The 144,179-nt window shown below is 47.3% G+C and overlaps 1 protein-coding gene across 5 annotated transcripts; it reads right to left on the bottom strand.

Annotated features, from left to right (window-relative positions):
• Window positions 1-32,345: 32,345 nt before the first annotated feature.
• On the bottom strand, window positions 32,346-119,032 carry PRKX (protein kinase X-linked). 5 transcript variants are annotated; one of them, XM_032621037.1, is made up of 9 exons: window positions 118,367-119,032; window positions 84,113-84,281; window positions 66,930-67,193; window positions 58,251-58,370; window positions 51,368-51,463; window positions 46,366-46,423; window positions 42,669-42,746; window positions 38,876-39,023; window positions 32,346-36,380 (listed from the first exon to the last, which is right to left on the bottom strand). In XM_032621037.1, the coding sequence occupies exons 1-8, from the start codon at window positions 118,437-118,439 to the stop codon at window positions 38,898-38,900; spliced, it is 984 nt and encodes a 327-aa protein (XP_032476928.1). In that variant the 5' UTR covers window positions 118,440-119,032; the 3' UTR covers window positions 32,346-36,380; window positions 38,876-38,897. The 5 variants fall into 5 exon arrangements, with proteins under 5 accessions (XP_032476928.1, XP_032476924.1, XP_032476925.1 ...); XM_032621033.1 differs by lacking the exon at window positions 118,367-119,032 and adding an exon at window positions 116,065-116,378; XM_032621034.1 differs by lacking the exon at window positions 118,367-119,032 and adding an exon at window positions 116,065-116,378 and having other exon boundaries at window positions 32,346-37,105.
• Between the last annotated feature and the right edge of the window lie 25,147 nt (window positions 119,033-144,179).

Below are 144,179 nucleotides of genomic sequence, written 5' to 3' on the forward strand. Positions count from 1 at the left end.
CCAGGGCCTCCTTTCCCGAGAAGTTGAAAACCACCGTCATCGCAATTACCATTATCCCAACAAGGAACGGAGTACATTTAGATGATCCAGGTTTTGTGCAGGCTTGAAGCTTACAGAATTTGGGGGGTATCGACGGAAGAAATGCACAGCCTAAAAGCTGTGAGTTATGTTTTATTCGGGGACCTGACTGAGGACTACAGCCCAGGAGACAGACTCTCAGAGCTCTGAGAGTAGGCTCCAAAGAGCTCAGGGAAGAGCCTGGGTATATAGGAGTTTTTGCTGAAAAAAGCCCCCCAAAAACACGTGCAGTTGGACATCATAGTTACTGCTAATCACAAAAAACCAGACATCTCAGGTTAATGAGTTTCGCGCTTCTCTATGCATGGGAAGACGCGAGAGTCTGGGCTCACTGAAATCATTCCTTGGATGTGCACCTTATCTATCTTGGGCCAGGACACCGTTTTCCTCCATCCGAGAGCGCACCACTGGGGCCAGCTGCAGTGTGATGGCTTGATGGCAGGAAACATTCACTGTTTATCAGAATGGCAGGTGGTATTCTTTGTCCACAGTGGTCGTTTGAAAAAACAATTCAAACATATCCTCTATTTGGAAACTGAAAATAGAGTCGTCATAGGATCCAGCAATCCCACTCCTGGGCACATATCCAGATGAAACTCTAATTCAGAGAGATCCACGCACCCCCATGTTCATGGCAGCACTGTTTACAGTAGCCAGGACGTGGAAGCAACCTAAGTGTCCATCCACAAGTGGATGGTTAAAGAAGATGTGGTACGTAAATACAATGGAATATTACTCAGCCGTAAAAAAGAATGGAATCATGCCGTTGGCAGCAACATGGATGGACGTGGAGGGCGTGGTGCTCAAACAAGTCAAAGACAAATACTGTACGATCTCACTTGTACATGGAATCTAAAAACTACAACAAACTCGTGAATATAGTGAAACAGAGGCAGACTCACACATATAGAGAACAAACGAGTGGTTCCCAGCGGGGAGAGGGGAGGGGGGAGGGGAGTAAGAGGTACAAACTATGATGTAGAAAACAAATAAGCTACAGGGATCTGTTGTACAGCACAGGGAACACAGCCAATATTTTGTAATAATTGTAAGGAGAAAGCAACCTTCAAAAAGTATGTAAAATTTAATAAAAATGATTAAAATAAAAAGTGAAGTATTCAAGCACATTTAGCACACTCCCAGTATTGTTCCCTCACCACCTCTTCCTGGTTCCAGAACGTTCTCATCCCCCCAAAGGAGACCCCGTCCCCGGGAGCCGTCACTCCCCGTTCCCCTGCCCCTGGCACCACAAACCCACTTCCTGTGTCTGTGGATTGGTCTGTTCTGGACGTTCCCTGTCAATGGAATCGCACACTGTGTGTCCTTCTGGGTCTGGCTTCTCTCACTGAGCATCGTGGATTTGAAGCTCACCCACACATGGGAACATAGATCCGAGCGTCATTCTTTCTTTTTAAGGGGCTTCGTAGGGAAAGGGGCGCTGGCTGCTCTGAGCCTTCCAGGGGAGTGTCTCTGGATCCCTCTGTGGACCTATCGTCCCCACATGGCTTGACTTAACGTGGATGGTGAAAAGACTCTCATCTCCACTTTGGAACCGTGGATTCACGTCTCCACCCACTCATGACAATTAACAGAAAGGAGGAAGCTCTCGTCAGATCATAGAACACTCTGCTCCTTTCCCCTAAATATATCTGGAGGTTTGAATTGGTTTCAGCACATCGTTACATGTTTCCCTTACACACACCCATCTGTTATCTGCATATCTTCCCTTAACCTGCCACATAATAAAATTATATGACTCTTGAAAACTTAGGAAACAGAGGGAAGCACATGTGTGAAGCCTGATTTTGCATTACGTATTGCTGGGAAGGGAGATGTTGGAAACCAACCGAACCAACAGACTTGCAGTCTTCCGAGGTTAAGGGAAGAGTGGGAAAATACATGCAATATCTTCCCCCGGTGATGATCTGATTCCCAGAGGGTTTATAAGAACATACAGAGAGAAGCTCAGAAACGTGAGGAATTTCTCTAAGGATGTCAAGGCAGGTGTCTGGAGTTGTGATAATACTAAGATTCTGTGTCTACACAGAAAAGCATGGAGGAAAATGCAATGTTTTCACTCTTTTTTCTCTCGGATTTCGTTATCCTACTTTGGAGGAAATTAACCACGTTTTAGGGAAAAAAAATATGTCCAAAAATAGGGGTCACGAATGGCTATCTGTGCCTTCAGCGCTGCCCTGAAGATGAGCGGCAATGCTTTTAGGGTGAGGATGGTGGAGGATGTTATGGAAACAACTGCCGAGGACAAAGCAGCTGAGGCAGGTTTCCGGATTGTCAAAGCTACGGTAAAAACTCATCTACCCTCTGTTTTTTTTTTTTTTTTTTTTTATGCGTTACGCGGGCCTCTCACTGCTGCGGCCTCTCCCGTTGCGGAGGACAGGCTCCGGACGCGCAGGCTCAGCGGCCATGGCTCACGGGCCCAGCCGCTCCGCGGCACGTGGGATCCTCCCAGACCGGGGCACGAACCCGTGTCCCCTGCATCGGCAGGCGGACTCTCAACCACTGCGCCACCAGGGAAGCCCTACCCTCTGTTTTATTGTTGTTTGCCATGTACTGGAAAGGAGATGTTTTAGACAGATAGATAATAGATATAGATAGATAGGTAATCGATGAATAGATAGATGGTAGAGATGATAGATTGATAGATGGGTAGGTAGATAGACAGATGATAGATATAGACAGATGACAGAGAGATAGATAAATGGTAGATAGACAGATGATAGATATAGATAGATAATAGATGATAGATATAGATGATAGATGATAGATATAGACAGACGATAGATATAGATAGAAGACAGAAAAACAGGTGATAGATGACAGATAGATAGATAGATATAGATAGAGAGGTGATAGATGAATAGATAGATGGTAGAGATGATAGACTGATAGATACATAGATTGATAAATACATATAGATAGGTGACAGATGAATAGGTAGATACATACATACATAGATATATAGACGACAGAGATGATAGATAGATAGATAGACAGAGAGATATTTACATGTATAGCTAACACTTTATCCGCTGTGGCAATGGCAGAGGTATCAGCCTGCTTATTTTTTCTCTCAGTATAGAACCTGGCGGTAACATGAGCACATTGCTACGGCGATAACTTCCATGTGTTAATAACACACCGCAAGGCACCTGCACAAGACAAGCACACACTGCGTCTTCCTTCCTGAGTTTAAGAGAATTGCTTTTTTTTTTTTTTTACCTTTACTTCATTGTGGTAAGAACACAACTTGAGACTCACCCTCTTTAACACATTTTTAAGTATACGATTCGTCAGTATTGACCATAGCCATGACGTTGTATAGCAGATCTGTAGAACCCAGTCATCTTCCTAATTTTCCCCAAAGTCAGCGGTTTGGAAACCTAATTAATACGTCACCAAAATATATATACAATGGAATACCACTCAGCCATAAAAAAAGAATGAGATTATGCCATTTGCAGCAACATGGATGGACCTAGAGGTGATCAAACTAAGTGAAAAGTCAGACAAAGACAAATATCCTTTGATACCGCTTATATGTGGAATTAAAAAAAATGATACATATGAACTTATTTACAAAACAGAAACAGACTCACAGACATAGAAAACAAACTTATGGTACCAAAGTGGAAAGCGGGGGGGGGGGGGGGTGGGGGGACAAATTAGGAGTTTGGGATTAACAGACACACACTACTATGTGTAAAACAGATAATCGATAAGGACCTACTGTGAAGCACAGGGAACTATAGTCAATATCTTGTAATAAACTATGATGGAAAGAATCCGAAAAAGAATATATATACATAACTGAATCACTTTGCCATGCACCAGAAACTACCACAGCATTATAAACCAACTATGCTTCAATTAAAAAAAATAATTTAGAAAAAGGTCGCCAAAGACCATATTCTTCAAGGTGGCATCCACCGTGCTCTTTTTGTGTCCGTGAATAACCTAACAGAAACGCAAATGATATCCACCCGACTGTATTAATTCTGCATTCGTCATAACTACATTCTTCACCTACATCTGTCGGGGAGAAAACAGTGTTTTATGACCTCAAGGGTTCATCAAGGAGTGGTCTCCAAAGAGGGGTGATTGTTTTCACCAGCGGACACTCAGCAATGTCTGCAGACATTTTTGGCTGTCGCGCTGGGGGGAGGGGTGCTCCTGGCACCTGGCGGGTGGAGACCAGGGAAGCTGCTCTGCACCCCACAGGGCACAGCACGCCTCACAACAAGGAGTTTCCTGGCCCAGAATGTCCACGGCACTGAGACTGAGAAACCGTGACCTGAAGAATATATTTAGAAATAACTGGAGCGTGACATTTATGCAAAGGACGTTAACAGAATGGCCAGGTTTAAGACTTCCTTTATTTTTTGAAGTGAATGTTATTCTCAGAAAGGCATCTCAGATTTCTCTGCAAACGTACCTCAATTCTGGAGAGTTAAAAGCAGAAGTTAAGTACTCAAAGGAAATGAAAACAGGATCTTGAAGAGATAGCTGCACCCCGATGTACATGGCGGCCTTATTTACGCAAAGTAGCCAGGATATGGAAACCACCTAAGTGTCCATCTTGAATGAATGGATAAAGAAGATGTGGTCTGTATACAATGGAATAACACTTGAGCCATTAGCAAGAAGGACATTCTGCCATTGGTGACACCACGGATGGACCTCGAAGTCATTATGCTAAGTAAGATAAGTTAGGGAGAGAAAGACAAATACTATCTGATCTCACTTACGTATGGAATCTCAAAAAGAGCTGACCTTGTAAACATACACAGTACAACGGCGGTTATGAAGAGCTGGGAGGGTGGGTGAACTGGGGAGATGGTTAAGAGAATAAATGTCTGACCAGGAGATCAATAACTCCCGGAGACCTAATGCAAAACGTAGTGATTACAGACAATACGGTGTTATAAACATCAAACTTGCTAAGAGACTAGATCTTAGTATTTCCATCACGAAAAAGAAATAATCATTACATGATGTGATAAAGTCACTAACTGTGCCTACAAGGGCGGAACGTGCGATACATGTGTCAGGTCAACATGTTACACACCTGAAATTTACACAATGTTACGTGTCAAATATATTAGAACAGACACATCTGATGGTGCAGGGAGGGTCCCTCGGACCCACGCAGGTCCCCATCATTTCCAGAAGGAAGCTGGGTTTCTCACCCAGACCCCGTCTGTCCCCACAGGCCACAGCCCCACCATTGATTGCAGCCCTCAGAACGGCTGCCTCTGACCCGCCCCATCTTCTCGTCCCCTCCCTTCCTGGCCTCAGGTCAATGCTCCAAAAGCCAGTTCATCAGAGGATCGATTCCTAGAAACGATCTGTTTTACTGACTTACCAAAAACATGTTCCTAGGGCAGCCCTCACCCCCGGGAAGCAGAGCTGCAGGCTGGGCTGGGTACTCATTCACCTGTCTGTCTGTCTTTCCTGGGGCAGAAGGACGATCTGCCCCAGCTCACTCCTTGGTAGCAGCTGAGAGCTGGGACACAGATAATCAGACATCCCTTAGAGAGCTTTTAGGAAAATAAAATAAAACCGGTCAAGAAACAGCTACTGGGCTTCTTTATCTTAAATCATCCGATGTGATAGGAATTGCCATACACTTCATGAACAGTAAAAATGGTCGAACATTCACCAAAATGTCTGAGCGCTGTTAAAATCATCTATCTATCTATCTATCTATCTTATTATGCATCTATCTACCTATCTACTTGTTTCTATTATCTAGGTAACTAGACAGCTTGCTACCTAGCTAATATCTGTCACCAATCTGCTATATATCTATCTACCTATCTACAATTTATCTAACCTAGCTACTCTCTTTCATATGATATATTATGATCTATCTATTCTATTTATCCTTATTTATTTATTCTTAACTTATATATACTTATAGATAGGTAGATAGATAGATAGATAATTTATAAAACGTATAAGTACTTAAAATGCACCATTTTTGGGGGGTGAAATGTGTGGCTTGGTAATTGCCGAAACGGCTCTTGGAGGACTTAGTGATGCGTCTGATTCCCTTTTGATTCACTCCTGCACCCAGCCCTGCTGGGGGCATGCCTGGGACGCCTCCCCCACTCGCTCTGCCCACCTCAGCCTCCCACCCCTGCACCCTGGCCAGCCTGGCTTTGCAGAGCCCCTGCTCCCTCCCTGTCCCCCCAACACCTCTGGCTCCATCCCTTATCCTGTCCACTCTGGTTGGTGGTCGTCTGTCCATCCCTCCCAAGCCCCTGGAAAGCACCCCAGAGGCACACGGGTTTTCCTCAACTTGTTTTCCCCATACCGGGCCCGACGTTGTCAACCATGACCACGCCGTAAACGTCCAAGTAACTGCTGTCACTGCTTAGTTCTTTCTACAACTGCCACTGAAGGAGTCATAAACAACGGCGCTAATTTTTAACTCCTATGATCCAATCCACGATACACAGGGAGTATACTTCCAGTTCCAGAAAATGGCTTTTAGGCAGCCCACTCCTAAAAGTCCCTTGAGCATAACTGCAATAAAATGTAAGTCCTGCAGTGTTTTTTCAGCCAGACCTTCCCCCACCATGAATCCAGTGCATCTGGCTCTATTTCAGGGCGAAGGAATTTAAGTGCGCTTCGTTAGAAGGCTTCACGGCACACATGTGCATGTATCAGGGTGCTTTGGGGGACTTTTCTGATATTTGCTAGTGGAGGGGGGGGATAATTTGTGTCCCTGATTCCGCAGGTCTCCCCCATTGACATATGTGTAAAGAACTGGATGTAAATTTCATTTTCATATCTCTGTGTTTCCTTATTTTGTTCAATTCCTACTTTCTCACTGGAAGAAACATGATCCAATTTTCCTGAAAAATCATCACGAGGTTTAAATCCTATATATCTTTTAAGTATCTCCTCACGTCCGGGGGAAAAAAAAAACCCTGATAATTATCATTGAGATTATTTACATATTTTTGAATGTTTTAATGAGGTTACACAGGATTGGTAGGAAAAATCAATGCCTCTTGTAACAGGGAATCATATGCAGATTTTTGGGAAAAAAAAGCATGTACATTTCGTGCAACGCCAGGGAGTCCAAATCTGACTTTCTCCTAAAATAAAAGAGACTCCAGAAATTCTTTTCTCCAAGTTTAGAAACCATTCTAAAACTTCATGAGCTTGCTGTTTTGATCATAATTTAAATTTCTTCCAGATTTGTACCCTTAGAAAAAAAAATATGGCTTCATGCTTTTAGTGGAGAAAGATCAAAATAGTATATTAAATGCTCTCAGAAGACTTTCTGTACAGAGAAAAAATATTCAGTGAGTTAATATAAAATAAATTAGAAACAGATTGATTCTCCCCGAGATTACACAAGCATTTCAGTGTTAAGAAGACGAAGGATAAAAATGAGAAGATCAATGAAAAAAGATCAATTAACCAAGAGGAACATTTAAAAAGCTTTAATTACGGTTCAGACACCCAACTCCCAACGAAAGCCAAAACGTCGCGTCTTTGTTCTTTACACAAGGTGGAACCTTAACCAGGTACATTTTCAGTGCTTGGGTAGAAAGCCTAATGCAGGGGAAATTGGCTGGGTCACCACCTTGGATCAGGCAGCAAAGTCATTTTACAAAATCCAAGTCAAGTAATAAACAAAATCTTGCCTAAAACAAATACTTTCTTTCCCCTCTGTCCAACTCCCCCTATTCTAAGGGAATTCCCTTCAGAAACCCAAGCTGACCTTGGTCCAGCTTTGCAACTGAGCCACTTTGGAGGGGTATGCCCACCCATGAATGTACAGCAACTAAAACGAGCTTCTACCTGCCCAAAATCTCCCCTTGACCCTCATGGCACTTCCAACCCCACGAGATCCAAGGGCGGCTTCTCCTCCATCTTAGAATTAATTATAAACAGAAGGCATGAGAGCTCCCAGGCTTCCATGAAACTAGCTGCTTGTTCGTTAAGATCCTTATGAGATCACCGGGTAACAACCAACCCCAATACTTTGTCACCAAAGATGACCCACCATTTTACTTGCTCACGTTTCTATGGGTTGGCCGTTTAGACTGCGCTCAACTGGGTTGCCTTTCTCTTGGTCTTGTCTAGGGTGTGTCACATGGCCATAGTCACCCGGCAGTTTTAACCAACGATGGATGACCCAAGCTGGAGCCCCTTGTCTAGGCTGACGGATGGAACCACCCAATAGGCGTATGTGTGCATCTACTCTAGACCATCCATTCCCATCCAGACCATCCAGAGGATGGCAGCTCCAAAACTGACCCCAGTCCGACCAACACAAGGACGTCCCGGGGGAGCCCAGACCCAGCTACTGATTCACAGCATTACAAGCAAGTCCAGGATTTGTTATATTGAGCAAACCGGTGCTCAGGGAATTTAAGTAACTGGCGCACACTCACCAAGACCAGAAGCGATATTAGTTTCTCAGAGCTGCTGTGAGAAATGACCCCAAACTCTGTGAGTTCAAGCAACACAGAGTTATTATGCTGCAACCGTAGAGATCAGAGGTCCGGGACAGATGTCACGGAGCTAAAATCAAGGTGCGGGGAGGGCTGCATTCCTTCTGGGGGATCCAGGGATCAATCTGTTCCCTTGTCTTTTCCAGCTCCTGGAGGCGGCTGCCTGCTTGCTTTGGGGCCCCTTCCTCTGTCCTCAAAGGCAGCAGCGGGGGGTTGAGCCCTTCTCACCTAGACTCACTCTGGTCTCCTGTCTCGCGCTTCCCCTTTTAGGAAGTGGTCCCGCCGAGCCCACCGGCGTGATCCATGATCATCTTCCTATTTTAAGGGCCAGTGAATGAACAACCGTCATCCCACCAGCAGCCTCTATTGGGCCACATCATCAGATATATTCAGAGGTTCTGGGGACAAAAGGAGGAAGACACGTTCGGTGGGGAAAACCATCACCGCACCCACCACAAAAGCAAAGGAACGGAACAAACCACCAGACTGCGAGCTGTGTTATTGATTGGCTGGCAGGCAGGGCAGGGGCAGGGATGTGGGTTAGAGCTGGGAGAACCAAGGGTGCCCATCTCTCCCCAGCTCCCTGTTCCATGACGTCACGTGGGTATCCTGGAGTTGGCCATGGTGCAGGGAAACTGGCATGAGCTCTCAACCCCAGTTCCCCAGTACCGGCTGAGAACAGCTCCTAGGATATATCCGCACATGACTGGGTGTGATACAGAACAGGAGAGCAGTGTAGTGTTCCAGGGAAAGGTTTTATCAGGAAGATGAGACTTGCTAAAGAAACCCAAGGGAGGCTCCCAGCCATGCACTGGGAGGCTTGGTGGAAGAAGACAGGAGTGGAAGGAGGGGAAGGGGTGAAGACAGGTGGAGGGGTTTGTCCAGACAGGAGATGAGAACACTGCACATTTGGAAACACGGTTCATAGTTTACAGAAGTGGCTGGTAAACGGGGAGCAGAGGGGGAACAGGTATAGTCGCCCTCTTTAGGAGTCTGGGATGAATGAACTGGAAGTATGCATTCTCGTCACGGTGACCTGAACGCATGTATTTTAAGAACTCATTGATACTACACTGTAGATCAAGTGTCCTGCAAAAAGGAGGCAGGAAAACCCAAAGGTAGTCGATTACGTCTTGTGGTTTTTCCATTAAGATGTGACAGCTCGTCGCGCCAACTCTATTCAATTCACGACAGTCCTGAACACGAAGGCAGCGCAGTTCCCCGTGAAGAATTCGATTTTGTTCAAGGTACAGAACATGCACACAGAGTCTGGTCTAGGTTTCAGTCCACTTTTTCCTGACCCTGAGATTCACGATGCCACAAAAAAAGGAGAAAAATCCCACAATTAAATCTAACACAAAAGCCAGAGAGCTCTTGAAAGAGAAAGGAGGAGTATTGTGTGTTTTGTCAGTACAGAGGGTGGTTCTTCTTGATAGGAGGCTTGGCTGGGGCTGTCAGGGAAAGGGCCCCAACAGGGCAGAGGTGGAATCCAGCAGCCGCTCTGCCGTTCTCATGGCTTGGGCGGGACACGTAATGGATCGAGTCACCTCTCTGCATGGTTGAACCCACACTGTTGGCGACAAACAGGCTCCCCCTATGTTTCAACCATCTGAACGTTCATCTCTGCCATGAAAGCAAGTTTTAAAAATGGAAGTTCAAGGTGCTGCATCTGGACCCCACGTGTCCAGAAGAACGACTGTTCTTAGAGATGAGTTATCTCTTCAATGGCTTCAGCTGGTGGAATGTTTGTCCCAATACTCAGGTACCTTTGGGATACTCTTAACCCCAGTTCCCCAGTACCAGCTGAGAACAGTTCCTAGGATATACCTGCACATGACTGGGTGTGATACAGAACAGGAGAGCAGTGCAGGGTTTGTCCCAATACTCAGGTACCTTTGGGATTCACAGTCCACTGGGAAATAAGGTACTAGAAGTTGGCAGGTGATACCTGGGTACGAGCTATATAAACCACGCATGACGGGAAAAGGAGAGAGCTTCCTAGGAACCCAAGATGGGTCTACGGAGGAAGACCCATTCGTACCCGGTGTTGAAAAATGGATTTTATTTGCACACAAGACACGGAGAACCAGTACTCTGAGGAAACTCCTGGGAACAAAGCAAGGCATGAAGCATGTGTACAGAAAAGCAAAAACATCGAATTCAGGTGTCATGGAGGGCCGGTTACTGGAATAATAAGTCAATAATAATGATGACTGGATAAAGATGTGGTGTATATATACAATGGAACAGTACTCAACCATAAACAAAGAATGAAATAATGACATTTACAGCAACATGCATGGAACAGTACTCAACCATAAACAAAGAGTGAAATAATGACATTTACAGCAACGTGCATGGATTGGGAGGGCATACTGCTAAGTGAAATAAGTCAGACAGAATCTAAAAAATAAAAAACTAGTGAATATAACAAAACAGAAGCAGACTCACAGAGAACAAATTAGTGGTTCCCAGTGGGGAGAGGGAAGGGGGGAGGGGCAGGATAGGGGGAGGGGAGTAAGAGGTACAAACTACTAGGTATAAAATACGTAAGCCACAAGGATACATTGTACAGCACAGAAGATATAGCCAATGTTTTCTAATAACTACAAGTGAAGTATAACCTTTAAAAACTGTGAATCCCTATATCGTACACCAACTATACTTCCACTGAAAAATAATAAAAAATTTAAAAATAATTTTAAAAGAAAAAATAAGTCAATAATAATGATAATACTAATAATACCTGTAGGAAGGGACCCGTTTTCGAAGGCTTTGTCACTGAATCTAAGAGGTACAAACTCGATTCTGTTGAAACCAGAAGCGACTGACGCATCTGGACGGAAACCTTGTTTTGATCGTGTGAACTTCTGAGAGATGGAACTCTTTCCACTGCTTCTCACACTGAATATGTGGGAACATATGTATATGTGTAGCTGATTCACTTCGTTATAAAGCAGAAACCAACACACCATTGTAAAGCAATTATACTCCAATAAAGATGTTTAAAAAAAAAGTCTTTTAATTTTAATTCCACTCCAGACGTTAACGTACTGCAAGTGGGTTTTTTTTGTCTTGTGTTTTGACCGTTAACAGGATTGCCCTTGATGCATGAGATGTCATTTGAAGGAGGAAGGAGGGTACAGCACATCCAAGTCCCCAGAGGAAGTTTTAGGTCCACATCATCATTATGACGCCTGATGTTCAAAGCACGGTAGCATTCGTGCCTATATTTCTGCACAGAATTAAGGAAGAGATTCCTCAGCTGGAGATTCTTTCCGATCCTATAAAGTGATGCAAATATATTCGATGTTATAATTTTAGGGCAAACCCAATCTCCAATGAGGGATTCACAGCTCACGTCCACGCTGATTTTAGTGAAAGTTGCCACAGAACCTTGCAAGATTCTTGGCCACATGTTGGCTGAATGGCCCTCCAGCCCTATGGCTCGAGAAGTTGATGGATCCACAGCAGAAAATGCAGGCTGCCCTTCTTGTGTTGGGCGTGGCGTGCTCTGTGGGCTAAGGAAAGGGCCGTGTGTGTTCCCTGTGGCTGAGCTGGACTTCTGATTTCCACCGGCCTCGGGGGATGAGACTCAGATGGTCATATCTCAAGCATTCCAGCTGAGGGGTTTAATACATCATATATTAACATTGTGCTATCAAGTGAGAGATGATGTGGAAGGAAAATGATAATATTCCAAAGAAATCTTTTGATGCCCACATACAACCCTGTTCGAGTCCACTCTCCTTTTTGAAACCCATACCCTACACATTTGTTGGTGCAGACGGCTTGTGTGACAGTCAGTCCCAAACGCACACACTCTAGAGATGAGGCAAAGTGCAATTCATATCAGCTTCTTAAATACATTTTTTTTTTTTTTTTTTGCGGTACGCGGGCCTCTCACTGTCGTGGCCTCTCCCGTTGCGGAGCACAGGCTCCGGACGCGCAGGCGCAGCGGCCATGGCTCACGGGCCCAGCCGCTCCGCGGCACGTGGGATCTTCCCGGACCGGGGCACGAACCCGCGTCCCCTGCATCGGCAGGCGGACTCTCAACCACTGTGCCACCAGGAAAGCCCCTTAAATACATTTTTAATATGTCAAAGTCTTCAGCAAATGTTACCTTCTCGAAAGCAGTGAGAAATGCGTTGTGAATATCTCCAGCATGACCGATAAGGGGGTTATCGGATCCTTGTGCAATCTGCCCCTTGAAATCTTTTAGGGGATGCTGTCCAGCCACGCGTGTTTCTCTCTGCAGAAGGGGATCCACATTTTCCAGAGACGAGGATCAACTCGGGTTTTCTGTGCAACGTGGAGCCTCCTTGAGCATCAGATGAAGACGCCTGTGGGACTCACGCCCGGATGTTGCAGCTGATGGGGAAACAGATGGTGGGACTCAAGCCGTCCTTTGGAAAATATCGGTACAATCGCTGCAAACACCACAAAGCGAAGTCGGAGAGATGTCTGCAATCCATGTCAGATACTGGGTCTTTCTAGCTCCATATGGCCTTTGCCTTTTCCCAAGAATAGTTTATAATAAAGTCAGCACGATGCCTTTTTTCTGGACCAACCACACCTAACATTTGCAAACTGATGACCACCGCCCAGTGGTCTGCAAAGGACAGCTGTTTGCGGTTAAAGGCATCAACGGCACTTCCCCGGGTGTCATCATTTTCCTCGAGCTCCATCCCTGCGGCTCATTTTCTCAAGTTTAGGGACCCAGCCTTTATGTTTCAGGTCCCAGCCCACACAGGTCGCCCCGTCGGACACGAAAAATCACATTAACATTGGATCAACTTTGAGAAAAGAATACTCTTTCAAAAAAAAAAAAAAAAGACTTTTGATTTTACTCTTTCTTTAGCAAATGTCTTACTGGAGGTAATCCGCCCTCCCCTGCCCCCCTTGCTTTTGTTCACATCAGCAACTTTTCACCCAGAAGGATCTCATCAAGAATGTGCTATATTTTCTCGAGTGCAAGGATGAAGTGGAATATCTGGCTGGGTTTTTTTTTTGCCTGCTGTTAACAAGAAAATTGGTCTTTTCTAAGCCAAATTTAGAGACAAATCATTATTTTTTTCTCTTTTTAAGAAATTTTCTATTGCAGTACAGTTGATTTACAATGCTGTTAGTTTCTGCGGTACAGCAAAGTGAATCAGTTATACGTATATATCCACTTTTTTTAAAGATTCTTTTCCCATATAGGCCATTACAGAGTACTGAGTAGAGCTCCCTGTGCCGTACAGTAGGTCCTTATTAGTGATCTATACTATATATAGTAGTGTGTATGTGTCAATCCCAATCTCCCCGTTTATCCCTCCCCCGCCCTTACCCACAGTAACCCTAAGTTTGTTTTCTACGTCTGTGACTCTATTTCTGTTTTGTAGATAAGTTCAAGAGACGAACAATGATTAAGCCTTGCCTTATCTTGGGCACAGTGTGGAATCAACTTAAAAATAGCAGAATGCTATTATGCTAACACATAAATATGGAATCTAAAAATAAAAAGGTTCTCAAGAACCTAGGGGCAGGACAGGAATAAAGACGCAGACGTAGAGAATGGACTTGAGGACACGGGGAGGGGGAAGGGTAAGCTGGGACGAAGTGACAGAGTGGCATGGACATATATACACTCCCAAGTGTAAAACAGATAGCTAGTGGGAAGCAGCCGCATAGCACAGGGAGATCAGCTCGGTGCTTTGTGACCACCTAGAGGGGTGGGATAGGGAGGATGGGATAGGGAGGGTGGGAGGGAGACACAAGAGGGAGGGGATATGGGAACGTATGTACACGTATAGCCGATTCACTTTGTTATACAGCAGAAACTAACACACCATTGTAAAGCAATTATACTCCAATAAAGATGTTTTAAAAAAATGCTTTTAAGACCTCATCCTGTAGCTGAAACTCCAACTATGGTAAAGTGTATCTGTCTGTAGCATGCGTCCACCGTGTTTTACGAGCTTCACGGGGTGATGACCACCTAGGACAGCCTGGAATGCCCTAAACCACATGAAATACCCGCGATGCGTCACCTTACACACTTCTGTAAGAATTCCTCTGGGATTTATACCTACAACGGATAGGGCTGGGTCATGAGATGTCCACGTACTTAGTGAGCATCTAACGTCTAGCCAGACGCTCTTCACAAGGGCAGCTACAGAAACTCAGTATCCTGCTGGCCCCCAGTGGTGGTCGTCTCACACAGGCGAGCGTTTCATACTATTCTGTACTGTGGAATCACCCCCCCCCCCAAACACACACACACGATGAAACATACAATATATGCACGGTTGCTAACATTGTAATTAAACCTTTCATTCGTTTTTTCAATCATTTTGAAACTATACCATCTCTTCCACCCACATATGAACCTACGTTGTGTCATCTCTCTTACACAACGTATTTCCAAAAAGGGTAGAGACGTAATACTATTATTACCTTCCTCCCGCAATAGAGGTTTTCTGTGGCATATACGTTGGGTACCGATGGTCACGATGGCATCGTCTCAGACCAGAAAAGGAACGAAAAGGAAAAGGTGGGGTTCACTAAACTAGGGCAGGGGCAACCTCCCCACCTGCTCCTCTGTGGGAGTCATGGCTTCTGTTCATCTTTCTCTGTCTTTCCTCCTTGGCTTCCTAAAAACTTGCTTCTTTTCTGGGCTCACGGCTCCCCCTGCAAATAAAGTACCGTAATATAAATCCTCAAAAACCCGGTGTCCTCTGGTCCTGAAATAGCAAGAATCTAAGGTAACCAAAAGGAGGACTGATCCCATTACCACTGGTTCAAGCTTCCTTTCCATCAATTAAAACCACGTGTGTGTGTTACAGCCATGAGATCCAGATGTCCCTGCGGTAGGGGATCTCTGTAAGAGCCACGCAATCTGCTATAGTCCCTGACGTGGTATTTCAGTGCATCCGTGTCTACAGAAAACCGCCACAGGTGATGGTCAGCTGGAAGGACTTTGTATGAACACGGAGCCATGCCCTGGACACAAGGTTCCAATGTCCCGAACCCATAAAGGCAAGTTCTCTCAGTGGTGACACAAACGCCCCCTTAGCCCATTCACCTGACACTTGGTCTGTCCATCCGATGAATTTTGGAAGTCTGTGAACCACCATCATCCCGCCAACTGGACCCTGAATACGTCACATCAATATTCATCTCCTTTCCGTCTTTTTTTAACAGCAGGAAAGCACGCAACAGACAGTGGGAAGACACGTACTATGGCTCGCCTTCTCTCTTTTCTAGAATCTCGAGGAAAATCTGGTTGTCCCCAAAGTCCCGTGGATACATACATTTTAATCTGTTGTAACGATTCTGTCTGCAAAGCACACTTCACCCAGGTGTCCTACGTGAATTAGGAGCCAGTGCCTAGCGCGTGTCCACTGTGTTGGCAGCCGCTGTGCTAGCTGCTTGTTTCAAGGAAAAACAACGTTAAAGCACTTGGATTACATGTAGACTTTTGCTTTCTAGGTCATTGTTTCATGAAAATAAAATGTCACAGAAGACAGAAAGCCGCTGCATGCATCCTTTCAAAATGTTTTCCTCTGCCCAGAGAAACAAGCTCCAAATGTATAAACATTAGGTGGCCAGGAAATAACTGTTTACTTATTATTATAAAGCCTTAAAGGCAGCGGGACGAAGAATGTCGTGTTTATTTTTCCACACGAAATAACATTTAAAGCCACTGCAATGGCAAGAGGAGATGGGAGAATCTCAGTTGATAGGAATAGTTACAAAACTGTTACAGTTGCCCAGATGTATCATCTGGGAGTTATTTTGCATAATGCTGATTTCCCTTAGGGTTTCTCATGGGTAGACGGTCAGCTCAGACACAAACTGAAGCCCAATATATTTTTGCTCTCCAAGGTTCACAGCGTTGCCAACCGGGATGAATGCCAACCCGAAGAAGAGTATGACATTGTTAGCAAAGAACCACGACGGCATCCTGGGCGGACTGACGGACGGTGTCATTCTTCAAGCTATTTTAGACGATCGTTTCTTTTTCTGCCAATCCTCTGTCTTTCGTGAAGGAGAGGCTTGTTCTCTTATTTGTTAAGGTTTGTTTTCTTTAAGTCGACCCTATTTAGACTTCTTTCTGAGTAAAAGCATCTGGGGATCGCTAGATGGTTATCCCTCTGTCACAAACAATTTGCAACAGTGCCCTTTATGGACGGCTGCCGCTTTAGCAAACCAAATTACAGGATGCCCGCAAGTATAAGGATGTCCCAAATATTGCGTTGGACACACTTAACAGTTACCACTAGTCTACTTACCAGCTACACTGGAAGCTGGGGCAAATGATGAATAGTTTTTTCACGTACGTACGTTAACTGGGGACATGCTTATGCTTTAATAAATCATTCAGCATTTACCCCAACTTCAAATGTAACTGGGCTTCCTGTATTTTATTTGGCTACCCTGCCTTTATAAGCCCTTTCTGGGGGCGGTGGGATGTGCATAGCAGATGGTACTATTATAATACCATGTTGGTCTTGAGGAAATAGTTAATCCCGGTCCTTCCGAAGCTACTTTTGAAAGTCAGCCAGGATGCTGCATTAACTATCTTTTACTTTCTAGCAGCGATAATTTGCTCGGGGCGTGGACGGGGGGGTCACCCGCAGCTTTGAACGTCCACGCCAATCACCTGTAACTAAACCAATGACCATCTGAGCGTGGAGTACAACCTGCAGCCGTTTAAACTCCCTGAGACAGGAGACGATGGGCAACAATAAATCTTTCGAGGCCTTCCACGGGCTGTCCCGATGCGTACGGAAATCCTGCCCTGCATTCCTGATACCTTCCTTCCCGAGATGTCCACGGCTCCGCCCCCCGCCCCCCAATCCACCAGCAACCTCTCTGCAAGCTTATCTACGCGGGTCCCAGACAACAGCAGGCTCAGAACATCGAGTTGTTCTACCGCGGAAAGAAAAACTGGTGCCGGACTCAGACCCAAGGTTAACAGCCGACCGGGTCCCATCCTCACGCTTTGGGGGCGTCACCTTCATTCTCTGCGACTGGATAAAGGTTTGTGCCCTTTCCAGAGCGGGCGCTGGTTACCGGGGATGCTGCAAACAGGCGAAAAGAACCTTGCTGGGAATGTGGGCACTGCTGAGGCTGTGGACTGCAGCAAGCTTGGCGACCTAAGCTAGACATAAACGCCAGTCGGATAACAGTCCCTACCCGAGAGGTTCCTGATTGGGGCAGGGGGGCTGTGATGTAAGAAAAAAGAATTTAGAAAATGCCTCGCCCGCCCCCCCTGAGCTCGGAGGCCGTGGCTACCCACTCACAGCGGAGGAGTATTTGAGGCATCAAAGTGGCCCGAAGCCAGCCTGACGTGGGACAAGAGAAAACAGAGCTACTCCATGGGTTCTGACTTCTCTTCTTGGGTCCGGACACGTTAAATTACTTTGTTTCCTTCTGTGGCAGATCAGTGAAATGGAAGCGATACATCTAATAAGGTTCTCACCCCAGCACGGTGAAAATTGGTTTTGGCATTCGAAGGGCGAGCTTTCCAGAACTGGATCCGATGAGGAAGCGGCACGTTTCCGAATAGAACAGGAGAAATGAGGCTTCGGTTCCTGCTTTACATTCTCGGATAACAGCACGGGCAAGGCGGTGGGTACGTGCGTGCCCTGCGTGACATTAGTGACCATACAATCTCTAATGGAAGAAGTATGACTCTTGCCTTTTATGGATCCCCAAAGGCACCGGAAATACCAACATTCCACCGCCATTATAAATAATTATAGGATGTACTGGTCATGCTGAAACTACTTATTTACAAGTCGTCCTAGCAGCCTGGGAGTGTCCATTCCTGGTCATGGCTAATACTTTAAAAATTAACTACAGAGACCGCTTCGGACCAGCCCTGTCTGTGAACTACACATATAGTACAGTGTTCTGTTGTTTTCATAATTATGGTTCTGGTCTCTGTGATTGATGTTTGGTCTTTATTCTTTGGTATCCGTTGTTTTTCAATGAATAGGGCAGAAGAGAATTTCAGTTAGGAAGGTCTTTTACCTAATGAAAGATGAGAAATGCAATCGTGGAAGGTTTTGCCTATTCCTTTCGCTGGTAAATACTCTTTTGAAGTTGTGTTCATTGTCTATTAACTGTTAAATCGCTCAGCTGGGTTCGGCTTAAACATTAAGGCTTTACTATCTACTTCCCTAACGAGAGACGCTGTGGCCCAATTAAATACTGAGAGTCTTACATTTCAGTCCATATCTCCAGAAATGGCGGCTCAGAGTGAGAGCTCACGTTTTTTGGTTTTTTACACCTGAACAGTGTGTTCCCCTCATTTGCAGGAAGGATGGAATTTAGGATCCGCTCAAGCCCAAACCCATGTCAATTTTTAACTCCAATCTCTGTTGGCTGGCCCAACCACTGTGAAAAGAACACATCTTTTAAACACATGAGTGCATACTTATGATGGAATCAAAATGTATTTTAGAAATACACATTGCCTTCAAGTCCCAGAAGTTTCTGAAATAAATTAAAACATGAGTTTGTCAGATGCCACAGACACCACATTATAACCCCAAAATAGATCCTACAACGATCTGGCACGAGGCATTTATGAAATAATGAACAGACCTCAGATCTGAGAGCCCGATAAAAAAAAGAAATCGTAAAAACCTATAATAAGAATAATAATCATTCTCCCGTTTCATGAGCCAAAATCAGAATGGAATCACCCCCGATCATCTGTAATTAGCTGGTGATAGAGCAAAATGTTACCAACTTTATACTGTTGCTCGGAATCTGTAATTATTTGGACTGAAATGTTTAATAATAGTCATTTCCCAATGATTCTGATTGAAGAGGAGTCCTATGCCTATTTTTAAGGATTGTAATTTACCCTTTTCCTCAAGAATTCCCTGCGCATACATGATTATAATGCTTAACACGTGTGCCTCTCGCCCAGCGATGAAGACAGGGCTGTAAAAAAAGTAGGTATTCCATCTAACTCTGCTGACATCAAACAAACAGATCATCAAAGTGAACACACAGGATATTTTCAGAACGCACAAGGGGTTCACAGCACCAGGCGGGGGCCACACAGCTAAAAAGCATGTGTGATATCTTCCTGTAAAAAGTTTGCAATCCAAGACCAAGATCCCTCGACCCAACTGGAGACAGCCTGGCATGAAGGTGATAAGGGAGGGGCAAAAGGCAGGGGAGGTGTTTCAAGGCGAAGAGAGGCTTCATCGAAAGATGCTACCAAGAAAGCTACCTACCCGGATGGCCACGCATGGGCAGAGCTGCCCGCTGGAATCCTACACGCCAAGACAAAGGGAGCCACCAGATAAAAACGGAGATGTGAAATCTCAGGCACTTCGAACGCTATGGTCGTTTCCATCCTGCCAGTCATATTTAATTCGGGGCTTGGTTTCAAAACTCAAACCATGGAGGAATAAAAGGGAATAAATCCAAAGTTCTTCTTTACAATCGCCCTCAATTTCCCTCAGCTGTTATCTGTTTGATGTGTATCTTTCTAGACCTTTTCCATGGATTTGGGTCCATAAATATATGAACATGCTGAAAAATGTGTAGTTTCCCGAGTTGCATCATTTTCACCCCCCAAACGAAACACAGCGGATTTGCCTGAGCGAATTCTGAATTCACTTTTCCACGCACCGATGTATCTTAGAAATCTTCCCTTGACCCAAAATACAGGCCTTCCACAGCTTTTCCTTTTTTAAAAAAACGCCTGAAGCTTATTCTGTATATTGGCTGTACTCTATGGTTTATTTTCAAATCTCGCCCTAATTTTATGATTCTTTCTCAGGCCACTTTTTTCTTGCTTTGGTTATTAGTTTATTCCTTAGTACGTTTAACACAAAAGACTCAAAGAACCCAAACTATCTGGTAATTCCAGCACACAGAAATGTGTGTTGCCATTCTCTAAAATAAGTTACGTACGCCCATGGCAAGAAAACTCAAACCACATGGAATTCCCACTTTATCGTATGTTTTGCATATATAAATTATTAGGAAAAGATAACCGATGGAAGGGGCAGATGGTATAAGTTATCTCACCCATTTCAAAGCAACATGAAGAAAATAACATATAACAGATGGTCAACTTGGTTCATTTAAAAATGCACATCACTGACTTGGAGGGCACTGTGCTTGGGGAGATAAGTCAGACAAAGGGAAATTCTGTATGACACCCCTTATACGTGGAACCTAAAAAAATACAAGAAACTAGTGAATATAACAAAAAAGAAACAGACTCGCAGATATAGAGAACAAACTAGTGGTTCCCAGCAGGGAGAGGGAAGTGGGGAGGCGCAAGATACAAAAAGGGGATTAAGAGGTACAAACTAGTAGGTATAGAATAAATGAGCCACAAGGATGTATGGTACAGCACAGGGAGTACAGCCAAGATTTTGTAATAACTGTAAATGGGTGTAACCATTAAAAATGGTATAAAAAATAAAAATTGAAAAAAGAAAACCAGAGTTCACCAGCCAAAAAACATTTTTAGATGCGTATCAAGGTGAAATAGATTTTACCTATGTAGCTAGCAAAAAAACCCTTAAAAGTAACTTTAAAGTACACGGCAGTAAAGATCTGAAGAAAAGTATTTTTTTTTAATGACTGAATGAGTAGAAACAGGAAGAATATTTTCTGAAGGCCAATTTGCCAAGCTGTATCAGAATTTAACATGTAGGTAAGCAGGAAGTTTGGAGGAGGAGAGATGAAGAGTGAGGCGTGCTTCTATTTCCCATTAGTGTGTTCATGGTTCAAGTTAAAATCCTAGAGGCAGAGAGAGAGACAAAGGGTGGGAAAGCCACATTTCTGCCCCAGACCTGGGGCTCCTGCACCGGGGGGATGGTGCAGACTGGCTCTGCCTACCAGCAGGTGGGACATCTCTTCCATGGGGGGAGCAGGCAGAGCCTATGTGAAGCCTCAGGAGCTCCTAGACCCACCAGGAGGACAAGCAGAGGAAGACAAGTGTGGATGGAGGTTCCTTATCCCTCCAGAGACTCTAAGCCAATCCAGGATGCCTCTTTCTTGGAGCACTTGTGCTGGAGACAGTAAGAGCTGGCTTCTTCCAGCTCTGAGAAGGGGACTTAAATTCTGAAGAACTCTGTGAGCCAGCTCTGCAACTGTCGACAGCTTGAAATCAGTCACGGAGGGATTAAGTACTGACACCATGGACATCGGCAAGAGCTACACGTCAGGGCCTTATTTCCCCCGGGAGAACTGGTTTACAAAGCACACCACCACCTAAGACCTTCTAAGCCTCTGCAGCACTGACACAGAGCAAGACCCTACGTGGCCTTCTCAGGACAGACACTCCCCCACCCAATGTCCTCCACCTGCCTCTTTTCTGTAGAGAAACTTTAGCCAAAGAATAACTTTAATCAGAGAAGTGAGAAAATGCAGAAGCAAAGGAAAGCAGTCAAACAAAACCAAATAATAACAGTTGAGCCATTAAACAAAGTCAAGGACGCTTAGTCCCTCCTCAGGGACTATCGATCATATCCTGAGCCATGTCCTGTGAGCTGTTTTGCAGATACTGAAACCCCCGCCAGGTGGAAGAAGTGAACTGCATGGTGACCAGGCTGTAGCCATGACATAAGCTGCCACCATTCCGAGATTGGCCTCAAGGAAATGGGAACAAACTGACCTCAGAACTGCAGACCAACCATACTGAAAACAATCGAGAGGATACAGATCAGACCATCACATGACCAATTTCAAGATGACGATCAGAGCTGACTGTGCTGTTTCTGCGTGTAGCCCTGTCCCTCCGCCTTGACACTCCCCTCTTTTCATTTTTTTTTTTGTGGTACGTGGGCCTCTCACTGCTGTGGCCTCTCCCGTTGCGGAGCACAGGCTCCGGACGCGCAGGCTCAGCGGCCATGGCTCACGGGCCCAGCCGCTCCGCGGCACGTGGGATCCTCCCGGACTGGGGCACGAACCCGTGTCCCCTGCATCGGCAGGCGGATTCTCAACCGCTGCGCCACCAGGGAAGCCCGAAACTCTCCTTTGAAAGCTCCTGTCCACTGATCAGCAGGGGAGAGGTGGCTTTTAGATATGAGTCCACCTTCTCCCCCAGTTGCCACCATCCGGAATAAAGCACACTTTCCTTTCTACCAACGCCTGCCTCTCGAGTATTGGCTTTAGAGTGGCGAGCAGCGAGACCCGAGTTCGGTAACACGACGACGACAGCTGAGTTCTGTGTTCTTGGTCTCAAGGGATTAGAGCAGCAGGCTATGTATGGGATTCATTACGCCTGGCAAAGCCACTAAACGGTTTTCTAAGTATGGTCAGCATACCGACGATGGTGGGGATTGACGGGAAAATAAATGTGGAGTGAAAATCCAGAAAGGTATATTCTGAGCTACTACATGGTGCTTAAAGCAAACTAAAAGACCCAGGAGCCTATGTGCAAATCTAGGAGACAACTGCCTTCCACTGGTGGCTTTTGGTCAAACAGAAAGCAGAAGAATAAATTTGAGAATAGGAATATTCTCAATGCAGAAGCAGAATAGGCTGCAACCCCCTAATGTTCAGAACAACTGGCCAGAAGAACAATCATAGGCTTCAAAACCCGTTAGGGCTTCCCTCGTGGCACAGCGGTTGAGAGTCCGCCTGCCGAGGCAGGGGACGCGGGTTCGTGCCCCGGTCCAGGAAGATCCCACGTGCTACGGAGCGGCTGGGCCCGCGAGCCATGGCCGCTGAGCCTGCGCGTCCGGAGCCTGTGCTCCGCAACGGGAGAGGCCACAGCAGTGAGAGGCCCGCGTACCGCAAAAAAAACCCAACAAAACAAAAAAACCCTGTTAATTTACTTTCAGATGTTAGAGAAACATTGTAGATCTACATCTGCTAATGTATACGCAAACACTACACACGGATGGTAAAACAAAGTATACAGTGGGCGCTAATAAAAACATAAAATGAATACAAGTTTCATGTGGTCTTACCAGCCTAAAATAATAAGAAAACCCCTTTCAATGGGATTATTTGCTGAGTTCAGAGGTTGAAGAAATGGTGAAGGGTGATTTATAATGATTTGCTAAAAATTAAGCAAAGGACAGGCAATTCAGAAAAAAGAAATGTGAAAGTCCAAAACATGTGACTATGTGCAAAATCTCACTCATAAATGTGGATTGAAAATATTGAGATATGACTTCTTTAAACCAATCCAGTTACCAAAAACTATAAAAGCTGGCCTGTCCACTTGCTGTGGACGAGGCTGTGAGAAACTTCTATTCTCTGTTGATGGGTGTAAATTTTTAAGAGTGTTTCTGGGTTGCGACGGGCAGTATCTGAGCATAATTTAATTGAGCAAATCCTTTGGATCCAGCATTTTGTTTCTAGATCCTTTTTCTAGAAACGACTGCTACACAGACACACACACACACACCAGATACACACACGCGGACCCCAGATATACACACACATACACACACCAGATACACATCCCACACCAGCGGTCCCCAACCTTTTTGGCACCAGGGACCGGTTCCGTGGAAGACAGCTTCTCCATGGACCAGGGGTCGGGGGTGGGGGGGGCGATGGGTTCGGGATGCTTCCAGTACATTACGTTTAGCACTTTACTTCTATTATTATTACGTTGTAATATATAATGAACTAATGATACAACTCACCACAATGCAGAATCAGTGGGAGCGCTGAGCTCGTTTTCCTGCAACTAGATGGTCCCATCTCGGGGGGTGATGGGAGACAGTGACACCCGACGTGAGGGCTTATGTCCAGTCTACTCCGTAAGATACAGCTTAATTGTCACTTGCCACTCACTGACAGGGTTTTGATACGAGCCTGCAAGCAACTGATTTATGATGGTCTCTGTGCAGTCAAACCTCTCTGCTAATGAGAATCTGTATTTCCAGTCGCTCCCCAGAGCTAGCATCACCTCAGCTCCACCTCAGACCATCAGGCATTAGATTCTCACAAGGAGCGCGCAACCTAGACCCCTCGCGCGCGCAGTTCACAGTGGGGTTCGCGCTCCCGTGAGAATCTAACGCCGCCGCTGATCTGACAGGAGGCGGAGCTCAGGCGGTAATGCGGGCGAAGGGGCGCGGCTGTAAATACAGATGGAGGTTCGCTCACTTGCCCACCACTCACCTCCTGCTGTGCGGCCCGTTTCCTAACAGGCCACGGACCAGTACCGGTCCATGGTCCAGGAGATGGGGACCCCTGCCCCACAACCCCCCCACACACAAAGATGCAACCACATGTGTATATACATGCACACTATTTTATATAAAGCATGGTTCGCGCTGTACAAAATGCAAAAAAATTCTCTTCTTTTCAGCAATTCAATACATAAATTACATAAGGGCACCTTGCCCACAGTAGGAGACCATCTCCTCATTGCAAAGGTAAGTGCGGTAAGTTTCTCTACACTTAGTGGCAGAGAAACTACACATAACAGAGTTTTACATGAGGATGTCTTTGCATGTCCTGAGAACTGTTCCAGGCACCAGACATACGACAGTGAACAAAACCAGAGACCAACTTCCCTGCCTCCATGGAGTTTGCATTATAATGTGGAGAGACAGACAATAAAGATAAGTAAGAAAAGTGGACATAACCCATTAGAAAGGGCTCAGTGCTATGGAGAAAAATAAATGAAGGAAGGGGTTGGTGAGTAGGGGCAGGAGAAATGAGTTGAAATTTTAAATACGATGCAGGAGGGACCCCTTTATGAGAAGATAGCTGAGCAAAGTCTTTAAAGAAATGGTGCAAATGGTGGATAGACAGACATAGACAGACAGACAGATATAGATAGATAGGTGGATGGACAGTCTTATGCTAAGGTCCAGGGTCTCTGAACTTCAGTGCTACTGACATTTGGGGCTGGAGGACTCTGATGTGCGGCGTCCTGTGCCCCATGGAGTGTGGAGAGCACACCTCTCCCCTGAGAGATCAGCACACCTTTCTTTATTACATTTATACTCTTAATGAAATGTTTTAAATAATTGCTTTACATATGCAACATTACCAATTTGAGGGGTTATGCAGACGCCTCGAAAAATGGTGAAAATCTTTTTAAAGTGGGTTATCACATTTATCTTGCCTGGGTGGAAACCGTACATCTACTGGGAGCTTAGAAAGAGGATTATTTGTCACGACTGAAAGAATACTTTTACAAGGGCAGAAAATGAAGCCGATTTTCAGTGAAAACCAGTAGAAAATGTCAAAGGTTAAGAACCAAATGAGATCAAGGAAATAAAGTGAGAACTGGGGGATGGAGACACAGGAAAATGGTTAAACATGTCGGGGTCTCCCATACCTGACAAGGACAGGCTGAATTCTGGAGCCACAAAAACTCAACCTCTGCTTTGACAGTGCTGAGAGTAAGGCACGTGGAATTCCACCAGCACCTCTTCCCCTTTTTGAAAAGAGAACCCTCCCAGCCATCCAGAAGCCCAGACGTCTATGCAGATCTGAGACTGGCTGGGACCCGGGACCCTTGGCTGCAGTGCCACAGTGCTTGCACCTGGACACACCTCTCTTCCAGCAACAAAATATAAAGACTGTAAGGGACTAAAAATAACTGCGTGCGCGCACCGTTGGGGCAAATCCTGGACGAAAGATACAAAGAGACCAAAAACCCACCTGTGACCTCTGAAGAGCCGGGAGCAAAAACAGGGCACTGCGCACGCCCCCTGCACTCACACCACCAGAGGGGTGGGCAGACTCCCTAAGCCTCCCCTCCGGCCGGCCCCTGGACCCACCCCTACCCTCGCCCCGTAGAAGGAGCTAGCTGCCCCCCCCTCGGGGAGCGGGGCAAGGGCACCTGTTACTTGTTCTCGCTCCCCCCATGCTGCAGCAGGGACCCCAGTAAAGCCTTGCCTGAATTTCTTGTCTGGCCTCTGATCAATTTCTATCGATTAAGGAGGCCAGGAACCCCGGTCGGCAACAGATCTTCAATGAGAGCTGGAGACGTCTGGTGGAGGGGCTGTGGCTGCCCCACCACCAGCTGCCAAGAGCTGACAAAGACATTCCACCACCGTTAGGAAGGAAAATCCGTCCAACCGGCATCCCAGAGCAGACCGTAAAAAAGTAATGGCCACAGGCCATGTCCATGGCAATTTCGACCCAACAGTTGTAAAACAAACTAACTAACTAAAAAAGAAAAAACACACTGGACCAACGTTTTGTCAAAGTACAAGTGTGCAGAGACTGGGAATAAGGGCTGGAAAAAAGAAAATATGAGTCCAGAAAGACAGAGCACCGTAAGCACGCTGTAAACCGCGCAGATGAAGACAGAAGGCTGGTGTGCGCCGTGGTGAGCGACGGAAATGAAGGGGTAGAAAAGAGGATCAACTTTTAAGTTCACAGACATGATGGGAAAGAGAGCCGCAGCTTTCTTCTAACCCCTCCCTAGTATTCGGTCCCTTGTGAAATCAGCAACACAGAGCTTGGAGTTCATGTGAGGAAAAAAAAAAGCGGGATTCAGAGCAGTCACCTATGGGCTTCCCACAAAAGACCCAAGCCTGAAATGTGGTTTCATTTCTGGATGGTTCTGCTCAATATGCCAAATAGGTTTCCCACCATGACCACAGTAAAGGCTTGAAAAGCACGAATTAGGGGATCTCTGCTAAAGCCCCAATTCTTTAAGGTGACATTCTGAAAGTGGCATAAATTCCCCCAAATAGGTCACGGGGGCTCCTTCCCTTAGGAAGGGAAAGGCAACAGATTCCCAAGAAAAAGCCAAGGATCTAAACATCCGGCCAGGGACTTCCCTGGTGGCGCAGTGGTTAAGCATCCGCCCGCCAATGCAGGGGACACGGGTGCGAGCCCTGGTCGGGGAAGATCCCACATGCCGCGGAGCCACTAAGCCCGTGCACCACGACTACTGAGCCTGTGCTCTAGAGCCCGCGAGCCACAACTACTGAGCCCACGAGCCACAACTACTGAAGCCCGTGCTCCGCAACAAGAGAAGCCACCGCAATGAGAAGCCCGTGCGCAGCAACGAAGACCCAACGCAGCCAAAAATAAATAATAAATTTTTTTTTAATAAAAGGGTATCAGTTTAAGAAAATAAACAAGCATCTGGCCACCAGGAAATGGAGAGTTCTCGGGTATTAGAATGTACCCTGCACAAGGCCAATCCTCCCCCTTTGCCTTTTAGGCACTGGGTGGTGCTTCTCCACCTTGACAACAATAAGCACAGTGGATAAGAACTGCCCAAATTCCGACTTCCGTGGGCCAAATTAACCTTTGTTCTTTCCCACTTACTGGAAGGACGTCACTTTAAAAACTCTGCCTTTTGTGGATTTTTTTTTTTTTTTTCCGCTTTCTCTAAGGCACTGGTTTTAAACAGCCTGCACACAAATTCTGATTCATGAGAAAGAAGCATTGTTCAGCCGGTGGCTTTCCGAGACATCGCCCTCCCCGGGGGACTATAAAAGCTGAATGTGCAGTGGGCTCCGAGCCAGACCTTTCTAACCAGATACCAAAGCCAGTCTATTCTCCAGGATGTTCTTGAAAACTGGAAACATTTCGGGTGAAATTCGAGACCCAGCCCCAAAGGCGGGTGCCAGGGGCCAAGGGCAGTGGGGACAGGGGAGCGGTGGGAGGCAGTCACTCACTGTTCAACGGGTATAGAGTTCGGTTACGTGAGAGCAATACATCCTAGGGAGCTGCTGTACTTGACGGTGCCTACGTAACAGGGAAAACCAGTTACCTGTTCCTTTGACCTTTGTGCTCTGTCGCCTGTGCTCAGTGAGGCTGGCTCTGCACCTTTTGTAAAAGAGTGTTGCCTGTGGCCTGAAATATACATGATGGCACACGCTCCGGGCTCTGAGCTTTACCAGTAAAACACTTTTCAGTTCATATAGAGATAAAAGGTTGCAGAACAGAGAATAACATGTGTCTTGTTGGAGGTGTACGTGAACATGGTGACCTGACCTACATGGACAGATGCAAAAGCAAAGGATTCCAGCACCAAGAAGGTGCCACAACCCCAGCCCGCCCTCCCCTTGCCTTTAAAAATGCTTTGCTGAAACCCTTCAGGGAGTATGGGATTTTCTGAGCACAGGCCACCGGTGTCCTGGCAAGCCCTGCAATAAACCTTTCTCTGCCGCAAACCCTGACGTTCCGGTTTGTTTCGCCTCACTGCACGTTGGGCACACGAACTTGCGTCCAGTAACATCTATACTTGACGATACTGTACTTTGCACTTAAAATTTTATTGAGGGTAGATCTCCTGGGATGCACTTTTTAACCACCATTTAAAAATAAAAGTTTATCTGTGCTCGTAGCTTCACAGGTCTACAAAAGAGTCTCTCGCCTGCATTTCTGGAAGGTAATTTGCCTGTTAATAACTCTGACTTTCAAAAGGGTTCAAGTAGATCATGGTTTTCTGCCTTAAGACAAAGCAAAGCATCCAACTGTCAATGCTCTTTATCAATCCACTGACTGGAGGTCTTCAGCATTTGACAGTTGGCCCGGCATCCAATGTTTTCCTCCAAATATAGAGAATCTGGTTCTTCGTTTCTTCAATGACGGTCCTAATATTTTTATTATTGAAATGTCATGTGGTGCATTGGAATGAGCAGGGGTCGGGTGGAGTCTGAATCTCAGCTCCATGATTTATTAACTAGGAGACTCTGGGTGAATAACTTAGTTTTTCTTGGCCTCGATTTTGTTACCTTTGAAGGAGGGGGCGGATATATCCTATTTTTTTTTTTTTTTTTTTTTTTTTTTTTTTTTTTATGCGTTACGCGGGCCTCTCACTGCTGTGGCCTCTCCCGTTGCGGAGGACAGGCTCCGACGCGCAGGCTCAGCGGCCATGGCTCACGGGCCCAGCCGCTCCGCGGCATGTGGGATCCTCCCAGACCGGGGCACGAACCCGTGTCCCCTGCATCGGCAGGCGGACTCTCAACCACTGCGCCACCAGGGAAGCCCTATCCTATTTTTAAATGTTAAATGGTAGCCGCGCCCAGGAGTGGGATTGCTGGATCATTTGGTAATTCTACTTTTAATTTCTGAGGAACCTCACCTCCATGTTGTTCTCCATAGTGGCTGCACCAGTTTACATTCCCAGCCACAGTGCAGGAGGGTTCTCTCTTCTCCACACCCTCTCCAGCATTTGTTGTTTGTTATCTTTTTGATAATAGCCATTCTGACAGGTGTGAGGTCGTATCTCACTGTGGTTCTGATTTGCATTTTGAAGAGGTATCTGCGCCCCCAGATTCACAGCATCACTATTCACGACAGTCGAGACACGGAAACAACCTCAGTGTCTGTCAACAGAGGAATGAATAAATGAGATGTGGCACACAGACACACACGACGGAATATTACTTGGCCATAAAAGAGGAAATCCTGCCATTCTTGACAACATAGATGTACCGAGAGGGCATTATGCTAAGTGAAATAGGCCAGACAGAGAAAGACAAATAGGGTATGATATCACTTATCTGCAGAATCTAAGAAAGTCACATTCATAGAAACAGAGTTAAAAGGTGGTTGCTGGGGCTGCGGGGTGGACGGGTAATAGGAGAGATGTTGATCAGAGTATAAAGTTGCAACTAGTAGGTAAATAAGTCCTGGAGATTTAATGCAGAGCGCAGTGATTATAGACAATAATATTGTATAACAAACGTCACCCTTACTAAGAGACTAGTGCTTAATAATCCCCACCACATACACACACACAAAAGTGATAATTAGGTAACCTGACAGAGATGACAGCTATCGCTACAAGGGCAATCATACCGCAATATATAAATGTATCAACCAACACGTGGCACACCTATCAGAATGTTACATGCCAACTATATTACAGTAATAATTTTTTTAAAAAACCTGTAAAGCAGGTATCTTACTGTCCTGTATGGAGGGGAGCTCCAAAAACAGAAGAAAAATTTTTTTTCTGCAGGCAATACCTGAGGCAGCCTCGGACTGAGACCACACCTGTTCTTCCTTAACTTCTTGAGACAAGGTTGTTGGATTCTTTAACAAGAACGCAAAATGAGATTGGCTTCTAGACTTCCACGAACAGAGTATGGTTACGGAAAAAAAAGGAGAAAGAAAAGAAAAGAAGCCAATGAGGGCAACCAAAATGGCAGAGGAGACAGACGAACTTAGCTGCTTCGCAACACAGACCCCGTGGACCATCTCCATCAGTCCCTCAAAAACCCTTTCTCATTTTCTCCCGAAATATGCACGGATGTGTGCGTGCACGTACACACACACGTACACGCACGTACACACACACACACACTCTCTCTCTCTCTCTCCCAAACCAGAATGTCACCCCCTAAGCACCTACTCTATAGAAATTCTAGATCGTCACTCCCAGAAGGTTTGCACCCAGACCCTAAGTTGCCATGCCTGTCTGTGGAGACGTTCCCAAAGGAATTCCATGAGCAGAGGTGGACAAGGGTGGCCACCAAGTAATAAACAGGCTCGTACGGGACCCTCGTTTTGGTGTGATGCTTGCTACCTGGCTGTACCAGTGTGACATGAATGCTATAAATCACACACAGGTTGACTTACACTGAGGAAGGGTGGATCTTTCAGCAAAATGCAAAGGTAACGTGGAAAGCTGGGTGCCAAGCTACGTGAGGCATGAGAAGGAAATTTTAAAATATTTTAGTTTTTGATGACAATGATGGAGGCACATTTTGAACAAACTGCAAAGGCGACCGGCAAAGACACCCTCGGGTACTAGATGAGAGGCTGGCAAAGCATGGCCAAATCCAGCCCCCCAGCCTCTTTTCATAAATAAAACTTTATTGGAACACAGCCACGCCCCTTCATTTACATACAGTCTAGGGCCGCTTTTGCACACAGCTTGTCCTGCAATGCCAAAAATATTAACCATCTGGCCCTCTGCAGAAGAAAATACAATAATACTGTATCATATGTTTGAAACTTGTTTTAAGGGAGAATTTGAAAGTTCTCAGCACAAGAAAAACATTTTATAACTATGTAAGGGGACGGATGTTAAATAGATATACTGGGGTGTTTTTCTGCTACATATACGTATATAGAATCATTATGCTGTAAACCTGAAACAAACATAATTTTTTGGTCAATTATATCTCAGTAAAATATAAAAAATTAAAAAGAAAAAGAAAGACTCCCGACACCTAGGCTAGATGAAAGCAGAAAAGCTACAGCTTCCCCTGTGACCAAAGAACCAGACCGGAGACAGACTTTATCTTAAAAGATACAAAGTTTTATTAAACAAACCTGGAATCAATAGTATTATTCCATAAATTAGACAGCAGTAAAATTTTCCTAGGGTATATATACAAATCACAGTGATTTTCATTGTGCAAGGAACTGACAGGGTTTTTTAATCCACACGAGAAGCTGGGATGACCCGGCGGGGCTCCCAGTGTGACTCACTGGGGACGTGCCACACTGGCCCAGGAGCTTCATCCCGCAAGAAAGAAGGAAGCTCTGACCTCCCTGCAGAGCTGGAAAAGCATCTCAGGGGACCAGGAAAGACGGCCTGCGAGCAGAAAGGCTTCACATCCCAGTTGCAAAAACAAACATGTAATGACTTGTACTTAAATAACAAAAGTCCACCATGGAAGATCAACAGAACATCTTAAGACACAATAATTTAGAGGAAACCGTTACAGAGTATTTCCTTTTGATTAGGAAGCACTGCTCCTTGGATGCAACCCCACAGGGTCTGCAAAAACAAGCTTGATACGAAAACATTATGCTTGGTGAAAGCATCCCCCCCCATTCCACCTCCAACAAGACAGACAGACAGACAGACACACACACACACAACTACTCAAACATATTAAGACAACTGTGCATGTGTTCTTCTCTTTGTTTCTCGTAACTCAACAACATCCAGGGAAGTGGAACTAATTAGTCAGAAACAGGGACAGAGGGTACATACAGTTCGTAGGATGTGCCCGACAGGTGTAAAATACACGCCAGGGAGACGGACCCCTGGAAAAAGAATAATGCAGGCATGTCACTTCAAATCTTAATTGGGAGCCATCAAGGGCTTCTGTGGTGGTGCAAATTTCACGATGCAAAATCAAAGGGCTGGAAAAAAAAAAATCCAGTCTTTCCTGCACCTGCAGCTAACGTGAGGATTGTGATGTTCTGGTGGGATCTGCTGCAGCCTGCAGGGTTCACCTGGGTGGGCGGCCCTCGGTGCCTACAGGGCGGTGCGTCGGGGTCTCGCGTGAACAGGATGGAGCTGTATTTCACAGTTAAAGTGGTTCCACACTGAGAGGCAACTTAGGTAGTACGTAGAAAGGGCAAATGTGCGTCACCTCACTCAACTGCTCAGCGCTACTGGTGACGCTGTGGCTGGCGGCAGGCGAGTCCCGACATAACAGACGGACAGAAGGAAACAAAACACTGCACGAGACATTTATAAACAGCTGGTGGTGCAGCTGCCCCAGGAGCACAACAGGAGGTGGTGTTTGAAAGCATCGTGATGGTGTGACATGGACACCTGTTACCTAGTGACTGGAGTTTCTTTTGCGTGTTTTGACATGTGGAGAGCATAAATCACGATTTTTCCATTGCTGGCAAACGATACATTTCTGCTGAGGGGGATTCCAGCTTCCGTGACCATGAGCGTTATGCCATATGACCAGCTGTGACTTCATCTCCTTCTCAGCTTTACAGATGCCTATCAAAGCAGGCTGGCAACAATCCCCTTAGGAAAACAAGACCCGCCTCGATCCACCTCTTGCAATACATGTGTTTCCTAAAGACTTTTTAAATAGCACTGTCATTTACCAACTTGTCAAAATTGCAGAAAACAAAAATAAATCTGTCCTTTCCCGGCTCTCAATGCTGTGCTGATGGATGTGAATTTTCTCCAAAACTTTGCACCCTGATTATTTTTGATCCGATATGTGAACACGGCAGAAGGCCTCCAGGGAGTGAACAATTTTTGGGTCATACGTAGGGAGCGTGCCATGTGCTTAAGACTCACTTAGATCACACCCATCTTTGCATTACGTCAGACCATTTAATTTATGCCCTGGTCACCGGCAGGTAACGCTTCGTATAATTAAATGGGCCTGAGGGTCTGGAAGGTGAGACAAACACCATGTGGTACTCTTGGAATTCCTCTTCACTTTCAATGTTTTGCGTGGCTGATGGTCAATGACAACGTTTTTAAAGAACCAAGTCATCAATGCATTTGAACTTTCGTCTTCCCTGCGTATTTGTTCAAAATTAAGGCAGTGTGTTTGCATGCATTCTTGTACAATTTTCATCTCATAAATTAAATCCTGGACAGGAAGAGCAAACCCAAAAAAACACGCATAGGGATCGTGTGTATGCACAATTTTGCATTGTGTTCAAGAAAGGTGTTTCATTTATTTTGTATTTTTTTAAGCATAAGGCTCCTAACAATTTTTTTTTTTTTTTTTTTTTGCGGTACGCGGGCCTCTCACTGCTGTGGCCTCTCCCGCTGCAGAGCACAGGCTCCGGACGCGCAGGCTCAGCGGCCATGGCTCACGGGCCCAGCCGCTCCGCGGCACGTGGGATCCTCCTGGACCGGGGCACGAACCCGCGTCCCCTGCATCGGCAGGCAGACTCTCAACCACTGCGCCACCAGGGAAGCCCTAATTGTTTATTTTTATAGTCAGAAGACACAAGACATGTTTTTCCTTGTGGGTCTACATCTCCGTGTAGGTTTGCTTTGCTCATTTAACCTTCTGACATTCAACGATGAAACAGTGCAGAGATTACATAGTAAAATTTTAGCCCCTGTTGGCCCATGGCTTCACCCAAAGAGCACGGTGCCTGAAAGGTACAGACTGAAAATACAGTTCTGTGGGAACATTTATCCAAGCGCACCCTTGGAAAATAAATTTTTATTGAGCTACTCATTGGAGCGGGTTTCTTTTACTAAATTTTGGACTCACTCTCACCTATGGAGTTGGTTTTTGAAGACGAGGTAATTTATGAGAAGGGGGTGATTTAGTGTCTTCAATTTAAAGCTCTTATAGGTATAAGTTGCCTTCATGTCTCCTTCAAATACACACAGCCCTCGTCTTTGGATTCGTGAGTGGAAACTGGCCAAATGTGAGAGGTGACTGCATCTCCTTTGACATTTTTTGCTACGGTAAAAAAAAAAATGTATGATTTTTTGCAAATGGCAGCTCTCCACATCCCCAGATGTGCCGGCAGAAGACATAGAGGTAGGCAAGGGCTATAGGAAGAAAAGCCTTCCTGGCCCAGCCCAGGAAAAACAGTGTTGATGGCAAAGAACCTGCCCGGTAACCCAAGAACACATGAGCTGCAGAGGCCTGGGAGGGGGCTGAGGGCTCAGGGGGCACCCAACACTTGACACCAACACACCTGTGGGGCATACTCTGCCCCATGCCGGCTGCCCAAGGAGCTGGACCTTTCTTGGCAGGAAAAGGGAGGATGCAGGAGAGGAGATCTCGGAGATCTATCGGGTGCATCCCTGCCGCCACTGAAGGCTCTAGAACCTACTTCTTAAATGCACAGACCTCCACGGAGAAGGCCGTGGTTGGGCCCTACGATCGGATACATAACAGGTTTGAGCAATGCTGTGTTTTCAGCTGACTCACAGCCAACAGAATATGGGCGGCGCCTTTAGATTTTCAGAGCAAAGTTTGGAATCAGAAAGCAGAAGCAGAGAGTAGAGGAGGAAATGCATGAGGGACCAGACAGACACCAAGGACCTCCGCCCAGGCACTGCTTCTGGGAAGACCCATATTTAAACAGCAACACACACATGGCGACCCACTCAACACTTGGCTTTCATGATCAGTGCTAAGGGGAAGGCACAGCAGAGCACTCCTCAGGGGACCCTCACCATCACGTCCAAAGAGAAACGAATCTCACCCAACGGTTATTCTGCACAAGCCAACCAGGTCTATGACACCAGATGGACTGAACATTGACAAGAAGTAAAACTAAGCAGAAACGAGGGAGGTTCAAACACTTCCATCGTACCCGTTTTGTTTCTTACTTTTCCTAAAACCAAAGGGAAAAGAAAACATTTGCATAAGTTCATTGAGCCAATACAGAAAGCTACGAGTTTGCTCTGGGAGATGCAGTTTGGTCCACGGATTTAACCTGGAATATTAATAGACAGCCATCCCCCTACAGAGTATGAGATTTTTTAATGCAATAGAGAAAATTCCTTGAATAACATTCATGGTCAATGGCTAGCCTTGCACTAAAGTCCAAACCCACATCTCCTTCCCTGTCGTCCTGGATTCATGACCCAAGGCTACCAGACACAAAGCATGGAAGATATTGGATACAGACCATCGTATGATACTTTCTTCACATATAACCATACAATGCATATAAGATGATAAAAAATGCACATATCATACTTTTAAAATTTGTCCCCAAGAGAATAGATTCTTGAAAAAAAAATCTGCAACAGAAAACACCACAGGCTCTGGAAAGTAGGAACATTTACTTCACTGCACAATTTCCCTGCTCCAGGCACACCGTCCTTTTTATACACACACAGACACACGCACAGGCACACACACGCAATTTGTGGTTGTATCTGAACAAGTTCAGGTCAAACTTATAAAGTCTATGAGAAAAAAACCCCCAGGATATCCCAGTAGGAACACAAGCCTAAAAAGAAGATAAAATCTACAACCAAACCATTTTTCAAAATGTCCTACTATGCGGTCGATTTCCAGTTGCTTAAATAATTCTAGGTCCACAAATGTCAATGGCTCTGCAATCTCTTTATATACATCCGGGTGTATATAAATGTGGAAAAGTCCTTATCCCATTAAGAAGATGCTTCTTCAGGTCTGCCTGGGGGCAGCCATCTGTCCCAGGCAGGCTCAAATCACCCTGTTTCTGGCATGAAATTAGACAAAGGATTTTGTTAGTTTTTAAACACCTGGGTAACGTTTGACATCCTAAGAGCAACAACAACGATAATAGCACGAAAGAAACCCAACTTTCCTTTGGAATTCTTACTGCAAAGACCCACAAGCCTGAATTCTAAGGAGAGAAGATGCCCAATAAGAGACATGGAACAATATCTGACAGGTGGGTTTTTAATGTTCTATGGTGTTGACATGCACAGAACTAGCCTCTCCTCACCCACGATGAGAAGGGAGATTCATCACTCAAGCAAAAACAGATCCTAGGGCTTCCCTGGTGGCGCAGCGGTTGAGAGTCCGCCTGCCGATGCAGGAGACGCGGGTTCGTGCCCCGGTCCGGGAAGATCCCATGTGCCGCGGAGCGGCTGGGCCCGTGAGCCATGGCCGCTGAGCCTGCGCTCCGCAGTGGGAGAGGCCACACCAGTGAGAGGCCCGCGTACCGCAAAACAAAACAAAACAAAACAAAAACAGATCCTAGTTTCAATGTGCTTTGCTGTAGGATTATACAACCAGAAAAAACATTTTATGATGAAGAGGACTACAAGGCACAGAGAGCTGAGAGGTCCCCTGCCAGCTGTCTTAACATCCATCTCCACCTGCTGAAAAGCAGGAGTCCACACACAGATGCACGAGTCAGTCACACAGCTCCAGAACAGAGCTCCGGAATCCTGTAACGAAGCTGAACTCGGGTCTCACCTGTGGGATGAGATTTCGCTTCATGAAAGAATATCTTTTCGCATAGCATCATCACATCTAATCGCTCAGCGGAAAATACCAGCCGGTAAAATGACTGAGAGACATTCAAATACGAATGTGTCTGGCTTTTAGAAGAGCAAAATGCAAGCTGGTTGCACGAACAGGAAGCAATGAGATCACGAAATGGTCTCCTGACTTCCAGAGGGTCACCAAGAATGTCATCAAATACTGCCCCTGCCATTGGCCAAAGTACATTAAAAATAATTCCACTATAAATCTGGGGGAAAAAAATGATACAAATGAACTTATTTACAAAACGGAAACAGACTCACAGACACAGAAAACAAACTTATGGTTACCGAAGGGGAAAGACGGGGAGGGAATTATTAGGAGTTCGGGATGAACAGATTCACATTACTAGGTATAAAATAGATAAACAACAAGGACCTACTGTACAGCACAGGAAACTCTACTCGGTATGTTGCAAAGACCTACAATGGAAAACAATCTGAAAAAAATATACATATATACAACGGAATCACTTTGCTACACCTGAAACTAACACAATATTGCAAATCAACTATACTTCAATTGAAAATTAAGAAAATAAAGACCAACCCCTAGATACCAGGGAGAAAAATAAAAGGCAATTAAACTAACTCAATAACTAACTAAATAAACTAGACCTTCAAAGTCAGAGAGGCATAGACCTTCAAAGGTTCGTGGAAATAAGAGAAAGTCATTTCTTTTCAATCTCAAATTAACTTTAGCAAATTTCCTATGAGGTGTTCTCAGCTGATTCTTTTCTAACAAAAAGAGACCCAAGAGCCCTTCTGAAAATACTTGGGAAGTACTGTGGTCTGGACCTCGGGGATTCCAGGAAGCAGCCACAAGAGCTATGCTTCTCAAATGTGTAGGCGCACCGGTCTCCTAGGAGCCGTATGTACTGGTACAGACCCTGCCCCGGCAGGTCGGTCCGGGGAGTGAGATCCTGGTGGTGAGGCTGGTGCTCTGGCCGAGCGGCCCACACACACCGGCTGTTTCTTCTGCTGCCCTGGAAAGGACTAGGGCTGGTTCTGCTCCATCGCTCGTGCCCGAAGTGGGGAGAGAAGCCCCACTCGGTCTGTGCAAGACCTCCTGCACATGAGGTTCTGTCAACCTTGCTGATTTTTTTTTCTTTTTTTTTTCGGTACGTGGGCCTCTCACTGTTGTGGCCTCTCCCGTTGCGGAGCACAGGCTCCGGACGCGCAGGCGCGGCGGCCATGGCTCACGGGCGCAGCCGCTCCGCGGCATGTGGGATCTTCCCGGACCGGGGCACGAACCCGCGTCCCCTGCATCGGCAGGCGGACTCTCAACCACTGCGCCACCAGGGAAGCCCCCTGGCTGATTTTTAACTACTAAAAATAAACATACTCCTTGTCGGTTACCCATTTTAAATACAGCAGTGTTCGTATCAATCCCGAACTCCCAATGTATCCCTCCCCCCTCTCCCTGACCCTGCCCCCCCGTAACCATAAGTTCGTTCTGAGTCTATGAGTCTGTTTCTGTTTTGTAAATAAGTTCAACCAGCGAGGACCTTCTGTAGAGCACAGGGAACTGGGTACAGTATTATGTAACAACCTAAATGGGAAAAGAATTTGAAAAAGAATAGATACATGTATATGTTAGAAAGAAAGAAAGAAAGAAACAGAATTCAACTGATAAAATTAATGAATGAAATGAGATGCCTTGATATTCAAAAAAAAAAAAAAAAAAAAAAAAAAGATATACCTTCCAGGTGGGGAGCCCATGCTCAGAAATTCTTGAAGACTTCCAGATCTTTCTGTGACACCGGAGGGGCCATGTTCCAGTCGTTCTCGGGATAAGCTTCGAAGTTGGAGGTGTCGCCCTCGCTGCACACTTTGGGCACGATGGGAGGCTGGGGGATCAACAAGACCCAACACCGTGTTACAGAGGAACAGCGCGTGCCAGGATGTTATTACGCTCAGCGCACATTATTGCACTTTGCACAGACTGTGTTTTTTTACAAATGGAAGCTTTGCAGCAACCCTACCCTGAGCAAGTCTATTGGGATCCTTTTTCCAACCACACTGGCTCACTTCGGGTCTGTGTCACATTTTGACAATTCTCACAGTTCAAACTTTTCCACTACGATTATATTTGTTATGTTGATCTGTGACCAGTGATCTTTGATGTTACTACTGAAATTGTGTTTGTTTTATTTTCTTTTGTACTTTGGAATTAAGGTACGGACACTTTTTTTAGACATAGTGTGACTGTATGGTTAATAGATTACACGATAGTATATATTGTACATAACTTAATTTTTCTTCTTTTTAATTTTTGGCCACGCCTTGGTTTGCGGGAATCTTAGCTCCCGGACCAGGGATCGAACCCTCACCCTTGGTAGTGAAAGCACACAGTCCTAACCACTGGACCACCAGGGAATTCCCTATACATAACTTTTATACGCGCTGCGAAACCAAAAAATTAGCGTGACTCGCTTTATTGTGGTACTCTGGAACCAAGCTTACAGTATCTCCGAGGTCTATCCATACATCCCTCTATGTCTACAGCTTTATGTGAAAATGTAAAAAGAACTGGAAAACAACAGAGCTGCTTTTCTTTGTTTATGAACAGGAAAAGCTTGGAATTAAAGATATTGCAAGTGAGGTGTCAACTATCAGATTGATGAATGCTTACACAGTTTGAAGAATTTAGGGAAGAAGGAAGGTACCCAGCACTTGCTTCTTAAATTCTAGAACTGAGGACCACCTGGACTGCTCGTTAAATTCAGATTCCCAGGTCGGGGACATTCTGATGTAGCTGGTCCTGTGGCCACACTTTGGAAAATTCCAGAAAGATGGAAAGAGCTCCAGACTTGGGTTTTATTATCTCAGAGGCCAACCCACAATCCTGCATTGATAAAAATGAAGGCATTGGGATTGAGAAGAGGGTCAGCAAACTTTTCCCATAAAGGGCCAGTTAGTAAAACATCTTGTTTTTCAGGCCATACAACTTCTGTTGCGACTACTCAGTGCTGCCATTGCAGTGGGAAAGCAGCCATTGACAATCTGTAAACAAATGGATGTGGCTATGTGCCAATAAAACTTTATTTATAAAAAACAAGCAAGGGGCCAGATTTGGCCCACAGGTTGTACTTTGCTGATTCCTGCATACATCCAACTCCAAGATTCTGTAACACACACAGACACCAACTAGTTTTCTCTAATCCTATGAAACTGTTATGCTTTGTCCAGAGCCTTTAACACACGTGGTGAGCACCACCCCTCTCTCCCTTCCTCTGCAGGATGGGTCCTAACCTGGATGTTTCACAAGACACTTGAGGCTCACGATGCTAGAATCCTCAAGTCAAGTCCAGGACGAGGACCTAGATTTGTCCCTGTCCCAAAGCTCCGTGCTTCCTAACAGACCACAGCAAAGCAGATGCAGCTGGAGAATCCTGACAGAGCATGGGCTCATACGTGGATCCCAGGGGGGGACATTTTAACTGCTATGTGGACACACAAATCAGTCAAGTAAATTAAAAATTATTCATGTAAAAAAAAAAAAAAGAAAGAAAGAAAACCCTCTTGTCACTTGTATATTTCGGTGAGTGTATCAAAGTGCAAAGACTATGGAGCGGTCAGCATCTCAGAAACATCAAGGAACTTCAGGTGAAGGTGCCACGTTCCTCACCTGACTCAGAAGTTCCGTGCCAGAAAGCCTAATTAGTGAGGTTCACGCTTTATACGCACAGCAGACAACTCCCATCCCCAAATGGGCCAACCCACGCATGAATAGATCTTAGGTTGGCTCCATAAAAGAGGTTAAGGATTTATAAAGATTTTAAAAGTCACAGAGTAAGTTTAATGGTGACTTTTCCTTCATTCTTTCTCACTGCATTCAATAAATGAGCTATTTCTATAAACCAGGCACCACGTGGACAGAAGGTACATGATTCTGACTTTCAGAAAGCTTCCAGCCCAGTCAATGGCTCCAGGGGAGTATCTCTATCTGGGTGGCATATTTGGAATCACTTGATGAACTTTTAAAAAGCTATAAAAATAAAGTCACCCAGAGATACCTCTTTTTAACCATCAGTTAGGCAAAACTGCAAAAGTTGTATAACTCATCACTCTTGAGCTGGGGGGAAAGAGGCATTTTTTCAGAACAAGTTCCCTGGGAGCACAAAAGGATGTCATTTCTACAGAGAAGTATGCTGCAAAAGTACCTAGATTTCAAACGCATTTGCCCTCTGACCCAAGGATCTCACTTCTGGAAATTCATCTTCAACACAAAAGAAATGTATGAAATTATTCCTTTTAGGAGACTGGAATCGGCATTAAGTGTCTGTCAGTTGAGGTCTGGTTAAGTAAACGATGGTAGAGACACGTAAAGGAGTTCCATGTGGTTTAAAAAGAATGAAAAAGCTATCCAGGCATATGGGAAGATCTCGAGGTCGTATCGTTAAATGAAAAAAGCAAAATTAGAATAGTGCATGTATAACTGTAGGTTTTGTGTTTCTAAAAAAGGGAGAAGGACTTCCCTGGTGGTCCAGTGGCTAAGAATCCGCCTTCCAATGCAGGGGACATGGGTTCGAGCCCTGGTCAGGGAACTAAGATCCCACGTGCCACGGGGCAACTAAGCCCGTGTGCTCTAGAGCCTGCGTGCCACAACTAGAGAGCCCGTGTGCCACAACTACTGAGCCCGAGTGCTCTGGAGCCCTCGCACCACAACTAGAGAGCCTGCGTGCCACAACTAAAGACCCGACACAGCCAAATAAATAAATAAAAATACTTTTTTTAAAAAAGGAAGAAAATAAGAATATGTGTATCCACCTGAGTTTACATTAACCTAAAGAAACTTTTGAAGGATACACAGAAGAATCTAATAAAAGTGGTTACCTATAGCCAGCTGGGAGGGGACAGCCTGGCCATGTATACCTATTAATATTGATTTGGTTTTTGAACAATGCGAATATATTACTTAGGCAATTTTGTAAGTCAGTGTAATAGAATAAAATACATAAAAGTTAAAACCTTGAACAAAATGAATACCGGTTCCACCCCTAGAGTCTGGGCTGGGGGCGAGGCATTAGCATTTTTTAAGTCTCTCCACTGGCGCCCAAGTGCAACGTTGAAAACATTGCTGTTGAGGATACCCGTCAATCACATATTAAGTTCAAAGAAAGAAGGGCCTCAGAATACTTTCCATCTAAGCTACCACCATCACTGTGCCATATCCGTCCATAAGTATGAGACATACGTCCTACCTGTGTTATTCCCCCTTAGAAAGGGAACAGATGAGATTCATCATAGTCTCAGAGCCAGGGACGGATGGAGCCAGTTCTCCAAAACGTCAACTGCAAAACTGGGGTCTGAACCCCCCATTAGGTGACTCTTTAGCTGAGCTCTCCCCTGAATAGGGAACTTGGCTTATTAATGATTTGGGATGGTTGCTTGTATCGAATCAATTCATTATGTGTCCATCCTAAGTGAATGAGAGCTCAGGAGAGCTCTAGGCTGCCCAGGGACGAACTGCCCATTTAAGTATGTTGTACCTTCAGTTTCCTTTCTGGGACAGTCTCCCAGTCCATGGTCCGGAACCACCGATGCCGTTTCACATCCTCTGCTCCATTCTGCAAAAGAAACATGCATCATCAGTGAACGGAAGGTTGGCAGGACAGGAAAGAAAATATTCCAAAAGAACCTCTACGTGATGCCCTACAGAGAAAAACAAGAGTTTGCTATGCCTGCAATCACTGTGCCCAGAGTGTGAGCTATTAGGGAAACTACAGACGAAAGCATTTGAGTTTCACGGGCTTTCCTTTGTCGTAGAAAGAAATCCGGTCACGGGGCTCACGTGTACACCGCTCTGGACCAAAGACCGAAGTATAATTATGATTCAGCCTCTTGACATAAAATTAGACTGACACGCGGTCAGGTCTGAGTTTGACACCTGTTTTCATCTTGACAATTTCCTCAGGCGAAATTACGCTCACTTTAGAAATGTATAAACTGAGATTCATTAAATGATGTCATTTGCTCTGTATTGCCCAGCGAGTAAGTCTGTAACTCAAACTGAGCATGTCAAACTTCAGAGACTTTAACAACTACCCAACGTTGCCTCTCAATCAACAATGTGTACAGCACAGGGAACGCTTCTCTACACTCCGTCATAACCTATATGGGAATAGAATCTAAAAAAGAGTGGATACACACATACGTACTCACTTTGCCGTACAACTGAAACTAACAGGACACTGTAAATCAACTCTACTCCAAAAAATATTAAAAACAAAACACAAAAACCAATGTGTAGTAAGGTCTGTCTAGTTCATCCTCAGCTGCGTTGTCAGTAGCTGGACGGGAGCCACCTCCAGTACCAGGACCTCTGAAAATCCCTTCCAAGTTCTCAGACTTCAGCTGCACCTTTCTTCTCCTTTTTTACGACACTTGTAGCAACTTTTTAATCAATTAAATGCGTGAAGTTATAAGACAGAAACATGAGAAGTCTGTGACACAGGAGCCAGTGCATCTGAAGTTAACTTTTTAAAACGTGTATCAGTTCATATTTTTTAAAGTTTTAAGTGATTTATCCTCAAAAAAGAAAATTCTCTGTAACCATATCTCCAAAAGGAAGGAGATGGGGATGTCAATGTTTTCCACTTTTTTCCAGTCCTATTATTTTGAAAACTCTATTCCTTTTCCTATTTCTTTCCATCCACATGTAAGTCAAACAATGACATCTGATAAATGTTACCTTGAGGGATGCTGAGAGAAGGTAAATGGGACTGAAGGTTTACTCCCTAAAAGTTCAAACTCAGTATGGATACTCAGGTTTTATGATATCTAGATAGATGACAGAGAGATAGATGTAGATGACGGTAGAGGACAGATGATGAGCTATTTAGATAGATACATTTATAGATGATAGATGAACGTTAGGTAGATAGGTGTTCAATAGATAACAGACAGATGATAGATGATGGAAGATAACAGATGACAGGTGATAGATACATAGGCAGATAGATGATAGATAAATTGATAGATAATGGAGAGATAGATGGATGAGATATCTAGATAGATGATTGATAGACGACGGATATATAGGTAGATAGATGACGGAATATGACAGACATATAGACAGACATAGATGACAGGTAGACAGATACAACAAATAGACAAAGAAGTGAAAGAGAAAGTAAGTGCTAGAAACTTTCCAAGTGTGGAGGACAGAGCAGTGTCCACAGAGGATGAAGGAGATAAACACAATGGTCTGTTTGGGAAATAAAAAGAGAAACACTGCAAATGAAGGAGCGCCAGGAGGAGAAACACATCCCGTTACTGGATGAACAGCCATCCGTTTTCACAGATCTGTTCCTTTCACCAGCGATATATAACCACTTAGCGTTTACTCCCCTCCCTTAAGGACCTCAGCACATGAGCCAATCTCCATAAGTAGCCTTAACTAGCCAACCAATTTAACTAGTTATGTATTGAACTGTGCTCCCCATGAAAGGACATGTGAGGCCCTACTCCTCAGCACCCGTGAATGTAACTTTATTTGGAAACAAGGTTCCTGTAGATGTAAACAAGTCAAGATGAAGTCATTGGGGTGGACCCTAAATGCAATGAGTGTCCTTACAAGACACAGAAGAGGAGAGACACAGACACAGAGAAGCCCCGGGAAGACAGAGGCAGAGACAGGTGGGAGGCGGCCACAAGCCCAGGGATGCCTGGAGCCCCCAGAAGCTGGAAGAGGCGGGAAGGACCCTCCCCTGGAGCCTCTGTAGGGAGCACGGCTCTGGGACACCTGGACCTCAGACGTCTGGTCTCCAGGATGGGGGAGGATGGATTCCTGCGGTTTTAAGCTCACGGTTTGTGGTCCTTTGTTACAGCCGCCCCAGGAAATGAACAAACCCACATAAACAGAGGGCCCCAAGAGATCTGCAGGGTTCAAGTCTCACACATGGGTCTACTTTGTCCCTCAAGACTGCAACTGACAGGGTCAATGCACTGGTCCACCTCTAAGTTTATCCACAGACATCCAGAGCTAGAAACAGCTAAGAAGACGTCCCTGGCTTGTCTCAAATTCAGCAGTGCCCAAACAGAACCAAGACAGGCATATACAATATCACAGTTCATACAAGTCAGCTCCTTCCACGTTATTTCCCTCCAGATGAAAAGTTTGACAAAAGCACACATGGTGTACAGCTTCTAAAATGCCGATGAATTCACACACCAACCAGCACATGCATGTTTACAGCAGCACTACTCAGAACAGCCAAAAAGTGGCAACAGCCCAAGTGTCCGTGGGCGGATGGATGGATACACAGCACGGGGTCCATCCACACAGTAGACCAGGACTCAGCCAGGACAAGGAGCGAAGCTCTGACAGGCTACCACGTGGACGGACCCTGAACACACGATGCTCAGTGAGAGAAGCAGACACAGAAGGTCATGTTTTGTATGATTCTATTTTCATGAGAGCTCAGAATAGGACAATCTATAGAGACAGAAAGTCGCCCAGTGGTTGCCTGCCACCAGGAGGGATAGAAGGCTAGAGAGGTGATAGCTACAGGATACAGGATATGGGCTTCTTCTGGAAGGGATGAGCGTGTGCTTTAAAACTGTGGTGATGGGGCTTCCCTGGTGGCGCAGTGGTTGAGAGTCCGCCTGCCGATGCAGGGGACACGGGTTCGTGCCCTGGTCCGGGAAGATCCCACAGGCCGCGGAGCGGCTGGGCCCGTGAGCCATGGCCGCTGAGCCTGCGCGTCCGGAGCCTGTGCTCCACAATAGGAGAGGCCGCGATAGTGAGAGGCCCCCGCTTGCCACAACTAGAGAAAGCCCTCGCGCAGAAAGACCCAGCACAGCAAAAATAAATTAATTAATAAACTCCTACCCCCAACATCTTCTTAAAAAAAAAAAACAAAAACAAAAAACTGTGGTGATGGCACAGTTCTGCAAATACATTACAAGCCATCGGACTGTCCACTTTAAAACGGGTAAACTGGATGGCATGTGAATTATACCTCAACAACGTTGTTTAAAAATATGAAAGTAAATAAAGTTATGACTCGTAACCTACAGATCACTGTTGAGTCACTGGCTCCTTTGGAGAGACAAGGAGATGGGGTGTAGACCCAGTTTGATTCTGCAGGCCCCAGAAACCCAGATTTGGACTCTGACCAATGACTGAATATGACAGGCACTTATAACGAATACCACTTAACATATACGGACGGAAACACTCACCTTCATGTTGCCCAATCTCCTTGTTCTGTCGACAACAAGCAATTTCTTAATGAGGTCTCTGTTGGGGAGATGGAGACAGAAACGCAGACATGTTGATACGGACCCATGCAAACACAGCAGGTCGACAGTAGTAAAATCCACACCGTACAACGTGGACACGGGCGCAGTGGTTCACACTGGCTGAATGCTTTCTGACGCTTCTCTCTAACCACTATCTGTTCCTAAATGATTTCTGCGGCGCAGAGCTGCGAGAGGGACCTAGCTAAGGGGAAGAGGTTGATTAAATCATCGTAGAGAAGAATAGCCCCGGAGCAAGAGAAAATGTGCCTGCCCTGGGGATGGTGAGGCTTCATTTCAGACATACGAGTCAGGCCATCCCCGCCGACTACACGACACGCGCTTTTACCAAAATCGATGGTCTCGCTTTGCCCTGTGGGTCTGTTTATCTGTGAGATTCTTGTCTGGCCCTCCTTGCCTTCCCGTAAGCACGTAAACTTATTGGATCCCTTTCGTGTGTGCTGGTTCACTGAGATCCTCCCTCTTGATAGCAGACGGGGGACTTCCCTGTGTGGTCCAGTGGTAAAGAATCCACCTTCCAGTGCAGGGGACACGGGTTTGATCCCTGGTCAGGGAACTAAGATCTCACGTGCCGTGGAGCAACTAAGCCTGCGTGCCGCAACTACTGATCTCACACGCCTCAACTAGAGAGCCTACGCCCTTTGGAACCCGCGTGCTACAACTACAGAGCCCACGCGCCCTGGAGCCTGCACGCCACAACTAGAGAAGAGGAAATCCGCACGCCACAACTAGAGAGAAGCCTGCACGCTGCAACGAAGAGCCCGTGCACTTCAACAAAAGATCCCGCGTGACCCAACTAAGACCCGACACAGCCAAAAATAAATTAGATAATAAATAAATAATCTTGTTTAAAAATAAGTAAATAAATTGTAGGCAGTATCAGAATACAGCAGGACGGTCAACTATGATGGGAAACTGGAGATGGTTTTCAAGACTTCCAGAAGATGGGCTAGCTCTCAGAGTAACAGTTAAGGAAATAAAAAGTATAATGTGTGTGTTTAAGTATCTAATACGCTGACTATGCTGTGTATAATAATATCCAGGGACTTCAAGCATATAAGGATGTTTTCCAGGACAAGCAAACACCCCCGACTCAGCTTTAAGCTTCTCAGCTTTCCTGAATCCAGCGATGCCCCGGGGTTATCATCACAAAACCAGGCTCCAGCTACGCCCTGGGCGCTGTGTGACCAGCTAAGGAGGCTCAGATGCGTCAGGTGATAAATGAGGGACCAGGGACCCAGGGCTCCTCACATCTGCACTGTGAAATCTCCCAGGTTCCCACTGATCAAACTCTGTTAAGGTATAACTGTAACACAGAGTTTCCCAACACTGGGTATCCTTAAGTAGAACTGGAGTCCTTCTAGACGTTCTCCCAAATCCATCTCAAAGAGAAAACCCAAGAACACTGGCTCACCTAAGGCTAGGATTTAGCCTTAAGGCTAGGATTTTGATGTGTCCATCGAGAACAGAGGAAATTTACTCTTGTGCAAGGCAGAGGGATACAAGAGCACTGAGAAATGAAGCTACCTTTCCCACACTTAGTGAGTCTCCCCTTCATTATTTTGACACACCAAAGAAACAAACTAAAAAAAACAAGGTCGCCAAACACCACACTCCCAAAACATCCCCAAATCCATGTGTTTTTTCTTCTTTTTCCCTATTATTTACAGCACCCTCAGCCCTATGAGTGCATATCCTTAAAGCTGCCAGTCCCAGGATTACAAGAAAATCAAAGATTTATTTAATATATAAATTTAGATCTTTGCAAAACAGCTCATTCCTGAAGGCAAAAGGTGCAAAGGAAAAGGGGCCACCCGATATGTCAAAGCCACATAGGAACTCTGCAAGCACCCAAGACGTGGCAGGTGGGCACCTCCATCCTGGAATGGCTGTGAGTCCACTGGCAGGCCCTTGATTCACCGAGGCTGAAATTCTGAATCCTACTGACTCCCCGGGTGCCAGCTGGCTTCTCCTCGACCACTTTCAGACACAGAGAAACACTTGTAAATAAATATGAGTTCTACCAAGTCGGCACCAAGCCCCCAAGCTTTTACTTCCTTTTCCATTATACATATTCCTGCAAGGAAACCTGAAGCTTCATCCAAAGAGACATTTGCCCAGGCCAACACGCTGACACGGTCCAACGCTGAGGCTGCAGGAACCCACAAAGGACCTGAAAAACTTCAGTCAAAATTCTACCCTCAGGGCCACCTGGTGACAGTCATTTGGGTAGGAAATCACTCCTTCGGGCTCTGCTTCTCAGCCAGCTCATGAAGATCTAGGCAAAAACGTGAAGAAGTAAAGCTTTACTCAACTATGATCTGCCATCATCAAGAGCAGCAAAGGGTCCCAGGTTTCTGCCCTTGCTGAGCCCCCTCACTGGGGACGTGAGAGGAAGCGCCTGGAGCTGCGCACGTGAGCCCTCCCCCTCACCCTAACCCTCACCCTAACCAAGGATTCCAGAACAGCCTCTGCTGCTTCTCTCTTGAAAGTAAACTAGGAGAAAAAGACGGGGAGTTGGCAGGAGACCGGACGGAGATTATGCTTAGGTCTGTTCTCTTTCTGTAACATCTTCTTGTTCACGAAACGTTGGAAACGTACTCTACATACGGACGTGAGTGTAAAAAAGAATGAAATTGTGCCATTTGCAGTAACGTGGATGGACCTGGAGGGGATCATACTAAGTGACGTCAGTCAGAAGAGAAAGACAAATATATGATGTCACTTGTATGTGGCATCTAAAAAATGATACAGGGGCTTCCCTTCCAGTGGTGAGGGCTCCGCACTTCCAATGCAGGGGGCATGGGTTCAATCCCTGGTCGGGGAACTAAGATCCTACACGCTGCGCTCATGGCCAGAAAAAAAAAAAAAAAAAAGATACAAGTGAACTTATCTATGAAACAGAAACAGACTCACAGACATAGAAAACAGACTTATTGGGAAAGGGGGTGGAGGGGAGATAAATTAGGAGTTTGGGATTAGCAGGTACACACTACCGTATATAAAATAAACAACAAGGACCTACTATATAGCATAGGGAATTATATTCAGTATCTTGTAGTAACCTATAATGGACAAGAATCTGAAAAAGAATTTATATGTATATACATACATGGGTGTACGTATAACCAAATCACTTTGCTGTACACCTGAAACTAACACAACACTGTGGGTCAAGTATGCTTCAATAAAACAAAATGGATAAAAAAAAGTGTGTGGTAAAATAGAAATAAAATTTACTATTTTAACCATTACAAATACATATATTAACAGAAGCAAATAAATGACCTGAGATTTATGGATCTTCCCTTCTCCTGGGGAAACATCTCCTGGAAGAATTTAAGTCCTTCCTTGAAAGAGGAAGGGGATCCAGTCTGATGATCTGTGTTGCCTGAGACTGTCAGAAGTTTACAAAAGAAAGAAGCAGCCTATGAGGACACAGGAGGTAGTTCATATTTATCTTGCTTGGAGCACGTGCACCCACGGCAACAGCGAAGTCACACCCACCGCGGGCAGGTCCCGCCAACATGCAGCGGGTGTTTACAAGCCCCAGGTGTACCCGGGACAAGTCCAGGGAGTCTACAGGGGCCATCAACTAGCAGTGCCCATGGGTGTGAGTAGGCGCTAATCTGATCATACCATTGGTCAATCGTTGATACATTTATAACTCAACTTTATTTTTTTCTCTTTATTTTGTCTTCTCTTAATACCCTCCCCCGATCCTTCCTCGTCCCTCCCCACCCCTCCCCTATAACTCAATTTTTAAAGTGTTTTGCCATCCGTTCGAAACAATGTCACTCAACACTGATGGGATCTGGAGCCTGGGAGAGAAATCCTAGACCATATTTCTTCATTTCTTTCTAGAGCAATAGACTTTTGAGTGCTGTATGTATTCTCCTTGTCACCTTACTGTCGGACCATTCAGGACACAGAAGTCTCCCTTCCGGATAACTTATGTCTAACTGGAGCCTCCTTTTCTTGCTAAAATCTTTTAAAACCTAGCTGGTGGGTCAAACACGACACAAGCTCCAGCCCACACGAACCAAGAAGAACACCATCCTTGGTCCATACTGAGCATCGCTGTTTAAGGTGAAACGAAACTAGATGCAGCCAGCGGCCCCAGGATCACAGCTGATCACTGTCACGAAATAAGTTTTCCCTGAACTTAACAGGTTACTTTAAAAATATGTAGCAAAAAAAGAGAGAAAAGTTTAGTTCTCAACTAAACACAATTAAACCCCATTTGGGGATCAGAAGAGGTTTGGAGCACCTATCAATGTATCTGGGAAATACAGTAAAACAGCTAGAAATTAGGACTCACAACGGTGCAAATGGCTAAAAGCTGACACACAGAGCAAGGTCGTTGGAAAACCTAAAGCATTCTTATCTTTTAAAAAATTTAGCTTTTCCTCCCACTGACACAAAAATGCACACCCAAAGTTTAACACCGAAGCAATGCAAAAGTTCTTGAAACAATGAGGGCGTAACTCAAAATTCTAGCAGGAGAAAGGACTTTAAGAATGAAAATAATTTAAGCAGGAGAGAAAAGATAAACTCTGCTAAAGCCATCAACACTTGTGCCAACCGCAACACTAACTAAGGGAGGAAGGACACCCTTCTTGTCAAATAACAAAACGGCTCTCTTATTAAATATGATAACAAACGCCTTTATTCGCTAATTGTAAGTGTCATTTATTTTAAACGGTATAAAATAGGGCTGAGAGTCGTTAAAAGGTGAAGTCTCATCCCAGCAGAGTCATGAAAACCTCTTCCCTTTTGGTGGAAAAAATGACCGGTCAAAACAGCTTCAGCCCAGCACAGAGAATAACACAGGATGGTACCCCGCTCGGCAGATGCCATAACTGGGGTCTCTCAGATGCTTTAAAAATAAACACACCCGATGAGGAGGGAACGGTTTACTTACTTGACACTGAAGTCCAAATGCCTGGGGAAATCGATCTTGCCTGCAAGAATTTTTTGGTAAATGCCAAATGCGTTGTCATCAAAAAACGGAGGAAACCTGTTAGAAACATCAACATCTATTTTTAGTGCCGAGCAAGTGTGGAAAACACCCCTGCTTGGTAAGGATGACTGTTTCTGCCTGACCCGAGCAGAACAGAATTTATTTCACCGCAGCTCTTTCCCCGCATCCTGGAGTCCATGGATGGCTCGACACCAGCTTCAAAGACATGGTTCCAAGAGGCCAAGCGTGAAGCACCACAGCCCAAGCACAGAGGATGGGCCAGCAAAGAAAAGGCAATGACCATGAGGCCATCTGACCAACTATGAGGTCACTAGGGTGCCATTAAAAATGTCTCCCCGGGCTTCCCCGGTGGCGCAGTGGTTGAGAGTCCGCCTGCCGATGCAGGGGACGCGGGTTCGTGCCCCGGTCCGGGAAGATCCCACATGCCGCGGAGCGGCTGGGCCCGTGAGCCATGGCCGCTGAGCCTGCGCGTCCGGAGCCTGTGCTCCGCAACGGGAGAGGCCACAGCAGTGAGAGGCCCGCGTACCGCAAAAAAAAAAAAAAAAAAGTCTCCCCAACTAGACCATGAGTGGACCTCTTTGTATCCCTCCTGCATACGGGAGTGTGTAGCACACAGTAGGTGCTCAATAAGTGTACACAGGCCAAATGTAAGAGGATAGGTTACACTGTATCATATTTTTTTGGCTCGAGTACGTCATAACTTTACAGAAGCCAGTATGTAAATCTCCACAGTCGATGAATTCACCTCCATCCTACTTTGGGAGGCGAGTGACAGCAAGGCTGGTTTCCAGTTTTGCGATTTTAGGCACAAAGATCTACACTAGGGGTTGGCCAAGGATGGCCCACAGCCTCTTTTTGTCAATAAAGTTGTACTGGCACACAGCCATGCCATACACTTATGTATCCTCTGTGGCAGTGTTACCACAATTAAAGACTATAGTCTAGTTAGAGAAACGAACAGACCTAACCTTTCTAACATCTGGAAATAGAAAAACAAAACAATGTGACATAAGCTAAAGAGGAAATATACTTACAACCGTGAAGGCCAAGCAACTCTAGAAGTAAACCACTAAATGCGCACCAGATATCCACATGTCCCTGGGCACAAGGTATACTTTAATACTTCCTCAGAGTATTCAAGACAAAGACCTTCTACTCGAAAGCAAAACTTCTATTTATTTTCTTTAGAAGGAGGTCTTCTAATTCAGTAGAATAAGCAAAATGGAAATATGAAGGGGAGTTTTCAAATGATGGTCTGATTGATGGCAAATCTCAATGATCAAAAATAATTCTCGTGTTGATTCCAAATCAACTCCTCATGTTTTTTTAAAGAGAAACAGTGTACCACGGGTGGAATGGTGGCCTCCAAAGTTACACCCGTGTCCTCACCCTGACTACCTAAGTGGGACCTTATATGGAAACAGAGTTTTTGCAGATGTGATGAAGTGAAGGGTCTGCGACGAGGTCCTCATGGAGAAAATGTGTCATACATACCTACCCACGTGCGTGGAGAATGTGGAACGCAGTACTCCGGGGGAGCTGGCATTACACGACACTATCATGGGAAAGGCATGTTACCAGTAGGTTAGTGAGCGGAAAAAACAATAATAAGGGAGAGCACTAACACATCTTGCCTGAAGGAAAAAGCACGGAGAGGGCGTGTCGGAGAACTCGGCGTGTGGAAAGCGGCCGAAGAAAGTGCCCTCAAATCTCTGCCTTTAATCCAACAGAATCCTTCCAATTCTTAATAAACGGGTGCTTGTCATACAGAAGTGGGCGTTATGTACACCTTGCGTTGTCCATAGTGAGATGTAGTCAGAAGGACAAGCTGCCCATCCCCGTGAAGGCAGGCTCGAGACTTCTTTTGCCTGAAAAATTCATGCCAATTTTGCCATTTTCTCCATCATCTATCTGGATTCTTTTTAGATACCTTCGACCTACCTAAATCCTCCAGTAAAGAAAATGGATTGTCCAGAAACAGGCGCTGTCGCTGTTGTGACCTTGCGTTCCTCATCAGACCCCCAGAGACCCGTTACAAAATGATGGTCCTGGGACATCCCCAGTAGTCCAGTGCTTAAGACTCCATGCTTTGGACTTCCCTGGTGGTGCAGTGGTTAAGAATCCACCTGCCAATGCAGGGGACACGGGTTCGAGCCCTGGTCCGGGAAGATCCCTCATGCCGCGGAGCCACTAAGCCCGCGCGCCACAACTACTGAGCCTGCGCTCTAGAGCCCGCGAGTCACAAGTACTGAGCCCGTGTGCCTAGAGCCCGTGCTCTGCAACAAGAGAAGCCACCGCAATGAGAAGCCCGCACACCGCAACCAAGGGTAGCCCCCGCTAGCCGCCAACTAGAGAAAGCCCACGCACAGCAACAAAGACCCAACGCAGCCACAAATAAACAAACAAATACACTAATTTATCTAAAAAAAAAAAAAAAAGACTCCGTGCTTTCACTGCAGGGGGCACGGGGGGTTTGATCCCTGGTCCGGGAAGTTCCGCACACCACAGGATGTGGCCAAAAAACAAAAACAAAATGATGGTCCCAAACTATCGGCCCATTTTAACAGGGAAAGTACCTTGCAAGGCAGGTACTTTGGAAATGGCTTCAAGGAAAAGAAGAGTTTTTGGAGAGAGAAGTAAGAGATGGGCTGCTATAGTATCGCCCTATTTTGACTTCTCCCTCCAAGGTCCTCGGCCTCATACATTCCTATAAAACAAATATCTGAGCTCCTCAGTAAAAGGGGCAAGAACAAAGTACTGGGCCAGGAAACACCCGGGCAGACCATAGCTTGAGAGAGAGTCCCGGGGCACCCTATCTTTGGCATGGCAGCTGCGATTCTCAAAGCGGGGTCCCAGGGAACCCTCGGGTTCCTCGAGGCCTTTTCAGGAGATTTGTGACACCCTTTTTCTGACTATAAATCTGAATATGGCTGCATTTTCGTCATATACCTCAACCAAAACAACGAATCACACCAGACAGAGTGTGAGAGAAGGGGAGAACGCAGCAGCCCACAATGAAGCTGGACATAAAAGACTAATGAACATGTGAAACAATGTCACTGTTTTCTCTAACTATTTTTAATGCTACGAAATAGTTATTTTTTCATTAAAAATTTGATTTATGTTAACCATTAGTTTATCACCTTATGCCTTTACGTATAAACTTATAAACTTACATATATAATCTCAGTTTAATTTTCAAATGTGGTAAACGTTGACAGATATAACCTGTATACGTGAGAGCTCTTTGGGGTCGATACTAACATTCAGGGGCATTTTCATAACTTTTAGGAAGGGAGTCACTTTTAGGACAGACGGTCACTGAAAACTTTTAGGGTCCTGTGGCTGAAATGTTTTGAGAACCACTGCCCCGCAGCTAATGTTCTACATGGATGCAGCTCCAAATGCAGACTAGTTCCATCTTCCTGAAGAACAGGCGTGAGACTGAAACTCTCCACATGGGTGGATATGAAAGGAACAGATGATGGAAGACATCAGGGCTGAGTTGGGCGCTCCTGGAAAAGCCCATGAATGGGCCCACCTGTTTTCAATCCAACCGAAACATTTCTTACTCGATGAAAATAAAATCCCAGTTATGACATGCTCTCATACCTAATCACGTGGCTGGTTGTACCCAACAAATGTACTTCTTGTACTTCATGAAACATTTCACCCACCAATGAAAGCAATAAGCAAACAGACAAGGCAGAGTCTAGCCTGATCTTGCTAAAGGTGCCAAAACAGAAAATGGAAATCCAACAGGCATGCGGGAGACGGGAACTTGGAAGAAAAGGCCACCTCCACCATCTATGTAAGAACTCCCTCCCACTGGCCACCAAAGGCGTCTGGGTTCAAGGGGCTGAGAAGAGCAGCTTGCACCATCCAGTGATCTCGTGGGCAGTGAACACACGGAAGCAGATGGTGTCAGATCCACTGAGCGCTCCAGAGAGAACAGAAAGGGGTGCTAGGGCGGAGCGTGGCTGGGAGCAGCGGAGGAAGGCTCTGAGGGCAGGTTACAGGTGAGCCTGAATCGTGAGGACCGGAAGAGAAGGGACCGGCCGGGGGGATGCCCTCAGGCAGCTGGCAGAGAGAGGGACAGCAATGCCGCATCGGGTGCTGGAGACACGGCAGGAAGGCCCGCAATCCCAGCAGAGAGGCCAGGCCTCTGTCTAAGGTGGGTAGATCTTCTACAGACCGACTCAGAGCCTCGTCTAACGAGGAGCTCCGGGTCTGTCCCCTCGAGGGCTGCTAGGGAGAAGGACGTGGCCTGGCGGGTGTCGGTGAGAGACCCCTCCGGTGGCTGCCAGGGGAAGGTGCCACGGGCAGGGGCAGGGGCTAGCTGGAGGAGACGTGAGGACACTCGGGGCGGGTCCAGGTGAGAGCAGAGGCTGGCCAAACTTCAGGGGCAGCCCCGGGTCAGCCAGGCGTGCAGTGTGGGCAGGGACGGGTGTCTCTGGAAATACCACCCAGAGAAGCCTGACTCTAACTGGAAATGTGGCAAACAAAAATACGCCGACTGTGAACAGTTCCCTCTTATGAAATGCAAAGTTCAGCTTACGGTGTTCTGGGTTAGGAGAGGGTTTGAACTATTACCCTCCAATTATTCTAATAATAGGACCTAGTAACAGATTCTAATGACATTATTTTCTACTGAATTCCTAATATTCTCTGAGAATACTAGAACTACCGTATGGCTAACCTTCTACTGGAATAGAATATTTTCTATTTCCTAATATTCTAATATTTTAATATACTACATCCCAAGAGTAATTAGAATATTATTTTAATATAGCATATCCTAATAGTATCTTAGTTACTATTAAAATAGCATACTGAACTATTAGAATTCTAATAATTATGGTTATATAATAACCCTCCTAATAATTCTAGTATATCCTAATATTATATTCTAATTCTACCCTGTCCTACTTTATTCTACTCTATTTTAATAATTTTCTATTAGAGCCTATCAATACTGTGTTCTAACAGTATATTATATTCCAACCTTGCCTCTCCTATTGATATTCCGCATTATTATATCCTGTACTATTACAGTCCAAGCTAACAATAAAGACAAAACAGAGGATACGTGGACCCCATTCTGCTAAACACGACTCGGCGCCGGGATTCAATTCTCCTCGGGCAAGGCTGCCCTCTCGTGGGCAGCAATGTACAGGAGGGAAGGTATGCTGCTGGCTTGAGTGTGGAAGCTGATCAAGTACAGGTGCAGAAAGATGTACAGTTTCTATACCTTCTTGGTGGACTGACGGCACATGCCATTTATTTCAGCGTGTTGCTTTGATTAGGACTTCCTGGGCTACGGTGCAAATGAAGAAATTTGGGTCTACGTGATTGGCTAGAGGTGTCTGACTAAAGAGCAATGGAAGACTGAAAAGATTCGATAGATTGATCGATATTGATCTATGATTGATAGATACTGATCTATGATTGATAGATGTTGATCTATGATTGACAGAAAGGCAGATAGGTAAAAATTAATAGCTATACAGTTAGAGAGAGATATAAATAGACGATAGGTAGATAAAAATAAATACATAGAGAGTTAGAGATCGATACAGGTAGATGATAGAATAGGTAGATGACAGATGATAGATACATAGAATAGATGACATATAGATAGATCATAGATAGCAGATATACAGTTAGAGATAAATAGGTACAGATAGTAAGACAGACAAATAGGTAGATAGATGATGGATAAAAATGGCAAACTAGATGATAGGTAAATATGATGATAAACAGGGGACAAGAGTGGGCAGATAGGTATATTATGTAAATAGATACCAGAGCTGACGACAGATACAATAGAGAAGATATACAAAGACGACAGATAGATACAGGTGATAGGTAAACAGACGATAACTAGATATAAACGACAGACAGATCACAGGCAGACGATGAAGAGACGGACGACTGATAGATGAACACGGACAGGTTTGCAGAGATTCCCCCCTGGCTGCTCACACACTCAACGCTGGAGAAGGCCTCTTTCCATTTTTCTTTCCAACTGAAAGCTGTGGACCAGCCCTGCAGGGAATCACACAGGCATGGAACAGGCTCCGGGTTTTATTAAAACCAGAGTAAACTCAGTGTCTGCAAAACTTACCAGCAAAAAGCACAGCCGCCAAGGAAGGCAGGAAAAAGGGAAGGGGCGGGAGTGTGGACGGAAGGCTGCACGTCAGACAGAAGAGCCCCGCGTTCACAGGACGGGGAAGAATCCCCAGGTCCACGGTTTCTACGAGGGGGATGCCTGCTTTCTGTGTCCATCCTGCACGTCTCACGCAGAAGCCACACACTTCAATATTTAATCATGCCGACCCCTTGAGAAACAGTCCGACTCTCGGCTATCTGGACGAGGGGCAACGTGACTCCTAACCTCCCCCGAGGCACGTTTGGGATTCCAGGGAAGAACACCCTCTTTCCATTCCGGCACACTCTCTGTTCATAACGTCCTCAATTGCGTGATCCAACACGTACGTTACCCAGCTCTGGGAATCACTCCAGAGCGTCCGTGCGGGAGAGGAACAGCATTTTCTTGGGAGACAGGGACACTTACAGACAGGATAGAACACCTCGACAGCTGTGCCCTGCTGGTCCCAAGCCTCCGCTTTTGCTCTTTGGAAATCAAGCCGAACGGTCCGTTCGTATCACCGTCACCAGCAGCGGGAAACTGTCGTGCGACCCGACCCCAAGAATCTGCCCCCGACCCCCAGTGCCCCATCCTGGGGGCGGGCTGAGCACCCCAGGGCCAGCGCGTGGGGCAGGGACTCACCGCAGACTTCTCCACGGAAACCCAACTCACCCCGAGAGCATCTCGAATATGAGGATGCCGAGCGCCCACCAGTCCACGGCTCTCCCGTGGCCCTTGCTCTGGATGACTTCGGGGGCCAGGTACTCGGGGGTCCCGCAAAGGGTCCACGTCCTGTGGGCAGAGAAGGGGGTCCACAAAACTCAGCTGTGCTTGGCCAGTGCGTGCGTCTCAGAAGCACTGAGGGTTAGTCACTGAATTGATCAACAAGATGCCTTAAACCCTCGCCCGGTAGATAAAGACAGTAACCTTGTCTTCCCTGACTTCTGTCCTTTATAAACACACTGTAACCAAGAAAGAATCTGAGTAACGGCCCTGTTATCACGGCTGTGTCTTCTTCTTGGTGCTTACCTTTGCTGCTCAGAAGCAAACCCCTCAGTCCCCGTTTTCCCATAAAATGATGGAAAAAAGGATTCAAGGATTGACTCAAGGGAACGACCCTCAGGAACCCAGACGTCCGCTTTATTAATAAATGAGCTGGTTCTGTAACCCCCAGGGGAAACACAAAGCGACAGCTAAGTGCCTTTTTCACCTGCTCTGCAAAAGGTCTGAAGTGTTTTTGTGGGTTCGCGGTCATTTTAGTATCCGTGGTGGCTTTTGGAAATCCTCAGGTTAAGGGGTTCTGAGATGTTTGGGGTTTAAACGGGGCGGACAGCTTTGGAAAGGATTTTCTCCCCAGGAGTTGAGACTTGCAAAAAATTTAGCTTTTAGCGCCACCTAGAGGACAGCTGGCTGAAAGCAAGAGATTCCAACCAGCCAAGCCGGGACCCAGCGCAGAAAGCGGAGATTTCTGATCGTCTTGGTGGTTGTCTTTCATTTGGGTCATCCCTTCTCTGTGCTGCCTTAGATCTGTCTTTTTCACAACAGATGGGAGAAGCAGTCTTCTTCTCCTTTTAAGAGAATTCTATTTATACTTTAAAAAGCCCCAATGTTTAATTAAAACATAATTTGTAACGTTTCTGCTGAAATATCTAAATTTTTATGCCCTATGGAAAATAAAGACTGATTTTCCTAATTTTCTCTTTATTTGTATATCTCAGTATGGAGGATTTTGCTAACAAAAATTCACCCGTGAAAAGATAAAAACAATACAAACTTCCAGCTGAAAGATTAGGTCCTGGGGTTGTAACATATGTCGTGGTGACTATATAGTTAATAATACTGTATTGTACATTTGAAAGTTGCTAAGAGAATAGATGTTAAAAGTTCTCATCAAGAGTAAAAAATTGTAGGGCTTCCCTGGTGGCGCAGTGGTTGAGAGTCCGCCTGCCGATGCAGGGGACGCGGGTTCGTGCCCCGGTCCGGGAAGATCCCACATGCCGCGGAGCGACTGGGCCCGTGAGCCATGGCCGCTGAGCCTGCGCGTCCGGAGCCTGTGCTCCGCAGCGGGAGAGGCCACAGCAGTGAGAGGCCCGCGTACCGCAAAAAAAAAAAAAACAAAAAAAAAAAAACAAAAAAAAACCCTGTGTCCAAAGCATAGGAAAATAACACGCTATGGTCATGTTCACGTTTTAGATGACAGATCAGCGATCGTGATTAATAGCCAAAAGGGAGACCACGGAATTCCCTGGCGGCCCAGTGGTTCTTTGCCTTCCAACGCAGGGGGTGCAGGTTCCATCCCCGGTCGGGGAGCTAAGATCCCACATGCCTGGTGGCCAAAAAAATCAAAACATAAAACAGAAGCAATCCTGTAACAACTTCAATGAAGACTTCAAAAAGGGTCCACATCAAAAAAATCTTTAAAAAAAAAAAAAAAAAGGGCAACCAAAGGAGATGCCAGGGAAAACGCTGCTGTGACACATGAGCTATGAGCTCCATCAGAGCCTTTAGCCAAAGTCTGAATGGTGACTTTCTCTTCCCCAAAGTGCAACTGACACAGCTAGGCTGTCAAACCACTAAGACGACCTGGAAACCGCCTGGTTCCAGCCCACGTTCTTACGTTGGGTAAAAGTCCAAGGCAATCAATGCCATCTGCCTGTTTTGTGTTTTTGGTGTGTGTTTGTCATCAGGACATACACGAAATCCCCAGAACGTATCTATCATATAACTGGAAGTTTGTACCTTCACCCATTTCCCCTTCCGCTCATCCCCTGCCCCTGGCAACCACCATTCTACCCTCTGGTTCTGTGAGTTCAGCTGTTTTTTTAAAAAATTAAAGTATAGTTGATTCACAATGTTGTGTTTGTTTCAGGTGTACAGCAAAGTGATCCAATTAAACACATATTTTTTTCAGATTCTTTTCCATTATGGTTTATCATAGGATATTGGATATAGTTCCCTGTGGTCTACAGTAGGTCCTTGTTGGTTATCTATTTTATATGCAGTAGGGTGTATCTGTTCATCCCAAACTCCTAATTTGTCCCTCCCCCGCCCCTTCCCCTTTGGTAATCATAAGTTTGTTTTCTAAGTCTGTGAGTCCGTTTCTGTTTTGTAAATAAGATCATTTGTATTCTTTATTTAGATTCCACATGTAAGTGATATCATATGATATCTGTCTTTCTCTGTCTGACTTACTTTGCTTAGTATGATCATCTCTAGGTCCACCCGTGTTGCTGCAAATGGCATTATTTCATTCTTTTTCGTGGCTGAGTAATATTCCATTGTATTAATGTACCACATCTTGTTTATCCATTCATCTGTCAACGGACACTTAGGTTGCTTCCATGCCTTGGCTATTGTAAATAGTGCTGCTATGAACACAGGGGTGCACGTATCTTCTCAAATTAGAGTTTTCGTCTTTTCTGGATATATGCCCGGGAGTGGGATCTCGAATTCAGCTTTTTTAGATTACACACGTAAGTGAGATGCTACAGTATGCGTCCTTCTGTGACTGACTTATCTCACTTTAATGCCCCCAAGGTCCAACCATGTTGTCCCAAATGGCAAGGTTTCCTTCTTTTTTATGGCTGAATAATATTCCATTTTATACGCATCTCCTAGCTTCTTTATCTACAAGCCAAGAAACACGTGAGGCTACCAAAAGCTAGGAGAGGGGCACAGAACAGATGGTTTTCTAGAGCCTGTACGAGGAACACTGCCCTGGCAACACCCTGATTTCCTATGCTGGCCCCCAGAATTGTGAGGCTGTAACATTCTGTTGGGTTAATCCCCTTACTTTGTGGTACTTTGTTATGGCGATCTCAGAAGCCAAACACCCACCCCATGTGGGCCATATCACATCAGCCCTCAGCCAGTTCACCTCTGCTTCTAAAGCACCTGGGGTTTTCACACTCCACACCGGGTATTAGAACTTGTGCTATGTGACGGGCTACAAGCTAAATGATGGCCAGGGAAAGAAAACATTTGGAAACACAGCTTTGGAGGTCCAGAAAATTGTCATAATGATATCTATGTTTATCTCTTTAAACAGGCTGACCACCCAGTTGCCCCCTCAGGCTTGGAGAGATGACATCATGTCACGTAGACAAGCAGCTACAGCTCAGAAAGGGGATGCGATGGGGTTTCCGTGAGGAAGAACTTCAGGTTCTCCTTGTGACTTTGCCCTGGGATCGGCGAGAGGAAAGAGTCGAAAGTGCAGAGGCGACCCACTTCACCCCACGCAGATGGCTACCATCAAAAAAACAGAAAACAAGTGGTGACAGGATGTGGAGAGAAGGGAGCCCTCCTGCAGTGGAGGTGGGAACGTAAAATGGTGCCGCCACTATGGAGAACAGGATGGAGGGGCCTCAAAAAACTAAAAATAGAACCACCGTTAGGATCCAGCAATCCCACTCCTGGGCTTATACCCACGAGACATGAAAGCAGGGTCTTGAAGAGATACCTGCGCATGTCTGTCCATTACAGCACTGCTCACAACAGCCAAAAGGGAGAAGCCACCCAAGTGTCCCTCATGGATGAATGAACAAAAAGGAATATATCCAGACTATGGAGTATTATTCGGCCTTGAAAAGGAAGGGGACTCTGACACCTGCTACAACGTGGAAGAACCCTGAAGACATTACGCTCAGTGAAAAGGAAAACTACCTAATGATTCCACTTACGTGAGGCCCCTAGAGGAGTCATATTCATAGAGACAGAAAGTAGACGGTGGGTCCAGGGGCTGAGGGTGAGGAAGTAGGGGAGCTGGTACATTTTAACGGGGACAGAGTTTCAGTTCTACAAGAAGAAAGGAGTTCTGGAGATGGATGGTGGGGATGGCTGTACCACGTACTGAATGTCATTCATACACTGAATTTTACGCTTAAAATTGCTTAAGATGGTATCTTGGATGCTATCTGTATTTTGCCACAATTAAAATTTTATAAAGTGCAGAGAGAGAAGAGGCTGAGAAAGGAGGGTGTCCCCGTGGGCGGGAGATCCAGGAACAGGTGTCTGATACCCAGAGTCAAGGTAAGGTAGCCAGGACCTCGGCAGACGCTGGACCAAGGGCGGGTTTGGAAAGGATCCGGGACCAGTAAGTCCAGACAGAGCTGTGTGGGAGCCACGTCCAGCTGGCACGCTTCTGCCAAGGAGCATGTCTCTGGGGCGGCCACTTAAAAACTCTGGGCTGCAGCCCAGGTCCAGACCACGTGTGCCCGGGTTGCCTAGTGTTGCCGTTGCATCTGGCACCTGTCTGTAGACAGGTAGAAAGGAACGGCATCTTAGGAGGGAGAAAATATCCTTTGCAAAGAACTCCTCCAACAAGAGATGCAATGATGAAGCACTGATAGGAGAAACCCCTATCTTGCAGGTTTCATGTAAAGAAAGTAACAGTGTCTGCTCACTGATACGTTTGTCCACTCTCTCTGTTTCTCTGCCCATCATCGAGCTCACGCTGACCCTGCTGTGTAAGCAGTGCATCTGGTCCGAGCCCTCCCCAGGTCCACTGGAGTGTTGGGGGGTCTTGGGCGGGAGTGTTCAGCCCTCTCCAGGAACCCACCCAAAGGTGCTCTTGGGTCCCTGCTTCCCTTCTCCATGACACCTCTCCATTCCCAATCTCTGATTCTTTTTTCACACGACAGACTCTTTCCCATTTCCCTAGAACCCCCTGTGATACAAAGTACCATTCCAATTTCAAATCCTATGGAAGGAATGGAAGGTCACGTTACGTTGGTGCAGACAGAAATTGTATGGTCTGGTAACCAGCCAGGAATTTGGGTGCACAAGGTGGCCGTAAGTTCAAGGAAGGAAAGGAGATGGGAGACGTGGGTTCTTCCCACACGGAGTCGAGCGGGAAGGGGCTCACACTGCCTACTGGGCTTTTTCAAGTGACAACCCGTCAGGGTGCACAGAACCACCTGGAGGTCCAGTTAGGAGTTTCTTGTCCCCAGGACTTAAGCTTAGGAGCATTTTTCTTCCCGCCACACCCAGGTGAGTCAACTCAAAGTCAACCCTCGTTGCTTCGGCTCATGAAATTCTTTAATTCTGCTGAGAGATCCAGGTACTGGCCCGTGAATGCTGTATTCCCAGGTGGGACGCATCCACGGTTGCCTGAATCTAGCTGGAAGCCTGGCGCTTAGCTGATGTCCTCACCAGGTGGAGGTGGGTGCAGATAATTGTATCTGTGTTAGGTGTGGTGTCTCTGCTTACATGTGGAAAGGTGAGTCTCTCCCTGGCTTCATCCTGGGGTATTACGGGGCACAGATGGAAGGCTGTATGACTTTCCAGTTTCTCAGTAAACTCAGGTAGCCTGACCCCCTCATTCAAGTAAAAGCTTTCTCCAAAAAGCCCCCAGGCTTCTTGGATGTAGAGAGGCATAAACTGCTAGAAGGAGCTTCAGACTGCAGTAAACGTCCTTAAAGCCTCAGATTTCAAACAGTACTGCAGTTCCCTAAAAAGTTAAAGAGAATTTCCGTAAGTCCCAGAAACTTCAGTCCTTGGTTAATGCCCCCCAAGAATTGAAAGCAGGGACTCTGACAAACATTTGTACACGCAGGTTCATAGCAAACGATTACTGTGCAAGGTGGAAGCAGTCTTCTCCTTTTAAGAGAATTCTCTTTATACTTAAAAAAGCTTCCTGCAAAAAGCCCCCATGCTTCTTGGATGTAGAGAGTCACCAATTGCTGGAAAGGGCTTCAGACTGCAGTAAATATGTTAAGACAAGACAGACAGTGGGGGATGTTATTGGGAGAGTGTGCTGGTCCAGGCTGTGAATTATCGATGCCCCTGGTCTTATCGTCTCTGCTCACTGGCTCTTGAAGAGAGGGCAAAGTGATACCCGCCGTTCTCAGTTTTCTCACTGTTATCAGGTCCACCACAACTGGGGGTGGGAGACCGTTATCCAAGTGTGCTCTGTGAGATAGTCGTCCAATTGCTCCTGTGTTCCGACTCCCCCACTGCCTTCCGTGGCACCCCCACTGAGTTGAACTGTGTTCCCCCCCAAAAGTCCTAGACTCCGGTACCTGTGAGTGTATTTGGAAATAGGGTCTTGCAGATGTAATCAGGTTAAGACTGGGACTAATCCAATGACTCGTGTCCTTAAAAGAAGAGGAAGAGAGAGAGATCTCTCTACTGTATCCGAAGGAGGCCATCTACAAGCCAGGAAGAGGCCTCACCGGGAACCAAGTCAGCCAGCATCCTGACCATGGACTTCCAGAACTGGGAGAAATACGTTTCTTAGAAGGTCACCAATCCTATGGGATTAGGACCCCACTGTCATGACCTCATTTGACCTTAATTACTTTTAACAACATGATCTCCAAATACAGCCACACGGTGGGGGTTGGAGCTTCAGGACGTGAATTTTGGAGGAACACAAGTTCAGTCCAGAGCAATGAAGGTGACGGTGATGGCGGTGATAATTATGGAGAGGATGGTGGTGATGATGATAGCGGTGATAATGATGATGGTGATAATGAGGGTGACGATGACGGTGGTGATGCTGATGAAGGTGATATCTATGGGATGATGATGGAGATGACAGTGGTGGCGATGGTGGTGGTGATGATGATGTGAGGGTGGGCATGATGAAGTGAGAAGCACCTGCCTACTCAATGCTTACTACACGAGAGGAACCGTTCTTAAGAAATCCTTGCCAACGAGCAGACCCATCCGTTGTTACCAATCACCCTACAGGGTAGGAACAATTCTCATTACACAGACGAGCAAAACCAAGGCACACGGGGTGATGACAACATACACCGTACTCAATCTCTCCAGCTGGAGAGTGGCAGACCCAGGGGTCCAGCAGAGGCAAAGTGGTCCTCATATCCACTCTTCATTCCTAACTGCCCCTCTGAGGTGCTTCCATTAACAGAGGCTCTTGGTAAGGGAAATAAATTTAACCTGGAAGCCATAAGGTACTACCGCTTGGCAATTGTGGGGATACACGCAAACTACCTTACCTCTCAGGGCCTCAGATTTCTCAGCTGTAAAATGATGACGGTTGGCCAAACTTATCACCGAGTGAATTTGTGAAACATTTTATTTGTTTGTTTGAATCAGGGCTTCCAAATAAAATGATTAAAAAAAAATCCCACAAAACACTAGCAGGTGGACTATATACCACATGTTACCAATAGGGGGCAGCCAATTTTAAAACCAATTTTTAAAACTATATAAAGTCTTCACACTCTTCTACGTAAAACCACCCCATTTTATTCTTAGCCATGCAATAGATGAAATTCTATAGGGGAAAATCAGATTGCATTTAACAGCATCCTAGAACGAAACTGGGTCATTTGTAGAGACATGGATGGACCTACAGACTGTCAAACAGAGTGAAGAAAGTCAGAAAAACAAACATCGTATATTAACGCATATATGAGGAACCTAGAAAAATGGTACAGATGAACTTACCTGCAGAGCAGAAATAGAGACACAGACGTAGAGAACAAATGTATGGATACCAAGGGGGAAGGAGGGGTGGTGGGATGAATTGGGAGATTGGGATGGACATATATCCACTATTGATACTATGTATAAAATAGATAACTGGGCTTCCCTGGTGGCGCAGTGGTTGAGAGTCCGCCTGCCGACGCAGGGGACACGGGTTCGTGCCCCGGTCCGGGAAGATCCCACGTGCCGCGGAGCGGCTGGGCCCGTGAGCCATGGCCGCTGAGCCTGCGCGTCTGGAGCCTGTGTTCCACAATGGGAGAGACCACAACAGTGAGAGGCCCGCGTACCGCAAAAAAAAAAAGAAAGACAAGCCGTAATATACGTTGGTGACGGTGTGGAGAAAAGGGAAAGCACGTCCGCTGTTGGTGGGAATTTAAACTGCTGCAGCCGTTATGGAGAACAGGATGGAGGGTCCTCAAAAAACTAAAAATAGAGCTACCATGTGATCCAGCAATCCCACTCCTGGGTATATATCTGGAGAAAACTCTAATTCGAAAAGATACATGCACCCCAATGTTCACTGCAGCTCTATTTACAACAGCCAGGACATGGAAGCAACCTAAGTGTCCATCGACAGAGGAATGGATAAAGAAGATGTGGTGTGTATATATATATACACACACACACACACACACACACACACACACACACACACACACACGATGGAATATTACACAGCCATCAAGATGAATGAAATCATGCCATCTGCAGCACCGTGCATGGACCTGGAGATTGTCATACTGAGTGAAGTGAGTCAGACAGAGAAAGACAAACACCATACGATGTCACTTCTGTGTGGAATCTAAAGAAAAAGGAGGTCACAGCGCAGAGGACACAGAGCACGCTGCCAGAGGCAGGGGGCGGGAAGATGGGAAAACGGGGGAAACGTTCACTTACTTGTCCACCAGTTTCTTGGCGAACCCGAAGTCAGTGAGCTTGATGTGACCGTCTCTATCCAGCAGGATGTTCTCCGGCTTCAGGTCCCTGTAGACGATCTCCTTGGAGTGCAGGTACTCGATGGCACAGACGATCTCCGCGGCATAGAAGAGCCCGGTGGAGCTGGAGAAGCGGCCCTGGTTGCGCAGGTAGCTGAAGAGCTCACCACCCGGCACGAACTCCATCAGCATGTACAGGAAGCGGTCATCGTGCCCCGTCCAGAACCTGCGGGACCAGAGCGGGAGTGAGGGCTGCGCCTCGGATGGACAGGAAGGGACAGGGACGGACGGATGCTGGGATGGCACTTAGACGGAGGTCGTGTCACATGAACAGGTTGTGTTAAGATATATCTCTAGGTAAGACATGATCATACGAAGTGAAGTCAGTCAGACAGAGAAAGACAAATACCATATGATATCACTTATATGTGGAATCTAAAATGAGACACAAATGAACTTATCTACAAAACAGAAACAGACTCACAGACACAGAGAACAGACTGGTGGTTGCCAAGGGGGAGGGGGGTGGGGGAGGGATGGAATGGGAGTTTGGGGTTAGCAGATGCAAACTAGTATATAGAGAATGGATAAACCACAAGGTCCTCTTGTAGAGCACAGGGAACCGTATTCACTTTCCTGCGATAAACCCTACGGAAAAGAATACGATAAAGAATGCATAGATACGTATAAGGGAATAACTTTGCTGTACAGCAGAAATTAACACGGCATTGTAAATCAACTCTACTTCAATTAAATCTTTAAAAAAACGATATATCTCTAGGTCCATGTTAGGACACTCATATACATGGACAGATGCAAGACGTGTGTGGACAGATGTTAAGATTTGGTAGAGGGCTTCCCTGGTGGCGCAGTGGTTGAGAGTCTGCCTGCCGATGCAGGGGACGCGGGTTCGTGCCCCGGTCTGGGAAGATCCCACATGCCGCGGAGCGGCTGGGCCCGTGGGCCATGGCCGCTGAGCCTGCGCGTCCGGAGCCTGTGCTCCGCAGCGGGAGAGGCCACAGCAGTGAGAGGCCTGCGTACAGCCAAAAAAAAAAAAAAAAAAGATTTGGTAGAGATCGATGTTAAGATATGTCTATAGGTATTAGAACAGAAAAACCAACACATAAACAGATGATTATTTTGTAAGAAAAGATACATCCCTAGGTAGATGTTAAGATACTCATACAGATGGACCGATGCTCACATCTGTGTGTGCGGCGATGCTAAGATTTGGTAGAGAGCGATGTTATTGGTACAGATACATGTTAAGACACGGCATAGACAGATGTCACGTTATGTGTATAAATACACGTTAAGATCGATCTCTAGGTGGACGTTAAGATACTCGTATAGGTGAACAGATGTCGAGATATGTGTGTGGACACATGTTAAGGTTTGGCAGAGATCCATGTGATGGGTACAGGTACCCATTCGATGTGCTAAGATGTGGCACAGATGATGTTAACGTTACGTGTACAGACACACGTTTGGACACGTATAGGTAGACGTTAAGATTCAGGTGCACGCAGATGTTAGGATACAGGGAGACACAATGCTAAGGGATGGGTATCCTGTCGACATGCAAAGGTCTCAGAACGGCCAAGAGTAAATACCAACTTCTGATGATAAACTGGTGAACAGCTTGTTATGGGCTGAACTGTGTCCCCAACCCCCAAATTCATATGTTAAGTCCTCACCCCAGGACCTCAGGAGGTGATTCGATTAGGAAATACGGTCTTTAAGGAGGGGATGAAGGTAAATGAGGTCACTAGGGTGGGCCCTGATCCCATAGGACAGGTGTCCCTATAAGAAGAGGAGATCAGGACACAGACACACACAGAGGGACGACCCTGGGAGGACACAGGGAGGAGACGGCCATCTCCACGGTCTCAAAGGGCACCCACAAGGCCGACATCCTGACCTCAGACTTGCAACCTCCCCAAACATGCGCTAGTAACTCTGCTGATACAGCCGTGCCGTCTGGGGCGCTCGTCTCACAGCCCGAGCAGACTCACACGGGGAGGGCACACCTCAGGGATCACACCTGGTTCAGTGGCCCCAGGGTCGTCATCAAGACTGCAAATTTCCAGTCCATTCATGATGGCCTCCCAGACACCTACTGGGAAAGGTGGCCATTAACAAAACCCCAAAGCAAGAGATTTCTAAGCAACAACGGGTAGGAGATGTCCCCAGAGAGTCAGAAGAGACGCATCACCTTTAGAAAGGTGCTGATCGGCTCTGTTCACGGGAGAAAAGGCAGCAGCGACAAGCTGAGGAGAAAAGAAGAATATAGATGCGAGAAGAGACAGAGTCCTGAATGAATTTTAGAGGTCACGGCAAAGAGGAAAAGCAACAGCTACATCCTGGGGAGATAAGCACTGATGGAGAAGAAAGTTTGCCTGTAAAGGAGACGTAGCTACGTATGGCTGATTCACTTTGTTATACAGCAGAAACTCATACGCCATTGTAAAGCAACTGTACTCCAATAAAGATGTTAAAAAAAAAAAAAAAGACGTAGAATAAAAGAGAAACGCTCTTTGGAAGTAAGGGCTCTGTTTTTGAGCGGATTTAGGACACAGAAGCGTGACTCACGCACAAGCATATAAAGGTCCCCCCCCCCCCCCCCCCCGCAGGATCGGGACACACAGACGATGATATGAAGCAACGTGAGGCTACCGTGCCAGCGGTGCCTGATCCCCGAACCCCCGGCCCGGGCATCTTCTCTGCTCAGGACGCTGTGCTCCCCTCCAAGGCTGGTCCCAAAGAGCTGCGTCCCTCTGGGCTTCCATGAAAACAAAGGATGCTCGGAGGACCCGGCGTCCTTGGGTGAGCAATGCACAGGGCACCACGCACCAGATGGTCTTGGCTGCTGGGATGGGCTGTTCCAATAAAGTAAAGAACAATACAGGCACACCTCGTTTCAGTGTGCTTTGCGCACACCGCATTTTTAACACATGGAAGGTCTGTCACAACCCTGTTTCGCAAGCAACTCTACGGGCACCATTTTTGCAAGAGCATTTGCTCACTCTGGGGGTCTGGGTCCCCTTTTGGTAATTCTCGCGATACTTCAAACCTTTTCGTTACTGTGGCGATCTGTGATTTGGGGTGTTTCTATTGCAAAAAAGCAAGTCACGGAAGGCTCCGAGGTTGGTGAGCGATTTTTACCAATAACGTGTTTTTCACTATGGCACCCACATTGCTTTTTTTTTTAGACATAATGGTACTGCACACTTAACAGACTACAGTCCAGCGTAAACGTAACTTGTAGATGCGCTGGGAAACCAAAAGCTTCGCGTGACTCGCTTTACGGCGCTATTTACTTTACTGTGGTGCTCTGGAACGGAACCCACCGTTATGTCTGAGATCTGCCTGTAATCAACCGTATCGATATATACACAAAGCACTGGAGGAGATAGTTTGCAATGACCCAAAAAGTAGCTGGAAGGAAGATCACCAAGCAGTAACCAAGTGTGGCAGTGGTCAGGAAGGTGTAAGTTTCTGCAATAAATAAAAAGATGGGGGACTTCCCGGGCGGTCCAGTGGTCAGGACTTGGTGCTTTCACTGCCGAGGGCACGGATTCAGTTCCTGGTTGGGGAACTAAGATCCCCGTAAGCCTTGCGGTGCGTGCGGTCAAATTTGAAAAAAAAAAAAAAAGATGGGCTGCAGAGAGGAAAAACGCCCCCCGTCGTGGATGTGAAAAACTTTTCTATGCCCAAGGGAAGCCTTTTAAAAAGAAAAAAGGACAACACACTCTTCTGGTGTTCAAATGAATGGCTGTTTTGTTAAGCACTATGGTTTATATGTCTTCGCACAATGTGGGCCACGCGTTACGAAAGGGTTTCTCTACATGCGCGTTTACACGTGCAGACTCTTTGCACGACGGGTGCGGCTGGGGGATGACGGCTACCCTCCGATAGGGTGGCCATACATGCCATTCTTTCTCGGTGTTCCTCGTTGATTTCTGTCTCTCAGAGTCAGAGACGGCCCCGGATCCCGTCTGTAAGAAGCACAGCGGCAGCCACGTCTAGGCGTGGCTTTTCCCCCAGTTCCTGACAGCCGTGCATCTCTGGCCTGTTCCCCTTCTCACATCTGACAGCTCAAAGGCTCGAGATTTGCAGTGTTGAGACTTGAGGGAACACAGGACGCAGGAAGAGTGCTTTGGGGTTGTGGGTTGTGGCTATTGCTACTGGAGTGGAACACAACTTTGCTCCCCCCGCAAAGTATCTCTTTGGCACGCGGATTATTTCGACCTGAAAACAATCAAAGCCCAAAGACTCAAAAGAGAAACTCTGACCTTCTCGCTAATAGCCTAAAAGAATTTAGACGGAGGAGCTGTTCCTGGGACCCCTCTCCTCGCCAGAGATGTCTGCCCGTGATATGGGCCACCCGTGGTGGGGAAACAGCAGGGCCTGGAGATCACGGTCCACCCTGTGTCCCATTGTCTCTGCAGGCTCAGCAAACACTTGTCTACCAACCCTTTTCTTTTCCGTCTCCATGTCAACGGCCCTCCTTCCCTTTGAAGTCCCAAGCCACTAACCCAACAGGCTCTTTCGCCTTTAGCTGAAGATGATAGCATTTAAGATGAGGGTTAGGACCATGTCTGTGAGTGACTCCGCTTTCCTGGGTCTCTCCCGTGCGTCCAGGGGATTCAACTTTCGTGGGACTTTCTCCTGTTCATCTGTCTCACGTCCATTTCATTCTCAGACCAGCCAGAAGAGCCTGGAAGGATAAGGAAAATGTCTTCCTCCCCGACATGGCTTTCTGGAGAAATCGTCTGAGCAGACGCCCATCTTCCTTCCATCATTTAAAATCGAGATGAGTCGTTACCTTTGGGCCGCCCGCCCTCCTTCTCCGGTCCACATACCGACGTGTATGGCAAGGACGTTCCGTGCCGTGATGCTTGAATAGAAGCGCACGGCATCCCAAACGCACGACAGCCTCGCTGTGTTTTGCGGGCGAGCTGAGAACCCAGCAAGGGCTTTGCGGTTCTGACGGGGAGATGTGTTCTAGAGCAGGGGTCCCCAACCCCCAGGCCACGGTACTGATCCGCGTCCTGTTCGGAACCGGGCCGCACAGCAGGAGATGAGCCGCTGTTCCCCCCCCCCCACCGCCCCATCGCTCACATTACCACCTGAAGCCCACCATAGACACACACCTCCGTGGAAAAACCGTCTTCCACAAAACCGGCCCCCAAAGCCAAAAAGCTTGGGGACCGCTGTTCTAGGGTCCTGACACCTGACTGGTGAACTTGTACACTGAACCTCTACGTAAACTGGTGACCTGCTGAATTTCTCTGGGGCAGGGCGGATGGCCAATCTAGCTAGAACTCACCTGGGAAGGCCTGGGATTCCGGGATTTCGGGACCGAACTGAGCCCTTAAGAAGACGTGAAACAGTCAATAATATCTAAGCAAGGGCACGACCATTTTCTACAGCTGTGAATTGGGTTGAAAAGGTAGGAGAAATATACAGGAGCCTATCTCTCCGCTGCTCCAATACACACACACACGCACACACACACACACACACACACACACACACACACACACGCACCTGGAGGTCATCAGGGAGCTGCTAGGCAACTCATTCTTTGCGTAACTTCTGTAACTGCTCCCGCAGACCCACTAACAGGCTGAGACTGTCCTGACGTCTTCTCAGCTCTGGCAAACGATGCATCCCAAGGTTCCAAGGCAAACTCATCTCAACTCTCAGGAGCATCAGATAATGAACAATGTGGGGAGGTGAGGACAGAACCCAGATGGGGTCAGCAGCGAGGAATGAGACAACTTTCAGGGTTGAGCAAGTAAGTGGAGTGCGTCAGTCCCAAAAAATAGCGTGGCTGGACACCAGGTGATTCGGGAAGGAGGCCGGGGTCACAGTCTCTCTTTCCGTCCCCTGGGCTCCAGGGGAACTGCAATTTGATCCACGGGTAGGTCGACCGACATAGGAAGCAACTGAGGGTGAAGGGTCTGTTAACCGGCTCCCAATTCCTCACACGCCAAGCCATTCTCGGATACCAGCTGGGTGTCCTAGAATTCAACTCAGTTCTGGTACTATGCACCCGGAGTTAGCATCAGACCCCACGGGGTAAGGGCTCAGTCCCACAACACCCCAACGGCAAGTCCAGGGGGCCACCTGTGCTTCTGACCGACCGGCTGCAGGTGGAAGGTTGCCACGACCTCTCCTTGGGTTTCATCTGCTAGAACGGCTCACAGAAGTCAGGAACGTTTACGCGCTAGATCACCGGTTTATTATAAGAGGAGCTAACTCAGGAACAGCCAGATAGGACCGATGCAGAGGGTGAGATTTGGGGAGGGGGCAGGGGACCCCAACACCCTCTCCAGGCTGCACTCTCCCCAAATCTCTACATGTTCACCGACACGGAAGCTCTCTGAACCCTACCTTCTTGGGGTTTTATAGAGGCTTCATTACGTAGGTCTGATTAACTCACTGGCCACTGGGAAGCGAACTCAACCTCCAGCCCCCCTCCGCTTCCCAAGGTCAGGGTGGGACTGACAGTTCCAACCCTCTAAGGGTTGGTTCCCCTGTAACCAGCCCCCAGCCACAGGTGACCGGGGGGCTTTCCAAGACACCTTTATGGCTCTCGACACTTAGGAGATTTCAAGGGTTTTAGGAACTCGGTGCCAGGAACTGAGAAGCAGACCAGATAAATATTTCTTAGGATAAATCACCGCATCACAGTCTCAAATGTCACAAACAAGGGGCAGAGTGGGGAGAACTATCCTGACCGATCAAGATGGATGAAGACGTCCGTTCCACAAATATCTAATGAAATCAAACAAAACTTCAACCAACCAGCACACCTACGAAAGCCACCGTATATTAAGTGGATAAGTCATTTTGACCTTTGCAGATCACACGCAGAAGTGATCCGTCATCAGCCTGCTTAAGAAGCAATACTTTTCAAATAAAGGCACCCGTAACAAATAGAAATTATGGCTATAAAACAAACAAAAGTCCTGAGGGCCCTGATGCCACTTGCCTTCTCCAAATCACGAAAATCAAATACAGCATCGAAAGGAAGAAAAGAAATTCCGCCGATACATCTTTGCTTCAAAGCTCCACCAGTTAAGAGGTTTCTTGTATGGACAGAAGTTGTGAAGGGCTGGGTATTATTAATGATCGGAAGTAAACGAATATTCAAACACTTCCTGACATCACGATTCCAAAAACAGTAACAGTCATCGCTTGGTGCTTGTGGCTGACAGGAGGCAGTCCACGTGACCACAGAGGAATGAAACTCTTGAGGTTAGAAAATCAGAAGCGGGATACACTGCAGGAGCTAATCTGTTCATCCCGTCATTCTCATCAACTGCAGGACCGAGTCTATAAAAAGAGTAGAAGTTCGAGGGCCAAAAGCAAGGTTTATCACGTCGCTACGAGAAAAGCACGCACGTAGCGGATCTCAAAGGCGTGGGACCCACGGTTAGCATCACCGAGCAACATCTCCAGTAACTCACGATCACCCGTCCTTATTGACCTCACCACCCACTGGTTTTCTCTTTGTTTAGTGGATACATCTGGACAAGGACCCACTTCGGGGACGTCCCTGGTGGTCCAGTGGTTGATACTTCGCCTTGCCGTGCAGGGGGTGCGGGTTCGAGCCCTGGTCGGGGAAACTAAGGTCCCACATGCCTCGCAGCCGAAACACCAAAACACATAAAGCAGAAGCAATATTGTCACAAATTCAATAAAGACTTAAAAAATGGTCCACATAAAAAAAAAAAAAACAACAACAAAGGACCCACTTCATACCTGGCAATGTCCTATCTTGGACACACTGGAAAGGGCACCTCCCGTTTGGCCTGTCATGAGCCTTGTGGGAAGCAGGGGAACCAGCTCTAAACACCGAACACAGAAGGGGGGTGTGTGTCCCAGCAAGATGGGAAGGGTTGGCCAGGTGTATCTGTGGTCGAAGGAGGCTGGGGACAGACACACAGGGAAGTTGGAAACTGAGGCACCAGTCAAACCCTAGAGCTGTGGACGCACCGTAGGGAGTCTGCATTTTGTTGAGGGCAGGAAGGAAAGTCATTGACGGGACTGGAAAACAAAGGATGACAGTTGGGTTTTCATGTCAGAAAGAAGCCCCCGTCTCCAATCAAGAGTGGATGAGCCCTGGGGAGGTGACTGAGAAGAAAGAGAGGGGACCCAGATGAACAAAGGTGGATGGACTTTGGAGATGTGACTTACAAGAGGCAAGGGCAGGTCTGGAAAAGATGAAAACTCTAACTCGAAAAGATCCATGCACCCCTGTGTGCACAACAGCAGCAGTCACTGCAGCCAAGACATGGAAGCAACAGAAGTGTCCATCGACAGAGGACTGGATAAAGAAGACGTGGTACGTGTATACACAGTGGAATACCACTGAGCCATGAAAAAGAATGAAACGATGCCGCTTCCAGCGGCATGGATGGACCTGGAGATGATCATGCTATGTGAGGTCAGTCAGACAGAGAAAGACAGACGTTATACAGCATCACTCCTATGTGAAATCTAAGAAGTAACAGAAATGCATCTACGTACAAAACAGAAACAGACTCACAGACACAGAAGCATGGATGGACCTAGAGATTATCGTATCGAGTGAAGTAAGCCAGAAAGAGAAAGACAAATGCCACACGATGTCACTTAGATGAGGAATCTAAAATATGACACAAACGAACTTACTTCCACAACAGAAATAGACTCACTGACACAGAAAACAAACTTATGGTTACCAAAGGGGAAGCGGGGCGGAGGGGTTAAAAACTAGGGGTTTGGGGTTAACATGTTCACACCACTATATATAAAATAACCAACAAGGACCTACTGTAGAGCACAGGGAACTCTACTCAATCTCTTAGAATACTCTATAATGGAAAAGAATCGGAAAAGAGCTTTATATAAATATATAAAACGGAATCACTTTGCTGTACACGTGAAACGAGCACAAAACTGTAAATCAACTATAGTGCAAAGAATTAAAAAAAAAAAAAGGAAGAGGAAAGGGCAGAAGCCCTGGTTAGGGTGAACACAGCAGCAAAGAAAAGGAAATCAAAAACAGTGCCCGGGGGTGTGGGGGGCGGGGGGGACCCAGGAGCTGGAAGGGCCATTTGGGGGGAGTCCAGAGGAGGAACTGATTGGAGGTGTGGGGCAAAGAGGAAGGTCAAGAACTCCTTTCCAACACGAGGACCCTGAACTGCCTGCAGAGACATCTGGGCAGAAGGGACCAGGCGCCAGGTGGGTGGGTGCGTCTAGCTTGGAAGGAGCAGGTGTGAGTGAGAAGCTGAGCTGAGGCGTCTGGAGCGTCTACTGTACAGCGGGCGTGACTACAGTGCGTGACTTTGGGAGCACGTGCACACATTCACACACGTCCGGCCCCCATACCACGTCGCTCCCTGGTCCTCCCACCTCTACCTTGCATGGCCCATGGCCCAGCTCCTCTCCAAGGAAAAGCTAAGAGACCTCCCTCCCTTTCTGTACGCCCTCACCCCCGCCCGGCCTCCTGGAACGCGTCCACCCAAAATGCCCAGGAGGGATCTCTACGAAGCAGAGTTAAAAACAGTGAGAGGCAAAACAAATGTGTATAATATGCTGTAAGGATGCCACACTCTGTGTGCGAGCACGCACACACAGAGCTCTTTAAGCACAGGGAGGAGGACAGAAGGCATCATACCAAACTGTCCACGTGGTGACCTGGTGATGACGGAGGGACAAAGGAAGAAAGAAAAGGGAATGAGGCAAGCTGAGAAAAAAAAATAAAACAGAAAGAAAAGCAGAGGAGAGAAGAGAAAATGCTTAAGCACTCTCCACGGGCAGGAAAGAGAATGAGATGTCGAAAATGCACTCAAGGAGTTGAAGCGGGGACTGAGACGCCTGTACACCTGTGTTCACAGCAGCGTTACAACAGCCAAGAGGTGGAGGCAACCCAGGTGTCCATGGATGCGTGATGGATATAAACAAATGTGTTCCAGTCACACCATGGAATATTACTCAGCCATGAAAAGGAAGGACATTGTGATACAGGCTACAATGTGGATGTGCCTTGAGAAAATGATGCTGGGTGAGAGAAGCCAGACCCAAAAGGACACACAGTGTGGGATTCCACTCAGAGGAGGTCCCTAGGGTTGTCACACTTATCAGAAAGTAGATGGGGGAGGGGGACGGGGATGCAGTGCTTCATGGGCACCATGAGTTCCAACTCTGCAAGATGAAAAGGTTCTGGAGATGATGGTTGGGATGGCTGCACGATGTGGACGGACTTAATGTCACTGAATTATACACTTAAAAATGGTCAAGATGGCAGACGAATGGATAAGGAAGATGTGGCACATGTATACAATGGAATATCACTTGGCCATAAAAAGAAGCGAAGTTAAGTTAGTTGTAGTGAGGTGGATGGACCTAGAGTCTGTCATACAGAGTGAAGTAAGTCAGAAAGAGAAAAACAAATACCGTATGATCACACATATATATGGAATCTAAAAAAAAAAAAAAGTTCTGAAGAACCTAGGGGCAGGACAGGAATAAAGACCCAGATGTAGAGAATGGACTTGAGGACACGGGGAGGGGGAAGGGTAAGCTGGGACGAAGTGAGAGAGAGGCACGGACATATACACACTACCAAATGTAAAATAGATAGCTAGTGGAAAGCAGCCGCATAGCACAGGGAGGTCAGCTCGGTGCTTTGTGACCACCTAGAAGGGTGGGATAGGGAGGGTGGGAGGCAGAGACGCAAGAGGGAAGCCATATGGGGAGATATGTATATGTATGGCTGGTTCACTCTGTTATAAAGCAGAAACTAACACACCACTGTAAAGCAATTATACTCCAATAAAGATGTTTAAAAAAAAAAGTCAAGATGGTAAATTTTATGTGAGGTACATTTTACCACGATTAAAAAATTAAAATTGAAAAAATGCATTGGAGAGAACATATTTATCAATTATTCCATAAACAGCAAAAAAAAAAAAAAAGTGGCCGTCACTGACAATGAGTAGGAAAGTACCGGCAGAGACGTCAGCTCTGAGCTCAAAGAAGCACTTTCCACATTTGATTATTGTCTTTTATTTGCAAAGTCTGCAGTGAGCGCCTCCCTTGTGGCATTTTAATTAACTTAAAAGTCAGCCTCATCTAGCTGGAGACACCTAACTTTAAAGTCGCTCACCATTTCTCCAGATGCTGCCGTAAAGCTGGACTCTGCCATCAAAAGGAGAAAACAGAAAGCCACTCACGTCACCCTTTCTTGAGCCCCATCGCCCGTCGCAACCTGAGGCTCTGGAACATCCCTTCCAGTTTCCGAACCGGCTCCATGGTAACCAGTGCCCCCCCCCCCCACCCCGCCGAGGGGACCTGAACTTGTTTCGCCGTCCCCAGCCCAGGCTCCCCCTGTTGTGGTCCCCAGGGGTCCCAATGCTCGGTGGCTACATCTGATGCCTTCCCAAGGACGACCGTTTGCTCTCTCTCTCTTCCCAGATGGCTCCCTGGAAACTGCCCCACCTGGAACCCTGTCTCTCCCGTCCAACTTCCCAGGCGTGTGCCAGGCCAGTACACCGCTATGGAAGGCGGGGACGGGGTGACCTCGTGCTCTGTCCTCGCACCCAAGTCCCCAGCTGAACGCACAGGGAAGCACACCGTGCGTCCATCTAACCTCCCCAGAGGTGCCCTGGGGGCCCGTTCCCATCTCCTTCCCCAGCTCCTGAGTCACACACCAGCATCAATGCTGGAGCTCCCCACCAAGGCCAGCCTCGTGTCCAAGGCGGACTCAGATCCCTCCCCATGTCCCAGCCTGCTGGCTGACCCGGTGGCCCCTGCACCAAGCATTCCCCCCACCTGTCAGCCAACAAACGCCTTCTCCTTCTGCGAGATGCTGCTGCGGCGTCCTTAGGGGATTAGGATCTCCCGCCCCAAAGGGCTGACGATTCCGTCCTTACCAACCACGCCGGGATCTACCAGAGCCTCGTCGGGAACTTCACAGTTTCCCTCCATCAGGAGAATTCAAACCTCCCTTTTATAAGCATCCACCTTGCCAGAACCCCCAAAATTCAAAATGGACATTTCATTACGTTCGGACAAAGCACAGAACGAGGAATTGGGAAGTGGCCGTGTTCCTTCTGTCACAGCTGTCCCTTGCAGGCGATGGTGAAAGAGGAAGGAGAGCTATTTCTGGACTTTTGCTTCTGAAACTCAAGTGCAGAGGGGTCAAGGGACAGGGTGTTCTTTCCTCCTTAATTATCAGCAAAGTCAAGGAACAGTTTTACTAACTACCCGTCCACGTGCCAATGGAGATGCACACCAGACTCAAGTCTGTGGGCAGGAAGAAAGACCTTTCCTTTAGGCTATGGGCTCGTCCTCTCCAGACTAAGACCCAAGTTCCTCTACGTGGAGATCCAAGCTGTCATTTCGCCAATAATGAGAAGGATGTGCCCCATGGGTGATGGACCTCTGAGTTCTTTCATACCCAGATCTGTAGCGGAAAGCCAATGAAACATGGCTGGCTACCCGGGTCTTCTACCGCGCAATGAGTGACACGGCACTGGGACTGTTATTGGGTCCACAGGCTCATCACCAAGACTAGATGATGGAACTCCACGTGCAGGGGCTGGGACAGGGAAGTGAGAATGCACCCACACCCACCTAATCTCTGTGTCTGCCTGTATCACAGGCGTTATCAACCAACCATCCATCCATCCTTCAACCCATCCATCCAACCGTCAACCTATCTAATCATCTACCATCTGGGTATTCATCCATCCACCCACCCACCCATCCATCTTCCCAAATATCTACCTATCAATCTATTTATCTCACTATCTATTTCTATATCACCTGCCTATTCATCCTGTCTTCCTTTCTTCCTTCCATCCACGCATTCTTTCTTTCTTTCTACCTATCTATCTATCTAGGCAGTGGTCTGTAATCAGGACTATTTCACTCCCTGGGACATATTCTGTCAACGTCTAAAGACATTTTTTGCCATCACACCACAGAGGGAGTGTGCTCCTGGCATTGAGTGGGTAGACACCAGGGATGCTGCTAGACCTCCTCTACTACACAGAAGAGCCGCCACCACAAAGAATTTCCCGTCCCCAGTGTCAGTGGTGCCCAGGTGAGAACGCCTGTCCTGGATCCCACCAGCTCTAAGATGCCAGTGATTTCTATACACACAAAGGGCACAAAGGGCAGGGAGCAGACACAGGGTCCTGGTCTAGGGGCGGGACACAAGCCTTCCTCCCCGGGACACCTTGACTGTAACACAATCCTTCTACACTGAGTTTGTCAGCTCTTCTAAAATTATCTCTACGCTGGCTGAACTGGCCTTCAGGACTGCTTTATCCCAGAACAGAATGCATTCTCTGATGTGGACGTAATGAACGTCCTGGCCGACTTTCAACAACGCAACCAGTAGCACTTCAAATACCGAACGCTAATAACACCGTGGGCGAACAAGCCAAATCGTTCAAGTGGAAGTTGAAACTTGAGTCTGTGTTCGGCGTGATACCTGGGATCATCGGTATTCCACGTGGCTTCACGTGAACGCAAGTAAGGCTCACTCAACACTTCCGGACAGTATGAAAGGCAGATGTTGGGAGAAGCAACTCATTTCCAAGAGAAACTGCGCGGCTGGGGGGATTCGATACCTGCTTCCCTCGTGGTCTCTTCCCACTAAATCCGGTGCCCCATCCAGCGGCCCTGGGCACCCTACTCCCCCCGTTCGCGGGGCTGGTCAGATACAGCGCTCGCCCCCCGTTACGTGTGGGGCACCTCTAGAGTCTGCTGACCCTGCATCAATTTAATCTGTTTTCAAACACTGCCGGGTCCCACAAGTGATCATGTACAGGAAACTTCCAAAGGCTACAAATACTTTATAATAAGACCCTGTGCACTGAAAGACCTGCACCTAGCAAGTCACCCCAAAATCTATATGCTGAAGTCCTAACCCCCAGGACCTCAGCATGTGGCCGGATTTAGAGATGGAGTCTTTAAAAAGGGGATGAACGTGAAATGAGGTCACTAGGCTGGGTCCTGATCCCGTAGGGCTGGGGTCCTTATAGGAAGACGAGGCCACGACACAGACACGCAGAGGACAGCCTTGTGGACTAAAGGACCAGGAAAAGTTCCTGCCTCTTGGCCGGAGCACAGTTGGACCTGACATATAAAAGGACGACACTGAGGTGTGCCTGCACCCAGTGAGCTGTATGGCAACAGGAATATCAAGGTAGCAAAGAGACTGTCAGATTACAGAGCTACCACAGTGCAGAGAGATCACACTCTTTAAAATTAGAGAAAACCCGATTTAGATAACCTGGGGTCAAATTCCATCCCACTGAAACTAGGTCTTACAGCCTTTGTGATGGAAACAATTCAGGTACTTATCCAAAAGCACGGAACATCGGAATACAGAATCTGCGTCCCTCTGGATTCGGCAGTCTACCCTACCTGATGAGGAACCCTCCTGATTAGCTGTCCAGGAGTCAAGGAAGCAGAGTTGTCTGACTAAAGCTCTGTTTTTCACGGTCCTCCTTTTCCCTATTCCCTTTTAACTTCCCAAAGCTCAAGGATTCTATCCTGGGGACTCCTCTGACGTAGTTAGAAAGCATCTCCAGAGCCCATCACCTAGGCTGGTCCCCACTCCAGGAGACGACGGGGTGTGTGTTTGGGGCTTTGCTGGGGCTGCCGTAACAAAAGACCACAAACTGGGTGGCTTAAACGACAGAAATGCATCCTGTCATAGTTCTGGAGGCCAGAAGTGCAAGATCAGGGTGTTGGTGGTTCCTTCTAGAATCTCCAGGGAAGGATCCATCCTAGCTTCTTCTATAGCTTCTGGTGGTTGCCAGCAATCCCTGGGGCTCCTCGGCTTATGGCCGCATCACCCCCAATCTCCACCTCTGTCTTCACGTGGCCTTCTCCTCTCTGTGTGTCTTTGTGTGTCTTCTCCGCTTGTTTACAAGGGCACCCATCACATCGGATGGAGAACCCACCTTACTCCTGTAGGACCTCGACCTATATCTTGATTACACCTACAAAGACCCAACTTCCAAATAAGGTCACATTCACGGGTACTGGGGGTCAGGACATCAACGTATCTTTTGCAGCGGTTGGGGGGGACACGACACACAATTCAACCCACAGCAAGGTGGAGTTCCCAGAATGGAAGCCATCCCCCAAGGTTCCCTATAGCATCACCCTAATGCTTCCAGGGGGACGTGCCTGATCCCAGAAAATATGCGTTGAGGTGACCTCAGCAGCCCCGCCAGCCGCTGGGCGGCACGCCCACCACCCACGCACAGCCCTGGCAAGCACTCCTCCCACTGGCTTCTTCCCTCTTCTCCAAACTTGTGTCTTCTCGACGCCAATGTCTCAGACTTTTCGTTTTCACCATCCATTCCACCTGCTTCTCTTCCACGTTCTCCTAATTTCACTGCAGACACACAACAGATCACGCCACTTGGTTTCCAGAGCAAACCGGAACCCAGCGGCCAGGTGCCCCGTCTTCCTGGGAAAACTCAGCCACAAAGCACCCTCGGGGACACACCCTGGAGGTCCTGGCTTGAGACTTCCTGTATTTGGTAAAAGCCCAAGACCGTTCTCCTAAATCACGTGAGAATGACTTGGCAACAGACAAGGGAGTCCACGTCTCCTTTACAAAACGTGTACTGAAAACCCTAGCCAACTGAAGTCGTTATCCAGAATCACTATTTCAGTTTCTAGAAGAGACACCAGGAGTGGACGCTTTTCTTCTTTCCAGAAGAAGATCTACACGCATCAGATTTTCTACCCATCTTCCCACCACCTCCCAGCGAAGAGGAGACTCAGACCTGAACAGGGAGGGGTGGCGGCTCTGCTGCCCTGGCTACTTCTTTCTTTGTTTCGATTTTAATGACTCAACAGCATGAGACTCTACTGACCCGTCCACACTGGCCCGACACGGCCACTGGGCTTCTTAAAAGGAAAGTAAGACAAGAAGTCAGCTGCTTCCCTTCTGTCGCCCGTCAAACATGCCGCCCGTCCGTGCTCCGAGTGACACGCTGTTTCGGGCCCTGGGGACATTGCTCCGCGGCTGTGAGTTGACAGGTGTTATCTCCCTGCACTGGGGCACGTGCGACATGCTCCAAGAGCAGGGTGCAGGCGCCTGTCTCTGTGTACAGGCAGGTGTATCGCAGAAGAAAGGCAGGTGAGGGTGAGGTGGGAGAGGCAGGGGGTGGGGAGAGGCAGATGAAGGAGGCACCACAAGGGGGGCGGGTGGCCCTGCGGTGACAACATGGATGGCACCTCCCACCTTCTACTGCAGGTCACTTTCCTGGGATGGAGGCAAGAGCGTCTGAAAAGGGCCAGAGGCAGAGCCAGAGACCGGGATGAGCCGTTTCTAGGCCACTGAGCCCCTGGGGTCATTCCCTGAGGATGTGTCAGCAGAGACGCAGGTCATCGGAGGGCCGTGCGGGTGAAGGGATCACTACGGCTGTAGTTAAAGCAAAGAACGCCTTGAAAGAGGCAAGTCTGGGAGGCCAAGAACAGCCGGGCACTCAGGCCAGAGAGGGGGGCCCACACCAGGCTGGGCTGGGAGGGGTCGGGGGCTGCGAAGGGGCGTGAGGAAGGCGGCGGAAGGGGTGGGAAGTGGTGCCCGGCCCCCGGGGATGGGGACGGAGAGCCCTCTGTGGACGCCCACACCTGAGGCCCCTGAGTGGGAAACGGCCTTACCCTCCGCCAGCAAAGAGCGTGGCAGAAAGAGGGATCCATTTGGTCCACATTGGGCACCTTCAACTGGAAGGTTCTATGAGGCATCGACATGGGGCCACTGAACGGCCAGCTAGAAACCCAAGAAACGACGTGCGTGAGCAGAGGTGAGCAGGTGGCTGAGGTCCCAGGAAGACCGACTGGACGGGCTGTCCAGGGGGCTGGGGGTGGGAGGAGGGGACAGAGCCTCTGGCGGGCCCCAGGTGGCCCTGTGGACACGCGGCTGGCGCAGGGGGTGCGGCGCCAGGCGTGCCACCCTGGGCAGGCACTCGTGGGAACGGCGCCTTTCTCCGCGAGACCGGGAGCTGAGATGTCTCAGCAGAGGGTGACCCGCTGTGACCATCCTCCCACCTCCCGCAGGAAAATCCACCTGGGGTCCGGGAGGGCGGGGACCCGGCGAAGGGGACTCACAGCTTGACCAGGAACGGGTGGTTGACTTCCTTCAGCACGGATTTCTCGTTGTGAACGTGCTGTTCCTGCTTCAGGCGGATGACGTCCGGGATACTCATCACCTTCAGGGCGAAGAAACGTGTGCTCTGCTTCTCGCGGACCAGCTGCACGCGACCGAACGTCCCCGTACCTGCAGTGGGGAGACGCGGTGTCAGCAGTCACGGCCCCCAGGACGGGAGACCGGCACCCCGACCTCAAGACAACCTGGAGGCTCCGACAACTCAGTACCGGCGATACACCTGGTGCGAGGGCTGGGTGACAGGCACCTGTCTGGAACGGTCAACTGAACTGACACACACACAGGATCACTTGCCCCCGAACTGTTCTTTAATAGGGGCGACTGGCCATCCTTTCTGCAAATGAGTCGTCCCAGAGGAAATGCGCACACAAACACACACGCGGGGAAAGGCAGAACGGTAAAGGATGCTAAATACGGTCCTTCGATGTGTCTTTTTCTTTAGGTTTTCTAGATCAAGACAAGACATAGAAAATAAACTTGCGGTTACCGGAGGGGATAGCAGGGGGTGGGGAGAGATAAATTAGGAGTTTGGGATTAACAGATATACACGACTACATATAAAACAGGAGAACAACAAGGACCTACTGCAGAGCACAGGAAACTCTACTCAACATCTTATAATAACCTATAATAGGAAAGAATCTGAAAAAGAATAGATACGCATATATATAACCGCATCACTTTGCTGTGTGCCTGGAGCTAACACAACATTGCGAATTAACGAGACTTCAATTTAAAAAATTGGATTAAAAATAAAAAATCAGAAGATAACTCTTTCCATGAAAAACTTGTGAGTACCCCTGCCAGGTTCCTATTTATCCCACAAAGCACTGTATCAGAGGCCAATAAGCTCAAAACTCTAGGACACGTGTTGGTGATTGCCACCGTCCTGTTAAAACAAAACAAAACAAAAAAAGCCAAGTGTAACACACCCCTCCTCACAAGCTGCTTCCTTTAAGCCATGAATGCCAGCTAAACGCACTCAGTGTTTCTGTTAACACTTGCCAAGGGTTAGAACCAAGCGATGCAGATACTAACAGAGAGAAAAATTTAAAAAGTGCAACCACTGCAAACATGAAAGGAAATCAACAGTATAAATGTAAAAGGAAATCAAACCCTCTTGTGTACCATAGGCTGTGACACTGTCAACCCAAGGTCTCCTCCTCTGTGGTCTCCCACCAGCCCTTCTTCATCCTCTTGAGCCTCACTGTGGGGTGGGGTCCAGCTGCTACCCCTCCCCCAGGCCGACAATCACTTAAGGCACCTCTGAGATTAAAGTTCCAAAGGCATTTTATCTACGGCCAGAGAAAAGGTAAAGTTGGGGGCACAAAAATGACATCTGTATGTGTGAGCCTCTGGAAGCTTATCCAAGACGGCTGTCCTTTCTGCCCCTGTTTATCGAAGAAATAACGCAGAGGAAGGGCTCTCCCAGGGGAAGGAGGTGTGGAAAACGGCCAACGAACTGGGGCTCCCTGGCTGGAAAAAAATGGCAATCAACACGATGAGAATGCAGGAAGAAAGGAATTCGAGGATGGCTCGAAGACGAAAAAGACCTTCAACGCAACCATGCAGCCAGCCACCTTCTCCTCTTTCATAGAGTTGGGAACGCCATTATGGCACACGGTAACATGGAGAGGAAAACGAAGTTACACCTAAGCAACACACTTGGGGGGAGGACCTTTTCTACAAATTGAAATTCTCAAGCTGCAAAAGAAGTAAGTGCATCTACTGGCTTACACAGCTGGGGTGAGGGACAATGCCAAGTCACCTTGGCTTTTAAAGCAAGTTCCCAATCGTGAATATTTTATTATCGCGCAAGTAGAAAGTGATGTACAAACATGAAGGAAAGAAACTGTGCCAGAAGCAGCAAATGATGAGCCCCAGTACAGGTTTTAAAAGTCCATCCTCATCAAAAGATGATTCGGAAGTAAAAACAGAACTGCACCACAGTTAGGCAGTGTTGACAAAGTTCTGTGCAAGTGGATCCACACAGAGAGGCAAGTAGGGAAAGGGCTCCGAGGAGAGTGAATGGACACAGTTTAGGTGTTTTCATGAGATCGCTTGGTAAAGGGCACATGAGTGGGAACTGAGGACATTGGCATGGCTTCTAGTGCAAGTTTTGCCTTTGACTTGTTCTGTGAACCCAAGGCAAACAAATGAACCCGTCTGGACTCATACTGTTTTCATCTGACAGAACAGGTAGATGACTATATCAACGTTATCAACTGTCTCACCACACGCTAAAATTCTAACGATGAAAAGAAAGAACACGGCTATGACTCAACAGTTTTTTTTTTTTTTTTTTACCTTTCTGCCTGCAACCTCTTTTAAGCTTTGCTCTGAGCTGCGTGTGCTGTAAACACTGGGAACTCAAAGCAGAGTGCCTGCAGTGCAGAGATGGGGGAACTCCCTCAGCACCACAGTCAATTACAGGATGATATAGGGAAACCGTCTTGTTGACGGCAGATGAAACCAGCATGCTGTAACTTTTAAGCTGACCGGCTTGAATGCGCTGAAGACCAGACCAACATTCAATGGTGCTGGTATGAAGTTGTTATTGCAGTAGAAAGAAAAAGGACAAACATCTTTTCCTGCTCGGTGTTGGCAGGCTCTCCAATACACATCCCCAGCTCTCCATATCTCCCGTTGGAAAGTAGAAAAGTCCCCCTTTTAGCTTTGCTGCCGGTAAGGACGGTTACATGACCCACCTCCGCCCAATAAGAGACGAAATGGAATATTATTCAGCGTAAAAATGAAGGAAAGCCTTGTTGATCATCTATTTTATATATACTCGTATGTGTATGTTAATCCCAGGTTCCTGACTGATTCCTCCCCCTCACGTTTCCCCTCTGGTAAACATAAGTTTGTTTTCGAAATCTGTGAGTCTGTTTCTGTTTTGTATGTAAGTTCATTTATATCATTGTTAATTAGATACCACAGATGAGTGACAGCATATGATCTTTGTCTAACTTACTTCACTTACTTCACTAGTGTGATAATCAACTACACTCCAATAAAATCAGAAAACGAAGGAAATCCTGCCACTTGGGACATCACGGATGAGCCCTGAGAGCATTAGGCTAAGTGAGATAAGTCCAACAGAGAAAAACGCACACTGTATGATCGCATATATATGAGGAATCTAAAAAAGGGCAAACTCATAGAAACAGAGTCGACGGTGGTCGCCAGAGGTGAGGGGTGAGCGATCGGGGGAATGGATGAAGGGGGTTAAAGGGCAGAAGGCTACAGTTACAAAATAAATAAGTCCTGGGGATGTCAAGTAAGGCATGGTGACTACAGTTAGTAACTCTGTATTGTTTACTTGAAAGCCGCTAAGCGAGTAGATCTTAAAAGTTCTCATCACGAGAAAAAAATGTGTAACTATGTGAGGTGATGGATGTTAACTAGATAGACTGTGGTGATCAGTTTGCAATATATACGAATATCCAGTCATTGTGTTGCACACCCAAAACTAATACAGCGTTATACATCAAACACATCTCAAAAAAACGGGGGAAAAAAAAAACCAAACCTATTTCTCAACTACACTCCAGTAAAGGTTTAAAAAATAAATAAAGGGGTCACCTTGAACACAAGGTATCACTTTACTATGAGTAAAGTCACAACAGAGGGGGAAAAAAAAAGAACTGCAGAGTGAGGTGTGGGAAAGCGCAGAAAATGCATTTCGCAGGGTCAGGAGGGACTGACCTGCCGTCTTCCTCAGCTCCAAACCCACAAACTGTCCCGAGAGGAGGGAGGTCACACAGGGACCACGGCAAACCCTTTGCCCTACAGACGCCAGGTAAAAAAAAGCAGCCACCTTATTTTGTCTTTGAAAACCCATAATGTAAATGAAGCAGGTGGAAAATCAAAGCTACTAGGATTTAAGTTTGTGTGGGTCATTGTAAGTTTGCTGGAACTGAAAACACTTGGGGGGACATCCACACAGAATGGGGACCGTAAGAGTAGCGTGGAATGCCAGGTAATCACAAAAGGAGAAAACGGAAACCACTCTGGGTTTTATCTCGGGGTATGGGGATCACAGGGGTAATGACAGAAATGATAGGGAGGCCACTCCCTCTGATTTCACCCTCCATCCCCCTCTGGTCTCCCCCCTTTTCCCGCACCACGTTCTGCAGAAAAAATCCACTAATGGACCAACGCACCAGAAAACCGACATCGCCCATCTGAACCCTACTCAACCTCTGTACTGGGAGGGGACCCACAGTGGGCCTGGTCCTGTTTGGCTCACCTACACACCGTTTTTCTAAGTCTCCTCCCACCAGTTGAGGGTTGAATTGTGTCCCCCAAGAGACAGATTCAATTCCTAATCCTGGAACCTGGGAACGGGAGCTTATTTGGAAACAGGGTCTCTGCAGAGGTGATGAAGGGAAGGGTCTCAGATGAGGTCCTCCTGGATGAGGGTGGCCCTACATCCAATGACAGGGTCCTTCCAAGAGACAGAAGAGGAGAGACCCAGACACAGAGGAGAAGCCATGTGAAGACAGGACAGGAGGGATGCGGCCAGAAGCCCAGGGACGCCTGGAGCCCCCAGAAGCTGGAAGAGGCAGGAAGGACCCTCCCCTGGAGCCTCTGGAGGGAGCGTGGCCCTGGGGCACCTTGACCTCAGACGTCTGGTCTCCAGGATTCAGAGAGGATGAATGCCTGTGGTTTCAAGCTTCCCAGTTTGGCGGTAATTTGTTACGGCAGCTCCAGCGGTACAAATTCCACCAAGCAATGCAAGGATTCCTCTAGCATCCTTATTATCTAATCACCTAATACTACGTGTTCATGTTTTTGCATACAGAACCTAACAGGATTTTTACTTATCTTCCTCCTGTTTGAGAACACGTTTGGAAATGAAAATTTACATTTTTCAAATACCCCAACAGGGATCTGCTCAAGTCTTTTGATACACTGATGTGGTTTGGGAAATCCGGGGAAATGTAAAGGCCAACACTGAGGACACCACACTCAACTGTCTTTGTCCAGATAGTTGATGAGGAGAGACTCAAGGGAAACTCTAGAATTCATGAAAAGAAAAGCCGGTCTGTTCTGGAAAAGTGATGAACTTTCCAAAAGCTTATCAAAAGAAGCATGCAGGGCTTTCCCTGGTGGCGCAGTGGTTGAGAGTCCGCCTGCCGATGCAGGGGACACGGGTTCGTGCCCCGGTCCGGGAAGATCCCACGTGCCGCGGAGTGGCTGGGCCCGTGAGCCATGGCCACTGAGCCTGCGCGTCCGGAGCCTGTGCTCCGCAACGGGAGAGTCCACAACAGTGAGAGGCCCGCGTACCGAAAAAAAAAAAAAAAAAACAAACAAAAGAAGTACGCAAACCAGGAGTCTGCCTCAAGACAGAACAGGATGATAGCTAATAACAGCAACATTTTCTGGGCAAAAGAAACACTGCTGGGTTTCTGCTCCGGTGGGGTAAGCCCCGTGGCTGTCCTCACCAGGAACACGCCCCCGTCAGAAAAGGGAATTTCTCTTGGAGACTCTGACACAGGCAGTTTCGCCAGAAAGACAGCCAAATTCCACATTCCCTTTTATGAACTGCATTTTCATTTCATGTTTTAATTACTGGAAGTGAGAAGATTCTGCCTCTTACAAAGGATTTTGTAAAAGTGTACACGCATAATGTCTCCTGCGAAAAATGCACATAATTAAGCTTACCGTTATGACACGGAAGTCTGGCTTCCCAATGACTTTTTTTTTTATCCTTGAGACTGCAACAATCAAATGAAATATGCAATACCCCTCTATCCATTTCTAGATACCTCTGACAAAATTTAACCTTGAAGAAACACACTGCTTTTTTATTACTTTACATCGTGGAGACCATCGGCAGTGACGTTATCTTACACACTTCCGTCTTGTGCTTTAAGGAAAAAAGACTCCACAAGAAAGGACGTATCCAAGCTTTGATGATGAAAGGGGTAGAAACAAACCCTTTGAGGACATGTTTAAGGAGAACATTTATTTCACAAATAAAGGAAAAGACAACGTGAAGTAACAGGATCATTATAACAACCCGTGGAGCAGAATTGATAGAAATTCCACCAAGGTAGAAACTAGCAAAGACTGGTTAAATGTGCAAAGGGAGCCCTGTATATAAAGACCGTATTTCCTGGGTTCTGTTGAAAATTAGGGAACCGAACCAGTTTTTAACCTGACGAGAAATCACCTTTCCTTTTCTTCCTGTTTCAGAGATTCAGAAATAGTACTGGTTCCCTAAAAATGACTGAGTTCATGCTTTGAAGGGTCTGCTCTAAACAGGATGACCTCTGGGGGGAGGGATAAATGGGGAGATTGGGATTGACACATACACACTGTTATATATAAAATAGATAACTAATAAGGAACTGCTGTAGCGCACAGGGAACTCTACTCAATACTCTGTCATGGCCTATATGGGAAAAGAATCTAAAAAAGTGTGGATATATGTATATGTATTACTGACTCACTTTGCTGTACACCTGAAACTAACACAACATCGTAAATCAACTGTACTCCCATAAAAATTTCAAACAATAGGGGCTTCCCTGGTGGCGCAGTGGTTGAGAGTCCGCCTGCCGATGCAGGGGACACGGGTTCGTGCCCCGGTCCGGGAAGATCCCACATGCCGCGGGGCAGTTGGGCCCGTGAGCCGTGGCCGCTGAGCCTGCACGTCCGGAGCCTGGGCTCCGCAACAGGAGAGGCCACAACAGTGAGAGGCCCGCGTACCGCAAAAAAATAAATAAATAAATAAAAATTCAAACAATAAATCAATAAATAGGATGACGTCTCGTCCACACAGCAAGGGAGGGGCAGTTATTTGATTATGCAAACAATTCTTAAACACACACACACACATTTTCCATTCTGGGTCCACACTGGGGATGAAACAATTCTGAACAGGAGGTGCCACGGCTGTGGGGATGGATTCGGGGGTCTGAGATGTCAAGATCTGTCTTTCACATCTGTGGGCCTAATCCAGCAATGAAAGACATCAGCTTCATTCTTCTAATCCATTCTTTACCCAAAGATCCCAGGGTGGCCTCCCGGGTGTTACCTTCTTACAAGGGACCCAGAATCAAAGCTCAGACTTCGTGCAGAAAGTCTTTCAGTTACCTCCACTCTTACCCAAGGAAGGCCCACTCGGGAGATTCTATAAAGCCAGTACTTGGTTTTAACTTCGTCCTGTGTTTATGGAGGATGTTATCACTGCGGGTCCTGGAGGAGGACTCATGGGGACTCCCCTCTGTGGGCTATTCTACAACTTCTCCTGCGTCTTCAACTGCTGAATGAATCATCATAAACTAGTTCATCATAAAAAGTTCTTGTAAAAAATCGCGTCTGTCGTACACCCTGGAGGATCCTATGCCCCACGTGACCATCTTCAAGAAGCCCTGTGTCCGAAATCCATAGATTCCAGGTTCGACCAGAGACACTTTGCTAAAGGCATCGGTAGAGAAGGACCGATTGTACCAGCTCACCTGCCTTCTTTTTCTTAACCTGACTGTATCCCCCTCCACCCCTGTCAAAAACAGGAAGGAACGGATACACAGATACGTGGACAGATAGAAAGAATGGAGAGATGGATGAAGGACAGACAGATGACTAATAGATATGGGCTTTGTACGCCTATTTCCCAAAGAGGAGATAAAACCTCATCACAATCCACCTGACAATTACCTGTAATCTCCATCTTCATTTAGTAACAGCCGACACAACTTTAGGACAGTCCAAACCACTCCGTCAAACCTTAAAGCACAGAGAGCTGGGAAGAGGATTAAAAACACCCGTCACCCAGCTTCTGACGTCAAGAAACCCCACTCCCGAAGACTCCTGGGATCCAGACGCCAAATAATTTCAACTCACTTCCCACAGCTGTCTGATAGAAACCTTTTTTTGTTTAGTATTTATTTTACTTATTTTATTTTTGGCTGCGTCGGGTCTTAGTTGCGGCATGCGGCAGGCTCCTTCGCTGCGGCGTGCGGGCCTCTCTCTAGTTGTGGCGCGAGGGCTCAGTAGTTGTGGCGCGCGGGCTTAGTTGCTCTGCGGCATGGGGGATCTTAGTTCCCCAACCAGGATCGAACCCACGTCCCGTGCACTGGAAGGCGGATTCTTAACTACTGGACCACCAGGGAAGTCCAGAGAGAACTACTTCTTTTAATGGAACTATAGGTAATTTACAATGTTGTGTTAGTTTCAGTTTACAGCAAGTGATTCAGTTCTTTATATATATATATTTTTTTTTCAGATTCTTTTCCATTATAGGTTATTACAAGATATTGAGTAGAGTTCCCTGTGCTCTACAGTAGGTCCTTGTTGTTTATCTATTTCATATATAGTAGTGTGTACCTGTTAATCCCAAACTCCTAACTTATCTCTCCCTCCCACGACCCACTATCCCCTTTGGTAACCAGAAGTTTGTTAGAGGTAAAGCTTTTTCAGGGGAGCATCTCAGGATCACAAAGAGACCAACTGCAAGAGTTCTCAGTACGTATCCACCCCATCCTGAAACAGTCTGCACCCGCCCCTTGTATATAGAGCATAATCATACCTGTTTATACTGGCAGGAAGGGAGCCGAGCCAGAGCTCAGAAAGAGGTGACCCAACCATCTCTAAAGAAAGACCTGCCTTACCGGCCATCCCATCCCCTGCACCCTCCACTTCTCTGTAACCTGCGATCTCTCTTGAAGTTACGACGCTCAGTGTGCCTTGCAATGGTGTATCCCAGATGCTAACAAAACAGAACCAGGCATGGCCAAGGGGACAGAGAATGTGGGTGAAGGAGACCCAACCTGCCCTGAAATGCAGGAGAAAAGACAGCCAACAGGCCAGTGGGGGGGGGGGGGGGGGGGGGGGCGGAAACTGCCACAGGAGCAGAGCTTCCAAGGAAGCACGTCATCTCTTCCCTGTGGCGCTGGGAAAGAGGATGCAGTGGAAAATGTGCTTCAACCCAGGTCCCCTCAGCGGGAGCAGAATCCCCACACCCTGTGTATCACCTGCTGGGCCAGGGGCTTGAGCTCTGCGTTGGGTTTCGAGGGAACACTCTTCTTCCTCACACTTCTATATGGTCGAGGTAGGTTAAGGTACAGAGGTTAACACAGGGTGTATATAATATTAAGGGTTGCAACTGGGAGACTTCTGAGCAGCCCAGCGACCCTCAAGGGGCTACAGAGGGGTCTGGACCACGCTTCAGAGCCGAGGCTGCCTGAGGTTCACACACCCCCGGCCTCGCCGTGCCGTGGCGTCTGGTGCAGCCATTCTGCAAGATGGGGGCCGGACAGAGGGTGACATACCCCCAATTCGCTAGCATGCCCAGACGTGGGAAGAATTCAGCGGACCCGTAGGTGAGCCTAGGACACGGCAGGCAGCCTCGGCCTTGGGCATCAGCAGCGTCACCTGGCCACCCGGGGGGATCCGGGGGTCCCTTCCACCACCAGTGCACCCCAAGTGTCATCAGCAGTCACCCCCTTTGCCTGGAACCCCGCCTGCAAGGTGTCAGGAATCCCTTGTCTCCTCCATCCAACGGGAGCAAAGGTTTTATCTCCTCAACTGTTTAGACAAGTGAAATTAGTTTACAGATGTTTAAACCCATTGAAAAAAGGATCTATAATTTCTAAGGAGGCTGAAAGAAGGCAGTATATGAAGAAAACGTCAGTCCACTCTTGATAGTGGTATGTGCTTCTCTATGTTGCAAAGACTTCTTAAAAAAAAATAATAAATTTATTTATTTATGGCCGCGTTGGGTCTTCGTTGCTGCACGCGGACTTTGTCTAGTTGCGGCAAGCGGGGACTATGCTTTGTTGCGGTGCGCGGGCTTCTCACTGAGGGAGCTTCTCTTGTTGCAGAGCACGGGCTCTCGCCGCACGGGCTTCAGTAGTTGTGGCCCGCGGGCTCAGTAGTTGCGGCTCACGGGCTCTAGAACGCAGGCTCAGTAGTTGCGGCGCACGGGCTTAGTTGCTCCGTGGCATGTGGGATCTGCCCGGACCAGGGCTCGAACCCGCGTCCCCCTGCACTGGCAGGTGGACTCCCAACCACTGCACCACCAGGGAAGTCCCTGAAAGGGGCTTCTGCAGAAAGATACAAGATACTAAGCTGGGTACCTGGAGTTGGCAGGGGATGTGGTGATGGAGGCAGATGGGGGCCAAAAACAGGGATGCATTTCCATGGATAATTTTCATTTTTTAAATCTGTGAGCTGTAGAAATGTTTTAGGTACATGATAGTTAAATCTATGTTAAATTGATCAACTCAATAAACATACATTATATAATTATTGCAAGATAATTACTACGTCATAATGAAAGAATGTATCATTGTAAAACCCAGTTCTTCTCTTTGAGGTTTACCCCCTTAAGGTAACATCAGAAAAGCTTATAAACTACAATACGTGACATCTTGTGTCCCAAGCCTGCAGTTCTCCTTTTCAAAGCTGGCTTTTGGAAATTACGGCTGCAAACTAGTACAAACTTCTGTTTTACAGGGGAAAAAAAAAACCTTTAGAAGGTGTTTATTAAAGAACGTGTGCTACCTCTGATCAAAATTAGAATTGTGGAACTGTACACTTTGAAAGGGTGAATTTTACGGTTTGTGAACTGTCTCTTAATAAGCAAAATTTACCCCCAAAAATGTGTGCTTTGGAGAAAGTTCTGAGGATTTTTTTTTTAAACTTGGAACCTTCAAAGATCAGCTGATTAAACTGGACACAATTCAGCTGAGCCCTGGGTGGGAGGGGTTAGAGTTGTGAGTTCACTAGTCTAGACAGATTTAAAAAAAACAAAAACAAGCAGTTCCCTCAAAATGTGGCTGAGTCAAGCCACATTCCATTTCACAGTGCCCTACTGTAGGATCGATATTTCAGAAACACAATTCTTCTATTTACAGGTTAATTACTAAGTTACACTCTCTCTTAAGAAAGATACGAAGTGTATAATCACGAAAGAAAAAAGAAACACAGGAAGTCCCTCACACCAACCCCAACGCTAAGGAATGTAACACGAGGAAACGCCTGGAATCCCTGGCCCTGCACTGGGCTCCCCAGGAGCAGATATGAGGGACCTGGAACCGTGCTTGGTGACTCTTCACCCAGGAGCACAAAGGCCGGTCTTTGTATTCTGACAACACAATCCAGGCAGGTTAAAAGTCACAGGCCGGTACTGCATCCAGGGTGGGATGTGATGATGTCATAGCACCCCGCAAAGTTACAAACAATGCACCTCAGCGTAACTGACACTCTGGGTTAGATAATTCGGGGGTCGGGGGGGAGGGCGTGTGCTGGGCACTGTGGTCTGTGGAGCACGATCCCTGGTCTCCACCCGCCCCCCGCATTTGTGACACCCCAAATGCCTCCAGACATTGGGAGCAGAATCCCCTTGGTTGCAGACCACTGGTATAGACAGATGGATGATGGATGGACGACAGATAGAAGATAGATAATAGGTAGGTGGTAGATGATAAATAAGAGTGATGACAGATGATAGCTAGATAGAAAAAGGTAATAAATGGATGGATGGATGGATACATGGATAGATATGGAATATAGATGATAAATGGATGGATGGATAGATATAGGTATAGATGGATACATACATACATAATAGAGAAATACAGAGATGGTAGGTAGATGATAGAGAAATATAGACAAATAGACGGATAAATAGATAATAGGTAGAGTGGTAGATGATAGATGGATAGATAGATATGGATAGATGAAAGATTTATAGATTTGATAGATGGTACATAGATATAATAGATTAATGATAGGTGGATGGATAATTGATAGACAGACAGACAGACAAGACAGGGTCTCTCATGTCAATGCAGAGTTTCTCTGCCTCAGCAGTACTGACACTGGGGCTGGATGAATCTCAGATGCGGGGCGTGCTGGGCCCTATGGGCTGTGGAGCAGCTTCCCTGGTCTCCATCCCCCCACCCCCGGTGTAACAATCAATATTATGTCTCCAGACTCTGCCAAGTGTCCACTGGGGGGCAGCATTGCCCCCAGTTCAGAAGCACCAACTTGGAGCAAGACAGCCCAGTCGAACTTCCTGTGGGGACAGAAACAGTCTACGCCCGTGCCGTCCAACCCGTGGCCACAAGCGCACAGCGGCTCCAGAGACCGGGCGACTGGCTTGGATCGCCTTTCACGTGGCCAGCAGCTGTCGTCACAGCGGACAGCCTTCAAGGCGCCGCAACTCAGCTCACGATCAATTCTTGCGTGAAGCGTCCACTGGCCCCTCTGGAAATGCAGAGAACGCTGCACCTCGGGCACCAGATGGTTTCTGTGGCCCACGCTGTGAAGACCACCTAGCTCTCTAAGCAAAAACGGGGTCAGGGACTTCCCTGGTGGTGCAGTGCTTAAGACTCCGCACTCCCGGTGCAGGGGGGGCCCGGGTTCGATATCTGGTCAGGGAACTAGATGCCACGTGCATGCCACAACTGAGAGTTCACATGCCACAACTAAGGAGCCCGCGAGCCGCAACTAAGACCCAGTGCAACCAGATAAATAAGTATTAAAAAAAAAAACTACTGAAATATTGCTGTGTGCTGGACGCTCTGCACAATTCAGAAACAGCCACAATCCACGCAAGGCTGGTCCCTGATATCTTAGCTTTGTTACCATCGTGCTGGGAAAGGCTGACAGTAAACGTTAGTGACAACAGCCATCCTGACTCTGATGCGCTCATCTGTGTTTCAGGGGCTTCTAAGGCTGCAGGACTTCAGAACACAGGTGTGCTGAGGTACATATGGATGGACCTCACCTTGGGGTGAAGGTCGGGAAAGACGTTCATTTTTGAGGGAGGGAAGTTTCCAGTGGAAATGGGAGGGTGGGGCGGACTGGAAAGTAGAGGCTCACTGAAATTAAGGACGGGTGGGACTTCCCTGGTGGCGCAGTGGCTGAGAATCTGCCTACCAATGCAGGGGACACGGGTTCCAGCCCTGGTCCGGGAAGATCCCACATGCCACAGAGCAACTAAGCCCGTGCTCGACAACTACTGAGCCTGCGCTCTGGAGCCCGCGAGCCACAACTACCGAGCCCATGTGCCACAACTACTGAGCCCACGTGCCACAACTACTGAAGCCCTTGCGCCTACAGTCCACAAGAGAGGCCACCACAGTGAGAACCCGCGCACTGCAACGAAGAGTAGCCCCCACTCGCCGCAACTAGAGAAAGCCCGCACGCAGCAACGAAGACCCAACGCAGCCAAAAAACTAAACTAAACTACAATAATTAAAAATTAAAAAAAAAAAGAAATTAAGGATGGCAAAGGCCACAGAGAGAATGGAGATTCGTGAGGATGGAGGAAACAAGGCAAGAGAAGGCAGGGATTCTGAAATCCTTCCACTGCGGTCTTTAGGGAACGGATTACAGGAACTCACGCGGCGGGCAGGGGGGAAGTGCCTGGCTCGTCTGAGTTCGGCATGCTTTCCGTTTTGTTTCAGAGATTTCCCTGCGGTTGCAGAAGCCAGTAGGAAGGACGAAAGACTAGTGTGGAGCGAAAGAACAAATCCTGCATGAGGCTGGAGGGGATGGGCTGGGAGAGGGAGGGAGGAGATGCCCACAGGGTAGCACTGAGGCATCTGAGAAGGTCGTGATTTAAAACTTGAAAAAAGATCCTGTACTTTTGTGAAGATGTATTATATATAACTTAACAACGCTAAAATATAGTAAGATCTTTTGAGAATGTTATTGTAATATATGTTATTGTTTGCACAGACTTTTATGCATAATTCACTCTAAAAGTATACAGTGTGTGGTCTAAGAAAGATAAAAAAAACACGACAGGACACAGGAAACCCTGGCAGGTGTCCAAAGGGTCCACTGAGTTGTTCTGTTTTGGGGAGGGTGGTGACAAGTTCCATGTTGGACCCTGCGGATGTCTGGAGGAGCAGGGATGTACTGGGTTTAATCGAGCCCCCAAAGATTCATGCCCACCCAGAACCTTAGGATGGGACATTATTTGGAAACAGGGTCTTTGCAGATGTGATGAAGTGAAGGGTCTGAGATGAGGTCCTCCTGGAGAAGGGTGGCCCTACATTCAATGACGGGGTCCTTCTAAGAGACAGAAGAGGAGAGGCACAGACACAGAGGAGAAGCCCTGTGAAGACAGAGGAAGAGACGGGAGGGAGGCGGCCACAAGCCCAGGGACGCCTGGAGCCCCCAGAAGCTGGAAGAGGTGGGAAGGACCCTCCCCTGGAGCCTCTGGAGGGACCGTGGCCCTGGGACACCTTGACCTCACACGTCTGGTCTCCAGAACTGGGGGAGGGTGGATTCCTGTTTCTGTAGGTCACCTGGTTTGTAACGATTTGGAACAAGAGTCCCGGGAAATTAATATAAGGGGACCCCTGGATGTTGGGGAGAGAGAGACAAACCCACCCAACAGGCTCTGCCTTGGAGACCACCCTGCAGCTCGCAAGAGCAAGGTGCAGGTGACGGCTGTGCCTTTGGCCACCAGCTCCAGGATGATAACTACAGTCACAAGCATGGATCAGATCACCCTTTGGACTTGAGAAAATTCTCCTTTGTAATATCCAGCCATCCTGTTGGAAACTCTTTTGTTTCTCCTTTATTGGAACTTCCTATTATTGTTGATGGATACAGTATCTCGTCAAACTTCTCTGAAAATGACTCAAAGTGAGACTTTTAACAAAATTCCCTATGTTCCCTTGTTTTCACCTTCTCTTAGGTTCCCTGAATTATTGGTTTTCTCTGGGATCTCAAGTCTTCTGCTATCTGGATGTCTCAGACTGTGTAAACCTATCCAACAAGGCGAGTTTGGTGGCTGTTTCCTGTTACGAATGAGGGTCTGAGAGCATTAGGAGAACGTTACCCTTAGAGAGCAACCACTGCCTTCCGTCTCTTTACTGAATAAACTGTTCCCACAGCGCTGATGGTTTTCTGGGCACCGTGCTCATCACAGGAGCTGTGGAGTTCTCCGGGGATCCCTGTGCTTCCTTACTCAATCCTTACTTTGTTTTTTGGCCCCGCCGTGCGGCTTGCGGCGATCCCCGTTCCGCGACCAGGGATCGAACCCGGGCCCTCGGCAGCGAGAGCACCGAGTCCTAACCCCTGGGCCGCCCGGGAAGGCCCACTCAATGCTCACTCTTGTTAGAGCTCGTCTGGGGTCTGGCGTGTCCCGCCCTCCCCATGCTGCTTCGTCCACACTGCCCTACACGCTGGCGTCTGCTCTGGGCTGCCCAGAAGTCTGATGCAACTTCTAACCTGTGCGTGACACCTGCAGCTCCTTCGTGACGACTGTCTGTACCTGCGTTATTCCTGTGTTCCTGAAAATAAACTGTATTATCAGTTGAATGGAAACTTGGGAGAGGGAGACTATGAGGGGGGTGTGTGTGTGTGTGCGTGTGTGCGCGGACGTACCAGCAAGCAGGTGGCATCTGTGTGCAGTCAGGTTGCCACATGCCATCAGACGTCTCTGCACTACTGATACTATGTATACGATAAACAACTAATGCGAAGCTACAGTAGAGCACAGGGAACTCTACTCAGTGCTCTGGGGTGACCTAAATGGGAAGGGAACCTAAAAAAGAGGGGATGTATGTATACATGGAGCCGATTCACTTTGCTGTACAGCAGAAACTAACATTGTAAAGCAACTCTACTCCAATAAAAATTAATTAATAAAAAAGTCTCTGGCAATATTTACAATGGAGAGAGGCTGGAAATAAATTACACACACACACACACACACACACACACACACACACACACACACACACTGGCGGACCTCAGAGACACAAGTTGGGTTCCAGACCAACTCAATAAAGCAAATAGGGCAATAAATCGAGTCACAGGAATTTTTTTGGTTTTCCAGGGCGTATAAAAGTGATCCTTCCCAGTTGACAGACTCCCCTGTAGTCTGTTAAGTGTGCGATAGCATTCTGTCTAAAAAAACAATGCACAGACCTTCGTTTTACAACAGCTTCTTGCTAAAAACTGCAAACCATCCTCCGAGCCTTCAGGGACTCGCCGTAGTAACATCCGAGTTCCCTGGTCACAGATACCACGACACATATCATCACAATGAAAACGTTTGAAATATGGCGAGAATGACCAAAACGTGACCCAGAGACACAAAGGGAGCAAGTGCTGTTGTAACAGCGGCACCAACAGGCTTGCTCGAGGCGGGGCTGCTACAAACCGTCAATTCGTAAAAAAACGCGGCATCTGCGAAGTGCGATAGAGCGAACTATGCCTGTGTGTAAATATATTTAAAACTGTAACTTTCACTACATCTTCTCAAGGAAGATGTAGCTTGTCTTCTGCTGACAAACTCCATCTTCCCATCAGTGAAGGTGTTTTGCCCGTTTGAAAGTGTTTTGTTATGAAATCCTCAAGTAACCACGAGAATATGGTTCATACAGAAACAGAAGAGATGCTATAAGGGGTCCGTGTGGAATGTGCAACCAGAGACGTTTAGAAAATGGCAGCTGATACTCAATCACTTTTGGAAAATATACGTATGCCTCTGGACATTTACCTATACTAGGGAAAGGAGGTCCTTTTGACGTGTAATTTATCTCAGGTATCGTAATGAATCAGGGAACAGCCGAGAATTTTATTAAAGAGCTGTTTCCATCGGTATCACTAACAGTGTCTGAGAAATCACTTAAAAACGATCCTGAGGTAGTGGCACCCCAGAAGGAAGGAATTCTGAGGTCTGATTTTGTTGACCTATACGACTGCTGAGATTCTTAGGTGTGTAAGCTGTGCTGTCCAATGCGGTAGTTACCAGACACATGTGGCTTATTTGAAGTCCAATGAAGTGAGGTTGAATCAAATAAGGAAGCTGATGATGACCCAGCAATCCCACTCCTGGGCATATATCCAGACAAAACTGTAATCCGAAAAGACGTGTGCACCCCTATGTTCATAGCAGCACTATTTACAATAGCCAAGACATGGAAGTACCCTAAGTGTCCATCAACAGATGAATGGATATAGAAGATGTGGTACATACACACAATGGAATATTACTCAGCCATAAAAAAAAGAATGAAATAATGCCATTGGCAGCAACATGGATGGACCTAGAGATGATCATACTAAGTGAAGCAAGTCAGACAGAGAAAGACAAATATATGATATCACTTCTATGTGGAATCTAAAATACAATGCAGGTGAACTTATTTACAAAACAGAAATAGGCTCACAGACATAGAAAACAGACCTGTGGTTGCCAAGGGGGAGGGGAGGTGGGGGAGGGATGGAGTGGGAGTTTGGGATTAGCGGATGCAAACTATTATGTATCGGATGGATAAACAACAAGGTCCTGCTGTAGAGCACAGGGAGCTCTATTCAGTATCTTGTGACAAACCATCATGGAAAGGAGTGTTACACATGGGTAACCCGATCACTTTGCTTTGCCGTACACCCGAAACTAACACACTATTGTACATCAACTGTACTTCAATAAAATAAATTTTAAAAAAGGAAGCTGGTACCTCAGCTGGTCACCACAGCAACATAGATTACAGGACATGGTCCTCACGGCCCCCAGTTCTCTTGGACCGCGCTGCTCTAAAGAATCCAAGAACGGGAGAAGAAGTTTGCTAGCAGAGAATCCGGGAGAGGCAGATGACTCAAGAGCTAGCATACGAACTTGCTGAACCGGTCACCTGCTCAACTAGTCCCGTGGAGTCTACTCGGGAGCCTGGTTCATGTGCGTGATACGGCTGCGGCCGCCATGCTGCTCCCAAACTACGGAGAATCATCCTTATTTCATGAGAGGGGAGGGTCAGGTCTGAGCCCTGAACTTACGCGTGGTAACAGAAAACAGTACTAAAGTTGCCTAATAGTCTTCACAATGTTTAGACCATCCACATGATGGTCAGTGGAAAGCATGGGTCCCGCCGAAATATCCCCCAGCTGAGCAACCGCTGGGTTCTCGGAGTACGAGAATCTTTCCTCTTCTAAAGCCCCGACCCCGATCCTTGTCTCTTCTCTCTCTTGCAGATCACATCCCTGAGAGGTGACCCTTCACTTCTTCCAACTGACCTCAGGCTCTGAACTCTCGCCAGGGTAACCGACAGCCAGCAACACATCCACTCTTCCAGTGTCTGGCTGGACAAATCTTCTGGGGTCCCTACCGTGCCCCAGGGTACAGAGTGATACATACACAGCGTGGTAGACACAGACCCAGGCCACCTGCAAGCCCGTCAATGTCCACTTCAGAGCTCCCCACGCTCAAAGCAGCACCTCTCAAACTCTCTGATCTCAGGATTTCTGGATGCGCTAGAAATCTATCGAGATCCCTGAGGAGCGTTTGTTGGTGTGGGGCTTGGGGGTGCCTCTCGATAGCAGCCATAGTAACAAGTAAAAAAAAATACAGAAAACCCAAGAGCCCTCAAGGACGCATTTCACTGGTGGCCAAAGAGGCAACCATGATCACACGTCAGGCGGCCACTGGAAACTCCACCCAACACTCATGCGAGAAGGAGGGAGGCAAAAAAAGCAAATAATGCTTTCGTATTCTTACGAAAGTCATAGTGACCTCACAGTCCCATAAGGAACCCCCACGGGCCCCCGGACCCCACTCTGAGAACCACTTGCATCTCAGCTATGGACCGACCGTAGCGGCCCATCGCGTAACCGATGCGGTCTTTCAAGAGGCATTTCATTCTGCCTCTTAAATAGACTATTTCGCAAGAGCCAGCATTTTCCAAACTGGATAAAGAAATATTTTTACAGCCTTTTTAGTCTAGGCTCTGCAAAGCAGACACATTTTGAGTTGAGTCTGTTACATATTACAATCCGCCCTTTTCATTCTCATTTACTATCTATTTTGTGGTCATTTAAGAGCTCACGGCACTAAATACGGGCATTCTGAAAACCTGAACAAATGACACATAATCAAATATAACTGGCTCCCATTCAAAGTCTTTCTGATGATTCCCACTTCAAACCACAACCTTCTCACCAAGATCGAAGGTGTCATTTGAGAATGTGACAGAGACCCACTCTCCCTCAACCATCTTCCTCCGGGATTTCCTACCTGTCAAGGATATCCAATTCCCACAGCATAGCCCTCATTCCCCAAAGACTAAGGACAGAGACTGGGGGTCTGGGAGGGAGCGACCTAAGGGTCCCCAGGAGTCATCTTAAAAGTCCCCCGTGGCCCCAGGTTGGGATAAGCGTCCACCCTTCATCTTTGCACGACACAGGCGAACCACGTCCTGGGAAAGCACATGGAATCCAAACATCTACTAAGAAGACAAAACCGAGTGTCTCCCAATGCCCGTGCCTGAGCCTTGCCCAGCTGGAGCCAGAGAACATGTTCATAACCCAAAGTACACTGCTCTACAAGCCCGGGCACGGCCAGTCCGTGCAAAGTCAGGACAGCCAGAGACCTGTGTCATGCCAGCCACTTGGGAAGTCAAGTTTAATGCTGGCAACAAATGAAATCGATAGAAAGACAATGTCTCCAATTCCTCCAGAGCCTTGATGAAAGCTGCTCACTCCGTCTCGATGGCCCCCCTGCAAATCTGTGGTCTTCCAAGGATCCACACGCAAGACTCCTGCTGTCTGTGCTACTGAGTGATTCCTGGGCTGGGCTGGCGTCCTCATTTTATACTAATCCTGCCTTCTACTTTCCTATCACTGTGTGACGTTTGTCACGATTCATTACTCTTTTCTGGGCTGCAAAAGCAGCAGCCTGGGACCTGGACCGTCAGAGGCTGCACTGTTTCCAGAACAAGAACATTCTGAAGGGACAATTCAGAAACCACCTCCTGGGGCAGACTCGGGACTGTCCACCTAGGAACGACCTGCCCTGCTGACTTAACAGGAAGGCTAGGCAGCGGGCCTGGCAACCGGAGATGGCCCTTCCCATCCAAACAGGTGGCCGGTCTCAGGTTTCATCAGAGCATTTGGCAACGTCCGAAGAACTGGAGTGTTCTCAACAGCCAGAAGGGTTCTCACCCACTCAGCCCAAAACCTTCCAGTGTGCGTGGGTGTGTGCACACCTGTGTATGCAGTAATGCAGGGAGAAACGGAAGCACAGAAAGTCACTGGACAACTAAAGAAAGAAGTCGGTTTCCCCTTTGACAAAGGTAGAAGATCTCCCGCCGATAACCCAGGAGGTAAAGAACCCAGTCCACACACCCACCCCCCACCCTTCCCACGGATGGTTTTGCCAATGGCGTCCCAAGTTCTAGACGGGGACTGTAAAGCTGATGTCTAAAGCTGACGGCGCCCTCGTTTTACTTTTGCTTTTAAGGAAGCCGAGCAGCTGTCCTGAAATGCACTGCACTCAGAAACAGGCTTCTGGAGCAGGTGGCCGCCGACTCGTTTTTCTCCATGCTTATTTCTGTGGCTTGTTCTCCCCAGGGAAGCAGCTGGGGCTTTTCCTTCGTGGAGGGGGAACTGTAACGAAAGCAGCAGCAGCTGGGAGAGGGAAACAACCCTGCAAGAGGGTGAACCAGCCACAGTGCACAGAACACAAGACTCCCCCAACGACCAAGGTGCCCTGGGATGGTGGGAAAAGATGACGCAGGCTTAGCAGTTCTCCTGGGTCACGATTCCATTTCTTCCATGGCCCTCTGGGATGCTCAGAGGAGTAGCCCAGAATCTCAATCAAAATACAACATTTTACTACCAGGAAAAGTAAATAAAGACCAAAAAAAGAAAGCAAGAAAAAAAAAAAAAAAAAGAAGCCTACACAAAGAAGAGTAACAAAAAACAAAAGCAAGCAGAAATAAAGACCTAACCCGCGTCTCCATGTCAGGTCTTGACTGACTTTACAAGCAGAAAACAATGAAATTGAAAACAAAAGAGACTTCCCGGGTGGTCCAGTGGTTAAGACTCCAGGCTTCCACCGCAGGGGGGCACGGAGCACGGATTTGATCCCTGGTCAAGGAACGAGATGCCCCATGCCGCGACAAAGATGCAGTGCAGTGAAATAAATAATAAGAAAAAAAGAAAACAAGAAATCAATAGAGAAAAAATAATCAAGGCAACGAGAAGCTGCCGCTTTGACCCAAATCCATACAACGGATACCTCAGAATCTGTTACCAAAAGGACGTGCTGACTAATCTTTTGGAGGCTCAACTAAATGAACGTCTTCCTGAGTAAAATCACTGCCAACAATGACTATATTCAAGGATCCAATACTCTGACTCACTGGTGTTTGGTTTTTTTCTGGGTAAATGTTTTTTTTCCCCTACGGTGTGAGGATAAATGGAAACTAGCACCCAGGCAGAATTTCCACAAGAGGAAACTCTAGATAGCTGGCCTTCTGGGTGCCCATTCGATTTAGGGGGGCGGGGCTGGGGGGTAACACTCCAAGCGAGAGTTTTCAATCTGTGCTGAATGTTTTTTTTTGGAATTGTCCGCAAACACGAGCTGGCTAACTACCCACCTCTCCTTGCTCCCTGCTAGCCGTCCCCCCCTTCACTGAACGCACCCAGGCACAAGAAGGCGTGGGCACACAAGCCCTGCTTCTGTCTGCCCCTCCAACCTCAGACCCCAGGTGCCCTCGGCGTTACAAAGGCCGTCCTGTGAGCAGCGGAGCCCTGCCCGCCACACCCAACCCTCAGATCTGCCCGGTCTGGTCTTTTGTTCAGTGAAGTGGCTCCCGAGATAATGATCCAGCAGGGTGAAATCATCAACCCAATTAACTGTCAACTGTTTTACAGGAACCCTGGGGAGGCTGCCCTCCAAACGCCTTCGATGAGCCCGCCTCATCAAAACCGTGTCCAAAGGAGCCACGTCCAGAGAACGCATATAGAGAGCAGCTCACGACGTGGGAGCGCTGGGTGCAATGATTTTCAGGAACTCACGCGTTTGAGCAGGGACTCTGGGAGACGGTTTGTTTTTCCTGTAACTGGAGGGAAAACCAGCGTGAATTTCCAAATGGTAAGTGGGGTGAACAGATGTGCAAGGGGCCGAAGGTGGATCTTTTTTTCAAGCATGGAATCACCCAGTGGGAGGGGACCTCGGACGCCCAGAGTCTAATCTTCACAGTCCTCCTAGACTAAGTGGGATACATTGGGCCAAGCAGGTGCTGGGGAGGCCACGACAGCACCTGGCACGAAATAAAGGCTGGAAGGACGGCCCAGAGGGGTCCGACGGGAGCCCCTACACGGGGACAAGGTGACTCACAGGACGGGTGACAGCCACCCACATGGAGAATGTCCGCTTCACGTTCCTACGTCCCAGGGGAGCAGGACCGTCCGTGCCGGAGGAGGGAAGGACCTGCATTGTTGAACGCGCGCGCCCACTCCATCCGCGGCCGTGGCTGATACGGGGCGTTCCAATGGGACGAGCCTCGGGGACACTCGGGATGCGTGACTGGAGTCCTCCATGGCTAACTCCAAAGGCACTGAATAGCTATTTGTAACATACGCTCTTATTTGGAGACGCAACCCAGATGCCAAGCGGACGTTTACTGAAGTGCCGTAGGGGTGTAGCGAGAGACGCAGCGTCCTATGCACCCAACCCAGCGCAGTGTCGCACATCCGTCCTCCCCGTGAAACGCAGGCGGGGCATGACGCTGCTGGAATTAGGAGCTGCTTAGGTGCATTCGTGGTGCTGCTTTTATTATTCTTCCAAGGGTAACCTCGGGGTGGCGGGGGGAGAGCCTGCCAAGTTCCTCAAAAAAAAATAAAAAAAGATAAATAAACGTCCCCGTGTTGTCCAGTCAATGAACACGCTCAGGCCTCCTTGAGAACAACTCGCCCGCTGCCGCCTTTACCTCCCGCCCCCGCGTGGACACAAGCTTGGTTTCTGGGATTCCACGTGGCTAACCACACCTGCCTCCGCACGGGTCATAGCCGTGCGTCTAAAGGTCCATCCCGGGGCCAGAAGCTCCTCGAAGGTGTAAGGCTTTGTCATCTCATCTTGGAGCAGTCCCGCCACTGGCCTTTCCCTTGCAACACGAGAACTGGAGCTGCTTGGCCGGGGACGTGGCAGTCAGTGGTGACACCATTCCAGCCCCTCAAAAGAGGGCAAAGATGTGACAGCCTCAGGTAACTCATTAATCGCTTCCCCAGCGTGCACAGGCACGCGCGCACACCCAATTTCCAGCCCCATCTGTCGGTCAGTGGATCTCCCATTTCTCCTCCCAGGTAGTAACGGAAGAGCTTTTTATTGTTAACTGCGGTCCCACCGTTTGTGGAAGTCAAGGCCGGCAGACCCGGGCTGAGGCCGGGCTGGGCGCAGCCATCCACCCGTCACGTTCTCCAAAGCGGTGCTGCGTCCCAGGTGAGGCGTACACAGTAGATTAGAAGAATCAGTGCACGATACACAAAATAAGATGTCCTTGTCGTCATCCCCAGAACCTGGGGACGTGTTCGTTTACGCGGCCGAGGGGAACTGAGTTTCAAGGAGCTAACCACAGAGGTGAATCAGCAGAGCCTTAACAGCGAGATGCCCCTGGGTTAGTTGGGTGAATCCAGTGGAATCACCAGGGTCCTTAGAAGTATCCGAGAGAAGCAGGAGAGAAACGGCATGAGAAGGGTCTGAGCCGGCAATGCCGTCTTCAATGACGAAGGAAGATTATCATAAACAAAGGAATGCGGGCGGCTTCTAGAAGCGGCAAAAGGCCAGGAAAGAATTCTCCCCGGGAGCCTCCCAAAGGCACACAGCCTTGCCCACACCTTGGTTTTTAACCCAGCCATACTGGGAATTCCCTGGCGGTCCAGCGGTTAGGGCTGGGAGCTTTCACTGCCGAGAGCACTGGAGAACTGAGATCCTGCGAGCTGCACAGCACGGCCAAAAAAGAAAGAAAGAAAGAAAGAAACCAGTAATACCATTTCCAGACTCCTAACCCTTGGAACTGCAGGTTAACCAATGCATGTTGTTTTAAGCCACTGAGTTTGAGGTAATTTGTTCCAGTAGCCCAAAGGTGGGAAAGGCCACGCGAGAGATCCCAACAGGAGACCAAGGGAAGTGGAGCTTGCACCGGGCTCCCTGTGCGGGCCCTGCCCGACCCCCTCCCCTCCCCGGCTCCCTGACTCCGGGGTCAGAAGGAGGAGGTGCTCTGAGCATCGGAGGGGTGGGCGCACGACAGGTGTGCCGAGAGGAGGGAGCACCAAATCCACACAAAGACACTACCGTATGTCCTGGAAAACGAGATGAGCCTGTGTTTGGAAAAGATGATGCTGGTGATGATGAGGGTGGTGATATTATGGTGCCTACCTTGGATGCAATCAGCCAAGTCCACCTGGGGCGAGGCTCAACTAGTGCATCGTGGGAACGCCAAGGAGGCTGAGGTACCATACGATGCATTGAAAGGTTCATGGTGTTATGCGCTGAATTGCGTCCCTCCGCCCAAAGGATTTCATCTTGAAGTCCTGACCCCCAGCACCTCAGGACGCGGCTGTATTTGGAGATGGGGTCTTTAGGTAAAATGAGGTCATTAGGGTGGGCCCTGATCCCATAGCACTGGTGTCCTTTTAAGAAGAGGAGATCAGGACACAGACACACACAGAGGGACAACCCTGGGAGGACACAGGGAGAAGACGGCAAGGAGAGAGGCCTCGGGAGGAACCCAGCCCTGCCCACGCCTGGATCTCAGATTCCGGCCTCCAGAGCTGTGTGAAAATAAATTTCTATTGTTTAAGCCGCCCAGGCTGCGGTACCTTGTTTCTCTAAGCAAATGAATGCAACAGGAGAAACAAAATGGGGTCCATCCAGCACAATGAAATATGACTCAGCCATAAAAAGGAATGAAGCACGCACACGGGCTACCAGGATAAAATTCAAGCACGTGAAGCTCAGTGAGAAGCCGGACACAAAAGGCCAGACAGTGTAGGATTCCACTGACGTGAAACGTCCAGCACACGCAGAGCCACAGAGACATGGGTTAGCGTCTGCCAGGGGCCGGGGAGTGATAGCCTACTGCGTAGAGAGTGTCCTTTGGGGGCTGACGAAAATGTTTTAGAACCAGATAGAGGCGGTGGTTGCACAACACTGTCCCACTGGATTGTTCACGTTAAAACGACCTTCTGTGAGTTTCAACTAAACGGAAGTTCCCCGAGGTTCAGAAGTGATGCAGGTGATGCTGGTGGAGGGCGGCAGGATGTGGCAGCAGGGGGCGGAAGGGGACGGTGACGATGCAGATAACGACAAAGACGCCTCCCAGGCAAATCAAACTAACCATGCCCCGAACGGTACTCCTGGCCTTTTCCCCCAAACACTGCTCCATCCCTGACCCCCTCAGTGTCTCCAAGGGGTGGCACGGCTTTCCAATCATGTAACCCCCAAACCTTGGATTTACCCCTGATTCTTTCCTCAGTTAGGTTCTCTAAAGAACCTTCCTTTCTCAGTTCTTTACTGTGCTTCCCAGCAAGAAAGAGCATTTCTTGTTTTCCAAGAAAAGAGGAAAAGGGGAAATGTTTTAAATGGTGTGAAGGTGGTGACATGTGGGTGTTGGAAAACAAACAAACAAACAAACTTGGGGAGAAATACCAAGAAAGCCCCAAGAAGTTGCTCCAGAGACTGAAGGAGATGCACCGAGAATCGTGAACACGTGTTTCTCAGGAAAAACGTGCTCACAAGCTTCAAGCGACCCCGGAAAGGGGAAGCTTGTGTCTGTGTCACGTGGTGCTTCTGCCCTTTTCTTGCAGTGACAGACATGGCCTCCTCGGTGGTCCCCAACTGTGGAGGGACCCATCCCGGAAGCAGGTCTGAGACCAGCACCATGGCGCCATGTCCTCGTCCCCACGGATGAGCCAGGTCGGGACAAGGAGGGTTGTCCCCAGATCCAGGGAGAGAGGTGTCCTCCCGTAAGGAATCCAGGATGTGGCAAGGTGAGGCTGTTGCTCGGGCAGCCACCTGCACCCCAAAGGCAGAAGCTCAGGAGGAAGAAGCCAGGGCGACATGTAAGGAGGAGTCAACCCAGTGTTATGGACTGGATGTCTGTGCCCCCCCCAATTCCCACGCTGAAGCCCTATCCCCTCCCCGCCAATGTGACGGTATCCGGAGGTGGGTCTCTGCGAAGTAATTAGGATGAGATGAGGTCATGAGAGTGGGGTTCCCAGGATGGGATTAGTGTCCTTGTAAGAGCTTTCTACTCTCCACCATCTGAGCACACAGCAAGAAGACAGCCAGTGCAACCCAGGAGAGAAACTCTCACCAAAACCCAAGCACGCTGGCACCCTGATCTCGAACTTCCGGCCTCCAGAGCTGGGAGAAATCCATCTGCATTGTGGTAAGACACCCAGTGGACGGTATTCTGTCATGGCAGCTGGTGCCAATCAAGACAACAAGGTCGGGATGGATTCAAGATGGCGCCCCTTGGCCTGACCACATGGGAACTAACTCTGCCCCATCCAGCTCGGGGGATGACCTCTGTCAAACGGTGAGCTCTGCTTTAGCCACACCCACATGCTGTGTGGGATGAGGACGCCCTCGGAAAATACATGTAACCTGGTGTCCTCCACCTCCAAGGATTTGAGGAAACTGCCTTATGGACCAAGCTGTAAGGCCACATAGAAATCAACTCTGTAATCCTCTCTGGAAGGTGAATTAGTTTCCTGGGGCTCCCACAAACTGTGAGCTTAAAGCCACAGGCATCCATCCTCCCCCAGTTCTGGGGACCAGACGTCTGAGGTCAAGGTGTCCCAGGGCCGCGCCCCCTCCAGAGGCTCCAGGGGAGGGTCCTTCCCGCCTCTTCCAGCTTCTGGGGGCTCCAGGCGTCCCTGGGCTTGTGGCCGCGTCCCTCCCGTCTCTGCCTCTGTCTTCCCGGGGCTTCTCCTCTGTGTCTGGGTCTCTCCTCTTCTGTCTCTTAGAAGGACCCTGTCATTGGATGCAGGGCCACCCTCATCCAGGAGGACCTCATCTCAGACCCTTCACTTCATCACATCTGCAGAGACCCTGTTTCCTAATGAGGTCCCGGTTCCCAGGTTCTGAGAGGACATGAATTTCGGGGGAGAAGGGGACTCTATCCGACCCAGGACAGCAGGTTCTGTGTGCACGTGTCTGTGACTCATTTGCTCACCCCTGCCTCTCTAACTGACTGCACGTTTCTCCTCCTGGCTGGTCTTCACCTGACCGGCCCCCCCCCCCCCCCCCCCCCCCCGCCACATCCCATACTTTCTATCCTCTGGCCCAGTTTCCTTTTCTCCTCCTGAGCAGGGAACTATTGGCTGTGCATCTCCTAAGCTTCTCTTCCCAAAGTCCCACCCCTCCCCCCACCCCACCGTCCCCTTGGAAATGCAAAGTAAGAAAGCAGAGTGTGTAAGATGAAGACGACACGAAACAGACAGATCCATGGAGACAGAGAGCAGATGGGGGTTCCCAGCAGCCGGAGGAAATAGGGGGTGACTGCTCACAGATTTGGGGTCACCCTGCGGGGGCAGCAGACGAAAATGTTCTGGAACCTCACAGAGATGAGGGTCGTGTGACTTTCTGAACGTGTAAAGCACCACGGCACGGTTCCCTTTGAAATGGTTCCTTTTGTGTTATGTGAATTTCACTGCAATTTTTTAAAAATGAGAAGGAACAGGGGCTTCCCCGGCGGTCCAGTGGTTAAGACTCCGCGCTTCCACTGCAGGCGGCCAGGGTTCGATCCCTGGTCAGGGAACTGACATCCCACATGCCACTGGGAGTGACCAGAAAACAAGTAAAAGGTTTTTTTTAAATGAGGAGGAACAGCCTGCAGGACTTCTGTAAGACGAAATATTCTTTTCTAGTATTTTCCGTAATTTTATAAAAAGAAATATTCTTTTCTCGTATTTTACCTAACCTTCGAAGTTCCTCTGATGCTCTTAAGTTGAAACTACCATTCACGCCCACTCAAGGTACATCAGATTAAAAGGTGAACACAATTTTCTGGCTATCTACACAGCAAGCAACATTCCCTCCTAAAGGCTTCTGTCAACATCGCCCCCAGGGAGAAGTCATTCACATGCAGTGGGAAATCTCCCCAGCACGGATTCCACCCGCCTCCGGGTGTGCTGCTCCGGTGATGCTTTGGGAGTCCAGGTGGGAGGGAGAAAAATTAGGGCCACTTCTGGGGAACCAAGGGTGCATGAGACAATCTTATCAGCAGGGAGGAAAATGAAAGTAAGAGACAACAGTGCAGGTTTAATTACTCACTACGGAAGGTCTCCTCGGTCTAAAGAAAATACAACTTTCTGACAGTGTGACGTGATAGTAAAAAAATACAAGTGTCAGGCGTGAGTGCGTTTCTGTGGTCAGGGAATGAGCTTTGTGCCTCGATCTCAGGGCTGGTGGCTGCCCAGATGGATGTACAGGATAACACTGCACAAAACCAAACGCATGCCCCCTCCCCACAAGCTCAAACGAGTTCCCATGAAAAGTGGGAGCACTGATGAAGGTCTGTGGTCTCTTAGCAGGATGGACCCCACGACGGCTCACGTCTGGTTTTGACATTGTGTGACACCTACAGAAGACGTCACGGGGGAGAACTTCATGAAGGGTGCATGGGACTAGGCGCAGGTTTTGGAATCCCCCGTGCACCTATCATTATTTCAAAACATTTATCTTTAATAGCACCATTGTTCGTGCTCATAGCGAGAAATCAAGCTTGGTTACCTGGACCAGGAATGTGGACCGGGGGCTGCACACCATTCCTTCTGTAACTGGGCCTGTTTTTCAATCTATGAAATCAGTTTGGCCAAGACAGGACCCAAGGTCCCTTCCACGCTCTTTAAAAAATGCCCATGTTGGGGCTTCCCTGGTGGCGCACTGGTTGAGAATCTGCCTGCTAACGCAGGGGACACAGGTTTGAGCCCTGGTCTGGGAGGATCCCACATGCCGCGGAGCAACTAGGCCCGTGAGCCACAACTACTGAGCCTGCGCTCCGCAATAAGAGAGGCCGCGATAGTGAGAGGCCCGCGCACCGCGATGAAGAGTGGCCCCCGCTTGCCACAACTAGAGAAAGCCCGCGCACAGAAATGAAGACGCAACACAGCAAAAATAAATGAATAAACTAATAGACTCCTACCCCCAACAACAACACCACCAAAATGCCCGTGCGATTTTTCACCAACATAAGCTAAGCTTTCTTCCAAGCTGTCTGAATTTGTGGAGGGCTAAGCAACCTAGAACACGGACAACTTCCCATAGACAGTTTATCCAGGAGCACAGAATAAGGGCATCTGAGACCTTACTGGTCACTGACTTTCCTCCTTATTCTATCTCCAAGGTGTCATGGCCGCCCTGTGAACTGGGCCGTTCGCTTCCAGCTGGGTCTCGGTATCCTGGTGCCAACCCTCCTGGGGGGTCCTGCCATCTGAACAGCCACTGCTGGTTTTGCTAAATCATGGAGAAGCACATCTGCGCCCACCTGCTGCGTTCCACCTGCACTGATCGTCACAACCGTCCTTGGGGGATTGTGAGTCAGCAATTCTGTCCCACAGGCGCCTCCCCCGGGGGCCCAGGTCACAGGCAAAAGAAAAGGATGAAAAAAACGCCTGTTGGTGAGAAAAAGAAGAGCTCACACACAGGAGTGGAGACCAGACCAGGTGAAAATGCACAACTGTGTGAGGCCAGAACTTCAGAACTTCAGGGTGGAGGACAAGCCCAGTCGGCCCGGTCCTTCCACCCTGACTCATTCTGGAAGGTTCCAAGGGCGTGGGGATTGTGGTTATGTTAAGAAAGGCTGAGAGGTTTGTCAGGGTGGTTTTTTTGTCTTCTGTTTTGTATGTGGGTTCATTTCAAGTTGTGGAAGACAGCCTTGCTCAGCTGGAGAAATGCATACAGATGGCCTCAAGACGATTCAGAGCCACTGGGGGTGCCTGTTTGCGATGGGAGACAGTTAGGGATGGGTCTGGGGCAGTCAAAAGGGAACTTAAGTTTCCTGGGCCCAACGCTTAGGATGAAGAGGCACCATGCTGGCCCCAACTGCGTTCTAACTGTGGGTAAAGAGCCCAACATAGCCCCTCACTTTTGTCCACGACACCTCATGGTCTAACGTTACTGGAAACTCTAACACCTCTGATGGGTTTGGGATTTTTTAAAAGCTTATTCTTACTTTCTTAGATTAACCATGCGCAGATAAATCTGGAATATTAAAGAAAGTTCTGGCAAAAGGTGATTTTAAAAAGCCACCAAAACTGCAAAGCCACACACACACACACACACACACACACACACACCCCTGGGTCCCAGGCCTCTGCTGGTCCAACATCCTGAACACGTGTGACCTGGCTCTCCCTTCACACCCTTGGAACCCACAGGAAGTTATCCTTGAAGAGCAAGTATCTTCTTCATTAAGAAAGGGAAAAACAACTGGAGAGCTCATTTCCCCCCCACCCGGCCCTGCTCGGTCCCCAGAGGCAGTGACTTTCTAGTTTTAGGGACAAGATGACTCACTGGGCACCCTATGCCCACTAGGCAGCGCCCAAAGGGCCCCCAGGCAGCTGCAGACACCAGGCCATGCCACGTCCGCAGCCCACCCACCAGCCCACGCCCCGCCTGATGCCCTGGCACCTTTCACAATAGACTTGCTTAAGTGCCCAAAACAGATCCAGTTGCCAGCGCTGTGTGCCAAGGGCCGCCGGGTCCTCCACCAACTTTCCATTGTTGAATTGTGTTTCCACCTACCGGTGTGACTGCACTAGTCTAGGTTTCTATCCTCGTCTCCTACCCTGCAAAACACAGCCAGCTTTTAAAGCAGCCCTGCAGAGCGCCCCAGACGGAAGGAGGGAGGGACAGAGAAAAAGAAAGGGAGAGAGATAGAAGATGGAGAAGATGAGACAGAGAGACACCCAGAGAGAGAGAAAAACAGGAAAGGGAGGGAGAGATGGACAGAGAGAAGAAGATGAAGGAGGAGATGGACAAGAAGGCTTGGAGGGAGAGGAGGAGAGAAACAGGAGAGAGGGAGGGTGCCTCCTGTCCCCTCCGTCCCAAACGAGGCTTCCTGGGCACCCCTTTCTCACAGCCAACTACATATGGGCAAAAGGCTACTGATGGAAAAGGGAAGGTTTTAATGCCACTCTGGCTGTGCCCCTTGGTCATATGAAACCCCAAGCCATGCCCTTGAGGCCAATGCTTCCTCCCTTCCAAGAGAGGGTGGGTAAGGGCCCGAAGAAGTACCTGGGTTCCCCTACTCCAGGGTCATTTACGGTATGTGCCCCCTTCCCCATTGATTCTTTCCTGACAGGTTGGGACAACTCCCTTAGCAACAAAGGGTTGCTAAGAAGCCACAGGCTGGCTTGAGCCCACGGCCTGAAGGCAGCGCCCTTGCGGAGTTGGGATATTCTGACCCACTCGGGGCGGGCTCCATACACCAACACGTTTTGGGATCCAGGCACTCATGGGACTGGAGACTTCACGTTTCCAGCTGCCTAGGAGTGGTCAGGTTCAAAGGAGGACGACAAAAAGGAAATCAGTGCCGGATAAAAGAATTGCCCAGTTCCGGATACACAGACGGAAAATACGGCAGGATAAGGAAATGCGTAATTCACCCCAAACGCCGCCCCGCGCCCCTAAAACGCCACGGGACACCTGACCTCCCAGTTCCAGATACGCTCTCAAGTCCAGGCGGGAGCATCCTGACGCGGGGGAGAGGGGGAGCCTGGCCAAGGTGAGGTCTGCACGGGTCTCCGCGGCCGCCGCCGCCGACCTCAATGTGACGTGACCCCAGCAGGTTCTGTGACGTCGGGGGGGCCCAGACACCGGGGAGGTTGCTGGGGGGCGGGCGGGAAGGTCTAAAACAGGAGACTTTGGAGGTGCGGGGCAGAGCGTCCGCAGGCGGGGAGGCTCTCGGGGGCCGGAAGGAAACCCTCCAAGTCTCGGGGCGTTCGGCGGACCCAGGGCGCACGGGGAGCCCCGCGCGGAGATCCAGAGCAGGCGGGACCAGGCAGGGCCCTCCCCGGGCGGCGGCCGGGCGACCGCACACAAGCCTTTTGTCTGACGCCGGCTTCCCGGGCGGCGCCGAGCGCCCCAGCGGGCCGGGTCCCCGCGCGTCGCACTCACCCACGGTGGCCAGCGTGTCGAAGTCCTGCGGGCGGTAGGCGGGCGGCTCCGGCGAGGGCGCCCCGGGGCCGGGGAAGTGCGCGGGCGCGCCGTCGGGGGTCTCCCCCGAGCTCTCTCGGGCGTCGGCGTCCGCCGCGGCCGCCTTGGCCAGCCCAGGCGCCTCCATGGGGGCGCGCTCAGGTCCGGGGCGCCGGGCCGGGCCAGGGGGCGCGGGGGGCCGGGCTTCCCGGGACGCAGCCTCGGAGGGCGGCGCGGCGGCGGCGGCGGCGGCGGCGGCGGCGGCATCAGCGGCGCCCACCCATGCGCGGCCCCCGCCTCCCGGTCGGCGGCCGGGCGCAGCTGGCGGCGCGGCGGGGACAATGGCTGGGCGCGGGGCGGCGCTCAGGGCAGGAGCGGCGGCGGCAGCCGGTGGGAGTAGCCAGCGGCCTCTGAGGGCGGGCGCGGCGTGGCCTGGGCGGGGGGCGCGGCCCGGACGGGCGGGCGCGAGGCGGGGTCCTGGCCGCGGCCGCCCGGCCGCCTGTTCATTCCTCTCGTCCCGCGCCCGCCGCCGCCGCGCGGGCGCTGCGTGCGCGCTGCTGGGGGGCCGGGCGGAAGCGGCCTGGGCGGGGCCGCGCGCTCCCTCCGCCCGCCCGGGCGCCGGCCCGACTCAGCCCGCCCGGCTGGGGGTGTGGCCCGCGCCGCCGCGCCCCGCCCCCTCCGCGCCCCAGCCCTGGGACCTCAGGGCCCGGGCGCCAGGAGCCTCTCCCGCCATTCTGGGGCGGGGGCGGGCACTGGCGCTGGCGCGGGCGGCGAGGTTTCTCGCGCGGCTTCCGCACCCCGGGGCGCCCCAGGGATGGGGTCTCGGCCGAGCTCCCCCGGGAGACGGGCGGGCGTGTCCCCGCGCCCCCTGCGCCCCAGCCCGGAAGGCTGGGGGAAGGCGGGACCGGCTGGGGAGCGGGAGGGCGTGGCTTAAAGAAAAGTAAAGTTAAAAAATAAAGCTGGAGTTGGAAGCGGATGGGGCGCGCTCCGCCGACCGCGCGGTGCCCGCGAGTCCCGGCGGGCGGCCGCCACGTCTGGCGAATAACCATCGGGACCAAGGCCGCTCCCAGCCCTGGCTTGTTGGACTGCAGTCATGTAAGATACGCACCATGGGAGAGGCGCGGAGCCGCGCTCCCGGAGCGTTTCTTGACAGCTTCCGATAAATCTTTAATTATTTCTAAAGAACCATTTTTTTAAATACTAAGAGGCAGGTAACAATCAGATAACTACCAAATGCGGCGCATGCAACTTGACGGGCAGCTGGTGTAAACACACCAGGGACGATTTCGGAAAAGAAACGCAGGACGGTCACAGACAACTACACAACGATAGCGTTAGGTTTTTCCTAATGGGAAGTGTGTCCCAGGCCATCTTTGGTTATAGTTATACCCCCAAAATGTCGGGGCTGTATCTTAAATGCAAATGTAACTAGACGGATGCGGCCACTGTTTTTCCGGGGATCTGGTTAAAATGCTCCTTGGACCACAGCGGGCCGGGCAAGGAACGCCTGGAATCGGTCTTTCAGAGCAGCCCCCAGGGCTATCCGGGCCGCAGGTCCGCGGACCAGTTTGAGCAGCGAGAGGGCACCGAGCCTGCCCTATTGTTTGGCGGGATTCCAGCGATTCCGCCCTTGAAAGGGAGGGTCCTAGCCCTGAGTCCTCGAGTCGGCGTGGGGACGGTCTGTCGCAGAGGCCAGAACTACAGAAAGGAGGCGTTTTACGGGGGACCAGGCCGGGCCTGCCTCGCTTGGCCAACTGGGAGGGGGTGACAGGAAATCAGAACCGGCTCTGGGTGTGGTGCTCTGGCCCCCGGCTGCCAGCCGCGCCCCTGCCCTCCTCTGCACACTGTGGGTGGCTTTTTCCCCGGGCGAGACGCCTGCTCTCTGCTGGTTGCCAGATCTTGAAGCTGGAATGCGAAAAATGCGCTCCAGGAGCGGGCCGCGTGTGCCCCAGCGGCTGCTTAGACAAGGACTGGTCCCCCGCGCTCAGGCCACCAGGCCGTGCCCCGCGGAGGGGCGACCGGGACGGTCCACGCCGGGCAAGGGCGCGACTCCACGCGGAGCGCGTGCCCGCTCCCCGCGGACGCGACCTTGTGACTGCGGTCGGGCTGGCTAATTAAGGTCGATGGTCAAGGCTAGGGTTTCACGCCCAGTGAAAGGCACGCCTTGCCCTTCTAATGGCAGCCGGGGAGGAAAAAGTAACAGAGACGCTTGCAGAGTTAAACTCTGGGTGGCGGAGTGGATCTGACCCTTCCTCGCCCGCCCGGAGTTTGACCGCTAACCTACCTGTTCCTATAAATATCCCGGCGGGTTTCACAACACCTTGGTGAACAAAGCCGCTTTCATCTGGAAGACTCATAAAAATTCTTCAGAAACCACAGCATATTTCTTGAAAGGCAAAAAAGAAAAAAAGCCCTGCAAGCGAGGCATTACAGGGGCATTTGTACCGCCTTTGTGAGGAGCATTCGGTGGTGACGGGGCAGGGAAATACCGAACTCTGTAACCCAGCGGACTAAACGCTCCCCGTACTCAGAACGAGCGCTAAAGTCAACGCCGAAACAGGTGTAGGCGGTGTTGAATGAGGGAGAGAGAAAAAGGGTGGTCCGTGAGGGCAGCTGGACACTTCTTTTGGAATCGCATGTATTTGTAAATGTGTATGTCTATAAGTAGATAGGTAGATATGTGTGCGTGTGTATACTGAGTTAAAATAAAAAGCGTACAGCTGCCTTCACAAAGTTTACAATCTCTCTATATTATTATATATATTACATTCCAATGTGTTCTGATATATATTCTAAAGTAAGTGTTTACCAGCCTTCAGACTTAAGAATTTATATGTGTATAATAGATATTAAATATCACATATTATATTCCAAGCCATTCTGTGATACATGTTTTACAGTATATATTCTATTTGATTATGTTCTAATATATATATTCCAAAAGAAGTGTTCAGCTGCCCTCACAGACTTTATATATATTAGATATTATTATATCACACATATTCTATTCTGAATATATATTCTAATATGTTTTATTATATGTTCTAATATATATATTCCAAGAGGTTTTCAGCTGCCCTCACAGACTTTACAGTTTTTATGTATATAATATTAGATACTATTTATACCCCATATATTCTAATCTATTCTGAGATATATATTCTAATGTTTTATTATATGTTCTAATATATATATTCCAAGAGGTTTTCAGCTGCCCTCACAGCCTTTACAGTCTTTATGTATATAATATTAGATACTATTTATACCCCATATATTCTAATCTATTCTGAGATATATATTCTAATGTTTTATTATATGTTCTAATATATATATTCCAAGAGGTTTTCAGCTGCCTTCACACGCTACAATTTATATATAATATTAGGTATTATTTATGTGATATTACTACATTCTAATATATTCTGGAATATACATTCTAATCTATTTTATTATATATTCTGATTCAGAGAAGCGTTCAGTTACAGGAATACGGTTTCTGATTTCCGTGGTGAGACTTTACTGTCATTCAGATGAAGCCGTGGTTTACTAGGAATAGCCTAGGTCATGTCTCACGCTCAGTGATTTTTTCCTATTTCTCAGGTGAGCTGTTGCATAGCCACGTAGGGGGTTTGTGCTTTCATTCGGCACCAGTGAATGTTTTCCTGGCAAGGAGTGACTCAAGTGTTTATAAGCGCTCACATTTAGTAGCTTTGCAACCCTCTGCAAGAATTCCTTTTCCCTTGTCCGGACGGCCCTGTGGTGGGTTTGCGTTGGTTTAACGCGCTGGAAACTCACGATAACCTAGTTAGTTGGCTACGTTCTATTACAATCCTGGGCACTTCTGCCCCCACGGATGGACCGCTGCAGTCATAATGAGTCACAGGTGATGGTACTTATTTTATCACGATGATCAGTACACCCACAGTCATCAGAGGCCTGCCCCGGTGGGAGCCCAGCTGAATCCCCACCACTCACAAAGCGTCTCCACGCACCCCAAAGGCTGCATTTTGGCGCCTGGCTCTCTAGAGACATTTTATGCAAAGCGGACCCCCTTTTCCAACAGCTTCAACTTCACTTGTTGAATAAGTGTTTGACCCAACATACGTGGATAAGTTTTGACCTAGCAATGGCCTTCCTGCTGATGGAAATGAAGTTTTCACCATGGAGATGTCACACACACTGCCCTGGTTAGGGAGGTCCTGAACTCCAAATGGGCTGAGAGCAATGAACTCATCCAAGGTAGAATCCTGGAATGGTTAAATATGTGCACATTTGGGTAAAATCAAGCAATCCACCATCACTAAAATAAAACAAAACCCTAAGCCACCCTCTCTACAAACTGAAGTTTAAAAATCTGAAAAAGTACAAGGACATTTGACTGTCACTCTGCTCTTATTCATGTATGGAGCTCCAACGTCTATGAATAATGGTTTTGTTTTTGTTTTTTGCGGTACGCGGGCCTCTCACTGTTGTGGCCTCTCCCGTTGCGGAGCACAGGCTCCGGACGCGCAGGCTCAGCGGCCATGGCTCACGGGCCCAGCCGCTCCGCGGGCTGTGGGATCCTCCCGGACCGGGGCACGAACCCGCCTCCCCTGCATCGGCAGGCAGACTCTCAACCACTGCGCCACCAGGGAAGGCCTCAATAATGTTTTTATACGTGTCTATTTACTCGGAGGCTTTTCTTGAGAGATTTCAAAGGAAACTGTAGAGGAACGTGTTGAGAACAGACACATTGCCTGGGACAGACCAGCCTGTAATTAGAAGATGGTGCATTCACTCATCACCGAAGATACGCAGGGAAGTTTTTACTTGTCAGATGCTGAAGAGATTCATGGAAAATCTAAGCTGTGATGCTGGAGGAACACAGGTGGGTCATGCTTCCCGAAACGTAAATACATATGGTGGATAGAAGCATCCTTCGTCCGAAAGAGAAGTTAACGTTCGATGCCCCTGTGGCTGCTGTGTAACTGGACTTCTGAACTTGAACTTTAGAAGTCACATTTTACCCAAGGAATCATAGTGATGATTAGAAAGCAAAGATGATTAGGAAGTAAATATGATGACTTAAGAGAGATTTCACCAAGGGCATCGATCATTCTGTTCCATCTTATGTTAACGCAGTTTCCTTTCCCTACCTTAAATCTCAAGTTGTGAAAATGAATGAGTGGGGTGGCCCCCATGAACCACGGTGACCTGCATCCTAGAATCCACAAACCAAACCTTGTCACTTGGGTCAGGCTGTCCTTTTAGCTCATGTGCTAGTGTCTGGAGCTTTCCATGAATTCCAAGTAGCACAAAGGAACATGAGAAAAATTATATCTAATCAAGTCGTATATGTCTCTAGACATTATAAATAATATTCTAGTACCAACTGTTATGTACTTTGGGTTAAAAGCTTCTTCAGATTCTCACCTTGTATGCTATTAAAAAGTACCACAAAGACATTACCACGAAAGAAAACTAAAATCCATTTCAGAAGGACTAGGTTTAAAGATAGGGGGAACGTATAAGACAGGCTCAAGGTTATATTGTACAACACAGGGAATATAGCTAATATTTTATAATAACTGCAAATGGAAAGTAACCTTTAAAAATTGTATAAACATTAAAATTTTTTAATTAAATAAATTAAAAAAAATTAAATAAAGAATTGGGAAAACAAACAACACAACGAGACTAGGGACCTCCCTGGTGGTCCAGTGGTTAGGAGTCCATGCTTCCACTGCAGGGGGCACGGGTTCAATCCCTGGTTGAGGAACTAAGATCCCCCAAGCCGTGTGGCATGGCCAAAAAAAAAAAAAACAACAAGACTAGAAGATGATAGTGGAGTGGGGTCAGTTTTCCAATCCCTGGATGGCCATAGGAGGACCTCCTAAACTTGACAGAGACAGAATCACAGGGGTAAACAGATAAATAGATCTGACAACCTAAAAATGTAAGAACATTATGGAATTATAAACAAAATAAAAACACATTTACAACAAGAATGCAAAGTGCCTACGAAAAGTACATGAGCCAAACTGATATATGTTCAATGGGCATTAACAGACAATTAACCCAAAAAAGGGCATAGCTCCGGGTCATTCACACAGGGAGGAAATAAAAAATCTTTAAAATAACTAATAATCAAAGAACCTGGACTGAGAACAAACGTGACGGCTTTTTTCTTTTTGTTTTTAAATCCACCTGACATGGTACAGGTGAAATGTTCCATGCTAATGAGGGAATTCTTAGACACTTTTGGTTGTAATGTTACGAAATGATCATATGTTTTGGTGCAGTCATTCTATGTCTAGAAATGTACTTTTCAGAATTAAATTTTGGAGAATATTATGGGATGAAGTGTGCTCCACAATCTCACACAAATTCAGATGTTGAAGTCCCCACCCCCAGGACCTCAGAAAATGTGGCTGGATTTGGAGATGGGGTCTTTAAAGAGGGGACAAAGGTACAATGAGGTCACTAGGGTGGGCCCTGATCCCATAGCACTGGTGTTCTTATAAGAAGAGGAGATCAGGACACAGGCACACACAGAGCAACGACCCTGTGAGGACACAGGGAGGAGACGGCCGTCCACACGCCCAGGAGAGAGGCCTCGGGAGGGACCAGCCCTGCTGACACCTGGATCTCAGATTCCAGCCTCCAGGACTGGAGACCATAAATTTCTGCTGTTTAAGCCGCCCAGTCAGTGATATTCTGTTTTAGTGACATGATCTGACAATGACACCAATGATTGAAGGCAGTTTTTATTATAGAGAAATAAATAGACATACTTTCAACACCCGGAAATATGGGAAAGTATACTGGTCTGTTTATGTAAGGGGATTTTCAAACTCTTCAGAATGGAAGCATTATGACCAAATTTTAAGTATCATAGGCAGCCATCCAAATTTTGTAACGCACTCTGATCTTCATTATATAACAAGATGATGCCTCCCCCGCCCCATAAAGGGAGGAAAATGTCCCAAAAGGCTGTGTCTGGATTAGGAGAATCTTTACAAAGATTTTTCTAATGTTGTGTGCCAATTTTTTTTTCATAAGGACAGAGACCTCAGAACACACAAGATTTCACAGGAGCTACAGATTGAGAGTTATCTCAGGGCTTGCCTAGAAACTGTGGTTCTGTAGTTTATCTTAACTTCCAGGAGGGACGTAAGAAAACATTTATTAATTCTTATCGGAGAAACAGATTGCTGTAGCTGATCAGCAGTATTTATCGGTAGGAAGAGAAAAGTTGAAAACTCGTGAAGGACGTGAGGAGGATGTGACTATAAGTAGAAACACGCCCCCTGATCTTGGAGGAAGGCATTTGGGGCTGGAATTCTTCCTTAATGGAGGATTCAGGCCCGCCTCACAGCATCATCCCCTCCGAGGCGTGGTGGCGGGGCTCTAAAATCCCGAAAAATAAGACTGGGAATGAGGTGGCAACTAGCTTTTCTCGTGATAAAGTCAGGATTTAAAAAAAATAGTTTCCTATTGCAGAGGAAAGAAAGAGATTGAGAAATGCATTTCACAGGACTCCAGAATGCATATGCCGTTTTAACAGGGCAGAGAACGTGGGTCACCCAGTAAACGTTATTCAGAAAACTGCAGGGTGACTTAAACGTAAATAAAGCAGGCCTCTTTGTCTACTCTTGATGTGGAAATTAATTCTTCACGTGTCAAAAGGCGTGTGCAACAATAAAGCCCTGGAGCGTTAGATGAGAATATGGATTTTAAAATACGATAGTCATAATAAATACATTTGTATACTCTGTATAATGTATACGTTTTACCTAGTGTATATATAATTTATATTGGGGTGGCCAAAAAGTTTCTTCAGGTTTTTCCCGAAGATCTTTTTTCTTTTAATTAATTATTTTTATTTACTTGGCTGCATGTATCTTTTCGAATTAGGGAAAAGGGGGTGGGAGGGATAAATTAGGAGTTTGGGATTAGCAGATATATAAAATAGATAAACAACAAGGACCTACTGTACAACACAGGGCTCTGTACTCAGTGTCTTGTAATAATCTATAATGGAAAAGAATCTGAAAAAGAATATATACACACACACACACACACACACACACACACATATAACTGAATCGCTTTGCTGTCCACCTGAAACTAAAACATTGTAAATCAACAAAACTTCAATTTAAAGGTACATAAGTAAAGGGGAAAAAAAGAAGTGCTGTTCAGAACAGTCTTAGAAAATGTGGACAGACTTGAATAGAAACAGGCAATACTGGACATATCCAAAAGGAGCCCTAAAATATCCCATCCCATAACCTTGCAAGAGCAGATTCCACCCATCCCCAGGAAGCAAGGATGCCACCAACACCTCCTGCCTGGACTTAACATCAAACACCGGTCCACAGGATAAAAGGCACAACAGGTAGTATCCATCACACATACATGGGGTATATTTGGGGTTACCACCACCAAGAACAACACCACAACCATCTGTTTGTATAATGAACAGTGGAACTTTATAAGAAAACCAGGGTTTGGTATCACTTGTTTTGAATTTTGCTGAATTCGTGGCTGCCCTCTCGGGCAAAAAGAAAGATGATACAAGTGTGACAGATAAACTTGAGGTTAAATACAAAAAGACCTTCATGGGATAGGAATGTTCTGTGGTGTGAAATCTTGGAGGGACACAGAACTAAGAACAATTTAGAAACAAATTTAATCTGCTGTGTGGGCACACACAGAACTGGAGTTCACTGAATATCAGATGTAGCGCCTCAGCTTTTAAAAGCGGGGGAGTAGGTGTGGGCTTGTCTAGAGACAGTACAAAGAGTTTCAAATTTCCAGAAGAGACTATATTCAATATCCTGGGATAAACCATAATGGAAAAGAATATTAAAAAGAATGTATATATATGTATAACTGAGTGGCTTTGCTGTATAGCAGAAATTAACACAGCATTGTAAATCAACTATAGTTAGTTCAATAAAAAAAAATTTTTTTTTAAATTCCAAAAGATTCACAACAGAGTGTTCAATGGATGAAACTGTATAGTTTGGGGGAAAATTGATCCCTCAATGGGCCCAGCCTTCTGTGGGGCATTTTAATACAGACCGTGAAGTCATTTAGGCAGGAGTCTGTGGGTCTAAATTTTAGGATTTGAAAATGTCAATCAGTCTAATATTTCTACCGTGTGATCATTAAGGAATCTGAAGGTACCTGGATAAATGTGAATTCCTGGTAAGGGATTCCACAATCTTTGGCCAAAATGTTGAGATTCCACCATATTCTTAAAAAGCCAATGACCAAGAAGCTTAGAGGTTGTCTTTCATGGACCAGGTACTGGGTTCCATGGTGGCCCCCCCTCTCTCCCCCCCCAAAAAATGATATGTCCTCTTACAATCCATCAATGGGATGTTATTTGGAAAAAGAGTCTTTGTGGATGTGACTGAGGATCTTGAAATGAGATCAGCCTGGATGAACCAGGTGAGCCTTAAATCCAGTGATGCATGGACACATGTCCCTACATGAAAAGGAAACACAAAGAGGAGAAAGCATTGTTTACAAGGAGGTAGAGATTGGGGTAATGCATCTACAAGCCCAGGACCACCAGAAGCTGGGAGAGGGGATGGGACAGCTTCTCCCTCAGAGCCTCCAGAACTAACCAGCCCTGCCCACACCTTCGTCTCACACTTCTGGTCTCCAGAACTGAGGATATATTTCTGTTGCCCTAAGTCGCCCCAGTTTGGGGTAATTTGTTACAGTAACCCCAGAGATCCAACACATCAGCTTGTCTTATTTTAGATCCCCATGAAAACTTGATGAACTGGAGGTCGTACTGTGGAGGGTCTGTTTCTGTAGACACTCCCATTTGTTGCCCCAAGGGCATGGGATAAACCTTTTACAGAAAAACTCTAAAAATATGTATACATCTGTCTACCTTTAGCCAGTTGGCAGGTTGCCTTCCTCTTTGCAAAATGACAAGGTTGTACCGGTGGGGGGGGTCTGTCAATGTGTCACATCCCAGACTGATGGTGCAAGCATGTTCCACAGTCCAGCCCACCCAAGATAAACTGTGCACTTGCCAGAGAATGATGGCTTCAACTGGCGAGGGCGTGGAGAAAAGGGAACCCTCGTGCACTGTTGGTGGGATTGTAAATTGGTGCAGCTACTATGGAGAACAATATGGAGGTTCCTTAAAAAACTGAAAACAGAGCTACCATGTGATCCAGCAATCCCACTCCTGGGCATATATCCAGAAAGGATGAAAACTAATTGGAAAAGATACATGCACCCCCTATGTTCATAGCAGCACTATCTACAATAGCCAGGACATGGAAGCAACCTAAGTGTCCATCAAACAGAGGAATGGATAAAGAAGATGTGCTATATATATATATATATATATATATATATATATATATATATATACAATGGAATATTACTCAGCCATAAAAAAGAATAAAATAGTTCTATTTGTAACAACATGGATGGACCTAGAGATGATCAGACTAAGTGAAATAAGTCAGACAGAGAAAGAGAAATACTGTATGTTATCACTTATATGTGGAATGTAAAAAACATAACAAACCAGTGACTATAACAGAAAAGAAGCAGACTCACAGATATAGAGAATGCATTAGTGGTTACCAGTGGGGAGAGGGAAGTGGGGAGGGGCAGTATAGGGGGAGGGGAGTAACAGGTACAAACTATTAGGTATAAAATAAGCTACAAGAAAATAGATAGCTAGTGGGAAGCAGCCGCATAGCACAGGGAGATCAGCTCGGTGCTTTGTGACCACCTAGAGGGGTGGGATAGGGAGGGTGGGAGGGAGATGCAAGAGGGAGGGGATATGGGGATATATGTATACGTATAGCTGATTCACTTTGTTATACAGCAGAAACCAACACACCATTGTAAAGCAATTATACTCCAATAAAGACGTTAAAAAAAAAAAGCTACAAGGATACATTATACAGCACAGGGAACACAGCCAATATTTTATAATACCTGTAAACGGAGTACAACCTATAAAAATTGTGAATCACTATATTGTACACCTGTAACTTCAGCAACTATACTTCAATAAAAAAATTTAAATTAAAAAAAAAAAAGAATGACAGCTTCAAAACTCTGACCTCCTTTTGGAGCTATTGCTACCGATTTTCTTGCTCTCAAAGATCTTTCCAGAATTTTGCAAGGAGCAGTGAGAACAAGACACAGAGGACAGAAGCAGCATCCCTCATACTAGCTTCCAGTGTTCATAAGAGGGGCGTGTTATTATTTCCTGACTCGGGGGTGTGAGATGGCTGCAGGCTTTTGTGGTTGCAGGCTGGGTGTTTGTTCTTCTGAGCTCCTGCCGTGTGAGCCGGGATGCTTGCAGGTAGAGCCTACGCATCAGAGCTCTGTGGGGCCACAGGGAGCTGTCTCTCTCAAGGCTACACCTGGTGCAACTCCAGCTTGTCAAAAGTAAAGTAAAGGCTGCCGGGAAATGGAATCTCGGAAGGAGCTGAGTGCAGTTATTTCAGAAACAACCTGGATTTCTGGCCCCCCTCCTGCATATTGAATACGAATGAAATAGCACAACTTCTGCCCTCTCTCTTCCCAATCTTCAGGTTTCCTTCATGGTTTTCATTAAATGGGATGAGGTCGGTTGCGTATTTAGGTGGATGGGGTGCTATTCTGGAACGAGCACGCAGCGGTCATCAAATCGAGAGCTGAGGAGCGGTGACTTGAAGCTGGGTTCCGCTGGGGCTGTCCGCAGGACTACGTCCATGGGGCTTCGGTTTCCTCCCAGCCCTGGGGCTGGTTTCCACCAGGGAGCAGCCCTGGAGAAATGGGAGGAAGCTACAGGGGCTTTCCTAACCTCTTACAAGTGTCCCTTCCACCCCCATTCTGTGGTGACACGGACTGAACCGCGTGCCTTCAAAATCCATATGTTGAAGTCCCAACCCCCAGGACCTCAGGATGGGGCTGTGTTTGGACATGGGGTCGTTAAAGACGGGATGAGGGTACAATGAGGTCACTAGGGTGGGTCCTGATCCCTTATAAGAACAGGCGATCAAGACAGAGACGCGCAGAGAGGGACAACCCTGTGAGGACACAGAGAGGAGATGGCCGTCTACACGCCCAGGAGAGAGGCCTCGGGAGGAACCAGCCCTGCCCACACCTGGATCTCAGATTCCAGCCTCCAGGACTACGAGAGATACATGTCTGATGTTTAAGCCCCAGTCGCATGACGATTGGGTGCAGCCCCAATGCATCACCCAATCAGTGGTGCATTGTTTTGGCAGCTCTAGGGAACTAAGACGTGTGAGACAGAGTAAGTTTATCTCGGATGCAAGGGGGAGGAATTTAGGCTCCACTTCTTAGGGGAGAGGCAAGATAAGAACCTGTGGGTGGGAGATGTCAGGTCACCTCTGGGGCTGCGCCATCTTTAAGGTGCTTGTTTTGCGGGGACGGTGGGAAAAGGTGATGTCATTCGTTTGAAGTACCGCGACTGCACTCTGACACGCACCGGATCAGCTGCCGTAGAGCAGTGAAACAAGAATCCCCCCCCCCCCTTTTTTTTTTTAATACCCTTTTCTTAAAACCATCTTCTTGACTTCTCAAACCACTTTGGCCACCGAGCCCGGGCCCCACCCTTAACACTTCCTGCTTCAGTTTGCAGTCAAAAGCCATCTGAGTGTTTTACTAAACACTGGTGTGTAAACAATTCATGCTCTGAGGTTGGAGGGGTTCTTGAACATTTTTATGCCGCCATAAAAAAGCAACGAACTTTTGCCATTTGCAACAACGTGGATGGACCTGGAAGATATTACGCTCAGCGAAACACGTCAGGCAGAGAAAGACAGATACTGTAGGATCTCACTTATAGGTGGAATCTAAAAAACAAAGCAAACTAGTGAATATAGCAAAAAAAGCAGCAGACTCACAGACACAGAGAAGAAACTAGCGGTTACCCGTGGGGAGAGGGAAGGGGGGAGGGACAAGACGGGGGAGGGGATTAAAAGACACAAAGTATTACATATAAAATAAATAAGATACGAGGGTATATTGTACAGCACAGGGAATAGAGCCATTGTATCTTGTAATAACCTACAATGGAGTTTAATCTGGAAAAATTGTGAATCACCGTGTTGTACCCCTGAGACATACACTATTGTATATGTATATGAACTCTATTTCAATTTAAAAACAAACCCCAAAAAGCCCTGGCTCATCCACCCCCCCCCAAAAAAAAAGACACTGTAAAAGAAAATACATAATTTATTGGAAAATACATTAAAAATTGTTTAGGGACTTTCTATTTTATTTCTCTTCTAGCATAGGTGGTACCTGGAGTTATGTTCAACTCCATGTATAGGGCATGCCACCGGGTACAAAGACCAGAGATGCCAGGTGAGAATGACACTAATCAGATCCTTCTACAGCGTTTGTGTTGTTCTGTCCATCACTCTGCGGGCACCCTTCCCTGGTGTGCACATTCAACGGGTCCCACTGAATATTTCCTAATCTACAGCCCAGGGTTTTTCTTCCCTGGCACTGTGGATATTCGAACCAGATAATTCTTTGCTGTAGGGGAGCTGTCCTGGGCACTGCGGGCTGCGGAGCGGAATCCCTGGTCTCCACTCATCCCGTGCCAGGACCATGTCCTTTTCCCCAGTGGTGACAACCAAAAATGTCTGCAGACATTGCCTCTCTGCAGAAGGAGGGCATTGTCTATTGTAGAGAATCACTGTCTTAGCACAATGCATAGTTGCTATTTCACACAGATGACAGATAAAATTTTTGTACGTGGGTGTGTATATATACGTTTAGATAGATAGGTAGATAGATAGATGCTAGATGGATAGGTGGACAGATAGATCGAAACTATGTACCAGACATTTATTATATAATAGACAAATTAGATAGATAGATAGATAGGCCCACATTTGTCTTTTTAAATTTGGCTACAATTTTCATTTAAAGAAAACACCCCTAAAATTGATTTGTCTCCATGTAATCTTTTTGTTTTTAATTAATTTATTTATTTGCTCTTATTTTTGGTTGTGTTGGGTCTTCGTTGCGGTGCGCAGCTTCTCATTGCGGTGGCTTCTCTTGTTGTGGAGCACGGGCTCTAGGCATGCGGGCTTCAGTAGTTGTGGCACACGGGCTCAGTAGTTGTGGATCGCGGGCTCTAGAGCGCAGGCTCAGTAGTTGTGGCACACAAGCTCAGCTGCTCCGCGGCATGTGGGATCTTCCCGGACCAGGGCTCGAAACTGTGTCCCCTGCCTTGAAAGGCAGATTCTTAACCACTGCACCACCAGGGAAGCCCAGTCTCCGTTTAATCTTAAATAATACTTCTACAAACTTAGCTACTTTCCTGGTATCTGTTCCATGACAATAATACTCAACCAATTCATCATGACAGCGTAGGGGGAAGCAAGTTTCACATGCTTTGTGAAACTCTCCAGTTTGAAAGAAACTCCATTCAGGGAAGCTGAAATGATATTTGTATAGAAAACAGTGCAACAAGAAATCCAATGCGGAAATCACAGTGACGAAAAGAAACAAATTGCTGCGCTTGTATTTTTTTAAGTTTTTAAAAGTTTTTCTTAAGTAAAGGTCTATAAGCATAAAGAGTTTTTTTTTTTTAGACCTATTTTTGTTTGCACCTACTTGGGTAGCATAATCCCAACACAGCATATGCGGGAATTATTCGCATTTGCAAAGCTTTCTCAGAGAATTTGAAGACACGTTAGTTTGATACTTCTAAAGCTCTCTCAAGCACATTTCATTAATTCCCTAAAATGTCACTGGGCTAGTGCAAAAACTAGAACGCAACTTTGAGAAAGCATCACCAAATGCAGCTTTCCTCTGGAAATTGCACCTTCCAAATGTAAGAAGTCCTCTTTCCGACATAACTCCTTCCAAACAAATCTTGCCTCAGTGGTGAAATTACTTTGTATAAAAGAACAGCTTAAAATTAGCTTGAAGCCAGGTAATGACTACTCTTAAAATATTTAGACGCTGATGCTGAAATTTTAGGTATTTTTAAATGTTTGAGCTGATCACCCCTAAGGCATCTGTGGACACATCCATATTCTTCTGCTCGTGTGTGTTTGTTTTAAATTGAGCAATCTGGGCTTAGAGGGGAGAAACTGTGTTCATCCCGTGGAATTTTGATCTTGTCTGTCTAATCAGATGTCACTGGGAGAGTCTGTCCAGTTCCTGGGGGTTGAGAGGGTTTACGTCAGCAGACCTCATTCTTCCAGACGTTATTGCTTATCTCAGTGCCTCAGACGGGAAAATCTGGGGTCAGGAATCTCACTCATCTGTCTTTTACTGACCTGGAGGTCCAAAAAAAACCAAATGAAAAAAGCACCCCCAACTTCTATGAACAAAGAGATGTCGCCGCCTATATTCATTTAACGTTTTGTTTAAACATAGTTTTTAAAAGGAAGAAGATGCAGACATAAGTTATGTTGATTATTTTAATAAAGGATTTTAAAAATATAAAACAATCTATCGTTACGTCTGTACTATTTAAGTAGACTTTTATGAAGACATGGGGGAGGTGGGTGTTTTCCTAAGCATAGAATTAGCAGCTAGAATGAATACTCCTTCCTTGATTTAAGATGGAATTGAAACACGTTGTAGTTTTAACGCTGAGTTTAGCTTTCATCCCCTCAGTTTTCCCGAGATTTCTGGGACTGCGGTGTTCCTTCAATCGCTTCTGAAATACCCTCTGATTCTAATAAGAAGTCTGATCTTCTGTTTTTTTACCTAGAGAAATACAATTGTGAGCACTATTCCAGAGGCACTTATCCATATTACAAAAACACATCTGCAAACCCAAATGCCTTTCCTAAAATACGGTTTGGATACTGGAGTGGGATAAAATGCTTCAAACGAATCAAGCCAAAAAAAAAAAAAAAAAAAAAGTCTAAAGTGTACATCCTTAAGAATTAAAATTTTAAGTATTGTACGCTCCATTCGAAAGGCGTTTTATGATTCAAATGTTGTCCTTGTCCTCTGGCAAGCGATCGAGAAAATTGCACAAACATTTTATCTCTGGACAAGAAGATCTAAAACACAGCAGTTACTCAAGAGACGAGACGTGAGCACAGAGAAATTGCACGTGGTTCACTTCCCCGCAAAGGACACTCATTTTACTGTGTGGGAAATCACTGTCTTCTAGCCTCAGTGCCACTGACTTTTGGGGCTGCGTGACTCTGTGAGGCGGGGCGTGCTGGGCACTGTGGGCTGTGGAGCAGTGTCCCTGGTCTCCACCCACCACGTGCCAGCAGCATCCCCTCCCCCGTAGCTGTCACAGCCAAAATGTCTCCAGACACTCCCAAGTGTCCCTGGGGAGGCAAAATAACCCCCAGGTTGTGAATCACGACTCAAGAGACATGAGGCCGATACACAAACGAACTGGAAATCGTGAACACCGATCTTAGCGGGACTGACTTGGGATCTGCTCGGCTGGGCCCCAAGTTTCTGATTGGGTGACTATCTTCCCCACAGGTCTTCATGCTGGGGTGCAGGCCAAGGGGCAGCGGATACTTGGGGTGTCCCGCTCTTCCGGCAGAGAATGGGAGCTAAGAAGATTAAACAAACGAGGCTGCCGCATTTACAGCCCACACTTTGGTCACCTGTTACTGATGCATTCAGCAACATGTCTGAACCCAATACAATGGTGCAGGAATAGTTCCTGTGCTATAAAAATGATTCTAGTACCAATTCCAAGGTGTATGGGTGTGTGTGTGGGGAGGGTTCCCCACATCAATGCTTGCACACCAGTTGGGTGTCCTACAGTTCAACTCAATTCTGACACATCTACCTGGAGAAAAGGTCGGACCCCACAGGTGAAGGGCTCAAGTCCTACAAGGCTTCCTCCACTTCAGATGCCAATCCCCAATCCAGGGTGTCACCTGTGTTTCTGAGCGACCACCTATTCTGGGGTTCTATTAATTTACTAGACTGGTTCAGAGAATTCAGGAAACCTGTTTATTCTCTAGATTACCGGTTTGTGACAAAGGATATTACAAGGTGCAAACTCACAGCCAGACGGAGAGGTCCCAAACAAAGGAGCTCTGTCCCTGTGGAGTCTGGGGTCTGGCATCATGTCACGTAGAACTGACCTCACTCCCCAACTTGGAAGCTCTCTGAATTCCATCCTTCTGGGTCTTTAGGGAAGCTTCATTACTTAAGCACGACAGATTCACTCATTGGCCATGGATGACTGATTCAAACTCCAGCCCCTCTCCTCTCCCTGGAAATCAGGGGGGTGGCACTGAAAGTTCCAACCTCTAATCACAGGATTGGTTCCCCGGGCCCCCATCCTTAGGGGAGTTAACAAAAGTCACCTCATTAGCATAACAAAAGACACCTTGGTCTCTCTCCTCACTTACGAAGTTCCAAGGGTTTGGGGAGCTCCATGCCACAAAGCGGGGTGAAGACCAAAGACATATTTCTTATAAATCACAATATCACAGCTTTTGTGGGCGACCCTACAAAGTCCCTGAGTCTCTTGTTTCTGCCTTTTACCATCTTCCTTAATATTTGGGCAGCCTAGTGCTAAAATTACAGGAAGCTGCTTTCAGCTTTTTTTGTTTTTTTCCACATCTTTATTGGAGTATAATTGCTTTACAGTGGTGTTAGTTTCTGCTGTACAACAAAGTGAATCAGCTGTACATATACATATCTCCCCATATCTCTTCCCTCTTGCGTCTCCCTCCCACCCTCCCTATCCCACCCCTCTAGGTGGTCACAAAGCACCCAGCTGATCTCCCTGTGCTGTGCGGCTGCTTCCCACTAGCTATCTATTTCACGTTTGATAGCGTATATATGTCCATGTCACTCTCTCACTTCGTCCCAGCTTACCCTTCCCCCTCCACGTGTCCTCAAGTCCATTCTCTACGTCTGCGTCTTTATTCCTGTCCTGCCCCTAGGTTCTTCAGAACCTTTTTTTTTTTTTTAAGTTTCCATACATATGTGTTAGCATATGGTATTTGTTTTTCTCTTTCTGACTTACTTCACTCTGTATGACAGACTCTAGGTCCATCCACCTCACTACAAATAACTCAGTTTCGTTTCTTTTTATGGCTGAGTAATATTCCATTGTATACATGTGCCACATCTTCTTTATCCATTCATCTCTCGATGGACACTTAGGTTGCTTCCATATCCTGGCTTCAGCTTTGGTTTCTCGCTGAAAGACTGCACGTTCCTTTCAGTGATGAATCCCACACAGAACTTCCCTCTTCCGATAGTCAGTGGTCCTCAAAGCCAGCCTGGACCAGCAGCGCTTTATCACCTGGGGATGTTTTGGACATGCAGAATCTGGGGTCCCTCCCAGATGGGATGAACAGAAAGCTCTGGGGGTGTGGCTGTGTTGAACAAGCCTTCTGGGAGATTCCCAAGCCCGTGCCAGGCTAAGAGGAGAAGGCTGCTTCTTCACAGAGACCCCCAAGCTTCACCACCTGCATCCCTGGGGAGGATGGGGCCCTTCTTCTGGAGCATCCTCCTGGGGTTGGATATAGGATGGGCAAAACACCTGACAGTCTGGAAGACGCTGCGGCGCACCCACCCCTCCCCGGTGATGGCTGTGGGCTGGGCACCAAGTCCTGGGGTCATGCAGAATCTCGTTCCTTCCTCGGGTCAGCTCACGTGAGGGCAGGGGACGCTGTCCAGGCCAGTGAGACTCAGTGAGGCTTCTGATTCTTGGCAGAAAAGGTGGAGCTCATTTCTGTTGGACTCAAACCTGGACTGTTGTAGGCTTCGAGTCGGGCTTCTCAACCAGGGGTGATCTTGCCTCCTGGGGGACCATTGGCAATGCCTGTGGGTGTTTTTGATTGTTATGATTAGAAGCCAGGGGTGCCACTGTATGAGATGTCCTAGGGCTGCCTTCACGAATGACCCAAACCAGATGGCTTAAAACAACAGAAATTTATCCTCTGTCAGTCCTGGGGACCAGACGTCTGAGGTCAAGGTGTCCCAGGGCCGCGCTCCCTCCAGAGGCTCCAGGGGAGGGTCCTTCCCGCCTCTTCCAGCTTCTGGGGGCTCCAGGGATCTCTGGGCTCGTGGCCGCGTCCCTCCCGTCTCTGTCTCCATCTTCATGTGGCTTCTCCTCTGTGTCTGGGTCTCTCCTCTTCTGTGTCTTGTAAGGACCCTGTCACTGGATTTAGGGCCACCCTCCTCCAGGAGGACCTCATCTCAGACCCTTCCCTTCATCACGTCTGCAGAGAGACCCAATTTCCAAACGAATTCCTATTTGCAGGTTCTGGGTAGACATACATTTAGGACCCACTGAACCCACAACTGGGCCCATCTTAGGATTCTACCCACTACACTCACAATTTTCGATATGTTTCCTAACAAGGAAACACAAAAGTGTATCTGAAACATTCCCTTCCTGTTAAAGAATAAAATACACAAATACGTTCTTCAGATAGCCTTCAATCAAGTCCAACCTCTGGAATATTGACAGTTTGCCTTTTTCCAACCAACCAAACATTTAAAAATACTCACGCAAAACTCTCCTGCATCTGCCGATTTGATTCTCTCTCATTCTATGCTCTACCAGGAAAGGCGCCCTGAGCTACCTTTCAATGCTTTTTACACAGTTGCTTTTTCTGAAACACCCATGTTTGAAGTGAACTTTCAATGGACACGGGGGAGGATTTATTTAGCATCTATGTTTTCCAAGGAGCATCAGCTCTGTTCTGTGTCACCCAGCCCCGCCAAACAATTACATGGTTTTAATACAGATCGAAATGGTGGCCATAATTATGCTAACCATCTAATCCAACGCATGATAAAAGTGCCATTACAAGCCTAATTACTATATAATTATATATAATCAGAAGTTTTCCAGCTAATAGCACATTCTTTGCAAAGAAAGGAGTGTGTGTGTGTGTGTGTGTGTGTGTGTGTGTGTGTGTGTGTGTGTTTCCATTAGTAATTATAGTAGTGGTTTGAAAAAGAAAAGTGGCTTTGGTTTTGCTTTGTTTTACTCTAGGTACCCTTTATTAAATAACGTCCGAGGTGTGTTTGTCACAGAGAGAAGTGAAGAGTCATCCCAACTTTTTTTTTTTTTATGATTAAATGAATATTATTTGCTGTGAGCCAAGTTGTATGATGAGAACACTAAATTGGAAAATAATTACATTTTCCAAGTTCAAGGGTTTAAATTGGTTATTCCTTGGAAACATTAGGAGCGAGATGCCTTTCACAGAAATGTTCTGAGGCTTAAACAACATATGTGAAAACATTTTGTCAACCAATGATCAGGTGGAATTGTTATTAGAGTATGAAGTGTTGCAATAAGTAAAAACCAGGAGATCTAATCCAGCTGGGCAAATGTCTCATGATGGTGTCAGGCTTGAATTGGGCTGAGGTGTTAGGAAAAAAAAAAGATTGCCCTTGCATGGTGCCTGAAATGACCTTCTTTGTGGAGACTCTTGGGATTCCATCATCTTCCAGAAGGTCCCAGTTGAAATACACACAAAACTGAAAAAGGAGATAGCTGAAACCAGCAGAATTCACTATTTTTATTTTATTATTTTGTATCATTTTAATTTTAGCTACGGTCTGCAGATGGGACGAAGAAAATTCTAGCGCTTTTCAGTTTTAACAGCTTTTGGAGATACTATTCACAAAGCTTTCAATTCACCCAAGGTGTACAACTGGATGCCTTCAGTCCATGCACAGAGTTGTGTAACCAGCACCTCTATTTCATTCCAGAACATTTTCATCACCCCAAATAGAAAGCCCGTCCCCATGAACATTCAGTCCTCACCCCCTCCCTGGTAAGACACTAACCCACTTTCTGTCTGTCTGGATGTACCTGTTCCGGACGTTTCCTATCAATGGAATCACACTGTGTGTCCTTCTACGTCTGGCTTCTCTCACTGAGCATCGTGTGTTCAAGGTCCATCCACGCAGCAGCCTGTGTCAGAGCTTCACTCCTTCTCACGGCTGAGTCATATTCCACTGCGTGCATGGATCCCATTCTGTTTATCCATCCATCCCTCCTTCCCTCCATCCATCCGTCCATCCAAGCGTCCATGGACACTTGGGTGGTTTCCACCTCCTGGTGGTTGTGAATACTGCTGTGAACGTGTGTGTACAGATGTTTTCATTTCTCACCCTGCCACTTACGTCAAGCAACTGCGTGTGAGCATCTTTCAAAACAGACGGTGCCACGTGTATAGAGGCTCTCCCCGCTGAGACCCACAGTGGTTCAGATAAAGTCTGAGAGGGCAGCAGGGTGGGCTGGGGCGTCAGCCTGGGGCGTCAGGTGACTTGCCAAAGAGCAGGGACATTTATTATCCACCCGTCACCATTCTCGCCTTCATAGATTTGACGGTGTCTTCACGGTCACCTGCTTTTTCACCACCTGACCCTGAACAGGCCACGCGGTCTCAGCAATGCCAGCAAGTGTAAAATACATGTGGGTACCACCTTGGGTAGGATTCATTTCCTCTGCAGGGAACAGAAAGCCCAGTGCACAGTGATGCAGAAGAGGTGGGTATTTTCTCTTCCTAGGAAGGAGAAAGTCTACCCGGATGCAGCCCAACGCCCGTGGGGTGCTCTGCCCGCTTGGAGGCTGGTCTGTATCCAGATAGCCCAGGACGGCGGCATCTGGCTTCTCAGAGGGAGGCTGGAGACGTCAAAGAGGAAGGTGACAGACTCCCAGCTCTTCCGAAGAGGCTCATGGGAGCTGCCCCCGGGGGCTTCTTGCTTTCATTATGCCCAACCAACTGCCATGCTATGCCACTCCAGCTGCAAGGAAGCCTGGGGTCGTTGTCCTGAATCCGAGAGGCCTTGTGCCGGGTTCCAGACTCTTCGTGGTGGAAAGAGAGTGGAGTGACTACTGCAAGCGCCCCCAGCCGGCTTGTGCCACGGCAGGGGCTGCATTTTGGTCTCTCGTATGTGTGTTTTGGGTGAATAGAAAAAAAGAAGTTATGTTGCAGAAACTAGACGAGTGCGTGAACAGTTGAAGCTTGAAAGACGCAGTGCTCGGGCGGTAGGGAAAGAATAACAGAAGAGAAAAGAAAAAGCCAGCCGTTATAACGTAATCGACGTGAAAAATCAGTGAAAGGAGGGATGAGGCAGACAGCTGGCTGACTGCGGCTGTTGAGAGGGGAGAATTCCCTGTCGTGGTTATTAGACTTGAGATCAGTGATTCTCACTTGGGGCTGACCTTGTCCCTCCACCCCCAGGGGACACTTGGCAACGTGTCTGGAGACACATTTGGTTGTCACAATTTGTGGAGGGGGGGAAAGAGGGAGAGGGAGAGAGAGACACAGAGAGAGATTCTGATAGCACCCACAAGTTTTCCCACTTGCTGTTTTAACAATCATAAAGCATACAACTCAGGGGGGGAAAGAGGGAGAGGGAGAGAGAGACACAGAGAGAGATTCTGATAGCACCCACAAGTTTTCCCACTTGCTGTTTTAACAATCATAAAGCATACAACTCAGGGGCAGTCAGCACACGTACAATGCTGTGCACCCCCCATTTCACCCCAAAAAGAGACCTCGGACCCACCAAGCGGCCACTCTCCGTTCCCCTCCTGCAGCCCCTGAGGATCTGCGTCCATCACCCCATGGTTTTTTTCCCTGTGTCTCCACTGGACCACCCTGTCATCAAAACACCAGCTCTATTAAGAGAGGGGCCCCGCCCACTGCACTAGGACCTGACGTTAACTCGATTCTACCTGCCAAGACCCTATTTCCAAGTACGGTCCCGTTCTGAGATACTGGGGTTAGGATTTCAGGGTATCTTTGGGGGACGTTGGGGGTATAACTGAGCCCACCAGAGTGCTCAAAACTCAGTAATGACGATCCATGCATTTTTTAAAAGGGAAATAATATTAAACTTTTATTTATATTTGGTGTACTTATTGAAATGAAACTCTTCCAGCAGGTCAGAACAGTTTAGAGTTCATGGCATTTACAGATGGTTTCTTTTGTTTTAACTGAACTCAAAGGGAAAAGAAGGGACTTCCCTGGCGGTCCAGTGGTTAAGACTCCACACTGCCAAGGCAGGGGGTGAGGGTTTGATCCCTGGTGGGGGAATTAAGATCCCACGTGCCGTGCAGAGCGGCCAAAAGATAAAAAAGGTAATAATATTACTTTTTTTAAAAAAGGGACAAGAAGCTTAAAGAAAATACCTGAGAAGAAAGTACAGATTGACGTGTATATGCTATGTCATGAATCAGGCCTGGGTATGCGTGTGTAAATGTGATATTAGGGTTAGCAAGACTTCAACCAGTGTTGGCCAAGTGGCAATTAGGGATGCAAAGCTGGGTTCAAGGGTCATGAAAAATACAACACATGGCGCGCGTTCTAAACGGAAAGAATACCCGATTCCTGGCACGATTCTACGGGATGCGGTAGCAGTCGGCTCCCATGGACACCTCAGGAGCCGACAAAGATGATACTCAGCTAGGCCAGTTAATCCTCCCCCTGCGTCCCGCCTGGGGAAGCACACCAGGTAAGAGGACACCCTTCCCTCAGCATCATCGAAAAGGCGCAAGGGATACAGCACCAGGGATGGACCTGGAGGGTATGACGCTTAATGAAATAAGCCAGAGAGACACAAATACTGTAGGATATCACTTACGTGTCGAACTTACAAAATACAACAAAGTAGTGACTATAACAAAAACGGAGGCACACTCACAGACCTAGAGATCTACAGTGACTATAACAAAAACAGAAACAGACTCATAGATCTAGAGAACTTCCCAGTGGGGAGGGGCAAGATAGGGGGAGGGGAGTAAGAGATACAAACTACTGTGTATAAAATAAATAAGCCCTGGGGCTTCCCTGGCGGGCCAGTGGTTAAGACTCTGCGCTTCCACTTCAAGGGACGCAGGTTCTATCCCTGGTGAGGGAACTAAGATCCCACATGCCGTGCGGCACAGCCAAAAATAAAATAAAATAAAATAAATAAGGTAAAAGGGTATACTGTACAGCACAGAGAATATAGTCAATATTTTATAATAAAAATAAATGAAGTATAATCTGTAAAAATTATGAATCATTATACTGTACACCTGCAACATAACATGGTACATCAAATATACCTCAATTTAAAAAAAAATTTTTAAAGAAAAGGACAGATGCAGGGAGCTTGGAAGGGGCCACCTACGTGACCCTCCCTCTTCAAAACCAGCACAAAGCAAGTACCCATCTCCTCCACCCAGAAGATGGCGGGGCACATAAAAGCATCTGCCGTGAATCATCTAATCTACGTGCAAAGACACAGGCACGAAGGCTAATTCCCTTTTGTGCTTTCCCACACGGGTCTCGTTTGTGCTATTTTGGGTCACCCAGTCATGCGGTCACGGACGCTCTTAGCACAGGCTAAAGGCACGGGGAATCCATCTGCCTACTTCTTTTGTTCCAAGGACAGAAGTCTCCCCTAAGGGGCTCAGGGAATCTTGTCGCTGCTTCCAGCTCCCGGACAGGGAGCTTTGCTAAAAACGCAACAAAGTGTCCGTTCTTTCCAAATTCACTGAGGAGAAAGTAGAACAGAGTGACCTTCACGTGGGGCAAATGTTTATCTTTGAAACTCGATTGCGCCCTTATATTTACATAGACAGTCTCCATTTCCTGAGAAAACATTGGCAAGTTCCATTTGGGGTTGCTTGGTACTCTCGTCAACAGTTTAGATGCTGTGGGATGCACAGAGGTTACATTGAAAGGTACAGCGTCTGTGCCAGGAAAGGAGAGACGGCACCAGATTAAAAGAGCCCAGTGTCCGACCTGGGAGGTTAGAAAGAGTACAGCAGTTGAACATACACAAAGGAAAGAGGAAGAAAGAAAAGGGAAACAGCAGGGTTCATTCCATAAAAGAAGAAAGAAAGAAAAGGAACAGAAGATCCACGTAGTCAAAATTAAAAGCATTTAAAACTTTTAAATAAAATCCATTTTAAGTTAAAATTGAATTTTAGTAAAATTAGTTTTATTTAAAAATTTACATTTGGAATTCCCTGGCAGTCCAGGGGTCAGCACCCCGTGCTTCCACTGCAGGGCGCACAGTTTCGATCCGTGGTCGGGAATCTAAGATCCCGCAAGCCAGGACACGTGGCCAAAAAAAAAATTTTTTTTTAATTTAATTTTATTTTTCATACAATAGGTTCTTATTGGTTATCTATTTTATACATACTAGTGTATATATGTCAATCCCCATCTCCCAATTCAAAATAAAAATTTACATTTAACACATTCAATTATTTTAATTTAAATTTTAATTTGTAATATAGCTAAAAGCACACTGAAATAGAAATAGTAGAATCGGCAAAATTCTGGTAAGATTGAAAATAAAAAGAAAATAGAATGTGCCAATGAATAATAAAAAGCAGATATAACTTAAGATGCAGCAGTGTTTATAACAACAATAAAAAAAAATCCAAGAAGATAACTTTTTTTTTTTTTTTTTTTTTGCGGTACGCGGGCCTCTCACTGCTGTGGCCTCTCCCGTTGCGGAGCACAGGCTCAGCGGCCATGGCTCACGGGCCCAGTCGCTCCGCGGCATGTGGGATCTTCCCGGACCGGGGCACGAACCCGTGTCCCCTGCATCGGCAGGCGGATTCTCAACCACTGCGCCGCCAGGGAAGCCCAAGAAGATAACATTTTAAATAACGTTTTCCCCGTACATTTAAGAACTTGGACACAACAGATGCTTTCACACTGTACTATGAATTTGGTATTTTTTTTTACCAAAACTGACTCTACTACCTATGTAAGAGCTGAAAAGTATTATAGAAATTTAATAAATCGAACCAGTACTTAAAAAGCTTCCCACTGAGAAAATACTCGGCTCAGGTAGTTTTATCAAGTAGTCGAAAATTCCAGTATTATCTAAACTACTCCAGACAATAGAAAAACAAGCAACATCTTCAATGCATTTTATGAAACCAGTAATATTTCTATGCCAAAACTTAAGAAAGCATGGGAAAGAAAATCACAGCTCAATCTCACTCTTTGTGAAAAAAACCTGCAAATTTCAAAGCAAAGTGTTGGCAAAACAGGTTGGTAAGCCATTAAGTGAGTTTGTTTTATGTTGCACATTAAATGTGAACAGATTAAAGGAAAGAACAAAATGAAGTAAAAACAAGCCCTTCTTATACCACCTGATGCAGAAAATAACTTGGGTAAAACTGAACATCCATTCTTGATTTAACAAAAATAGGAATAAATAAAAACTTCCTTAATTGAATAAAGGCTTTCTACAAAACAACTGATTGTACATAATACCAAAGAGTGAAACTTTGAAAGTGGTCTCCTTAAAATCAGGAACAATTCAGGGATAACATCATTTCTATTCAACACTGTCTTGCAGGTTCTAGCCAGTACAATCAGACCAGAGCAAGAAAAAAATAAAGTACAAGAACTGGAAAGAAGGAGGATCATATCATTTGCGGATGGTATTTTCTACATGTATACAGAAGAAGACAAACAAACAAGTTTCTAGATAAAACACAGAATTAATGAGTTTAGCAAATTACCATTTATAAAATCGTGAAGCAAAGTCAGTTTCCTTTCAATACACTGGAACAAGAATATTTCATAATATGAAAAAAAACATTTATAATAACAAGAAAAAATAAAGTCTTTTGGATTGTTCTACCAAAAGAAACACAAGAACAAATAAAGAGAATTGGACAGATTTAGTGCCCTGTTGACAGACATAGCTGAAGAATATAATTTGAGAAATGTATCATGTTGAAAGTTTGAAAAATTTGGTAGCATAAAGATGCAAGTTCTCTCTCTCTCTCTCTCTCTCTCTCTCTCATAGCTACAGGAAAATTTTTTTCAAAAGCTTGACTACCTGACTTTAAAACTGATATACAGATAGCCAATATTGCTAAAATGAATGTGAAGAAGAAAAACAAGGGGGAGATTATTCTAAAGATGTCAAGTTATCTTTAAGGATGCAATAGTAGGAGTGCAGTGGTGCCTGGGTGCTGGGACTGAAAACAGTCAATGGAAGGCATGGTGGTGTGTGAAAAATCCATGGGTAAACCATGACCTAATCAATATGGTGCTGGGACCACTCGTTCTCCGTAAGGACCAAGACATACTTCAAAATCAAGTTTCAAGTAAATCAACAATGCTTCAAAAAAAAAAATCAGAGGTTTTAAGATTAAGCAGTTAGGTTTAAAAGGTGAAACCTTAAAACTCTTTAGAAGAAAATACAAGCAAATATATTTATGACCTTGTGGAAGAAAGAATTTTTTAACCAAGAGACAATCAGCAGAAACTCTGAAAGGAAAAGACTGATGCGTTCGTTCGATGACATGAAAACGAAGGATTTCTTTGCCTCACGACTCCTATAAAGGAGTGACCAGGCAAGACACTGATTGGGGGAACGTATTTGCTATAAATAATCCACAGAAGATTAGTATTCATAATACATAAAGAACTTCTACACATCCACTTGAGAAGACCACACGATTATAGAAAAAAGGGTGAAAGACTCCAACAGGCATTTCAAAGAAAAGGAAATCTAAGTTATAAATTAAACAAAGGGAAGCAGCTCACTCAGTGGTCACCAGGGATATAAAATTAAAACCAGAACTGGTATCTCATAGTGTAACCAAGCGGGACCCTATGGGGACTTCCTAGACAGGTCTCCCCCACCTCCTCCCACCCCATGTCCTCCACCTGCCTTTTGTCTATAGAAAAACTTTAGTCAAAGATTACATTTAATCAGAGAAGTGAGAAGATGCAGAAAAAAAACAGTCAAGCAAGACAAAATAATAATAGTTTGCCCATTAAACAAAGTCAAGGGCTTTTAGTTCCTCCTCAAGGGCTATAGATCATATTCTGAGCCATGTCCTGTGAGCTGTTTTGCAGATACTGAAACCTCCACTAGGTGGGAGAAGTTACCTGCATGCTGCCCACCAGCATGGAGACCCCAGACCGCTTGGAACCAGAAGGTTGATGATGTGGACTGCCGATGACCTCACCACCAACCAATCAGAAGAAGGTCCACGAGCTGACCACACCCCCACAGACCCCCTCCCTCACTCTGTCTTGAAAAACCCTCCCCTGAAAGCCATCAGGGAGTTCGGGTCTTCTGAGTACTAACTGCCCAGACTCCTTGCTTGGTGCCTGCAATAAACACTGCAC

The sequence above is a fragment of the Phocoena sinus genome, chromosome X, assembly GCF_008692025.1.
Source record: "Phocoena sinus isolate mPhoSin1 chromosome X, mPhoSin1.pri, whole genome shotgun sequence".
In the NCBI taxonomy this organism is placed as follows: Eukaryota; Metazoa; Chordata; class Mammalia; order Artiodactyla; family Phocoenidae; genus Phocoena; species Phocoena sinus.

Coding starts and splice junctions, on each gene's coding strand:
- PRKX (XM_032621036.1), bottom strand. CDS start 116,230: ATGGAGGCGCCTGGGCTGGCCAAGGCGGCCGCGGCGGACGCCGACGCC. Junction 106,001..106,371: donor GCGCGCGTTCAACAATGCAG/GTCCTTCCCTCC, acceptor TTTTCCCTCCAG/TTACAGGAAAAACAAACCGT. Junction 105,024..105,956: donor CAGAGTCCCTGCTCAAACGC/GTGAGTTCCTGA, acceptor TTCCTTGACCAG/GGATCAAATCCGTGCTCCGT.